At 31.1% G+C, this 122,958-nt stretch overlaps 16 protein-coding genes, 1 long non-coding RNA gene and 1 pseudogene across 32 annotated transcripts; 11 read left to right on the top strand and 7 right to left on the bottom strand.

The window, feature by feature from the left end:
• Nucleotides 1-617: 617 nt before the first annotated feature.
• LOC114375190 (putative gamma-glutamylcyclotransferase At3g02910) lies at nucleotides 618-1,437 on the bottom strand. The gene has a single exon (XM_028332957.1). The coding sequence runs from the start codon at nucleotides 1,378-1,380 to the stop codon at nucleotides 808-810; it is 573 nt and encodes a 190-aa protein (XP_028188758.1). The 5' UTR covers nucleotides 1,381-1,437; the 3' UTR covers nucleotides 618-807.
• Nucleotides 1,438-5,331: 3,894 nt separating this feature from the next.
• On the bottom strand, nucleotides 5,332-11,444 carry LOC114375752. Its single transcript, XM_028333599.1, has 5 exons — nucleotides 10,853-11,444; nucleotides 8,622-10,331; nucleotides 6,687-7,145; nucleotides 6,270-6,442; nucleotides 5,332-6,109 (listed from the first exon to the last, which is right to left on the bottom strand). Exons 2-5 carry the CDS (start codon nucleotides 10,285-10,287, stop codon nucleotides 5,525-5,527), a joined length of 2,883 nt encoding a protein of 960 aa, XP_028189400.1. The 5' UTR covers nucleotides 10,288-10,331; nucleotides 10,853-11,444; the 3' UTR covers nucleotides 5,332-5,524.
• Nucleotides 11,445-12,839: 1,395 nt separating this feature from the next.
• LOC114377435 (prohibitin-1, mitochondrial-like) lies at nucleotides 12,840-16,608 on the top strand. Of its 2 annotated transcripts, none has more exons than XM_028335934.1 (6): nucleotides 12,840-12,987; nucleotides 13,317-13,490; nucleotides 14,288-14,404; nucleotides 15,135-15,305; nucleotides 15,503-15,715; nucleotides 16,104-16,608. In XM_028335934.1, exons 2-6 carry the CDS (start codon nucleotides 13,317-13,319, stop codon nucleotides 16,296-16,298), a joined length of 870 nt encoding a protein of 289 aa, XP_028191735.1. In that variant the 5' UTR covers nucleotides 12,840-12,987; the 3' UTR covers nucleotides 16,299-16,608. The 2 variants fall into 2 exon arrangements, with proteins under 2 accessions (XP_028191735.1, XP_028191734.1); XM_028335933.1 differs by having other exon boundaries at nucleotides 12,853-13,031.
• Nucleotides 16,609-18,154: 1,546 nt separating this feature from the next.
• LOC114374800 lies at nucleotides 18,155-19,833 on the top strand. 2 transcript variants are annotated; one of them, XM_028332493.1, is made up of 7 exons: nucleotides 18,155-18,380; nucleotides 18,456-18,579; nucleotides 18,656-18,699; nucleotides 18,821-18,931; nucleotides 19,016-19,108; nucleotides 19,196-19,308; nucleotides 19,398-19,833. In XM_028332493.1, the coding sequence occupies exons 1-7, from the start codon at nucleotides 18,271-18,273 to the stop codon at nucleotides 19,571-19,573; spliced, it is 771 nt and encodes a 256-aa protein (XP_028188294.1). In that variant the 5' UTR covers nucleotides 18,155-18,270; the 3' UTR covers nucleotides 19,574-19,833. The 2 variants fall into 2 exon arrangements, with proteins under 2 accessions (XP_028188294.1, XP_028188295.1); XM_028332494.1 differs by having other exon boundaries at nucleotides 18,157-18,380; nucleotides 19,413-19,833.
• Nucleotides 19,834-21,168: 1,335 nt separating this feature from the next.
• Nucleotides 21,169-24,110, bottom strand: LOC114375684 (anaphase-promoting complex subunit 8-like). Of its 2 annotated transcripts, none has more exons than XM_028333535.1 (3): nucleotides 23,927-24,110; nucleotides 23,471-23,790; nucleotides 21,169-21,644 (listed from the first exon to the last, which is right to left on the bottom strand). In XM_028333535.1, exons 1-3 carry the CDS (start codon nucleotides 24,010-24,012, stop codon nucleotides 21,625-21,627), a joined length of 426 nt encoding a protein of 141 aa, XP_028189336.1. In that variant the 5' UTR covers nucleotides 24,013-24,110; the 3' UTR covers nucleotides 21,169-21,624. The 2 variants fall into 2 exon arrangements, with proteins under 2 accessions (XP_028189336.1, XP_028189335.1); XM_028333534.1 differs by lacking the exon at nucleotides 21,169-21,644 and adding an exon at nucleotides 21,944-23,053.
• Nucleotides 24,111-32,186: 8,076 nt separating this feature from the next.
• LOC114377236 lies at nucleotides 32,187-34,306 on the top strand. The gene is made up of 4 exons (XM_028335667.1): nucleotides 32,187-32,419; nucleotides 32,575-32,802; nucleotides 33,230-33,445; nucleotides 33,704-34,306. The coding sequence occupies exons 1-4, from the start codon at nucleotides 32,417-32,419 to the stop codon at nucleotides 33,926-33,928; spliced, it is 672 nt and encodes a 223-aa protein (XP_028191468.1). The 5' UTR covers nucleotides 32,187-32,416; the 3' UTR covers nucleotides 33,929-34,306.
• Nucleotides 34,307-42,972: 8,666 nt separating this feature from the next.
• Nucleotides 42,973-49,012, top strand: LOC114377675 (zinc finger CCCH domain-containing protein 16-like). Of its 2 annotated transcripts, XM_028336305.1 has the most exons (10): nucleotides 42,976-43,217; nucleotides 43,506-43,743; nucleotides 44,247-44,335; nucleotides 45,261-45,356; nucleotides 45,579-45,672; nucleotides 45,932-46,155; nucleotides 46,789-46,844; nucleotides 46,942-47,128; nucleotides 48,131-48,203; nucleotides 48,554-49,012. In XM_028336305.1, exons 1-10 carry the CDS (start codon nucleotides 43,183-43,185, stop codon nucleotides 48,590-48,592), a joined length of 1,131 nt encoding a protein of 376 aa, XP_028192106.1. In that variant the 5' UTR covers nucleotides 42,976-43,182; the 3' UTR covers nucleotides 48,593-49,012. The 2 variants fall into 2 exon arrangements, with proteins under 2 accessions (XP_028192107.1, XP_028192106.1); XM_028336306.1 differs by lacking the exons at nucleotides 48,131-48,203; nucleotides 48,554-49,012 and adding an exon at nucleotides 47,668-48,102 and having other exon boundaries at nucleotides 42,973-43,217.
• A 5,458-nt stretch (nucleotides 49,013-54,470) lies between these two features.
• LOC114377463 (uncharacterized sugar kinase slr0537-like) lies at nucleotides 54,471-57,880 on the bottom strand. Of its 3 annotated transcripts, XR_003659085.1 has the most exons (6): nucleotides 57,469-57,880; nucleotides 57,126-57,388; nucleotides 56,262-56,379; nucleotides 55,921-56,129; nucleotides 55,322-55,460; nucleotides 54,471-55,223 (listed from the first exon to the last, which is right to left on the bottom strand). XR_003659085.1 is itself a non-coding variant. In XM_028335978.1 (5 exons), the coding sequence occupies exons 1-5, from the start codon at nucleotides 57,769-57,771 to the stop codon at nucleotides 54,776-54,778; spliced, it is 1,341 nt and encodes a 446-aa protein (XP_028191779.1). In that variant the 5' UTR covers nucleotides 57,772-57,879; the 3' UTR covers nucleotides 54,471-54,775. The 3 variants fall into 3 exon arrangements, 2 of the variants coding, with proteins under 2 accessions (XP_028191779.1, XP_028191780.1); XM_028335978.1 differs by lacking the exon at nucleotides 55,322-55,460 and having other exon boundaries at nucleotides 57,469-57,879; XM_028335979.1 differs by lacking the exon at nucleotides 55,322-55,460 and having other exon boundaries at nucleotides 57,126-57,384; nucleotides 57,469-57,632.
• A 1,683-nt stretch (nucleotides 57,881-59,563) lies between these two features.
• Nucleotides 59,564-62,508, top strand: LOC114377254. The gene is made up of 5 exons (XM_028335689.1): nucleotides 59,564-60,050; nucleotides 60,117-60,346; nucleotides 60,457-60,555; nucleotides 60,801-60,874; nucleotides 62,038-62,508. Exons 1-5 carry the CDS (start codon nucleotides 59,750-59,752, stop codon nucleotides 62,261-62,263), a joined length of 930 nt encoding a protein of 309 aa, XP_028191490.1. The 5' UTR covers nucleotides 59,564-59,749; the 3' UTR covers nucleotides 62,264-62,508.
• A 1,039-nt stretch (nucleotides 62,509-63,547) lies between these two features.
• Nucleotides 63,548-67,099, top strand: LOC114373095. Its single transcript, XM_028330639.1, has 5 exons — nucleotides 63,548-63,920; nucleotides 64,134-64,184; nucleotides 64,884-65,017; nucleotides 66,061-66,161; nucleotides 66,622-67,099. Exons 1-5 carry the CDS (start codon nucleotides 63,612-63,614, stop codon nucleotides 66,792-66,794), a joined length of 768 nt encoding a protein of 255 aa, XP_028186440.1. The 5' UTR covers nucleotides 63,548-63,611; the 3' UTR covers nucleotides 66,795-67,099.
• A 583-nt stretch (nucleotides 67,100-67,682) lies between these two features.
• On the top strand, nucleotides 67,683-70,232 carry LOC114374585. The gene is made up of 2 exons (XR_003658585.1): nucleotides 67,683-67,883; nucleotides 69,823-70,232. It is a non-coding gene; the product is annotated as an uncharacterized LOC114374585 (long non-coding RNA).
• Nucleotides 70,233-76,607: 6,375 nt separating this feature from the next.
• On the top strand, nucleotides 76,608-80,603 carry LOC114375094 (WEB family protein At3g02930, chloroplastic-like). The gene is made up of 3 exons (XM_028332842.1): nucleotides 76,608-76,868; nucleotides 77,330-77,534; nucleotides 77,937-80,603. Exons 1-3 carry the CDS (start codon nucleotides 76,852-76,854, stop codon nucleotides 80,268-80,270), a joined length of 2,556 nt encoding a protein of 851 aa, XP_028188643.1. The 5' UTR covers nucleotides 76,608-76,851; the 3' UTR covers nucleotides 80,271-80,603.
• A 1,736-nt stretch (nucleotides 80,604-82,339) lies between these two features.
• On the bottom strand, nucleotides 82,340-84,140 carry LOC114375095 (transcription factor MYB53-like). Its single transcript, XM_028332843.1, has 4 exons — nucleotides 84,043-84,140; nucleotides 83,649-83,939; nucleotides 82,738-83,475; nucleotides 82,340-82,589 (listed from the first exon to the last, which is right to left on the bottom strand). The coding sequence occupies exons 2-4, from the start codon at nucleotides 83,921-83,923 to the stop codon at nucleotides 82,580-82,582; spliced, it is 1,023 nt and encodes a 340-aa protein (XP_028188644.1). The 5' UTR covers nucleotides 83,924-83,939; nucleotides 84,043-84,140; the 3' UTR covers nucleotides 82,340-82,579.
• Nucleotides 84,141-92,148: 8,008 nt separating this feature from the next.
• Nucleotides 92,149-95,486, top strand: LOC114374454 (geraniol 8-hydroxylase-like). The gene is made up of 3 exons (XM_028332093.1): nucleotides 92,149-92,247; nucleotides 93,414-94,320; nucleotides 94,581-95,486. The coding sequence occupies exons 2-3, from the start codon at nucleotides 93,427-93,429 to the stop codon at nucleotides 95,208-95,210; spliced, it is 1,524 nt and encodes a 507-aa protein (XP_028187894.1). The 5' UTR covers nucleotides 92,149-92,247; nucleotides 93,414-93,426; the 3' UTR covers nucleotides 95,211-95,486.
• Nucleotides 95,487-97,953: 2,467 nt separating this feature from the next.
• On the top strand, nucleotides 97,954-100,509 carry LOC114375989 (annotated as a pseudogene).
• Nucleotides 100,510-101,120: 611 nt separating this feature from the next.
• Nucleotides 101,121-105,340, top strand: LOC114377686 (probable arabinosyltransferase ARAD1). The gene is made up of 9 exons (XM_028336320.1): nucleotides 101,121-101,672; nucleotides 101,752-101,925; nucleotides 102,123-102,280; nucleotides 102,368-102,515; nucleotides 102,985-103,100; nucleotides 103,183-103,321; nucleotides 104,108-104,218; nucleotides 104,464-104,532; nucleotides 104,952-105,340. The coding sequence occupies exons 1-9, from the start codon at nucleotides 101,211-101,213 to the stop codon at nucleotides 105,081-105,083; spliced, it is 1,509 nt and encodes a 502-aa protein (XP_028192121.1). The 5' UTR covers nucleotides 101,121-101,210; the 3' UTR covers nucleotides 105,084-105,340.
• Nucleotides 105,341-108,944: 3,604 nt separating this feature from the next.
• Nucleotides 108,945-112,167, bottom strand: LOC114376433 (basic leucine zipper 23-like). Of its 7 annotated transcripts, none has more exons than XR_003658946.1 (5): nucleotides 111,945-112,156; nucleotides 111,046-111,849; nucleotides 109,869-109,933; nucleotides 109,402-109,455; nucleotides 108,945-109,274 (listed from the first exon to the last, which is right to left on the bottom strand). XR_003658946.1 is itself a non-coding variant. In XM_028334550.1 (4 exons), the coding sequence occupies exons 2-3, from the start codon at nucleotides 111,827-111,829 to the stop codon at nucleotides 109,905-109,907; spliced, it is 813 nt and encodes a 270-aa protein (XP_028190351.1). In that variant the 5' UTR covers nucleotides 111,830-111,849; nucleotides 111,945-112,156; the 3' UTR covers nucleotides 108,945-109,274; nucleotides 109,869-109,904. The 7 variants fall into 7 exon arrangements, 5 of the variants coding, with proteins under 5 accessions (XP_028190351.1, XP_028190352.1, XP_028190348.1 ...); XR_003658947.1 differs by having other exon boundaries at nucleotides 108,945-109,192; XM_028334550.1 differs by lacking the exon at nucleotides 109,402-109,455.
• Nucleotides 112,168-115,275: 3,108 nt separating this feature from the next.
• On the bottom strand, nucleotides 115,276-119,121 carry LOC114374508 (serine/threonine-protein kinase CDG1-like). 4 transcript variants are annotated; one of them, XM_028332164.1, is made up of 11 exons: nucleotides 119,105-119,121; nucleotides 118,781-118,982; nucleotides 118,617-118,690; nucleotides 118,301-118,390; nucleotides 118,046-118,178; nucleotides 117,425-117,937; nucleotides 117,071-117,319; nucleotides 116,822-116,988; nucleotides 116,518-116,742; nucleotides 115,889-116,038; nucleotides 115,276-115,759 (listed from the first exon to the last, which is right to left on the bottom strand). In XM_028332164.1, the coding sequence occupies exons 2-11, from the start codon at nucleotides 118,914-118,916 to the stop codon at nucleotides 115,511-115,513; spliced, it is 1,986 nt and encodes a 661-aa protein (XP_028187965.1). In that variant the 5' UTR covers nucleotides 118,917-118,982; nucleotides 119,105-119,121; the 3' UTR covers nucleotides 115,276-115,510. The 4 variants fall into 4 exon arrangements, with proteins under 4 accessions (XP_028187965.1, XP_028187966.1, XP_028187964.1 ...); XM_028332165.1 differs by lacking the exon at nucleotides 119,105-119,121 and having other exon boundaries at nucleotides 118,046-118,161; nucleotides 118,296-118,390; nucleotides 118,781-119,065; XM_028332163.1 differs by lacking the exon at nucleotides 119,105-119,121 and having other exon boundaries at nucleotides 118,781-119,065.
• Nucleotides 119,122-122,958: the final 3,837 nt, after the last annotated feature.

The following is a 122,958-nucleotide window of genomic DNA, read 5'->3' as shown; positions in this document are numbered from 1 at the left end:
GAAAGTTAGTGGTCATAACTAAGAATTCAGTCACAAAGCATAAAATTTCCTCTCTGTTCCACTCAAACGGAAACGGGCTGTTCAAAACCTTCAACAGTCATATTTAATTTAACACCCTCTCTATAAAATTCTTTTCAAACTTTGAACAAAAAATAAAAATAGGAGCAACGGCTTACAAGGTTTGTTTATTCACCGTAAAACTTTAAAGAATTTCTTAGATTATCAATTATAGGAAATGAAAATTTATGATTTTTACAAATAACAAATATACAACAATGTATTTTAATTTTCTTGAAAGAAGAAAGAAATAAGATTTCTTTCATTTCCTTACACCTTTCTTTCTACCCCTCTCTATGTTCTGTCAAGTAATAATTAAGTCTAAAATTTTTTCTTATTAAATCTAATTATAATTTAATTTTTAATTATTAATTATTTATTTATTAATTTCTACATAATTCATATATGTTTCACATAAGAAATTAATTTTAACATTCAATCATACTAAACTAAACAAAAGAGCAAGAGATGCATATCCTGATGATCATCATCAATTCGTCACAACAGACTAAGAGAGCCAAAACTGTATAACATAACATAACAGTAGTAATAATACTATGAAAAATAAAAAGGGCAGGATTGGATTGGAGATATTTGCATAATAATTGATAAAAGCAAGGAACATAATAATCTAAATTAACCGACCAGAAAGGCACATAATAATAACAGAAGGTGAGAAAACAAAACAAAAAAGCCTTTCTAATTACTGTACTTATTTTTTGATCGAATAGAAAGAGAGACTAATAACTATTAATTAGAAGAAAGGAAGAAGCGAATGTGATCGAGGAAGGTCAAATGCTGAGGCCTATCCTTACGCTTCACATAACCAATCGTTTCTTTCTGCGAATAACACCTCAACCCACGCTTCCCGTTTTTCTTCCACAGCTCCATCGCGTAGTTCCCGTGCGCATAATACGCCTGGGCGCACGTTAGCCCCGCCGCCGCATCAAACCCCGCCTCCTCCTCCTCCTCTTCCTCTCCCTCGGCCGCAGGAATCACCTTGATTGGGAGACGCTCGTAGTGGGCGCGTGAGGTTCCCTCGAGGTCGTCCATGCGTTCGAGACCGCGCGTGGAGACCGAGTAAATCTCCCCGTGGACCCATCGACCCGATCCGGGAATGTTGAGGAGGAAGGGGACTTTGTAGGGCCCACAGACAAGGGGGTATTTGACGGCGGTGCGGTAGGTTCCGACGAAAGAGGCGTCGCCGGAGCGAATGAGGTCTTGGAGAAGGGGGTGGTTTGAGAACCCTCGCTTCAGGGTTCCGTAGGTGAATATTAGCGCGGTTCCCTCTCCCCCGCCGTTAACCTCTCTTTTGGCTACCATATTTTCAGGGCATGGAATAGGAAGAACGAAGAATGCCCAACAACTTGCCCTTTTTATAGCGCCAAATGTACATTTTTTTTTTCTTTATTTGGTATCATCCTACTTAGGATCATAGGTTTACTATTGATTATCAAAAAGTATTCTCATAAACTTTTATCTTTTAAATTAATTATAAGATTAATTTTTTATTAAAACTTAATCATGATTAAAATTCATTGACTCTCTTCAAAAGTATATCTTTTTTTTTCTTTATCTTTTTCGTGGTGATGCCTTTTAAATAAAGGTTTCCTTTTAAAATCTTAAAAAGAGAATAAAAACAATCCTTTTTGGGAGTCATAACACAAGTTATGGCAAGTACGCAGCCTCAATTTTGATCACTGTCTTGAAATAAAAACGTGACTCGTCTAGATTCAATAGCATGGTTCATGAGTTATTATAATTAATAAAGTTAGAATAAGTTTGTCGACATTAAACTCTATCAAATACTTGGAGAAGATGAAATTAAAAGATAGAGGATATAATATCATACGAAAAATAAAATAAAAAGAGATATAGTAATAAGTATCAATAGAGTATAAGTTTAATTACTTATATGATTCTTCAAAATTTACTTCAGAGTAGATAAATTAAAGGTTAATTAATTACTTATATGATTCTTACCTGCATAATTTTTACGTATAAGTTTCAATACATACATTATTTTTTTAACTCGTTTTAATTCTTAGGATTTTGGATGATAGAGAGAAGATCTATATATGAAAAGAAAACATGTAGTTTGAGTTTATGCTTGACTACTGTGTATATAATTTAAATTGATGTCTTTTAGACCGTATTTTTACTAATGCTTAACCTATACAATGCATTAGACAAAATCAAAATAATTAACTATACGCTATTTTACATCAAATGGAAAGATTTTCCAATTAATAAATTTAATAATTTTCTATATATCTTAACGGTTAATTAAGTATTTGTTATAAATTCTTTTGCTTTTTTGTTATTTATCATAACCCAATTATAACCCAATCCTAGCATGCAATATGATATTTATTAATGGCTAGAGATAATGCCATAATGGAAATGAAATTGATGAGTTAGCTTAGGTGTGCATGAACATAGAAGAAGGAATCACATCGATAGTCATTTCCAATGTGATGGTAAAATGCCACAATGGGTTGAAAAAAGCAAATGGAAAAAAAATAATGATACATAAATCATTATTTATTTTCAAATATTTTATTAATTAGTATCTTAAAGATATTTGTCAAAGAATTAAAAATGAAAAATATTCATTGTGAAAATTATATAAGAGTACAAAAATATCATAAATAATATAATTTTATGTATTCAATAAAAAATTACTTCAAATTTCTTAATAATGTTATAAAAATACTGGTTAATATTTGTTTATTTTAAATATTCCATTAGTATTTTTCAATTACACAAGAACCATACACGTGTGACTAATTGAGGGACCATCCGTACTTGTACTTTTCCGCATGTTACAATATACGCCAAAATGCACTTCTCCCTAGGATGCCCAATTTGCCATACATGATTACATGCAGATGGATGCTGTACTTTACTTTGCATTTTGGCATCATTACAATTTACAATACATCTTTTTATATGTAGAAATAGAAGAGAGTAATACAAAAATTTATAACAACTCAGATATCTCTCGTTACAAAATCAGTTTTTTTTTTTCTTCCTAAAATTTTCTTTATAATTAAAATGGGATCATTCATCCTTTTTTATCTAAAGGATTTTATTATTTATACCCCATATAAAAAGAATGTTTTCTAAATGTTTTTTACTCTTTATTTTTTTAAAAATAATATGATAAAATATCTCTTGGTTTTGATGGAAAAAATGACGTTAATTGATGTTATGCATAATTTAGATTGAAGAAATATTGCATGTACTAAGTAAAACTATATATCAACAGATATTTGCATATTATAATTTCAAATAATTTTTTATATTTTGTAAATATATCTTCAAAATGGAATTTACCTAAGAGTTTAGTGACCCAAAACTCCTGAATATTATCCGGAAAGGTTTGGAATTGTAGCACGTCGTTCTCCAATTCCATGCTGGGCCTCCACATATAAAACTATTACAATCATTGCGGACGCAGACTAAGAAGAGAGGAGGCTATTCACAAAAAATAAAATATATCCAACAATTTTTTTTTTTGCTGAATAAATGCATCCGTCAATTATATATCATTAATTTTTATACAAACAAAATATTTGTAATTTGATGTTTAATTCGTTAAATTACATTAATAATCCATCAAAACATATAATATCTTATAAAAAAAAACACACATGACATCTTTCTTATATGTCACAAAAATAATCAATCACTACTAAAAAAAATTATTGAATTTTAATTTCAATAATTTTCTTTTCAATTTATACTAATAAGTATTCAATAAAAAAATATTTTTCAGTGTAATCTTGTTATCAAAACATTAAATTAAAATATGAAAAGTTAAAAATATTTTTTTTTTCATGTGATGCAATGTCTTTCATCATTCGTGGAAACTAGTGACTATTATGCGTTTTCATACTTTAAAAATTATAATTATTTTCAATCAATCCAATGACACTTATTTATATGAGATTTAAAAATAAGAATTTCTTCAATTAAAAAAATAGAAAAAAGTTTAATAATTAGATATTAACAAAAGAAAAAATTATTATATAATAATTAAAATTTAATGAATATAATATTTATATTTAGATAAAATTTCTTAAAAAGGATAAAAGTACTATTAATTTTATAATTTAAAATAGTTAGGAGATAAAAACAGATCATATTATGATGAAATATAATATTGAGATAAGATTTCTTTAAAAAATATTACTATTTATTTTATAATTTAAAAAATAAATTTAAGTGATTAAATCAATTTGCATAATAATTTAAATTCTAAAAAAATGATAAATAATCAAATTTGTTCCTAAAAGTGTGAAATGCTAGTAAATTAATCTCTAAAAGATGAGAAACTTTAAATTTAGTCACTAAATGTGTAAAAAGTGCAACAAAATAGTCCTCAAAATAATTTAATAACAAATTAGTTCCTAAATTTTACAACTTAATGTTAATTTGGCCATTAAAAATATAATTTATTATTAAATTGATTCTTAAAAGTTATAATTTAATGAAAAAATGATCTTATACATTTAATAACATGACTAATTAAACATATTTTTTACATATTTAATAACTAATTTTGTATTTTTCATCTTTAAAGAATTAATTTATCATCATGCCATCACACTTTTGAAGACGAATTTAGTTACGTAGTCTTACAAATATAATCAGTTTTAAACCATATTTCTTTATTTAATAAAATAATAAAATTTCTATAAAATAAATAAATAATATTAGTATATAAATTTTTTAAATTGAAAAAGAAATCAGGGAGGGCCAAGGCCTCCCTCACAGACTAACGTAGATCCTCCCCTGATTACAATAATCGTGTGTTTGAAACACATTAGCAACAAGGAAAAATGTGGAAACAATCTTTATTAGCTTTAGAGTAAAGATGAATGAATATCTATTCCGACAAGGACCCCAAAGATAAGTCCAAAAAGATAAAGTGATTAAAACTTAAATTTTATGTCCATAAAAAAATACGTGTGTTAAGTTTTATAAAACAAAAAGACGAAATTTATTAGAAAAAAAAAACATAACACAAGTTTTAAAAAAAACTTAAAATATTTCTCTTAAAATTTACTTTACACGTCACTTATCATTGGGTCATATATAAAAAATATTTTCTATTTAACAAATTTTATTTTCTCATAGTATCTTCAATGAGAATTATTGAGCATTACGAGTTCTTGAACTTAAAAGAATGTATATAATAATTTCACCATTAGAGAGAAAAGCAATCACTCTTAACAATTCTTAAGAATTGTAAAACACTCATTGTAAGTTCTAAAAAGTTGTACCATTGGAGAGAAAGCTTGTCAAGGTTCTTAAATCCCATGCAACCAAATTGTAGTGTCTAAAAAAAGAGTTAAGCACTGCTGGAGATGCTTATGATAAATAAATTCCAAATGCACAGTTTTGCAACCACAACAAGTACCAAAATCACATAAAGTAACGAACATATTCAAAGGGGGTCTCATCCAAAAGGAGGATATGGCGGCCTGGAGTTACCATAGTAATTTGTTCCGTTGTTTCCAGACCAAGCCATAGGATTAGCAGGTCTAAAGTAGTTTTCCGGGAAAACAAACTGCGAGGCGCCGGGCATAGGCATAAATACACGCTGGTATTGAGGAGGACGAGGAGGAGGCGGAGGAGGCAGAGGAGGAGGAGGAGGAGGTGGAGGAGGCAGAGGAGGAGGAGGAGGAGGCGGAGGAGGAGGAGGAGGAGGAAGAGGAGCGAACCGAGGGTAAGTTACACTTGTCCGAGGACGTTTGCTGATGTTACCCCACTGATTATTAATGGGGAGGCTTACTCCCACATGACGTTTCTTTTCTTCAGGTTTGTGCACGGTTACTGTCACTGCTTCTCCACCACACGTCTTTTCCTCAACTTCGGAGGAAGGTCCTGATGTTAAACGAACAACATTTTCCTTCTGCTTCTCTAGATCAACAATGCGATCATTAATCTCTTTAACTAGATCCTGATGAGATTCTAGGTTGTTCTCTGAAATGCATTCTAGAACAGTTCGCAGGCCAACAATTTCTTCGTCTCTGACCTTAATCTGAATATAAGTTTAACGTAGTAAAGTATGTAAAAAAAAAAAAGATTGTAAGTTTGAAATTAACAACTAATATTTTTCGATAAAAAAAATAATTACTATGCTACAACTACATGAAGACTGATAATTTAATGAAATGGAATTTGTATTGGGAAAAAATAACCTTTTGTTCGACGGACTCTTTCATGCAAGCAAATCTATTGGTGACTGACTTTACTTTCGCCACATGTTGTCGCAAGAGATCAACTGGTTGGATCTTGTCAGCCAACTTATATGCACAAATGAATCTAACAGCCTCTATGTGTTGCTGCTTCATAATAAGATTCCGAACAAAATCTGCAAGACAAAGGTAATTTCACTTCATCAAATCAATTCACAAAAGTCCTTTGGAATTAAAGTCCATTCAAGACGACTACAGTTTGCAAGAAAATATGGATTCAATTTCCCTCAAACAGCTAACACTTTAATCTGACTATATGTGTAGTATGTTTCCTGTACAATGTGTTGCCTTATCAATGTAATATAAAAAAATACCAAAAAAAACAACATAAAATAGCTATGGTGATTAAATAAGACATACCAAAGATTTTATCCACAAAACCAAGAGTCCGAAACAGCTCTACAGCTTGCTTGTGCTGAGCAGCAGATTCCAACTGCTTGAAAAGCTCATCTTTTCTAAAATAAGAAACCAATCCATAAGCAGATAGTAACAATAGAAAGCCCAGAATTGTCAAAGAGTTTTCAGCACTTTCTCTTATGTTCGCTTTCAAAGCAAATGCTATCTTCAGCGCCTCCTCTCTTACACGGGGTTTGACCCGTGGTGAGATTCTCATCAATTGTTCCAACAGTAAGATGTGGCTCTCATCAATGATAATAGCACCTTCACTTCCCTGTTTCTCTGAAGCAATAGGGACCAGTATGATATCCAAAACAAGTTTTGCTGGATCTGATGATGTATGGAGATTAACCGACTCATTTATGTGCTTAATACTGGGAAAATGCAAATTTCTTCCATCAATGGTGGGACTCGATTGATTATCTGTGTAAGATAAAACTATGAAAGCATCAGAAAATAAATTCGATCATAGTGCATGGGTGACAGAAAGAAAGCCACTCTATACTAATATTTAGAAGCAATATATCATCATAGTGCTACAATCACTAGAAATTGAAATGAGAGGATAATATGAATAAGTGAAAGAATATTCTCAGAAAAGGACAGATCATGAACATTAAAACAGAACAATGTAACACATGACTCTGGTAGAATAAATGCCGGACCTACTCCTTTTCTCTTTTCAGGGATAAATGTATCAGAGCTAGTAACAAATTAGACAGATATATACTATTGCATCATAAAGTTAATTTTACCTGAATGAGGGCCATTTGGCATTAGATAGCTATAAAAGTATTTAGGATGATGTTCATCAATACGTGGTGCAATAATAGTATAATACACATTAAAATATAAGATAATTCCATATGGACAGAGTATGCATCATTATTTAGCATTTTGGCATGTGAACAACGATTGGCAAGACACTTTTGTGTTTGAACACTTGGCCAATAGATATGAATCAAATGATCACTATCATGAATGATGTTCTAAATTCTAAATTCTAATATGAAGACAAATACAAATGCAAAATAGCTTTTGCAATGGCTAGTATGCTGCAAATAATTTCTAGCAGAAAAAAATAATGAAAAGAAGTTTCTAACTCAATAAACTGAAAGACATGATATATGTATCAGATACATACATAAGGCTTGTAAGGATTGAATTCAATCAAAAAAAAGAAGTAACAATTTTTTTTTTTTTGTCTTCATTGTATACTACTCAAATCTCTAGAGAGAAAACAGGTAATTTAAAGGTGCTTTTTGTATTGCTAACTAGTTAGAGATTACATTTCTTGTTTCTTCCCTTTGATCTTAAAGATCAAGTGCCCCAATGGTTTGTCAAGAAATTGAATCAATATTGTACCGCAAACACCATGCACCATTTGGAAATATTTGAAAAACAAAACTACATTAATCTATAATAAGCCACTTGATGAAAGGATGCCGAGAGATTCTAAAAAATATATAATTCTAGTCAGTTCAACAACATATTGCTACAAGATATTTATCTATCTACTAGGAAAAAAGCAACCAAGAAGAAAAAAGGATAGAATTCTCCGACCATGAACACGTGGCATGGCTGGACAGATTTAATATATATAGAGAGAGAGATAAGAAAATTATGGAGATCTATCAGTTTGATTGAGATATAATACATTGACCTGACTACGGAGGTAATATACATATCTGGTGAATAAAAATATCAATATGATTAAGTAGTATATACAAATGTGGGATCCATATTAATTTTTTAAAATTTTTCACAAAAATCACTGTTATAATGAATCAACCAAACACAGAGTAAAGGAAACAGTTGAGGTGAAAATTGTTTCGACAAAGTAGAGAGAGTTTGATATTGTAGGGTAATTATATCTAGAAGGTGTAGGGTAATTGTTACCTGAAGGTTCTTTAATTTTACCAATGGCTTGCAGAGTTTGATATTGTAGGGCAATTATATCTAGAAGCCTCTGAAGCTCAATTGCATCGAAAGATGAACCAATCTCATAAGTAGCAACAAACTTAAAAAAGTCCAGAACCTCTAAACAATCCTTATCACCCGCAACTAAGTTTGCCTTCCAGTCAGTTGCCAATTTGATTGCTTCTTGTTTAACACGAATCCCAATTACCGGCGAAGATTTCTTCAATTCATCCATTAAAAGATTACATATTCTCCTTGAGATACTTGCATCATATTCAATAAGTCCTTGCCTTGAATGAGAAGTGTAAAAACCTTTTATTGTATCTAGCACCAGCTTAGTAGGGTTAGCAAATGTTTGGAGAGCATCAGAGACTTGACTACACATCAACTCGTACTTTTCCAGAAGATTAATGAACAAAGGTAAATTCTTGCTATTATCTGCACCTGTAAAATTTTGTTGGTTAAAGAGACTTGCACTGTTGGCATTTGTGAAATGTTGTTGGTCATTAGACTTCTGTTTCGACAGTTTTTCCTCTTCAAATGATTTTCTTGATGATTCACATTGATTCTTTTTGAACTCTAGATCCTTCATTTGTTCTTGAATTTTTTTCTCTATTGACTCGAGCTCCTTGAGTAGCACTTTACACCGTGCTTCTTTTGACTCAAGCTCCTTCACTAGTCCTTCATATTGGTTCTTTTTGGACTCAAGATCCACCATTTGTCCTTCAATTTGCTTCTCCTTTGAATTGAGCTCAATCACACTTTTTACATATTGCCTCTCATGTGAAACAAGTTCTTTTACTCTTTTTTCATATTGCTTCGCATTTGACTCAACCTCTTTCATTCTTGTTTCACACTGCTTCTCATTTGACTCAAGCTCTTTCATTCTTGTTTCATATTGTTTCTCTCTAGAACCAAGCTCCCTGACTTTTCTTTCATACAACTTCTCATTTAACTTAAGCTCTTTCACTCTTCCTTCATATTGCTTCTGTTTTGATTGGAGTTCCTTTACTTGGCGTTCATAATGCTTCTGTTTTGATTCAAGCTCCTTCGCTTGACCTTCAAATTGCTTCTGTTTAGACTCAGACTCATATGGCTGGCGAAGTAGTTGCTTAATTCTGGCACGCATGGACTTGATGGTGGTTTCAGTGGCTTGTTCATTAATCAAGCTCCGCGTCACGACGTCAAGCTCTTCCTTTTTGGTCTTAAGGTCATCGTTGAGTTGAGCAACTTTGTTTTTGAGAGCCATGCCTTCGTCCAAAACCTGCTGAAACTCGGCGTCCTTGGCCCTCAACTCTTGCTCGCGCTCTCTGATCATGTCCGCGATCAAAGAGCGGTGCGCCTCCTTCTCGGCGAGTTCACGGTCACTATCCTGAATGCCCCTCTGTTTTTGCTGGTAAACCTCATCGCTCTCGGTGATCATGCGGCGCACGGTGTCGAGTTTCCACTCACAATCGGTGATCCTCCTCTGTACTGACTCCAACTCTCTGTTCCGTTCTTCGACTTTCCTCGTCACCACGTCGTATTCCCTCTCTTTGGCGTCAATTTCGCGGCCGAATTGGCGTTTGATGGAGACGAGTTTCTTCTCCTTCTCCTCAATGCAACGCTCCAGGGACTGCAGTCTCTGCTCGCTGCTACTCTCCATGGCAATGCCTTCACGTTTTTTTCCCGCTCAAACAATCTTTTTCACTGCATCAAGGGGAAAATGGATAAGGAGGAGCAGTTAAAAACGGATGTGTTTGCTCTCTGCATTCAAGAACAAACTGCATGTATGCAAAAACAAAAAGAAAGGCATGTACGGATAAAGAAAACAAAGAAACCTTTTTCATTCAATTTTAATTATTATCTTTTAAAAAAATTGTTTTATCAAGTGTATTTTTTTATCCCTAAAAATAGACAATATAATAACTCATGCATCACGCTCAACCAAATGAACTACACTACCTTAACTTTATCATGTGTCTAAAACTATCTATCTATAAATAAATAAGTCAAACCCTAGATTATTGAAATCTCTTGAAATCAGGAAAGACTATTTTATTTGGCTGCACAATTATCAACTTCTCATCTAATGCTCATGATAAATATTTAGCTTATTCTATTCATCACAAAAATTATATGTTAATATTTTTTTTATTAATCTCTATTTTATGTTCAAATGTTTGTAGTTTGGGCAAATCAAAATCACACAACAACAATGAGAAAATTACCTGGTTTTGTGAGCAACTGAAAGAGATTGATAGCGATTGGGAACGATGGACAGAAAGCAATTGACAAATGAGACTGGGAATTGGAGTTCATGATACCGAAATTATGTGAATGAGGAAAGGAATTACGGTTTGTAAATGAAGAATATAGCAATGGTTTGTGATATTTGTAAATGGGAAAGGAGTTATGGTTTGTGAAATTTATGAATAAGGAATGTGATTTAGGGTTTGCTGTATTGGGATTTTTGTGAATGGGGAAGGCAATTAGGGTTTGTGATATCCAGATTTTGTGAATAGGGAATGAAATTAGAGTTTGTGATATTGATATTGTGTGAAAGATAAAGGGAATTAGGATTTGCGATAACAAGATTTTGTGAACAAATACGATGAATTAGGGTTTGTGATATCAGGATTATGTGTAAGGTGAAAGGAATTAGGGGGAATGGTAATGTGATTTTGTGACTGATGAAAGGAACGAAGGTTTGTGTTGTAAGTTTGTGATGACGATCTAAGGATTACAACAAAGTAATTTGACGAGAAGGGAGTTGTGATAAAATTAGTATGACCTTTGGAGTAAAAGCATGACGAGCTATTGTTACTATATAGGCGACTAGAAGATGTGACTATGAGTTCAGATTTTGGTTTTTATATCTAAAAATCCATAAGCAAATGGGTATAAGATTGACAAAAAGTCAACTCATTAAATTAAAATTTTAAATACACAAAAGGAAAATGCTAAAAGATATAAAACGGTTTTCGTCAAAACAACACCAACAGTGTGTTTTGTCATATTCCATTTTTTATTTATTTTATTTTTCAATTAATATTTGTTTTAAAAAAGTTCGGCCACCCAATATTACCATTCATGCAATTATGTTTCATACAAAATAGTAGCACTTTAAACAAAAATGTGGTTTCGAACAAAAAGTAAACCCATTAAATCCAAATTTTAAAAGGATTTAGGTTGGACCAATTATGGATTGGTGTGGTATAGTTGGATTTGTTGCACATTTTTTTATTTGACAAGATTAAACAAAGTGAGTTGACTTGTTTTATCAATTTCTAATTTGTAATACCTTATTAAAGACTTGATTTAGTTTTTAAAAGTTTCAAAACTTGAAAATGGAAAATTATTTTTCAAAGAGACCTTTATTAATATAAGTTTTTTTTAAGACTTTTCAATATTTTACTTCAAAGTAAATAAATAATTTTTTAAAAAATTATGAAAGAAATTACTTTCTATATATTGTTAATTATTTTTTTGGCAAGAATGCTTCAAGTGGGATCGGAACAAGCTTAAAGAAGTACTTAAATTGGGTGTATTTATCCCCAAGACCTAGACTTCGAAGAATTCGTCAGGATCTCTCCTAGTTTAGGTCCAACCCAAAAAACATTTTAGCACACATACTCTATTTATAAATTATACAAAACACTTGACTGTTCTCAAAATAATTTTATGTCGTTGCACTTGTCAAAATATTTTAATTAGATATTTTAATTTATAAATTTTAGGATTTTATATATCAAACAATTTTTTGTACTCAGACCAAATATTGGTCAATTGCCATTTAAATTAGCCGTGTAATTTGTAGTTTGAAAGGTATTTAACCCGACTTAATTTCATACTCCATTTTGATAAGATGAAGCTGAACAAATCAATTTATTGGTTATATTTATATCTTTCAATTTATGGTTTGCTTCAAGTATATTTTCCAATAAATTTCTTTTGAGGTTTTGAAATCATCCATTTCATTTTTGTCTTTTTTAATAAAGTGTTTTAGGTGCACATAATTAAATAATCAAATTTATGTTAACATGCTAAAAAAACTTAATTGTTTACCCATTGTGTTAAATCTTGCTAGTAATTATATTCGGCCTAAAATTTATGCAACCATTGAAGAGTTGGTTAAAAAAAGAAAAAAAAAAACTAGAAAGAATGTTTATAATATAATCCATTGTATTGTAAGAAAAGGATGAAAGAAAAGGAGAAATTTTCGGGTACCCGACCCAGACAAGTCAAACCGTGCCCACAGACACGGGAAGTTGTCTCCTTCTCTTTCTCTTAAGCCCTAAAACCCTATACCCACATTAGTTCAACTCGCCACTTAGCGGAAACCTCTACAAACATTGCCTCCAAGGTGCGCGCTACGTATACTATTGTTTCCTCAACTTTGTTTCCTCGGTAATTCAACGTTTTTCTTTCTTTCTTGTTTATTTGCACATAGTTTAGGGTTTTTGAAGCTTTTTTGCTAGTGGAAGGACCCAACATTTGGGTCACAGATTCAGACTAGGTTCCCTCGCATAACTAACTGAAATTTATCGATATTAAAATTCCTTGCGTGTTTAGTTACGATGATGATCTTATTGTGTGCAATATCTGATACTTGTGTGTGCTTCATGCTGGCTAAATCTGTATTATATAATAATACCCTTTGATGCTTAATGGAGCTTTATTAATGGCTGGCAGATGAATTTTAACAACGTGAATGCTCCAAAGGTTCCTGGTGGCGGAGTCGCTGCTTTGCTTAAAGTTGGCATTATTGGTGGGCTTGTTGTATATGGGGCTGCAAACAGCTTGTACAATGTTGAGGGAGGTCATCGAGCCATTGTCTTCAATCGTGTTGTCGGTGTCAAAGATAAGGTTATTCCATTGTCCATGACTGTTGAATGAATGATTTTTTTAATGTAATGCAACTTGCAACGCCTTTTGCATCAACTTTAGTTGAAGTCTGTATGTACTCAAATGGAAGTATTATGTTCCAAAGTTTAGGTACGGTGTCAACATTGGAAATGAACTTAGAAGCTCTTGCTTGTCTTTTCAAAGTTTTTGTAATAACCTCCTCCTCTAGGGTCATTTCAATTCAAGGAAAATATATACACCTGGGACTGATCTAGCTAGCTAAATATTTATATTAAGTTCCAATTAATGTTGTTTTCAGGTCAGTGATGTAAGTATTTGGCTAAGTTGGTCCTCAGGCATAAGTTTTCCTAGATTTAAGTAGCCCTGCTTCTATGAAGACTTGTTATCTTTTGCAAACAAGATAATTCTTCTCCCAAATTAAGCATAAACTTTTGTTGAAACCCTCTGATTTAGTCATATTCTGTGTTTAGGTTTTCATGTCAATCACAGACACTTATAATATAAAAGGGTTTCAGCCTTATGGTTGACTAACAATCTAGCTATTAAGCACAAGTTAAAGATACGGTGTCTAAAACTGTGCACTCTTAAGGTCTTCATATTTTGACAGTTAAACAGTTAGCGTGTGTTTAATCTATTTTGAAGAAATAATAATTTTTTTTGTCTTTCTTGGAAATGTTTTTGAAAAAAAGAGTGATTATTTTCCCAAACTAATCACTTCCCAAGCCCACAGCTAGAGACCTATATTGACTAGTAATCTTATTGCAATTATATCAATATAGTATGCCTTTTGAATGCAGGTCTATCCTGAAGGGACACATATTATGATTCCTTGGTTCGAGAGGCCTGTGATCTACGATGTACGTGCACGCCCTCATTTAGTAGAGAGTACATCAGGGAGCCGTGATCTCCAAATGGTAAGTCTTTTTGTTTGTCCTATTTCTTTTCTTATTCTTAAGACCTGATATTGCAGTATGCTTGAATTTGTGGCTGCAAGGAGTCAAACAGGTTATTCATTTTCCTTTTTCTATTCAATTTTTGCTATAGCAACATGCCTTTTTGCTTTGAAGCTGGATTACCTACCCTCACCTTGCCCTTTCCTGCCTAAAAGAAAAAATATGGGGGTAAGGAGAAAGTAGGGTTCCATCCCAATTCTTGAATTTTCTCCACCTTTTCTTTTAATCCATTGCAGCTGCAGTACTGGTGCTCATTTCTAGCATAAGCATAGTTCTATGGTCTGATTATATGTAAATTATGGCTCCTTCCAATATAAGCTGTTGAGTGTTAACATTAAATAAGAGCTTATGTATCTTGTATTATTCATTGCTCTCATCCTTACCATTTCCTCATTTTCTTAATTTGTGTTTGAAAGCTCTGAGGTTGTTCATATATTTCAATCATTTTCCCCTTCCATGTTTTTCGCTTTGCTTAGTTCCATTGTATTTGAACTATTACAATCTATGACCATGATATTCTAGATTTATGATAGAAGAGTTACTACCAATTTATCAGGATCATGTAAAGATAGTCAGAGCTTGCTTTATTGGTGTATGGATAGTTGTTTCAGTTCTTCTATCTCCATATTTTTTTTTTGACACAGCCTACAATTTGTACTACAATTTCCATTTATTATGATGTTTGGTGTAGGTGAAAATTGGACTTAGAGTCCTTACCCGCCCTGTTCCTGACCAGTTACCAACAGTTTATCGAACCCTGGGTGAGAATTATAATGAAAGGGTCCTGCCTTCTATTATACACGAAACTCTCAAAGCTGTAGTTGCACAGTATAATGCCAGTCAGCTCATTACTCAGAGAGAGGTAAATATTTACCAGATTCTTCCCCATCTTCTGTACAGCTAGTAACTGGGCTAATTGTATGCATGCTCTGTAATTCTCAGCTGGAGTTTGTATCATAATCTTAGGAATCTAGTAAATTCACTTTTGGATGAGTATTAAAAGTGAAATTATAGCCTTATAAGTGGGACTGATTGTTTCTAGAACATACTGTTTAACAGAATGTTAGTCGAGAAATAAGGAAGATATTGACTCAGAGGGCCTCCCAGTTTAACATTGCTTTGGATGATGTGTCAATCACAAGTTTGACGTTTGGGAAGGAATTTACAGCTGCTATTGAAGCCAAGCAAGTTGCTGCTCAAGAAGCTGAGAGGGCTAAATTTGTTGTAGAAAAAGCTGAACAAGACAAAAGAAGTGCTGTTATTAGAGCTCAGGTAAAAATAGTTGTCCCATTTTTACATTTAAGAGGATTCTTAATATTTCTACAACTGGCTACCATACTTTTTATTATTTCTGAATTGCTACCAAGCCATGCAAATTAAATAAAAAAAGAAAATTGACATCGTGAATGTTACTAATAACTAGTTTAGAACTTCATCAACACCAAGAAATATTAATGAATTTTCTTCTACTCTTTGCTTCCCTGCCCTCTTGAATGGCCCTCTGGTGGTGATGCATGGATGGGCTATCAGTGAAGGACATCAAATTTCCTTTTTAGTGGTTCCTTTTTTTCTACAAAAGAATACAGAGGGCTATTTTTCAACTCTATTGTTTATATATATATATATATAACCTGTTCCTTCCCTTCTTTTTGACAAACAGGGTGAAGCCAAGAGTGCCCAGTTGATTGGTGAAGCTATTGCCAATAATCCTGCGTTTATCACCTTAAGGAAAATTGAAGCGGCAAGGGAAATCGCTCACACAATTTCAAATTCTGCCAACAAGGTTTACTTGAATTCAGATGATCTCTTGCTGAATCTTCAGGAGTTAAATTTGGAGCCCAGTGGGAAGAGATAGTTGTGAGGCTGAATTTACTTAATTACTTAAACCTCTTTTTCCCAGTATCATTCATTTTCACCTGCATGTGCGTTTTATCAACTGTTCAACTATGAGATTCAGCGTCACACAAACTGATAGTCATTATCATTAAATGGAGCACGTGAGATAAGGGAGGTTCAATCCGGGTTTATCCATTTTCAGTGGTTCTGAATTCTGATCTTGAATAATGAATAGTGGCTAACTTTGTCGGATGTCAAGGATTGGATTTGATATTGATTTGTTGAGGCTCAATTATGTTCCACTGTTGACTTGATTTGTTGACTTTATATACCTCGATAAGTTGCATACTTGCCCTAATTGCGGTGCTATATACCCTGTTAAAAAATAAAATTATCCTAAATTAAAGTATCAAGGGTGTAAGTGTGTAACTTATGTCAATTACTTATGGCACAAATGATGAGAACGAACCAATACATTTCAAGGAAAACCAAGAAATATCAGAGTGTTTACTTGTTCTTTTCATTGATAAGTAAGAACATTGTTCTACCACCTTTTTCTCCCAAGCCATACATAGTTCCTGGCAATCAGATTCAAAGTTAGCCTCATGAAGAAGCAAGTCTTTGGCTACTTGTTGAATACTCCACCTCAGTCCTCAGGGCCAGTCATGCTGCAACTTTTGGTTGGTATTCTTGAGGCATGTCTCGTTGCACCAGCCAACACTTCACACTTCCCCCGCACTGTCTCTAAAAATTACGCCCATACCAACATCTTTTCCTTCCTTCACTGAAGCGTCAAAATTAGCTTTAGCCTTTAGGGCCTGTTCGTTTGAGGGAAAGAGAGTTGAAATGCATAGTAAAATGAGATGTGATTTACATTTTACTTTAATTTAAAATTTTTATTTCAATTTACTTTGCAGAACGGATTCTTAATCTCATTCGGTCTTGGTGGTTTGCTTGCATGTTGCATACGTGTGTTTCTCTATTTTTTCATGTCCAATTCTGTATTTACCCAAAAGTTACTATCCGTATGTTAGGAAATGCAGTGGGGACATGAAAAACCATTTCTAGCCTGAAGCAGTATATAACACTTCTACGTATTTTAGCTATTGGGTGGGATGTGGAGAGAGAACATTGATCCATGCTCCAAAATCTCTTAAAACTTTGTTTGGAGTTTTCAAGTGAGTATCACTTGTATACATAAATCATTTTTTTTAAAAGAACTTGAGCACTTCATAAATATCCAATTCTTGTAATCTAATACCACAAAAAAAAAACTAAACGGGGCCACCAATAAGAGAAAGTTGAGGATTTGAAATGTGAGTAAAATAAATGGATGAAAATGAACTTTTAGATAACGTGTAAAAAAGATAAAGAAATGTGATTATGAAGAAATAAGAGGAATTTGAGAAAATTAGTTGTGTTAAAAAAATTCATATTAGTCATGTTTATATACATGTAAATTTACTATCCAACTGTTACAACTTTTATTGTTCAAATGTTTTCTCATGATACCAAATATTTTAAACGTTACCACTTGGGTTGCTGCTAGTAATTTTTTTTTTCTTTTAATTACAAAAGCCTTGATTGATATGAATATATTAAGTTCTTCCTCAAACAGTAATAACTTAGAATTTCTAAATTTTACATTTAATCTATTTTTTAAAAGTAAAATAATTAAATTATTTACTTTTTAATTCATCAACAAAATCTCCTTTCTTCCGTTTCTTGTTTCTCTCCAACGAAAACCTTTTATGCTGGTATGTGTTTTTTATCCAGTTATTATTTTTGCACTTATACTTTATTTGAAGCATTAATTAAGAAAGAAATAAGGAGAGAGAAAAAATATAATAAAAGTGTAAAAAATAGTCTTGTAAATCATTGATTCGTTGTTCGTGAGTCTGGCCCGCTAAAACCAAAAGGAACACCGGGTTAACCATTCTTGATGTAGAAAAGTGAACGGCAGCTGGGAAGCTAAACGACGGCGTGGAGTGATGATATTGGAGGAGATGTTCTTCTGCAGCAGCAGTAGCAGTAGCCAGCAGCTTCAACCATTTGAAAATCCTTCTTCCAATCTACTCCTTCTCTCTGGCCCTCCTTCTTCGTATTTCCTCTCTCTGAAAATTGAATATGACATGACTTGTTTCAATTCTTAATGATCCAATTTTACGTTATACAGTGGGAAGACTTCTCTTCTTTTCCAATTTGCATTCAATGTAGCACTGCACTCCGACTCAAATAACAAAGTCATCTTCATTTGCAACCGCCATAGGTTGGATTCCAAACCCCCTTTTCTTTCTCAGGTAGCTATCTCTCTTCTCTCCCTCTTTAACATCCATTTCTCAAAACTTCATTTCGTGTTGTTTTTCTGAATTTCAGGGTATTGACCCCTCTTCTCATGTATTCCACCGTATACAGATGAAGTATCTCCCTCCCATAACATAACCCGTGTATTGTATTGTATCATTCACTACAAATATATATGCCATCATCCATCCATCTCTCACACTCAAATTCGTTCGCTCTTTGTTTTGTTTGAGGTAGGTACGTGAATGATGATGAAGACATTCGCAAGTACTTTGCTGCTTTCCACCTGTATGATACATTGCCTGCAGCTGTTCTTATTGATGATTTCGGAGATTTCTTTGACAACAAGTAATTTTGCTCTTTCCCATCAACCCTTTCTTTTCTATGGCTTATCTCTTGATTTTGATTTCCGTTCGATCTGAAAATGAAAAGGATCTGCCAACAACGATATTCTAATCCCCGCGGACGAGACATGGCCATGGTCAAGACGCTAGCCTTATGCCACAATGCAATTACTTTTGCAAAGTAAGTATCCATTGCTGTTGATGTTATTGACTTGAGAATATGAATGATAATTAATTGGCTTCATTTCATTTCTAAATTCTGTGGCAGTCAAAAAGGATCTTGCAAGGTTCTCTTGTCAGATACTCATACCCACCAGAGAGACTCCCCAAGGTTTCACTTCATCTATAAGAAATGGATACAAACAACTTTTACTATTAAAGGTTACCTTAGCTACCTCCCTCTCATATCTGGCCTTCTAAAACAATTATTAATTAAATGTGTTTTTTCTTGAATGAATGATATTTCATAGTATCCGGTGTTGCAGAGGGGGATGTATCTGGATCATTTATTCTCAAAGATAGGAGCCATTCACCAACTGATCACACAGCTACGATTAAAGCAGCAGCAAAGTACTCCATAGCTCTTCAATATCTGGTTTTTCATGGACTTGTCGAAGAAGATCAATTACAATATATCCAGAACTGATTGATACATGTAACTGTGACATATATTCTCTTGTTCCATTTAACAATAGACTGAACTCCGATGCCCAGCACTAGTGTCAAATCTTGGGTTATGTGACATCGGTTAATTATCAAGTGTAGAACAACCTGACCAGGTATCCCTGCTGCTGAGTGTATGTGTATCTACTACTTGTATACTTTTAACAAAAAATATTTGTGGATACTCAAATTTATTTGATATCTAGCAAGATAAATGAGAATAATAGATGATATGATGTGATAGAGAGGGAAAAAAAGTTATAAGTATTAACGAGGTGCTTAGCGAGAAATAATGTTCATGTATTGCAACTCTTCTTTAAAGCATCCTAGGGCAAAATGCAAAACTTCAAAGAAGATTATTGGCCATCAGAACCAGATTATGGTAACAGAAATGCTTTGGTTAAAGTCAGCTTTAGAGTAGTCTTTTTTACTTTTTTTAAATAGAAGATCTGTTTCATTTCATTGATAATTTGAGAAACAATACATGATGGGATATGATCAAAGACATGAGAGCTAGCATAAAATTGTGAAGCCCTAACTAAACTATGAGCTGCATGATTGGTTTGCCTCTTATCCAAACTCACACTAGAGTTTGAGACATTAGATAATTCTGCTCTACATCTTATAAGTATTACATGGAAATCTGAGCAGCCATTTAGTTATCAACAACAGTTTCGCAATCCAATTCAAAAGCCACGTTTTGAAAAGGATGCTCCTTCATCCAGACTATTGCTTCGTGAAAAAGCACTGGCTTCAGCAATCGGAAGAGATGGAATCCCTTGGCTTTAAGGAAATTACCAAACTCATAACCAGCGCACAGACCAACACCAAAGGAATGAATGTCTTCAAAAGTGGAAGTGCGTTGGGATGCCAAGGACTAGGAGTAAGTTATTGCAGGGACAGTTACAATTCCTTTCCATAATCTGTCATTATGTTTGGATAAACTTTTCTAAAAACATTTTTAGGAAAAGAAAATGAAAACAAAATAAAATGAGTTTTTCTATAAGCTAAAATAAATTCTGCATTAGTTAATCATTAACTAATTTGTAAATATCTTCTCATCTTTTAAAAAAATTATATGATAGAATTTTTTCAAATTAATTAAGAACTAATTAATGAAGAATTCATTTTAACTTCTGAAGAAGTTCATCTTATTTTTTTTTTTCTTCTCTTAAAAATTCTTCTAAAGAAACTTGTCTAAACTGGCCCATTGCAATTCTTCCGTGTACACCAAAGAACAAGAGCAACGCGGTTCTTTCCATAAGCTTTAGAGTACTCTTAAGCAACTAATTTTTTTCATTTAAAAATACTTGTTATACTATTATATTTGTATTTCTAAGGTAGTAGATATTTTTTTTATTTTAGTTACTTAAAATCAGTTTTAAAGACTAATAATAACAAAACCCGTAAAAATCCTACCACATCCCCTCCCGCATCAAAATATCACGTCTCTCCAAATTGATAATTTGCCAGTCAAAACGGCAACGGTGCAGAGGCTACGACAATACAATAGAGTGGAAAATGTAATCAATCAACCTATAGAGTGAGTTAGCGAAATAATTATATGCATTTTCTATCTCTGGTCGATGCAAGGGCAACAGATATACTCTCTTAATTCCATATCACACGAGACAAAGGGCTTGATAATCGAATACAAATAGTTTAGGCCAAAAGCATCTACAAGTCTAGAAAGAAAATGTTACATTTCAAAAACAAAACTAGATCTCCTCTATGAAGAATTTGGTTGAATCAATAACATGACCAAGTTGATAAAACGGGATCAAACACGGACAAAACAGCATCCAGTTCATACTTCATAGTGAACTTAAAAGAAAACATATTTTCACAATAATTGGAGATGTGCAAATTATCCATTTCCTTTGCTTCTTGTGAACCCTGGTGTCGATTTGCTCTGGAATTCTCACATAAGGTTTTCTGGTTAAAGTCTCTCCTCTTAAGCAGCAATAGTAGTCAACTGGTCATAGGTATCCTCCGTCCGCTGTATCTCTCCTAGGTATTCTTGCCAGTCTCTTTTTATTGACTTGCCCCATCATCTGATACATAATTAAAGCAACTAGATCGTTAGGACTTTCACCAAAGGAAGTAAATCGCCTCAAAGACACAAATGCAAACTTGACTACTTAATTCAGCTTAACAAGTTATTTAACCTCAAGATAAAAACTGCTCTTCTATTCCAATCCAAGCCCAATCTTGTTGATTACATATGTAGGTTTAAAATTATCATGCTGACATAAAGGAATTGAAGACAATAAAAACAGACAAGTGGAGTCAGTCATAGAAAAACATAAGTTTTTGTTTTTGGAAGAATAAATAAATAAATGAATATATATATATATATATATATATATATATGTACGTATGTATATATCCTACACAAATAATTGGATGGAAAGTTGAATCCCAGATTATGTACAATGTGGGATCAATGTTAGTACCAAATAGTATACCATGAAGTTGCATCCTAATGGTTACTAACTGTTGTCGGTTCATTTTCCATAACCCTTTCAGGTAATTTCCCTTTGCCACCTCTCTCACCCCTTCTATTTCACAGTTCACACATGTTTATTAGATTTCCCTTTGTGTTTAAACTGTGTTCCATAAATGCATCGCAACTGCAATTGCAGCTGTATCAACCACATGTATCCACAATTTTCTGCAATATTAAGGTTCACAATTAACTGCAACAGCAACCACAAAAATGGGTGTCTATCAAATACAGCCCCTCCCAACATAGCCAAAGTAGAAATCAGGAAACAGCACATGGATTGGATCAAACAATTGCAGACAACACAGAGCAGTTCATAACCCTTAACCCTCCCCGTGTATGTGTGCTAAACAAATTCCCCTGCTTTAGGCTTATTAAACACGTCTCACATAGGTTAAGGACCTTCTCCTAAGAACAAAGTAATCAATGGCATACATATAGTAGCACAGAGTGGCATATAACAGTGTAGTGGATCAAGTATCAGTCAGCAGCCGCAAATTCCCTCAAACTGTACTGGACTTTTGCAATTTGTGCCTGTAAGTAATTACTATAACCGAAGGTTCCTAGTAGATATTCATACTTTGACAGAGAGTCATTATGCATCCTTAATTCTTGGTAAACACTGGCAAGGAAAAAGTCCTTCATCCAATGACTATTGAGATTCAGACTATTCAAGATATCAACCTTTTTGCACAAGGATTGCAGCTTGGTCCAGGCATTCCAGTTCCAAGGGTAGTAATTCACAGATTCTACAAGAACTGTACATGCGAGGTTCTCGTTGCCTTTCTGTTTGAGCACAAGACCATATAAATACAAACAAAAAGGATCAACTTTGCCATTCTTGCGAATTGTTGACAACTCTCTCTCCAAAGAAACTAGTTCGTGATTGATAGCATCACTCTTACCCAGAGGCCCCCCAAGTTCTATCGTCTCTTCCTCTTTTTGCTTTTCTCCAGCCTATAGAAATTAAAAAAATATCGGAAAATATTAACATGTAACAATGTAACATGTATTTTTTTTTTTTTTTGTTGCACTAGAGTGAAAAGTGACAAGTAATGCAGCAACATATATCGCGATCAACAATCTCTCTCTATCTCTGTCTCTTGACAGACAAGTAATTGCCCTAATTAAAAGATAACCATCAATGATAACTCATAAAACAGACACATACTCCCAAGTGAATGAACAATCAAATTCTCCATAGTATATACCACATTACATACCAATGACGGGGAAAAGAACATTCAACTCAAGAATGCATCAAAATTCTCAAAAGTCCAAGTTTCACTACTACCACAAACACGCAAAATCCCACAAATGAAAATCCACATTCAATCCAAAGCAGGGAACATAAAATAAAACCACTGTACTGACCAGACAGAGAGCATAACAGCGCAAGAACACTGATTTCCTTCCTGTTTGTTCGCACGAAGAACATGAGCAGCTGTCTTATACTCACGGCAACCGAAATAGGACTTTGCCAGAGGTAAAAATCACCATCTACAAGTTCATCCTTCTCCATCACATTCACAGGTGTGGCGTCATACAAAACACCCACGACCGGGGTGATCACCGCAGCAGTCTCATGAGTCCTAGACTTGCGGCAAATTCTCGAACTCCCACGCTGGAACCTCGTATTCGAAGGAGTGAACTTGGCAGGGTCTTCCTCAATACCCACCAACTGTTCTGCTGCCCTGAAAAAAAACACATTTTCGTCAGAATCAAACGACCCATTTGCGGAAATCACACAGTAAAGCAAAGGGCAATTGCAAAATACAAACTTAAATAAAGCTCGGTTGAAACCCCCAAATTTTTCGAATTAGAGTGTACCATTTAGAAGCAGAGTAGAGGCATCGATCGCTGAGTTGGCGGATGGCAATGCGAAGTTCGGTTCTGCAACTGTCTTTGGAACCCATTGCCTTCTTCGCTTCCAATTGCTCTCTCCACTCTCCAAATGCCTTTCCCGCTCTCCTATTTCATTCCCTTCTACTGTATTTTCTCTTTTCCTTTTGAACGCAGCCAGCCATGTTTCTATCCGTTGGAGAAAAATAAAAGGAAATTTTAAAGTTTTGTTAAACTATATTAAATAAATTAAAATATCTTTGATAAATTTATAATCATTGTAAGTGTATAATAACAAATTTATTCATTTATTTACTATAACTATTCTTAAATATTTACTGAATATTTTTTTTATCGTCCAACTTTTATGGTATATCAAATTATTATTTTTCATAAATAATAGTTATTATTATTTCAAAGATTAAAAAAATACATAATTTAATATGAGAAAAAAATATAATCATCTTCGATCTTAACTCGTTACCTATGATAAGTAAGTTTATTAAATTTTAAAATAATTATTTTAAAATAATGATATCTAATTAAGAGGGTGTTATAAAAATTTAGAAAACTAAATTAAGATCAAATATTTTTTTGAAAAATTATATTGTTAATTTAGACTTTTTAAAAAATAAATATAAATATATACTTATTTTATTTCATCTCACTTTTTATATTATTATTTTTTTCCATCACATTTATCAATTATCTCTTTTTTTCTCCTTCATTATTTATTTTTGACTTAAATATAACTTTGATATTTTATTTTGTTAAATTTGTAAATTTAGTTCTCTGTTTTAAAAATAGAAATATTTATTTCCTTATTATTTTTTAAAATAGAATTTTGGTTCATTCATGAATTTTGCGTACATTTATTTTTAATATTTTAATTAATTAAATCATTTCTTAATAGCACCTTAAATAAATATGTTAGATCTAATATTCAGCTACACTAAAATATAAAAAAATGTACCTAAAATTAAAAAATGAACAAAAATAAGAATATTAGAATATAGGTAACCAACATGAGTTTTTTATCCCAAAAATACCAAAAAAAAATTAAAAAGTTACACAAATAATACAAGTTCCAAATTATCTATCAAAAGTGATACAAATCATTATTGCCAATGAAAATCCGGTGCCCCTAATCCGATTTCTCACTGTCCAGCTTTAATTTTTTTTGCTACACAATATGTCACAAACCAATTTCTCAATGTGCCATTTTTTTTGTTTTATGAATTTATTTTTTTAATTCTATATTTATTTATTGTATTTTTTAAATAGTTGTTTTCTTTTTTTGAGTTTTTTATTTTAATTTGCAGATTTATGATTTAATTTACTCTTAAAATATATTAGTTATAGGAATTAGTTAAATTCTTTAAACTTTTCATGGAGGTGACTTTCTGGGCCATGTTTTCAATGTTTATGATATTTTATCAGTCGAATAATAATTTAGTCTAATCAATTTCATGTATATAAATCGCATGACACAAGTTTTACGTGTTGAATTTATATAAAAAAAAATAATTGACTTAATGAATTCTTTTAATTATTTAACCAGAGTTATTTTTTTGTTCTATTTGATGTTAACTTAATATCTTTTTTAGTTGAATTAAAGCTGTGGGTTAACTACAAATTTTATAAACAATAAATTAATTTTTATTTTTTATAGAAAGATTTAAATATTTTTTATAAAAAATATGCAAATCCACTCTAAAAAATATTGAAATAAAAAAAATAAAGGCACGTTGAAAACAAATGTAGAAAAAAATAGAATTATAAAAAATGAAATGAAAAAAAAATGGCAGGTTGAGAGATCGGTGCATGGAAACTGATTTCTCAACATTGAAAGAAAAAATAATTTTGATTGTACATTGAGAAATTGGTTTAGAAATGATCGATTTCTGTTAGAAATAATTATTTATATTATTTTTGTAAACATTTTAACACACATATTATTTATGTAATTTTTTTTAGGATTAAAAAATCTCAAATATCTCTAGTCTCTATTTTAAAATAAAAAATCAAAATTATTTATCAAATAAAATGGAAGGAATAAAATTATATTTAATTCCTATGATCCTATCCCTATCTCTCTATCCACCTCGTTTATCATAACCCGATTTTTTGAAGTCAGGGCAAGTATATTATATGTGTACATACCGATCTCTTTGCCATATAATTATTCCGTCCGCCGTTTTCAACAAACATTTGTCTACTTGTATGTTGGGTTTAATAGCTATATTCATCTCCAAAAAGTATAGTACGATGATAAGTTGATGTTTAAAACATAAAAAAAAAATATAAATTTAATCATTAAAAGTATAAAAAAATAAGATAAATTACTCTTATATTTAATTTATGAAATCATTTTATCATTAAATTATAATATTTGGAAACCAATTTGATAATGATTAATTTGACATTAAATTATTTGTAGAATTTTGTCATATTTTTAACATATTAAAAACCTAAATTTAAATTTATTATTTTTTAAGAATTAATTTTGTCAATATTTTATACTTTCAAGAATGAATTTAAATATTTATGATTTCTTGATTTTCTTGTTTTCAATGTAAATACATTTTTAGTGACGTAATATGGGAATTATTTTGAAAAATTCCAATAGCAATACAATATTTATTAAATTTTAAAATATATCAAAATAGTAATTAAGAATAACAATTTGTTGGAATTATTTTAATATAATAATGATTTCATTATAAATTAAATAATTTAATCCACAACTTCAACACACTCATGGATATCTTTCACATCAAGTTAATTCAAACTTAGAATTTAACATATCATCAAATTAATACCTCATCAATCAACATCTCATGTTACAATGAATTACTACTATTTAAGTAATGTCTTAAACTTAATTTAGCCCAAACTAGATTTAAGACATTATTGCTTAAATAATAGTAATTCAATAACATTAGTATTAACTTCCCCTACCTACCAAGGGGAAATTAAAATGTTTTTATCTAACTATAAGTAGTTTTATCATGAAGCGGATAACTATTATGTCATAGCCTATCAACAAAGTTCAACATCTAGGTACACTTATTTCTATTAATCTTATACACAACTTATTCTGACTAGAGTGTTAGAGTTCTTATATATAACCTCCCTTCACCTTTTATTTATTTATTTAATTAAACCTCTCCTCACCTTTCTGATTAAGAATCAATGCATTGGAGTATTCTACCAAGGTCTACCTAAACCAGAGACCAAATAAGAGGCATGTGGGATACATGTGAATAGAGATGGAAATGAGCCGAACCGCTTGTCAAGAGTCTTTGGCTCGGCTTATTTAAGGTTCGACTCGGCTTGGCTTATTTACTATAAAGGTCAAGTTCAAGCTTTTTTAGATAAAAAGGCCAAAGTCAAACTATAAAAAAAACTTGTTAAGCTTGACAAGCCGGCTTGTTTAAATAATAATAATAATAACTATTATCTATATCATTTTTATGACATCATGAATGACAGGAGAAAATGACATAAAGTGCTTGGAGAGTTCACTTGTATATGGAAAATTTTCAAAAAGAAAAAGACTCAAGTTAAAAGGATAATGCAACCATATTAATATTTCCAAAGAAAAGAATGCTTTGTAAAGATATTTTTAGACAATTTAAATATTTTTATTTGGCTATATTAGTATAAATCATCTATAATCCATATATTTTTTTATATTATGCTCTCTTTTTTCACTTTCTTTTGATATACTTTATGTTTTAACAACTTGAATTCAATATGATTTTGTTTATCAATTATTTTTGGATTTGTACATTACTTATACGAAATTTTATAAGTTTCTTTTTTTTAGTTAGTATTTCATTAGGTTTTAAAACAATTAATTGATCAAATATGTCTTTAATCAGACTTTTAAATAAGCTCTTAGGCCAAATCAAATTTTTATGTAAATCAAATTGAACCTTTAAAAAAAGCTTATGACAGGTAATGAACCAAACTCAAACTTTGCATATTCAACTCAAGTCAAGCTCAAACTCACTAAAGCTTGGCTTGACTTGGCTCATTTCTACCTCTATATGTGAAGATTCTCCCACACTATATCGAAATATCTTCATTAATAAATTAAGTAAGAATCATACAAATAGATTATATAACACATAATATTTTAAGAGCTTAAATATTTTTTTAGTTCTTGTAATTTTTTTTTTATTTTTTTCTTGTAATTTTTATTTTTATTTTCAATCCTTATAAATTATATTTATTCTATTTTTCGTCCTTATAATATCTTGAATAATATTTTTTTCATTGTTTAAAGTGTTATTTAAAATGCTTTAAGGACTATAAAAAAATAAATATAATTTAAAATGATTAAAAATTAAAAAATCTAATTTTACAGGAGAAAAAAAAGTTAAATTATAAAAACTAAAAATATATTTAAATATATTTTAAGGGTATGTTATATTTAGAAATACAAGTGAATGAAAAGACCATAAACAAAAGAAAAAGAAAGGAAATCAAAGAAATAGAAAGTAAAATAATTTCTAACTGTTTTATAGGAAAGAAAGATGAAAGTTAATACTTTTTATTTTTTTTTTTTGTAAAAATTAAAAGAAAATAAATAAACAAGTACTATGTAAAAATTAAAATGACATAACCAAGAATTTTTTAAGATATAAGTATCAATTAAGGGAATGGTTTTTTAAGCGTGTGAAAATGCTTTTTTTGTTCATATAATTAACTATAGATCACCGTATGCTTAAAGGGTGAGAGCTACTTACTGGTTGATTAATGTTATACACTAATATATTTTAAGCATCTAATTGATATAATAATACCTTTCTTTTGTTTTTATTTAATTTTTTTCCACATCAAATATTTATTACATCTATTTTTTTTTTCATTCATAGATTAGTGCATGGAGTGTCTAAGAAATATTTTTCTTATTAATTTCTCGTGGCACACCTATATTAAAATATATATAAAGAAAGCGTGTTAAAAAAATATATGTTTAATTGTTGATTTGCTTCCTATAGTTTTATCATTTGTATCTTTTAGTCCTTATAGTTTTAAAATGGTTTTTTTAGTCTATATGATTTATATTTTAATTTTCTCTTAGTCCCTATAATTTGAAAGTGATTGTTTTAGTTCTTACCATTTGCATTTTAATTTTATTTTAGTCCCTATAGTTTGAAAGTGATATTTTTAGTTCTTATACTTTATATTTTAATTTTCTTTTAATCCTTACCATCACAATATGAATAATATTATCAATTACAATTAATTATAAAAAATTAACAAATAATTCGTAATTAGTTTATCGAAAAATAATTTGTAATAAAAAAATAGTTGATAATTTATAACTAATTTGTAGTTTATTATTTTTATATATTTTTTACAGTAAAGACTAAAAGGTAGTTAAAATATAAATAATATGAACTAAAAAAATCACTTTTAATATATAAAAACTAAAAGAAAATTAAAATACAAATTTAAACTAAAAAAGTCACTTTTAAATTATAAAAAATAAAAAATTTAAAATATAAATTATAAGAATTAAAAAAATTATTTTTAAATTAAAAGATATGAAATATAAAAAAACTATAGAGATAAAATAAGTAATAGATTGATTGATAATACAAAACGGACCCTCTTAAATATTCTGTTGGCTTACTTTTCTAGTTTCTAGCTGGAAAAAGTTGCACGAGGACAAAGTTGAGGGTTGGTTAAGTTTGGCATCATAGTTTGGTGGTTGACACTTGGGAGAATGAGTTTGTGACACGTGGATATAAAGACGACTCATCAATTTGAAGGAATATTTTTGTTCATGAGAAAAAATACGGATTGGCACGTGTTAGATATTGGTGTGTAGGTTCTGATTAGAAGAAACATAAGTTTTTCAAATGAGAAAACACAGGCTTTTCACTTACTAAATTTGTAGCATTATTTCACTAGAATCGAGAAAAAAAGATTGTAAAAATAGAAATGGAAAACAATCACGCTGTAAAATTTCTATAGATGTTTGATAAGTATCAATAATAACACAGTCGACTTCGAATTTAATGATGGCTAAAAATTTGTAACCCTTAAAATTACATGAAGAAAAATATAATACTTCATAACTTCCGAAGAATATAATACTTCATAAGTAGACAATTTGTTATTATAACCATTCTTATATGATGATTGTAAAACAATACAGTACTATTTAACTAGGTTCTATGAACAAACCATACAATTTTCTGCTCTGCTCGTACTGTGTTCATCATGGATACCTGTCTTCTTTTTTTTTTTTTTGCATTCTCAGATACCCGTCTAATACCATGCATCATGATTCCAACGCTAAAACAAAACCATTGGACTAAGTTTAAAAATAAGATCAATATATATGTTCCACTCAAGATATATTACACACATGACACTTTCTCAATTCTCGTCACCGAATTAAATTTATGAGTCTAAAATTAAAACACAAATATTCAAGATATGTTACACACTTCTCATCACCGAATTAAAACAAATTGTGATAAAATATGGTTGAAAGATAATGACAGTAAAATAAAAATAGATCATGATTGAATTAGATAAACTTCAATATCTGTCAAGTATGACATTCCCACACAGTCTATTAAAAATTATAAAATGATGGTATCAAAATCACACCAGAGATCAATTTTTTAAAAAAATTTATAAGATATTATTTAGATTTAAAGAATATTATTATATCTCTAGAATGATATTTAGATTTAGTCATTTATATATATTTTTTATAAATTAAAGATTTTTTTTAAGATTAAGATACTAGATTTATAAATAGATATTCTTTATATAAGAATAATCATTCACTTGATCACTCATCATTTTAGATGAGAAAGGGATCCATCATGTCAAGGGAAGATTCACAAATTTTTCTAAAAACACTTGTAACAAAGTTGAATAAAATATTGATGAAACTCATTTATATAACATATCTCATTTCTTTTATAAATATATCTCTACGCACGCGCACAAAAAAAAAAAAAAACATCACGGACTAGTTGAGAACTAGAAATTAAATTAATTCATTTAATCCTAAAATTTGATTTTATAAAGAATATTTAAAACTAGTTGAAATTGAGCATATCGAGCATGATTGGTTTGTTAGAAAAAAATATTTTTCATTGAAATATTTTGTATTATAATAGTTGATATAGTTTTAGTTAATAATACAATGATTAATAATTATATTAATTTAATTTTTTCTTTTAAATTGATTATTAATAGACATTATTACGTGTAGTTAAATTAAATATTATATGATATGAGTTGTGTCATATATAAATAAACTTTAATTTTAAATATTATAAAATTATAAAAATTAGGTTAAAATATAATTTTCATTTTTATAAAATTAAAATGTTTGATTTTGTACTTACAATAAGGCGTAAGTAAATTTGAAACTAGGCGTAAGTAAATTTGAAACTACCATGATGATAACTTTTTATATTAGTTATGCATATAACTGATGTACAAAAGTAATACATGTAATTTTGTGTGTCCAAATTTTGTTTCGGACAAAAATAATACATTTTAATTTTATGACAACAAAAAACTTATTAAAAATTTGAAAATGATAAATTTCCAATATTTTTACATTTACAATGATGAAAGATATATTTTAACCTAAAATTATACTCCTATGTTTTCAAATATAAGAAAAAAATATGGTACATTAACTAAAAGAGTTAATTAACCATATTTAATTACATCAATTTTAATTAAAAAATAATTTTTTTAAATTTAATCTTGATCGAAACTTGATATCAAAAATAAAAAATAATCATTGAAATTAGAATTTTAAATAAATGAAGGATATTTTAACATTAAATAAGGTTAAATTAATTGAAATTTTTTATATTTGAGATAAATTTTTTTTTTCTTATATTTGAGAATAGGGGCAGTATTATTTTTTTTAGTATTAAAATATTATTATAAACTCTAATTGATTGATTCATTTAAAAAATGTTATAAAATAAAACTCAGCTTCCAAATAAAAGAAAAGTCCCATAATAATTGACTTCAAATTAAGAAAATAGTTAGTTCACAAAAAATGGTGTAGCCATGAGAGGATATTAAGAAAATAGGGAAAGAAATAAATTAACGAATAAAACGGAAGGTGACCATATGACACACGGTGAGTTCCTTGAAGAAAACGCATCCTCTAGGTTTGGGTTCGGAGCGAGGTTTGGTTTGGTTTGGACTTTGAAGAACAAGAAAGATAATAAGCACTTGGCACTCACTGCCACTACAAAAGTATACCCCCACTCCCTTGTTCCAAACTTTATCTCTCTCTCTCTCTCTCTCTCAACTCAACTAGTTCTTAACTTGTTACAGAAAGTTCTCTCTTTTTATGTTCTTTCTGCCTCCAAATTACCACTCTCTTCCTATGCTATGATACAGATACAGGAAGAGGATCAAAATACCCCACCATAAGACAAACCCAAAGGAATAGCAACGTCAATTATGGTTAGTAATAATTCAATACCACTCAATCAAATATCCAACACACATGATGTGTTTCTTTTTTAAATAAAAAATCCTCAATCTACCCCTTTTGATGCTTATTTATTTACCAATTGACAATTTTGTGTGCTTTTTTGTTTCTGGGTCTATGGGATCAGGTGGGAGGTTTCAATGGAGAAGGTGTTGTGAGAGAAAAAGAGGAAGAAGAAGAAAACAACAAGTGGCCTTCATGGCTGCAGCCACTTCTCAAGACACGTTTCTTTGTTCAATGCAAAGTCCACGCGGATTCCCACAAGAGTGAATGCAATATGTATTGCTTGGACTGTGTGAATGGAGCCCTTTGCTCTGCATGTCTCTCTTCCCACAAAGAACACAGAATAATTCAGGTACCATATATATTTAACAGAAAAAAATTGTGTTTTGAGGTTCCATCACTCAATTTGATCCAATTCTGTAGGGTCAAAAATCAAGTATTTGGGTGCCTATAATCGGATTTTGTAGCTCGTTCCCACATTTTTAGTACTTTGGATCCAAACCCTTTTGAATCTGTCTCTTGTATTGGTTTTATCGGTTAACACGTGCCATTTAATGCTGAATTTGCAGTCTTCCCAAGTCAGAGTTAAATAGTGATTTTTTTTCGTTGAAAAATTGTTTATCACTCAATTATATGATCCGTTGGTTCTGCTTAGATAGATAATTTTGTTGATTTTATGAATTTCGGTATTTTCTTCCAGCAAGAATAAATAACGTGGTTATTATCATCTGATGACGATTTTTTTTCTATTTTCTTTTAAATTTTATTAATTTTTTAAGATAAGGAGGTCTTCGTACCATGATGTGATAAGGGTGTCTGAGATACAGAAATTTCTGGACATAACAGGTGTCCAAACTTACATTATTAACAGTGCCAAGATTGTGTTCTTAAATGAAAGGCCCCAACCTAGGCCTGGAAAAGGGGTCACCAATACCTGCCAAGTCTGTGAGCGCAGCCTCCTTGATTCCTTCAACTTCTGCTCTCTTGGTTGTAAGGTATATTTAAATGGAATTCCTAATCTTAACTACATCTTAGTTGTAACAAAATATGATGAATAGATTTCCTAATTTTTTAAGAAATGTTGTATGTCCTTTGTAAATTGTAACTACCTCCTACTTTTTTGCTGTATAAAGTATGTAACATTATAGTTGTACTTTTTATGCCTGCTTTGAAAAAGTAAGAAAAAAATGATGATGAGAACAGTTGGATACGAATGAATAATGATCTCTTGAACTTTTGAATTTTCTTCTCAGATTGTTGGAACCTCCAAAAAGTTCCGAAATAAGAAAATGTTAGGTGAGGCAGATGGTGAAGAATCAGTTAACGGTATAAGAAATAATGCAAGTGCCAGAAAGAAAATCCACAGCTTTACACCCTCAACACCACCACCAACAGTGGTTAATTACAGAACTGCCAAGAGAAGAAAAGGAATTCCACATAGAGCTCCAATGGGTGGAGGGCTTATTATAGAATACTAATGTTGTATAGTGGTTTTCTGTCACTTACCAATCAATATTTATTTATAGCAAAAAGATACGGCAGTTGTTGTTACCACTTCCTTAGGTGGCACCCTCAGAAATAAAAAAATATGCTCCATATTTTATGTAGTTGCAATACCTGTGCCCTGTCACTGAGGCCGGTGTTGGGAACTACTGCTTTATCTTGTATAGGATGAAAAATGTGTCAAAAAGCAAGTAATAATATAACATAGAGTGGGGAGTACTTTATGTTGGTATGTGATGCTAAATGTAAATAGTGGCTTGTAGAAAGGAATTGTATAGAGCATCAAATTAGACAATAAAAAAATATTATGAACTACTCATGATGGGTATTAATTATATTCTCTTGGTTTGGTACATGATCGTGTCCTTGTCCTTTCAAAGTTGAAAGTGTATGTCCTGTTTGGCTGGTGGACGAGTGGTTAAACTTTAAAGTGCCAAAGTTAATTGGTTTTTGCTTCTCTTTAGTATAGTATGCTTTTAGAGCTTGGCTTCTTATGAAAAACAGTATACTGCTGAACTGTATAGCAACAACAAACACGCGAAATGTATTGGTGTGTTTATTGCTTCACGGCTCCTCATTCTTAATATTCAGATTTTTATTATATTTTCATTTTCTTTTTAAAATGTTGAAAAATACACATAGCATGTTTTATTGTCAGAGAAAAAACAAGCACACACACACTCAGAATCAACTGTACATGCTTGGTGTGTTGCCGTTTTTCGCTCATATATAGATGCTCAATCGAACTCCAAATGTTGCAACAGTAAGTGTTTTCCTTTGTAAGAGTTTGACAAGGCCGTCCATGCAAGAGATGAACAATTCAAGATTGTATACATTCTCTAACAATAGTCGTTACATTACCGTGGCCAAACACACCGTTAAATGTCAATACAACAGATAAGTTGTAACTAGTAAAGCTATAGTTAAAATATTGTAATAATTTAATGGTTTAATTACTGATTGGGTCCATATAGTTTAATGATTTGTATTTTTTTAGTTTTTATAGTTTAAAAATAGTTTTTTTAGTCTTTATAATTTATATTTTAATTCTCTTTTAGTCCTTATAGTTTATATTTTAATTTTTTTTTAATTTTTATAATTTGAAAGTAATATTTTTAGTTCCTATAATTTGTATTTTAATTATTTTTTAGTTCTTATTAGAAAAAAAATAAAATAATTAACTACAAATTAGTTATAAATTATCAACTATTTTGTTATTACAAATTATCTTGTGATAAATTAGTTACAAATTATTTTTTAATATTTTTGTAGTTAATTGTAATTGATAATATTATTCATATTTTGATGATAAAGACTAAAACATAATTAAAATATAAAGTATAAGATTAAAAAAATCATTTCCAAATTATAAAGACTAAAAAAAATTAAAATGTAAATTATAAAGATTAAAAAGATCACTTTCAAATTATATAAATTAAAATATAAATTATAGGACTAAAAATTTGCTTTCAAATTATAAGAATTAAAATATATAAATTATAAAATTATAGGACGAAGTCAGGAATTAAACCTAATTTAATTAATAAAGTTACAAGATATGAAAAAAAAGTGCACAACTTGTAATATACTTTCTGCATTTCCTTTAATTCCTCCTTTTATAAGACCCTGTGATAAATAGCTCCTTAAAAAATAAAGTACTACATATGCGTGTAAATTTCTTGTCAATCTCTTAGCTTTCGATCGATTCACTACTTTATGAGATTCTTTCATAGAAATAGCAAGATGCCCGTCGAACTGCTTCAATAAATATCACATGATCCATAAAGTGACACGTGGGGAATACGTACAACACTAATACACTATTATGAATTCACAATACAAGAAAAATATAAAGATTTTTCTAAGTAAGGATGTATTTGGAAAAAGTGAAATGAGTTAAAAAATAATATTAATTTATTTATTTCATATAAAATATACGAAGCTATTTAAAAGATGAGTTTAACAATCATATATTACCGGTATAAAATATTATCATTTAATTATAAATTATTATTAATATAATTATTAATAAATTTATCATACGTAATAATTATGATAATCGTATAAAATTATTATACATTATTAATGTATAATTTTTTTTCACTTAAAAGATTGTATGGATGATTCATCCATTTTATTTTCCCATAAATGATTCTTTTAAATTAAGTAGAATATATCTATGAAGTAAATAAATAAATTTATATATTTTAAATTAAATTTAACTATAATAATTTTTTTACTCATAAAAGTTTTTGTTTACAGATAGTGGTATTTATACAAGTATTTATTAATAACATACTCCTATAATTAGTTACACCACCCAGTTGTTTTTCTTAAACAAATGTTTTTTTTATTTAAGAATATAAAAAATTGGGCATATATGTTTGTTCATATGATCTGATTGTTATAAATAGATTTACATACAAATTTTTTAGAAAAATGAATGCCGAATTATCCTGAATTTTTATTAATGTTTCAAAAGGTATATTTACGAACAATAATGCTATAGACACATATATATAAGTATGTTACATCTTCATTATTTGAATATAATTGATCTCGTTTTATACATTGAACATATTTATATTTTGATACAGTCACTTTAATAAACGTGGGAGAGATATGGGTAAGCATGTAACATACACCAATGATCATAAATTAAAAAGAAAGAACATTAATATTTGTTTTGGTGTGGAAATATTTTATATTATTTTACATTTACATTAGAAGGCCTCTAGACTGTGGAAGTTGAATGTGATGGAGATGTTGACGTCTAACATGTCGTTTTACATTTGTTGAAAATCTTATCTTACCGGTAATACCGGTAAAGGAAACTAATCTACGATCGAGCATAGCATCCTTGTCCTAACTCCTACGTGGAATGTTACCCCACGTACATGTTGGGCCGTGTTAAAACTTCTTACTAATTATGGAACACAAATATTACATTTAATGCCCATGTGGAAATTTATGAATAAAATACAATAAAATGCTTATCACACAACCAGGTCATGGACAAGCTTGCTAGCTTTGATTTATCTTTAGATGCTCCTTGTTCAGTTTTTAATTTTGTTCCATCTTTTTCTATGAAATTTTGTTTTAATGAATGTATCTTCTTCAATCGTGGTTTTTAGCTGTGTTGTTTCAGACTTAAGCCCCTACATTTCAAAAGGAAGATTGAGTTTTATGTTTAAAAAATAATTTTATAATCTCATCTAATTATAATATTCTTTGTTTGAATTATTTGAAAATAATTATTTTAAAATTTTAAAAAAATATTATAGATAATAAATTATAATGGAATGATATTGTAAAACATTTTACACACTATTGATCAATGTATAATCCTTTTTTGCTTAAATCAACGTGAAAACAAAATTTAATTTAGATAAATAGCATAATTATTGTTATAAAAACTAAAAACGTAATATAATTATCATTATTATTATATTTGAATTGAATATTTCTTATAAATTGATAACAAGATATCATTGCTGAGAAATCGCAAACATTGTTTAAAACTGTGTGAAATTTTGTTATATGAATAGTGTTTGGGATAAAATATATATACTCCATGCTTTTTTATTTATTTTTCCTCAATAATGCCTCGGAAAACATTTTTGAATATCATCACTTTTTTTAAAAAAAATCACATACATTTATAAATATCGTGCATTAAAAATTTGTGTGAATATTTAAAAATAATTTTATACTTAAAGGATAAGATGAAAATAAAATTAAAATTATGATTATATATATATATATATATATATATATATATATATATATATAATATAGTCATGATCATGTAATTTTTTAACATATTTACCAAAATTTAATATATACCAAAAGTGATTGCATTAATTATCAAAATAAAACTAATTTGAATTAAAATAATATTTCACTAAAATACTTAAGAAAGTGTTGTTAGATTTTATTTTCAAGCCATCTTATTGAGAAGTAAGTACATCATTATTGCCCAACACTTTCATTTGTGCTTCGGTACTTCTCACTTCCAATTGTTTTTTGCCAAGTGCCTCCAATTATTGGATATTCCTTTGTCTTTTCAACCATAAATTTATTTCTTAGGTAACGTTTATTTAACGGATTTTGTTTAGTCCTGAAGATATTATTTTTGAAATAAAATATGAGAATGACATTTTTGTGTATTTAATAAAATTGTGTTTGGTTAATTAGTTAGAAATATTTTTTATATTATCGAAAATAATTAAAATATATGTTTGTTAATTTTTTTTTCTTAGAATATATTATAATTATTAAAATATCATTATTATATTAAAGATGTTATTTTTTTCATAATACAAACAACTTTATTATAAGACCAACAAATGATAGATAAATTGTACTTAAAATGTTATATATTTCATGTTTTTATAAAAAAACTTCACTACTTATTTATTATTCATTAGGATATGACCTGAAATATAGATATACCTATTTGTACCAAATCAAACATAACCAGGAAATAATTGGAATTGGAGGGGAATAAAAAGTTATTTCAGGTAATATTTATGAGATTGATGGTAAATAAAAATTTACATGTGAAAGAAAATTTTGAAAATAACAAAAGTTAAAAAGAAACTTAAGTGAAGGATCATTAAGAAAAAAAATGTGATATTGGATAAGAAGAAAATATATATATATATATATATATGTATTTTTACTCATAAAAGAAATTTTGGTCCCATAAAAATAAATATTTTCTACTTCTTATTTCTTATATTGGGATTAGATATTAACCGAAAGTAACATTATTGCTGATTCAGATAAGAAATATATTTGAGAATAATAAATTTATTATTTTTTTATACGCTAATTAATTACTTCGTAATAAGCGTGAAATTATTTTTATCTCTCTTATATTCTAAAAGAATCTACCGGTAAAATAAATGCCCCGTAATGAATAAAAACCCTATTTGCGCCGTAATTTGTTCTTAACAAAATAGAATATCAATAATAATATGGATGAATACAAGAATGCGATGCAAAATAGTTGGTGATATGAATTGGGATTAATTTTATATATTTTATTATTTAAAATTAAATCAGTAAAAAAAATTAAAATATAAGTTTAATTTGGCTGTATATATTGTAAAAGTGAAGTTCTTAATTCAGTTATTCGTTTACATATTTGTTTTTACTTTTTAGCCTATTCATAAAAAGAGGTTATCTCAGTTCAATAGCTTAATTGATTAATGAATAAATTAGAGTAAATATGTGTTAGATATTGTTAACTTAATCACGGTATTTGAAGAAAGAAATAAAAAAAAAAGTCATCGGAACTAGAAGTAACCAAAATAGGCTAATTTTTTAATACATTTTAAACTCACTTCAAACAGTGTGAAACAGGCTGATCCACTAAAATAAATAAATTAAGAAATATAATCCACTCCACTTAAAAGTGCGTAGGTGGGTTGGCCTCGCAAGAAGTAAAATGGTGGGTTAACCTACCAAAATTCACAAAAAGAAACTTCTCGATAATTATCAACTCCTTTAATTTAATTTCATTCAAAAAATAATATATAATTTATTAAGTATTAATGTCATTTCATCAGGAACAATGATTTTGTGGTCAAAGTAGTTCTTCAAAAATCTAAAAATGCAAAGTTTAAAATGGTGGATTGGCGATTCAACTGACATGTTGAGATGAGCCAACCCAATCGGATAAACTGGTCACCATGCATTCAATAAGTTTTTTCGTATTTTCTAGTTAATTAGACGAGTTAACTTGGTGGGTTGAACTCATTTTATCACTCCTATTTAGAAATATATTACATCAATTACATTAGTTCAATTGTTATATAGGATTCGTCATTGAAGTGATAACCAATATTTTAGCATCTGCATTACAAAAGATAAAAATGTGTTTTATATAAGTAAAATTTATAATAAATAATTACATTAAAATATATAAAGTGTGTTATAATTAAAACTTATAACAATTAGTTTTTTTAACATATCAATTATATTATTTAAATTTGAGTTTAATGTTTATACATGTGTAAAATAATTTTACATTATTATTCAATCATAAATCATCGTTTAAATTACTTTAAAAAAATTATTTTAAAGATCAATAAATTTATTATATTTAGTGAATTATGATTAAATGATTGTGTAAAACTTTTTATATTATCAATGTATGACTTTTTTTCTCTTTAAATTTATGAAAAATAATTTATATTATGATATAATATTATTTTTAATTATTAGTAATGCTAGACTTAAAGAAATAAAAGAGTATTCTTTTTCTTCTAAAAGCACACTGATCAAAGAAAAATAACTAAAAATGTTATTATTAGAAAATGATAAAAAATACCTTCTTTTAAGATAATTATTCTAATTTATATATTCAAATGAATTCAATGACTAAAAATGATAATCAGTGATTAAATTTAAGTGTTTAAATTACTGGTAGTTTCAAAAGCTTATTTAGTTTTTTTATTTTTCAATTTCAAAGACCTGTGTGACTAGTGACTACACTTAATATTTTGAGGGATTAAAAGGTGATTATCCACTGTATACATTAAGATAAGACTCGTTCTGGGGCTGAACTCCAAGAATTGTTGGGATGCTCTAAAATAACCTCAGAATGTATCGACTGTGGAGTAACAAGTAAAAACTACAAAAATGAGACCTCCCATGGATCATAGGAGGCCAAAAATGGCCAATCTCTGACATCAGTTTGTATAATGAGAGATAAACTTGAGACCGATAACGTGTAACGATCAAAGTACAACTTTTTTTGTTCCCTTTGCATTCATCTTTCTATTATCTCTTATATTATTTTGATCTTAAAAATATTTACAGGTAGATAGACCTTTAAAAGCCTCTCAACAATTACTTAAAACTACTCGAAGATTCAATTCACTCGATTGATCATTGATCAATACTAATTATTAAAACATTTGCTTGTCTGTTATATTGTTTTAAAATCTTGCACTTTATTGCATTATCGTATCATTGCAAGAGTATACGACAACAGAAGGTACTAAATTTAAACTCTTAAAATTGTATATTGATCAAGTTATCTGTGATATCTGATATATAATTCTTTTATTATAAGAAAATTTCACATTTTTTTCTGTAATTGTTGCTTTTAAATAAACCGATAGACTTAACAATATTTCATAAAAGTGCCACAAACCTTTCTTTTACAAGATAATAACAATTGCTTTAAATTTTTTTGACGTGTTTTGATGAAATTACAATTTATTTTCCTATTCAGTAAACGTAACAAAAATTCGGTAATAACTAATAAAATTGACATAATAATCAAACAGTAGTTAAGTCACGTGAATATGTTACTTAGGATTATTATTTTTTATCTAATGTACATGCGTATAATTATTTTTTTAAAGAAATTACATTCCCTTCGATTATTTTCCTATCTGGAAAGAAATTATTTGTTGATGGTCGACTAGGACATATGTTAAAAATAAGTGTGATCTTTATAATATATTTAAAAATAGCGTTATGTTAAATTATTGAAGATCGTGGTGGTGGGGACAAAGAATACGACCGAGGCCTATGTGATATGAGTTGAGATATTGGAATACAAGTTGGATTATTGTTTATCAACTTTGTAGTCGACTGGATATGTACAAGGGAAAAACAAACTTATCGTTTAAACTAGGCTATTGGTATTGCAATTAAGATGGAGAAAGGACAATGAAACAGACAAGAACAATTAAAAAATAAGGGGTTAGGCGCTGTTTGATTGAATTGTCAATTTTAAGTTTTTAATTTTTAAGAACTACAAATAATTTTCAGTTTTATAATAATTTGATATTTGTTTTATAGCTTTTAGTTTTTCAATCATACCAGAATTCAAATTTAAACAATATAAATTAGGTTGTGCTTCTTATTGCAGAATTCTTGATGATTAAGATTTTTTTTTTTGTTTTTTTGGCTCCTGTTCATTAGGAGAAAGAGAATCTAATTAATTTAGAGTTTGATGGACCGGTAAATAATATCTAATAAAAAATTATTTTTTCTAAGAATTTGGAATAATGCTCAAACAATTTAATATTAATTTTAACATATTAATTATTTGTGTTCAATCACTTTATTATTGTTAATGATTAGGATAAAGATTATTAATTGGATAGAAAAAATGTAAGTAGAATAATTTCTAATTTTTTCAAATATTTGATACATATTAACTAATTTAGTGAATATTAATATAAATGCAAGCCATTTTGATTTATAAGGGGACATTTGCTTCAAGTTTTTATAAGAGAAATAAATTTATTATATTTTATTCATGATAAGAACAAAGATGTAATTGAGAATACATTTAAAAGACATTCATAATTGTTAGTATAAAACTTAGATGTCCTAGTTAGAGTGAACATCTTAGTTAAACTCGCCTTCTCATTAAACTAATTCTTGAGTTTTGATTGAGAGAAAGTAATTTTTTTTTTTTACATATTTTAACCTTGTTTCAAGTTATGAGATTGTATTGTCAAGAATCACATCTATGAAAATATTATAAATAAGTTTGGTTAACTTTTTTAGAATACAATTTAAATTTTAAAACAATAAAAATAAAATGAAAGTTATAGGAAAGTTAGAAAATAACTTTCCACATTTTCATAGAAAATAAATTTTTCACCCCTTAGAGTGAGAATAAAAAATGTATAAACATGCAGTAAAATTTAGTTAAAAATATTTTTTGATAATCTTGTAATAAACACGTGAATAAATATTCTTAAGAATATAAAAAGATTCCGTGAAGCAAATACATTCTAGTATTTTAAATTTAAATTCACTTAAAAATTGTGTGTTTTTCTCTCAAAATTTTCTATCCAAACAAATTAGAATAAAAAAGTGAAAGTAAAAATAAAAATAAAAATTGGATGATGCAAATGGGGTTTTTTTTTGTTAAAAGAAAGGCCTTAAAGCTTTAATTTTGGGCCTAAAGAAAAGCCTACATTTTCAGTCCAAAAGAAGTGGTGTTTTAAAGTAGAAAAAAGATTGTTATCATGGACCAAAGAAAAACCAAGAATTTTTATTTATTCAACGATAGAGTGAGTGGAATGAGAAGTGAATGGAAAATTGAATTTCCATGATCAGTGGGGTGGTTAGAACTTAGAAGAGAAGAGAACTAGAGAAGTGATTTTTTGCAAAGACAAAGCGAGGGTTTCTATTGTTTTGTTGAGAATTCAATTCAAAGCTTTTGATTTGATGATCATAACATAACACAATGAGAGATATTTGTAGGAACTTCCAGCGAGGCAGGTTATTCTCTTCTTCTTCGTTTCAATTTCAAATGATTGATTAACAATTGTTTCGTTGTTCCCATGCGCAACTATTTTCTTTTGATTCCTCACTGTTTCTGTGCCAAATCTAGGACGTTGGGTTTTCTCAACTATAGAAATCTTTGCATTTACATATTATTATATATGTTGTGGTTCGGCCTTGCAGGTCGTGCTATCATATAGTAAATTATAATCTATTTGATCTTTAATCTTGAATTGAATTATTAATCACAAGTTTTGAAAATGTGTCCGTGGTTCACCTTTTTAGCTGTCAATATGGAGAAAGGTGTAGATATTTACATGTTCAGCAACAGCGAAAACCTAATGTTAATGGGTTTGGAGGTCAGAGCAGTTCTTATCAACAGCAAAATACAAATCCCTTTGGATTTGGCTCTGGCTCACAACAACAGCAGCAGCAGAAGGGTAATCCTTTTGGTTTTGGCAAGCAGAACAGCTCCCAGTTAAATGGTGGGCCTCATTCTGAGCATAAACCCAACCAATACAAGGTTCGTTCTCACTCTTTTCCTATGCGTATGCATGATGTGAAGGTGATTTATTTTTATTATATCGTTTTAATTGTTAGGCATTATAATAAATGAATACTCCCTCCCTTAAGACCTTTTTCAGAAATTTGTTTGTCGTTTCTTATAAGATTCTTTTTTAATTTGTAGATGTATTAATTATTTTTTTCCCCTACATAACTTTACTTAATTATTCTCACTCCAAACATTAATGATAAACAATTATGTTGATTTTAAGATAAGAAAAGGATAATTTTGGAATGATAGTACAAATAATTGACATATTTAATGTGATTAACTAAATTAACTATTTTTCTTAAAAGACATGAATTAGTTGAAAGGGTCTTATAATTAGGAATGGAGGGAGTATGCCATTAGTTATGGTCTATTTTTTGGGGTGGTTTCATTGCTATATCTGCTTCATATTCACTTTTCGAAAAATAATCTGATTATCGACTCTTAGTATTGATGATTTGCTTTTGAATCAGCCTTTTGAAAACAAATGGAATCGACAGTCATCCAAACCCCAGCAGAACGGTGTGAAATCTGAAAACAACTCCAAACAAACAGATCATATGTAAGTATTTATCAATCTGTTCTCCATCTGACATGAATCATGGACATTCTTCTTAATGTTATTCCCTCCAGTCTCAAATATAAGCAAAACTCAACTAACTTTACCTTATTTAAGGAGACTGTTCCTAAAATACACTTCATTTAATTGAGTTTTTGTTTTCAATGTCTCTTTTATATTCTTGATATCAAGTTCCAATGAAGGGTAGTTTAGGAAAATGGTCTATGTTTTAAATGAAAATTGGTACTATTAAATGATTTGAGCAAACTTTCTTAATAAGTGTAAGTTAGTTTTTCTCTCTTATATTTGAGATTAGAGGAAGTATATCAAGTCAACATGTAGAACAGAGATGTCAATATATCATGATTTCCACATGTTTGACATACACCCTTGTACTTCAGAACAAGAAACATAAAAAACACAGGTCTAAATTTCTACAAAGTGCATAAACACTGACTAATGGTGCCAAGAAAGGCCCAAACAAATTGGATAGCTGGAGGGCTTTGCCTTTGATCAATTTTGAAGATACGAAATTTGATATCTTTCAGTTTTGTTGCATATGTACTGGCTTTCCTTTTTATCTGAAGTGTATGCTCCTCTACATATTTGTCTTTATAGAACTTGTTAAATGAATATCTGTCATGTGTTACACTGCCTTTCAATTAAATAAACTAGCAAAAGAAAATTTTAGTGTCATTATTTTGTTTTCGACTTTTCGTTTGGCTTTGTGGTTTCTTTTGGAGAATACCTTATCATCTCTTGTATTTTTCCTTTCTATAGACCCTTTTTCTATAAAAAAAGGGTCTAATGATGGTGATTTTGCATCCATGTTTCCTATAAATGTTTGTGGATTGTGCCTTATTTAACTATTGTGTTTTGTGTAAGTTTAATTAATATTCTATATTTAACTTGGTTGATGTAATTAAAGATGCACAGATCCTGAGAACTGTAAGCGCCAGATTGCAGTAGATTTTGAGCAAGAGAAACCTCTTTGGATACTTACATGCTACAGTCATTGCAAAGGGTATATTTCTCTTTAGATATGATGCTTTGAAAACATTAATCAAACTTGTTATTGTAAATAATATATTGTTTAATCATAAGGAAGGTACTACTTTAGCACATCATGCAGATAATAGATCATATAAAACAAGTCCATTTTCCTCAAAACCCATACAATTGGACTGTTGCAAAAAATTGTTGACTATTTTTCCTTTCACACCTATTTTGACTTTCTTTTATGCAGTGCTCCTTGTGACATTGTTGGTGATATTAGCTATGAAGAATTGCGGGCATCAGCTTATGAGGATGCTAAGCGTGGGATGAACTTGCAATCAATAGTAAGAAACCTGATTTAACATGCCTACATTTTTTTTAGCCCCTTTGTTTCTTCGATTCCCCCCCTTCCCCTTTTTGGAAGTGACCCTGTTCTCTACCTAATTGTAATTACTTCATTTTTCTTAATGAAATTTCATTTTGATATTTTCTATTAAAGAAGAGCCTCCTTTACTATGTCTTTGTATTTACATTTGCAACTTCTAGGTTACAGTTGTGCTCAACCATGTATTATGTGTTTAACCATAAAATATGATGGTGCAGGTTGAGAAAGAGAGAAATATACTAAATTCCAAGTTGGTTGAGTTTCAGAAACTACTTTCTGAACCTTACCAAATACCAATAAGTTCTTCTCTTGGCAGTCCAACACCCCAATCTATTGTAGCCAATGCCAATGCAAATCCGTTTTCAACATCTCAAAGTAATGGTCCTTTGTCAGTCTCAAGCTTTAGCCAACTGAGTACTCCATTGAACATGGGTTTTGAAAGGTAAATAATGACCTGCTCTGCTTGAAAACATTTTCTCCATTTTCAGTTGCTTGGGGTTGGAAAATGACTCAAGGAAAATCCAAAAAATTTAACCAACAGAGTTCTGTGAGCTGCAGTGGAGTATGGTTTGTACCCTTTAAGGTATTGACGAGGCCTGAATGCCTGATGGTTTGTGCATTGCATTAGACCTCTACTAACACCCCTTTTTCTAGAATTCCTATCCACTGTTTGTTTTTTGTTTAGGATTATGGTGTAACTGTCAAGAGAATGGAGAAATGCACAAAAGCTTTTATTATTGCCATTTAAGATTACAGTTTTGTAGATGCTATAATACAGACTAGTTGGATATCAGTTTAAGTGCTGTAGAATGAACTGGGTCTTGAGAATTTGGTGTCTGAAAACATTCCTATAGTGGCTCAGTGGTTACATTGGTGGTGCCTTGGAGCCTTGTTTCTTTTGGAATTGGGTGATTCAAAGTATGGTGTGTTCTAGAATGGATAAGATGTAGGTCTGCAATCATTGCTTCCCATGCAATGATTGTCCTTCACCTTGTACTTTCCTTGTCTATACTCTGCTAATAATTTATTTTTTATGCCTGCTTTTGGTCTAATCTGTTTGGAACTCTCTTGTTAGGCCATCTGCACCACTAACAAACACTCTGACGAAGCCTGGTTTCTTTGGAAGTGGAGGTATATAGTCGGTGTAATTTGGATAGCATTATGACTACATATATCTTCTGTTTTTCCTGCTCATATGCCTGACTGTCAATGTTGTAATAAATACTAGGAAACTCTTTGGCATCCAACAACGCAGCAAATCTAAACAGCAGTGCTGTCTTTGGTGTTCAAAGCGGCCCATATTCTACACCAGTGGATTTGAACATGTTTCCAGGTTCAACTCAGCAAACATTGACTGCCTTCAATAACTCTGATCCCACTACAATGTTTCAAACAACACCAGATGTCCAGTTGTCGTAAGTTCATTGTCACATTAGTTTAAATTTCAAAAAGGCAGTTGTCACAATTTAATCAATTTCTCATGTCACTCATTGAAAAATAGTTAAGCTTTCTATCATTGCAAGGTACAATGTTTCAGACCATATGAATTATATAAGTATGACATAGATTGATTATAACCTAGCCAGTCAATCATTAATGTTTTCACTGAAAACTTTTCAGCTTGTTGCATCTTCAGTTTAAAGAAAATCCCGAGCTTGAAAATTTCAATTTTATTCATGTCCATTTAACTGTTCTTATTCCATTTGATTTAATAAAGTGGCAGAACAGTAAATTTTTGAGACAAGAGTCCCACAATGTAACCTAATTGTAAATTTTGAAATGATTATGATAAATTTTTGTGAATTAAGTAAAAATATTCAAGATTTCATCTGGCAGTATCGTTCTACTTTTATAACAATTTTTATGAAGAGATGGACCAGAAGTCTTTAAAGTATTTTGGGTTTTATACCTTTACACTTGATAATTCTCAAAATAAGTTTTTGGGTTCACGAAGGAGTAAGAAACAAAAGGGAAGAAATGATGAATGCAGCAAGCACTCAATTGGCTCAGGAGGTCACTTCCAACTCACTGGGCAATTAATTAGAGCTCAAGAATCATTCTAATTTTTCTCGAAAGTAATGGACTAACTTGCCTCTTTGTAATTGTTTTAATTTGGATGAAGTTGGTTGCATAATTCATTGATAAAATCTATTTTGTTAAGTCATATGTTTCAGTTCATAGATTAGAAAGATTTCAATGTCAGTAGTGGTGCTTGTAGCAGTTTGATCTTCTGTTTACTTTAGTTTTATTTAACAATGCCCCAGTTTATACTGGTAATTGAACCCGCTTCGAAACTTAACCTTTGTTAATGCAATTTTCTGATGTTATCTTTATATAGGATTTGAAGAAATTTCGATTCAGCTTTGCATGAGTTACAAATACTTTTGTTTGAATTTTATGGTCGTCTATTCCTGCAGAAATATGTCCCAAGTGGAGAAAGTGTCAGTAGATCCAAGTATTTGGTTAAAAGAGAAATGGAATCCGGGAGAGGTAATAGCCTTCTGCAATGCTCTATCTGTTAAAAATCGTCTATTCAGGCTTTTCTCAAAAACATTTGTTTTAATAATTTCCAATACCAGAACAAAATCCTCCCTAGGACAGATATGCAATCAACCATATATTGGATAAAATCTGCAATTAGGATCCCTTGGCTCTTGCTTGTGTTAAAATTACACAAATATCTTTGTCTTGGAGCACTATAATTTGACAGATTTAGATTTACTTTTTGCTGACTATATTTAACAATGCGAGGTTTGGGGACATGTTGGCAAGTGTGCTTTACGTGATATAAGCTAACATTTGTTTGTTTTCATTTTATTTCTGTGCTGTCTGTTTGGCAGATTCCAGAAGAAGCTCCTCCTGATACATTTGTACGGTAGGCATTTGTGTTGGCATCTGACAAAGCACTAAATACTAGCAAGATTTTGGGCCTTTCGTGGTTGAATTATAAAGATCAATAGCATATTTTAGATCACTTCAGTAGTTATCTGGATAGTTTTATATCAATTAATGAAACGCATGAGCTAAGGAGGCAAAAGTAATTCCATATTGTAGTTCTTTCATTTGGACGAAATATTGTAATGCCTTCTTGGAGCTATTTTGATTTCCAAAATTATTTGACTGCTCGCTGCACTATCAGGAATTCATTTGATTGATACGGATTTCACTCGTTATGTAACCACCTTTTTTTCTTTCTTGTAATATGGCAGTAATCATGTGCTTCTCGAAAGGGAAAAAAAATCCAAATGCCTTTGTTATTTTTTTGACATTCAAATCCACGTGATACAAGTTTTGAAATATTGGTGACTTTTTTTCTTCTTTTTATGTTGAGATGGAAGAAATTACTATTTTTATATTTACATTTACATGTCTTATGTCTATGTATATTGTTTATACTTCATATGTCCGAGTAAAATAGAAAAGTTTAAACCGTTGTTTTAATCATGACAAATAGGTCTAAGTTATTATTTTAATTACAGTAACTAAGAAAGTATGAGAATAAATCATGAAACATTAACAAAGCATTAACCAACAATAAATTAATTATGTCACACGGTTAATTAACTATTAGTATATCTTAGACCTCCACACTAGTATTATTCATTCAAGTGTTTTTTCATCTATGAAGTTAGTTATAAAGCAGCATGAACGAGACAGACAGTGACCAAATACATTATAAGCATTAGGAAAACGAATTAACAAATTAAAAAAGAAGCTCGTCGTTGAGAAAAATTGAAGCATGAAAACCAAACACAAACACAGTCAGAAATGAAATGAAATGGTTTGTTAGATGAGATTCAAAACTAAACAGGTAATTAATATGACGATACGATACCACTAATTAACAGAGCATCCTCTGTCTCTCCCCACTCCCATAGCCGACGACGAACAGCTCCGGGATTGAATTGGGGAGCAAGCTCACGGCTCACACTTTCCTCATGCCAAAGTATTAGGATACATGTTCTCCTTCAAACCAAATGACTCCTCGTTTTCTCAACGTTAATATTAGGATACATGTTAATTCAATTTTCATTATCAATCATTAAGTTTTTCTAATGCCAGCCTACTATTTACTTGGTTAAGATGCAATTTTCGCTACCCTATTTTTTAAAATATGTGATTTTAGTCTTGTCTATTCTTTAATTGAGACATTTTGATTCTTATTTTTAAAAAATCTGTAATTTTAATTTCTTATTTTTTAATTAAAATATTTTGTGTTTCACTTTTAAAAAACCTGTGATTTTAATTCGCTTGATCAATTTCAGATTTGTTAATTGTGTATTTTATTATTTTTTATTAAATTAAACTTGTTAGCAATAAAATAATTTTAAAAAAATATTTATCATGTGCATAATAAATAAATAATTTTCCATTAATATTTACAAAGTACATGAATCAACATTTAAAATTGGTCATAAGACTGAAATTGTTAATTTTTTAAAAGTGGAAAATAAAATGTCTTAATTAAAAAATGAGAGACTAAAATCATGATTTTTTTAAAGTGAAGGATAAAATATTTCAATTAAAAAATGAAGGGATTAAAAGCACAAATTTAAAAAAATAAAGAGACAAAAATTACATTTTAGTCTATTGTCATACCCCATTTTTGACCCGTTTTTATTTCTTTTTTCTCGTCTTTTAAGCCGGAAATTTCCATCATTTCAGATGAAATTTCGGCAGGGAGGTATTTTAAAATACCTCATTTTTGTTTTGAAGACGACCCCTCTTTTATTTATTTATTTATCTTTTTTATTATTATTATTATTATTCTTAGTTATTATTTTCTTCTTTTTTTTCCTTTTATTAAGTGTTTTTATTATTTCCGTTTTTTATTAATATTTTTATTAGTATCTTCTTTTCGTTTTCTATTTTTTTTATTTTTTATTTTACTTTATTTTATTTTATTTTGCTGTTTTATATTTTGTTTTTTTTCCTTTCCTTTTTTTCCTTTTTTTTTCTTTTTTCTTTTCGGTTTTTTTTTTTGTCCAGGCCCAGAGGGGCGCCTCGTTTTTTCACCCTAATCCTGTCCTTTAAATGCGGCATTAATTACTGTGCATGTCAGAGAGGTGAATACGAACAGTCAGAATGCCGGAACAGCCAAGCCACCACTAGCCACCACTCAGCAACACCCTCCTCCTCCGTGAACCACCACCATCGGCCAAGCCTACATCAGACCCGCCACCCAACACCACCAACCACAAGCCCTGCGTCAAACACCCAACACCACCAAGCCACCACAAACCACCAACGCAGCCTCCCTCAGGCCACCACCCACCACCGTACAAATCAACCACCAAAAAAACCAACAGAATCAAAATCCGAAACACATTCAACACCACAGATTCGTATTCAAACCACAAATCACACGATTCGTACCCCTATCATCACACAGACCACAAAAACCGAACCGGCATAAACCAAAATAATACGAATCCAGAACCATACGCTACACGGCCCTAACTCACCAGTCACCAGCCCAAAGCCGTTTCAACCCAACCAAACACGAAAGAAAAGGGTAGGATTCTACCCGCTTTAAGTTTAGATCTAGGCTTGCCGTGTCGCATTTTTTGAAAACGAACCTCAGATTCATAACGAGTGAGTGAAGAGGGTTCGAGAGGTTAAAAAAAAAAAGAGGGGGGGGCTTGAGCTACTCCGGCACGGTGGCGCCGCCAGCGGCCGCCGCGCCGGGGAATGTTCATGGCCGCAGGGAACTTCGGAAAGGAGGAGAGAGAAGAGAGGAAAAGAGAAGAGAGAAAAAGAGAAGAGAGAGAAAAAGCTTTTGAAAAATGAAAAAAAACCGGCCCCTAGCCCTTATATAGAGGCTGGACCGGTTTGGTTTTTTTTCCCTTGAACCAAACCGGTCCGGTTCTCCCCTCTGGCCCGTTGGACTCCTCTCTGGCCCAGTTTCTTTTTCTCTTTTTCTTCTTTTCCGATTCCTACTCTCACCCCCCTTTTCCTTACTGCACCCCCTTTTTTTTCTTTTTTTTACGCACCATATTTATTTTATGTCTTGCATTTTTATTTTTACGCATCATATTTAATTTTATGCCTTGCATTTTTATTTTCTTTATTTATTTTCCAGCATCATGTTTAATTGTTTGTCTTGCATTTTATTTTCCAGCTACATATTTATTTTTGTCTTGCACTTTTATTTTCTTTATTTTATGTACCCTATTTATTTTTGCCTTGCATTTTTATTTTTATGTCTCGCATTCTTTTTAGCATCATATTTATTTTCTGTATTGCATTTTTATTTTCGTTTTATTTTATTTTCAGCATCATACTTATTTTATGTCTTGCATTTTTTTATTTTATTTTGTTTATTTTTATTTTATGCATCATATTTACTTTATGTCTTGCATTTTTTTATTTATTTTTAAGTATCATGTTTATTTTATGTCTTGCATTTTTATTTTCATTTTTTATTTATTTCCAGCATTATATTTATTTTTATGTCTTGCATTTTATTTTCTTTATTTATTTTATGCACCATATGTATTTATTGTTTTGTATTTCATGCATTTTATTATTTCTTCTAGCATATTTATTTTAATGCATTTGCAATTTTTATTTATTATTGCCAATTAGAATGTATCTAGGTCCAATGTAAATAAAAATAAAAAATGAGAATCTGCACCGACACTCACATTTATTTTTATGTCTTCCGCCAAGGACGATCATGTGATTTGAACCGTATCCGAGGAAAAGGATCCTCACTTGATCCAACGTCATTTTAAGGGATCCGGCGCGTTTAGACTTATCTTTGCATAACTAAAGATCAAAAAAAAAAAAAAAAGAACAAAAAAGAAAAAAGTCAAAACCCAAAAACTTTCCATAATCAAAATTTCAAAAAAGGGGTCAATCTTTATTCTTTCTTTCTTAATCAAATCTTTAATCAATCTTTAATCAATCAAAACTTTTTTTTCAATTTAAAATCAATCGAACTCACTTCTTTTATTTCTTCTATGCCTTTTCGGCCTCTTACCTTGCCTAAACTCTTCTTTTTCGAACTTTAAAATCAATCAAAACCAACCACTCGACTTTCTACCCCGAACTACATGATTTTGATCCCATTCGGGTATGTAGGCAAAAGACTTTGTCTTTCCAAATCAATAAAAAAAAAAAAAAAAAAATAATAATAATAAAAAAAAACTTTTTTCTCCTTTCTTTTAAACCTATCTCTTTAATCTTTTCACACTTAAGCATTTATTTCCAAACAAATAATCAATTTAGCATAAAGATAAAATAAGCAAGAGGTTCCTATAGAGTACTATAGACGTTTAGGGTGCTAGTACCTTCCCTTTGCGTAACCAACCCCGGACCTTTTTGATCTCTTAAAAAATAGGTTTTTTCGAGCTTTCTCCCTTTTCTTCGGAAAAATAAAAGATCGGTGGTGATCTTAAAATTGCGAGTCAATGCTAATCAATAGCTTGATATCCAAAAATCACCGCGACATCTATTTATTAATCATTAAGTTTTATTTTAATTATTTCAAATTACATACTATTACCGACTCATGCTATTTAATTTACTTAAAAAATTTCTAATCTATCATAACACTATTTTAATAATTTATAATTACTGTACTATTTTAACAATCATTCTTATGTCTGCACTTGCACTTTCCGCATTGGAAAATAATTCATAAATACTTAAGTATCAAACTATTAATTAATTGATATTTAAAATAAAAACGAAAAGGAAAAAAATAAACATAATAAAGTCATACAATATAATATAATAATAAAATATTTATAAAAAAAATAATATATAAAAATATTTGCATATCATTACTATGCCAGTAGCACCTGCTAATTGCTATGCATTGAAACTTTTTTCATGCAAAATCCTTAAAAGATCAGTTTTTATTTTCTTTTATCTTCCGTCGTTATTACTTTTTTGGTTTTGTTATTATGTTTGTTACAAGATTTAATATTGATCATACTTCTACTTTGGTACCCTAAAAATGAAATTACAAAATTAAAATTAAATAACAGAGAATAAGAACATGATGTTATATGGAACAATACAGTAGTTTCAGACTTTGAAGTTGTGCGCAGAGGGGACAGTTTCTACAAGGACTGGGCTAGAGTGAAGGCAGTGCACCATGGTGTAACTTGGCGAGGGGATGAAAGCGAAAACAACAGATGGAAACCACCTCAGTAGGGCATTTGGAAATGTAACGTTAATGCTACTGTGAGAACAGATGTTATGAAGCCATGCTTGAAGGTTGCAGAAGGTGAAGCTTGGGCCCTTGCAGGAGCTATCAAATTTGTCCAGACATTGGGATTAAATGATGTTACTTTTGAGATAGATTGCAAAGGAGTTGTTGACAGAATAAGTGGCTCAACCAAAGAAGTTTCATAGTTGGAAAATTTGGTCCAAAATTGTAGGAGTTTAATGGCAATTAATACAACCTTTTCAGTTGTTTTTGTAAAGAGACAAATCAACAATGTAGTGTAGCCAATGAGCTTGTTAGGAAAGCATTATTTTTACCTAGTCTCTATACTCGCTGCCATGTAATTTCTTGTATTGACGTTTTGGTGATGAATGAAATGAGTTAAATGGGTTTATATAAAAAAAAATTACAATAAAAAACAAAATAGTAAAGAAAAAAAAAATATCAAATTCAACGTTTTGTCTGCAGTGATATTTTATCATGGCAAACTTTTATAACCAGAGACAAAAAGTTAACCAAAATTTGTCATCTCCAATTAAAGAAAATTAATCATTCATTAAGAATGATGATACCTTCCGTAACCAACTTTAGGTTAGTATCCATCTGTCAATATCAATGTTCGTCTCATGATGATACAAGATATGTATGTACTTCTCACAATAATTATGACGATGATGATACAATATACCAATGTAGCTCGCATAATAGTAACCATGATGAAAACAGGACGTAGGCCTAAGCAATTGAATTGCTAGCAAAGCTATTCTTTTTACAATGAGAGTATTTACAAGGCTATTCTTTTGAAACATACTATTAAATAATACATTGATCTTATGAAAAAAATTGTAATTCAATTCAACTCAATTCAAAGTGCAATCTCTGATTAGACGCTGGAAATATTATGATCAGTGCCAACAGAGGAGGAGGAATCAAGTTGAAATTCAAAAGATTCAGCCAATTTGACTGCATCTGAAATTCTAAGCCGAGTTCCCTGTTGTCCAACAACAGTGGCAGCAACCTTAGCGGCTAATGAGCCTATGCTTCTCAAATCTGATATGCCTCTTAAAAGACCATAGAGTATGCCAGATGCATATGCATCCCCAGCACCACAAGTATCAACTGGAACACATGGAGAAGGAGGGATATATACAGCTTCTCCTTTTACACCTATGTAAGAGCCTGTAGGACCATCTGTAACGGATGCTAGAGGAACAAAGTGGCTCAGATACCTTGCAGCTGAAGCAGCACTTTCCTTTGCTTCAAAATTACAAAGAGCTCTGGCCTCATCACCATTTGCAAAGACTAAATCCACACAATTCCCAATAATTTCCCTGATGAATGAAAAAAAAAATACAAAGCAGTTATATAAAAAAACATACATGTGTGTGATCTGACACCTGCAAATATCATTTGTAGGAACAATCTTTACTTTGATTAATAGCACTTAAGTGGTTGTTCCTACAGGTTTGATGAGGCAATCTGCCAAATTGCCTTTCATTCCCCTTCACTCCTCCACACAGCCTGGTTAGCTGTTGTGCAACCAGGACTCAATTGGAAGTGGATATGTTCTAACATGATAAAATTAATTGCAAATAAGAATTGTGAAAAAATTAAAGAACAATTAGTATGATCTAACAACCAATCATCACGCATGTATTCAGTATTACTTCACATCAGATTTATGTGGTTTCCTAGATTGCTATTTACCATATTTTACAAAAATGAGATAAATGCCAAAATTAGGGGATATAGTAGTTAGTTCCAGAACAAATGATGTTATTTGCTTACAGCTTAAGTAACTAAAAACAGAACAAACACATGAAAAATTCAGGAAAAATGAAATTAATCACGCCTACCTTATTAAACTTTGCTACCCTTCAGCGCAACAAAATTTTATTACAAAATATGTCAATATGTTCATGTTACTGGGATGAAAATAACACGGCATGTGAGAATGTAATGGATTTTGATATCCAGTGGAAATGAATAAACTACTATATAAAAAACAAAGTCAGGCAATAATCTTACCAGAAATCATCAAAGTGTCTCTCAATGCAGGAGACATCTGAAGCTGTTATTGCAACCAAGGCACCATTTGTCCGTGCTTTCTCACATGCTTTGGTTATTGCTTTAATCGTATCAGGAAGTTCAAATAGATATCCTTCGACAACAAGTATGTTGGTCTTGGAAACTGCACTAGCCAAGGATGCATCATAGTTAACAGTTGAAGATGTGCCCTGAAACCGGAGTACAGAAATGTTAGCATCTACACTATTTATAGAGCTCATAGAATTAGCCAATAAAGGTAAAAGAAACTTCAAAATGCCTAAAATATCCTGCTGAAAGATGACATTTGTAGTGTACTGAACCTGATATGCAAGCATTGTGCGCTGGGCATCTGGAGTTGTGAGGACTATAACTGTTCCAGTTGTCCCATCCTTCATTGGTGCAGAAAGAAATTGCACATTTGCTCGGCGTAATTTCTCCCTAAAAAAAGTAAAAATCAAATGTAAACAAACCTGATCAAATCTCACTTGCCCAAAACAAAACTGATGGAATCATTAAATAACATAGAAACCTGTGTCCAGAAGATGAGTACACAGTACAGTGGTGTTATAAGTGAGACCAGCTAACTGGCTTTGATAAATATTTAAGTAAAAACTTGGTTAAATTAGTTTTTTTGTCTTCTATTTTATTATTTAAGTTCAATTTGGTCCTCTAATTTTTAAAATCTGTTCAATTTGGTCATGTCGCCTAAATTAAATTGATGGCGTTAGAAAATGTATATTTTGTGGCAGTTTAAAATCACTTAGTGAAGATTTTAAACAGTCATAAAGTATGATTTCTTAATGGTGTTGACCAAATTGAATCGATTTGAAAAAATAGAGGATCAAATTGAAAGAAAAAACTAGAGGAACAAATTAAATTTAAAAAATAAATTAGAAACGAAAAAAGTAATTTAACCTAAAAATTTCATAGATATTAACACAACAGATCTATACATTTTCATGCACTATAGCAACCAAAAGTAGTAAGGGTCTTGCTAACTAATGAGTGTCCTAAGCATTTTTTATTTATTGGAATTCACATTGAAAATGTATTATGTATATTATTCTATCTTATATGATTTGATGAGAGAAAGAAGTTTAAAAATTTTATGAAACAAAATCAGCTGCAAGCCCTTCATCTCAACTTGAAGACTAATAATAAAGATTAGAGAGAAGGCAAGGAACCTGTAGAAGCCCCCCAATAGATCACTCCCTACACTACCGGTCATTGCGACATTTATAGCGGGAACTTTTTGGGAGCGACTAGCAAGCCTTGCGAGGGCCACTAAGGTATTAGAAAGAGATCCTCCAGCTGCAGCTTTATAGCTGCACCCATCCATAGCCTGCAAAACTCTACCTCTTTCCTCATGATTTACTACTTTCCGTGTTCCCTTCTCTAATCCCAAATTCTTGAGGAAATTATCATCAACCATGCCAGAGAAATCTACCTAAGACGAATTTTCCAAAATAATAAGATTCATAAAAGCAAAACAAAAAGAAAGCAAACATGATGAAGAATTAGAATTACCATGGCTTGACCGAGACCCAGTACATCCCATCTTTCAGGCAAAACTAAGGAGCCAAGAAATTCCTCTTCTTCTTCTTCGTCGTCGTCGTAACTGGTCCTCATGGGTTGTTCGTATTCTGTATCTTCTGGGACTCGCTGCTTCGAAGCTGAGGAGGCGTCCCTACGGTGGCATAAAACAATGTGGGGAGTGCGGGGGGCATTTGGTAATTTGGGAAGGAAAGAAGAGAGAGGTGGGGTTGGAAAGAAGAGAGAGGAGGAAAGAAGGTGGGGGGAAGAGTAGATACGAAGAAGAGACAGAGACATGGAAATGGAAAGTGTTGCTTTGTGTCCGAAGAGAGAGAGACACAAAGGAAGGAACCACGAGGAACGAGCGATGCGGTGCAGTGGTAACGTAAGTGAAGAGAGACACGACACAAAGATAAGGAAATGAAAGTGGGAGGGGATAACTCAAATTACGGAATCACCCTCACCTCTCACAGATTCTAGAAATTCCACTCTAGACAATAACATCCTCTTCACCCTTATGCTCAATATTCAATCAAGGTTAACACCAACAAAATAACATGAAATTATTGATATAATTTTGTTAAAAAATAATCATGAAAAATTTAAAATTTATTTATTTCAAATATAAATTCTGTTCAATGAATTATTATATTCAATTCTAATAATTTAGTCACTAATATTATGTAAATAATCATAAATATTAAATTTTAAATAAGTTTACTGACATTTTAAAAAATATTATAAATGGAATTAAATTTAAAAAATTAGTTTGTTCAATTTTAATTAAATTGTTAAAATTAATTTTGTAAAGATATTAAATCAAATAAACTTTCAGTGTTGGGCTCCATGATTGACTTTCTTTGGGCTTTGGACATATGGTAAAGATACAGTCTTCAATAGTAGATCTAATATCCAATCATTCTTCATTCACTTGATTTTAAGTCAGGCTCGTCTAATCCACCTTGATGATCAACGAACTCCTCCTCTTAATAGAAAGTTTGTCATCCATAGGGAAGTTCATATTGCATGGTCTCCCCCGCTCGAAGCTTTCTTCAAGATAAACATTGATCGATGGTCCTTATGATGTAACAAATGCTACAACTGCTTGTGGTGGAATAATTATAGATTATTTTGATAGAACCATCAAATGTTTCTATGTTAAGTTGGGTACGTGTAATGCCTTCCTGACCAATGTCACTTTTGAAATGGATTCCAATGCAACAGTTCACATGATTAATGTTCATATTCCTCATGCTCTCCTATTTGAGGACTAGCTTGCGGGCCACTGATTGTAATTCCTCATGCTTAGCATATTTATCTGAAAATGAAACAAAATTGATTATCATTTTAGTATTCTAGGTTTAGTGTTTTTTAGTATATTTTGAGTTGTATGAATCAAAACGACATGAGAGCAATGCTTGAATTTCAAGGATAAAAAGTTATGCAACTTTCATGAAGACCCAATGTTGACAATATCACATTGTACTGATGATTTTGGTCACGTATATTGCAACACTCTATTTTATGTTTTAGGTTATCAGATTTAGTATATCTTTTGGAGTTTGTTTTCACATTTTTCATCAAGAAAAAAACTTAGTGAAAAGTGACGACAAAAGATTAAGATTAAGAATAATTCATATCTCTTATTCCTTTTTAGTTTAAATATTTTTGCTTAATTCCTTTGATTTTTCTTTCTCTTTGTTTGAGTTTTTTTTTCTTTAGTTTTTATAATTTGATTTGATCTTTATACACACATAATGTTCTAGTTGAGTTATTTCATTGTTCTATTAAGTTCTCCTATTTATTTTTTCTTTATTTGTTAAAAATATTTTATTTCTATATTTTATTTATGCAAAGTGTTTTGGCCATTATTTTTCATAATTCTAGGCATTTTTAAAATCACGACATACATTTGAAAAGGTTATAATGTGTCTTAAAAATGATTTTGATTCTAGACTTTAATTTTTGAAGAATAAATTATACTATTTAGGTGTTGGTTGTTTAAAAAAAACTAAATTTAAATTGTCTAAAAGAATAAATTATATTACAGAAGGTTTATGTAATATAAAAACTAGTTATCCTTTAACTACAACTAGAAAATGCACTTTAATTTTATAGATGATTATTATAGAGATGGTAAAAAAGGGGGTAAGCAATGAGCCATGGAAATTTTGTTCCCAATTTGTTTCGGATCTGTGTTGACAAACCCTAACCCTGAGGAGTATGAGTGGTTACTGAGATTGAGGAATTGACGAAAAGGAAAGGAAAGGGGGAGATGTACCTGAAGAAACCGCTATGGAGTGAAACAGGGAAAGACGATGGTGGAAGTGCAAAGACAGAAGAAGAGGATCATGGTGATGGTGCAGTGAGTGAGGTCGTGAAGTCACTGCAGCAACAGAGAGTGTATAGAGAAGTCACTCTTGCACTCAGAACTGGCCTCAGAGACGCGCGTGCCGAGTTCTCCTTTCTCCGTGTTCGCGCTCTCCGTTCCATTCTCAAGTTCCTGCGTTCCGTTGCGGAGTCCGGTTCAACCATCGACCTCTTTAACCAAACCCAATCCATTCCCCAACTCCAAGGTCTCTTCTGTTCTCTTTTGCATTCTGTTAAATATGTGTTTGTTCATTGTTCATTGCTATTTGCAGTGGTTCCGGTCTTGTTTCATCACTCGCTCAAAGAAAGTGGGGATGATGATTACAATGAGAAGAAGATCAAGGTAGGGGATTTGAGTCATATATTATTTGGTGTTGAACCGATGAAGTTGACGAGTCCATCCACTGATGCTGAAGTTGCGCTCGCTCTTAGAGTCTTGGAAGGGTGTTGTTTGCTTCACCCTCAGAGTACGGCTCTCGCCCATCAACACAACGCTATTCAGGTCAGGTGTCCATCATTTTTTTGTTTACATCTTTTCGTGTTTTCCATTTCTGTAAAAACAAACTGTTAGCTACTAAGTTGTTTATGTAAAAATTGCTGCCACCTTTGCAGGTTTTAATGAATATATTATCCACTCGTGGAGTGCTTGAGCAAGGTGCATGCTTAGATGCTCTAATCTCATTGATGGTGGATTCATCATCCAATCAAATGGTACCCTGACTCTTTCTTGACTTTACATCATTTGCAAATATGTTTCTTTTGTCCTCCTTCCATTCTTTTCTGTTTTAAAAAACTTTAAATATCCGAGGGTCTTGGCTTAGCTGATAGGATGTACTGATTGATGTTCCTCTTGATGCTTATCAGATAGTTTGTCTAAGGTTTTGCTGCTAAAGAACATTTTCTTTGTCAGTTCATTTTTTTCTTCAAATTTCTCTCTCTTGATAATTATTTATCAGGATTTCGAGAAATGTAGTGGTATCATGGAAGTTGCTGACCTTCTAAGAGACAAACAACTGGATGAAAATCTCAGGTACTGCTGCTTTTTACAACTAGTCTCATTCATTTTAATGCTCTATAACTTGTCTGATATGGATCTTTGGCTCTCTTCTGTAGATAAGTAGTATGTAGGTGCTCTATTCTTGTTGGTCATGTTTGGTTATTCCTGTAAAATTGTATTAGCTTACCTTGTCATTTCTTCAAGATATTATTATGTAGAGGCTTTTTATATGGTATTAGAAGAGAGCATCAGAATTTCTAATTTAGCAAGCTCAGATCATTTGATTATTTTTCTTATTCGTTTCTGAAATGTGAAAGAAAATGTGAGTGGTTATGATGTAAGATTGCTGGAGTAGAGGTAAAGCAGTTAGAAAAGAAAACAAGCTTGCCACACCGAAGAGATGAAGGGAGAATCTGCTAAGTAAATTCTTTCGCCTTAATTTCATTGAATTTCCCTAAACCTTTGTCAAACTAAAAGGACAACTCCAGAACACCTTTTTATCCATTTACCTTGCAAAACCTCAGACTTCGTTAGCAAAGTATACGTTCAAATTTCAGTGTTCCAAAAACAGCCCAAGCATGTTACTCAAAACTGCCAAACTACCTCACAAGGATAAAGAGATGACTATTGGACTATTGGTTACAGTCTTACAGAACATTTATGACACCTACTGGAATGTGATGGAAAGGGCCTTGTGAGGTCTCTGCGCTTGTAACAAGTCATTATTGTTTATCCTATCAAGTATTGTAGTCCGAATAAAAGCTGTAGCCTAAACATTGCTAAACAATTGGAACTTAGGGAGAGGAGAAAGGTTTCCAATAAGAAATTGGGAAAAACATTTACCGATGAATAAACCTGAAGGACCTAACGTCCAAGTGCAGGCATCTAGAGTATGATAGGTATGGAAGAATCAAGAATCAAGAATTTGATACAAAGACGTCACCACACGTCAAATTAGAAGTCTTTTTCTTCTCTTTTGATTGCCTAATCTATATAAAGGAATTTCTGTAAGTTGGAATGCAATGTAAATGTGTAAACCTTGAGATTATTAAGCTTGTTGTGGCAAATTTTTGCCTTGGGAAAAGATGAAAAATTGGTTGTTTTTTATTCTTATTTCAAGCACTTTGTTTGTCATGTGGTGGCTTGCTATCTCTAGGTAACTCAATTATAATAATAAAGGACCTGTTGTATCTTAGGTTAAAATGTGGAGAGTTTTTGCTGCTGCTCATTGGACATGTCAATGGAAGAGATGCACCTCCTTTGGCAACTATACATGAAGATACAAGGCGTCTTCTAGGGGAGAAATCAGCCTCTTTGATATGGGCTGCTAGTCAGTTCGGCTCAACACTAGATCCAGAGCAGAGACTAACAGCTCTTCAGATCCAGGCTCGCAGGGTCCTTGAATCATTGGACTTGTACTAAATTTTAAGGATAGCATCTGCAACTTTAGGCAATTGTCATCATTGATTTGAAAAAATTTGCAGAGAATGTGCTCCTTTTGGTTTTCGATTTTTGTATGTGTATTCGCCTTTCTTAGCTACAATAATAATTGCTGTTGCAATCTGGTTAAGCTTTTACTATTTTTATTTTGAAGTTGTATGCTTTTCTTCTAAAGCAACTATTGATGAAGGAAAGAAAGTGTGTATTCGACTAAGTTCTTAACATAATTTATACTAATGTTTGCCCCCTGGGGTTACATATTGGTACACATAATTTACCAACCTCACCCGGAATGCATCAGCATCTCGGTTACTGAATCCTGTATTCCTGTATCGTAATCCCCCTCTGCTAATTAAATCTGAAATCTATATATATTGTTTTTTGCTAATAATTGTCCAGTAGTAATGACTAAAAGAGATAAAATTAGATTTTTTTTATTGAAAAATGTAATATTTAATGAGGTTGATATATTCATATCGTAATCTTTAATAAAAAAGTTTTTATTTATTATTTTTCAAGCATTGTACCATTGGCTTTAGTTATGGTAATAATTATTAAAGTTAATGTCATCTATATCTATATTTTTAAGATAGAAGCTGTCTCATTTATTAGGACCAATGTTGTACAATAAACAAAAAAAAGCAAAACGATTAGATGAATGACTAATGCATAGCCTCTGGATAATATTTAGGAATGTGTTTGCTGCTGCGTATCCTGAACCAAAATGTCCACATTTGACTTGAAATTACTCACTTTTGTGTTGGATGAAGAACCAAACACAATTTTTTACAAGTTTTCTTTAAAATTTGTTTGTTTGTGCAAGTATCTCCATTTTATTAGAAATGCTATACATAAAATACTTCCGCATGTTTGAATAATATTTTATATCAGATAGGTTTTAAAAATTTACTCTTTTGAATTTTCAACAAGAATACCCAATATTGTAAATTGATTGAAATGGGAATAAATTAATTCGAATATTAACTAGAAGTAATTAAAAGAGTCAATAATTAAATTAGTGTTTTAAAAAATTAATAACATTGACAAAAACTAAATTAGCTTACTTTTTACAATATACTTTTATTTTTAATTTTCTAAAAAACTAAATTAGGGTAGTGAATATTTATTTTAAAAATGATTTTGATGTTTATTTATTGACAAAGATTTAATCAATTTTTTATTATGAAGTTATTGGTTGGAGTGATATAATAGAATTCCAAAAAAATGAGCTATTAGATTTTGCTGGGAGTAAAGCCGATAAATACTTAATAGTTATGTCATGCGTGGCCGAGAAGAGAAGTGAACTGAAGGGTGGGTGGTGTGATTGAGTATGAGCATGAATTCTCTCCTAGCAAGCACGCGTGCTTCTTCTTCTCCATTATACCAACACTCTTCCACCTTGACACTCAGACAACCCCATTTTCTTTTCATCTCCTCCAATTCCAAGTCGTCTGCATTTCCATTGGTTGCATATTGTTCCTCTGCCCCTTCACCCAATGAATCAGACCAAACCATTCTTCTAAACGGAACCTTTCATTCTCAAGTCACAACCCCCAAAATCCCTCCCTTTGTATCTCCTGTCCCCAAGCTTAGCTTCAGCGACCAAGCTTTCTTTCTCCTCGCTTTCATCGCCTCCACGGTATGATCCCTTTGGGGCTAATTTTTTAGGTTTTCGTCTTTCTAAATCAGAATTCTTATAAAGAAACAGTGTTACTTCAACTAAAACTAACGTTGTTCCAAATCTTCTTAGTTAATCGTTACCTCCCCCCCCCCCCCCCCCCCCCTCGAATTTCTACTTTCGATTTGAATTAAAATTGTTGCTCACGAGATGTTTTGATTCACGTTTCTACAGACGTCAGTGGCATTCACTAGCCTTGTTTTTGCTGCTGTTCCCACCCTATTTGTAAGTTGTCTATCACATTCTAGCAGGTTGCATTTGCTTCCTTTTGGTTCTGTAAAGTATATTCATACATTGAGATTTCATTGTTTAAATTTCTAATTAAGAAGAGTTCTGGCTGAACAAAGTGTCAAGTATTCATACTTGTATCAAATAGGTTTACCAAGGAGGAATCGTTAGCTGTTTAGTAAGTTAAACACCTAAAAAGGATTTGGAATCTGCACATAAGACCTCTTCGACTGGAAAGAATGCTATTGCTAGGCTCAATCGTATTCCAATTTAGATACCCCTTTATGTGACTTATGTTAAAAAGATGTCCTACATATAATGTGGATTGATCTTTGGTTTTAATGTTTTGGTGTAAGCTCTTCCTCCTTCTGTTTGATTTGATTCAGTGGGAATTTGACTTGGCTTATTCACTATGCCTAGAACACTTCTTTCTGCAACAACATTGTAATTCCCAAGCCCCTGGGTTAAGGAGGAGGGTTATGTTAGGCCCTCGGCAGCCAACGTAAAACTTGATGTTATACTTTTCATGGATTAGCCGACCTCACCTAGTGGGATAAGGTTTTGTTGTTGTTGTTGTTGTTATGTTTTTATCACTGTATGTTTTCATGTCTAGGCATACCATATGTCATCCCCTTGTTTGTGTTATTTGGATAATTGTTAAACCTAAACAATCTCTAAATACTATGTCTTCCTTAGGCAATGAGAAATGCTGCATTATCCCTTTCAAAGCTGGCAGATACAGCTCGTGAGGAGCTCCCTAGTACCATGGCTGCTATTAGGCTTTCGGGGATGGAGATAAGTGATCTAACACTAGAACTAAGTGATCTAAGGTAACAATGATTACCTTCTTTGAATTCATTGTTGTTGTGTTTCTTTCCATATATTATGTCTTTCCAGATGTTGGTTATTTTTAAGATTATTAACTGTACATATTAGTTCTGTTTTGTGCTACTTATTTGTACTGCTGTCCTATAGTGTACCAAAACCTGCATTTAATGCATTCTTACTAGTATCATTAAAGCAGAAATGCAAGAGACAAATATATTCATTAAAAGGGTTTCTCTCATTCTAGTGTTCTTCTTGCTTTTAGTTGCTGGGTGTTGAAAACTCATTCTTAAGAGTATAGATTGACTGTAATTTACTTAAGCCAATCTGTTGACCCTAAGCACTCCATATTTCTAGCCACAAAAGATTTGTAAATTGTAACAATTTATGGAACAAGAGGTTTCCATGCCAGTGATTTGAACAATTTATAAGATTGTTTCATATACAGTTCCTTTGGAACAGCAAGACATGGATATTATGAACTTACATCAACAGGAATTGGACCCTTCAGGAAGACTTTTCTCCTCTCGCCCTGATTGCTTCATGCAAGACTCGTAATTCTTATGATTGGTTTCCCTTCTGAAGTTTAGCTGGTCCTGGGAGAGTTCCTTTTGAACCCTTCTATTCCATCATTGGAAGATGTGTTTGGCTGTTCACCCACTGTTTTGTTTATTATGCAAGTGAAAAGTACTGACATATACCTTTCAATCTGATAGAACTCTATAAATTTTATCAGGAAAGTATGATTTTTTAAAATTTTGGACATTTGGCAACCACTAATGATAAAAAAGTAGATACTCTTTTATCAGGAAAGGAAACGCTAGCAACACTTTCTTTCACACACTCTTCATTATTGGGCGGGGTTTGTGAAACCCACACAGCATTCCCTCTTATTAAGCAGGTCCCACAAAAATTTCACCTAATAATAAGAGTGTTAAGAAGAGTTTGTAAAAAAATGCTAGTTTCCCTCTTATGAGGAATTGGTTTTCAAAGTCAGCTTTAACTGTGTTGCGTATCTTGATCTAATCATTTGTTTTTTGGCAATTAGCCAGGAAATAGCAGATGGAGTCAACAAGTCAGCTCAAGCTTTGCAAGCTGCAGAAGCTGGAATCCGACAGATTGGTTCAGTGGCACAACAACAAACCGTATGTATGTATGCTGTGTCTGCCTAGATTCCTTTATTTTTTTTCCCCAATTAATCTTAACTACAATATTTGGCAGCACAGTCATGTACAGAGAAGAAATAAAAGAGGGAAGGCAAAGAATCTGGGATTTTTAAATTCGTTGTTTCATGTGTAGAAACGTTGAGTTTAATTTTTCAATAAGGATGATTTGTGTAAAGGAACTCACTCAAGTGTTACTTGAATAATACATACCCGCACACTAATCAATCATCAATCTCTTTGCACACTTGCATTCATATACAGACAGAGCTTTGAATTCATTCCATTTAACAGCTAAAACATTGAATTATTAAGTAGTCAATTTTCTTTTAAGCAAGCAAAAGAGATCCTGTATTGGAGCATTTGTTGATACATGGGTTGATATCAGAGCAATCTTATCTTTCTTCTATGCTAGTCTGATTATAGTTTGGTTTGGTTTAATACAGCTATGATTCAAGAGAGGGCAAGTTTACCCGTAATTTCTTTGCAACCTGCTGTTGCTGGAGCTGCTAGAAAGACTTCTAGAGCAGTTGGCCGAGCCACAAAGAGCTTGTTGAACATCATTTCAGGAAGGCAAGACGCAACAGCAGAATATGATGATGACGTAACTTACATGTGAGAGATCAGTTAAAATGGTTCTACTGCGTGAATATTCATTCTCTTTGCTCAATGCTCACGACCCAAATCTAGTGTAGGAGGAGGATACTGTAAATTATGAAAGGATTTGAATATCTTGTGTCGTAATGTATAAGCTTGACCTTTTTACGCACGACTCACAAATAAAGGTGCGGTTATAATTGCAGCACTCAGTTGGCATTTACAAACACATGCCATATTCATTGCCCTGCTGAGAACCAAAGTGCGTGCGTTGCAAATGATTCTGTAGCAGTAGTACAGAGCCGCCAAGTTTATTTTTTTGAAGCATATCAGAATTTATGTTTGCATGACACGGTAAATTTGATTATTAACTTCATCCTAAAACAAACCATTGCACAATTTTTTTAATGAAATTTATGGAAAAATCACACTATATAAATTTATCACATTTTAAAGTATTTTATTTATTTATTTTGTGATAGCTAATTTTTTTTTCTCCCCATATACTCACATTCTATTTTTGCACCCCAAATTCTCATTTTCCGATCTCTTAAATAAGCCCCGTTGCATGTTCCACCCACCATAAGATTTGGACAAACTCCGAAGCTTAGAGTGGATTCCAAAACAACAATAAATAATAATGACGTATATTTTTTTTATTAAATAACAATGTATATTTTTACAAGGTTAAAAAGTTCATCTAAGTATTAGTACATAAATAGATAAAGTAAAATTATGTTAGATAATCATTAAGTTTTAAAAACAATTAGATTATAAATATATTTATAAAAGAATTTAAGTGTTTTTTAAACAAAAAAAATTATCCTACATATTAAACATAAACATAAACATAGTGTTCATAGCCTAATTATTTTAAAATAAAAGTCTTGAATGAATAAATTTCAGTTAAATTGTAAAGTGAGCGAGAGGAAGAGAGTTTTGTGGGGGTAAGGAGAAGGAAGATGGAGAAGGAGAAGCATTGGATATCGAAATCGAATTCAAAGGTGTGTAAAAGATGCAAGCAAAACTATGAGCCGGCTTCTAACACTTGAACCTCTTGCCGTTTCCACACTTCCTTCTTCGTTTGTCGCCGTCACGACGATCAAAAGAGGTCTGTGACTCTCTTTCCCCTTTCTTTCTATCATTTTCTTTTCAATTTAATCTCATATAGACGTGCAATTTTTAATTGATCATCATGCTCAGCAGGATTACATTCCTCTGTTCTCAAAGGTTAATTTTCCCATGACATCACCTTCCTTTATTGAATGATGTTCTTGTAATGAGTGTTTTAGTTTAGCTCATGTTCTGCTTTTTTTTCTTTCTTTTTTCATTTTTACGGCAAATTTTAATTTTTTTAGCAGAGAGATCGAACCCGCATCCTTTCCTCTCTTCCCTTCTCCCTTAACCATCCTACTCACCTTACATCTCCCCGCCTATATTTTTAGGAATTTCATTTATGTCATGCCATCATCTTTGTCACTGTTTTGATGGCTGGTTTATTTCTCATCTATAAATGGGATGTCATATTGCCTTTAGTGCAACTTGTGGTCTTCTTCCCAACACAGGATAAAAAAACTAATTCTGCATAAAATAGGTTGATAAGCTAATCGTGCAGTGTTGTTCACAACTTGCATAGTATTTTTAAAAGAAAAACTCTGGGCAGAGGTTGAAGTGTTAGAAGCCACAACTTAGACGAAATAATATAAAAATGGAATTTCTTGATTAAGTTGTGGTTCTAGATGATGATTTACATAAAACATATATTTTTTTAAAAGTATCATGGCTTCATTATTGTGACCATAAATTGTAAGAATGATGGAATATGTACACCTGTGGCTGTCACATTTATTTTGGTTAGAAAGAACTTTTTGGCTTCTGCCAGTGGTTTGTTGATGATGGATACAATGTTTGTATGATCCCTGATGCCATGTTAAAAGCATTTTATTTGTTATGTATTAGAAACTACTAAGGCTTTAACACCGTAGAATCTCACCTTTGAGTGTTTTACATGTGAGTAGAGAGAGAAGACTGGTAGAAACCCCAGTTAGGAGAGTAGCCTAGATGTAGAAAGTGATTGATCATAGGCAAAACCTTGAAACTATTAAGAAGGATTTGGAGGTAAAGGGTTTGTCTATGAACATGATTCATAATAAAACTATGGCATTGCTTGATAAATGTAACTGACTCCATCTAGTAGGAAAACTCTTAGACGTTGTTGTTGTACCAAGATTCTAAGATTTCATTTAGCTGTAAGAAACTAAACTAAGAATTCATAGTTCACTACTTTCCTTTTATTACAATTGTCAATTGTCAAAAACTGAGTTTGACTGCAATCTTCTAACACTGACTAAGTTTCTGATATATTTCCTTCTTGATTATTTTTAACACGGTTACATTACTGTATTCACTATCCAAAAGTCTTAACAATTTCCCTGACAAAAAGGACAATTTGTCCAATAACATATTTCTGTTCTCTAACTATTTCTTGGATCCAGTTTGTTGTTGGAGCTCCAGGTGCTCTGCGTCTTTGTGTAAGGTTGTTCTTCAGTTGTCAAAATCTGTTTTTCTAAAAAATTTCACACTTATAGCCTCAAATTTCTACTAGAACCCCGGAGGATTAACATGTCACTGTGTCAGACATGCCATGTTCAGTGCAATTTTTTAGTGGTAATTTGCAAAACATACCAAGCAGGATTAAGTTTTGTGAATACTTGTTCTTTCTCTGTTCCAAAGGGTGAAATTCTTAAATAAAGCAAAGCATAATTTGCCAATGTTATGTTTGGACAACTAAATTGGAGTACGTTACAAAGAAGTAACATAAATGAGGAACTGTTGATATTATTAACGTTTGTTCTTAAAAGGCAACGGGATAGACAGCCTGCTGCCTATTATTTTAGGAATGAAGTATTAAGCTGACCAGATCTTAGGGTTAGCTTCATCACCTTAGCAGGTGTAAGCCAGGCTGGTGACCTAGAATTTTCATATTTTTGTTCGAGTTGAATTATCTATCTATTCCCATATTCTGTCATTTTTTTTTGTTAATTATGAAGGTACTATGAATTGGGCCCGGATGATCCACCTTATGCTGCCAAGTTCTATGACTGTTGTGGGGCTGAAGACCCTGAAGCTTCTGGCTGCACAACCAATTTTCATGTCTCTTATGACGAAGACTGATGATATAATATCTCATCTTACTACTTAGTATTGGACAATTTACCATCATCATACTTGTCTCATTTTTACCAATATATATGTTTTCAGATTCTTCATCTATACCTTGTTTTGTTGTGCACAAACTGAGTTTGATGATCATGTTTTCTTAATTTCTAATTTTTCATCTGCACGTATTCCTTGTAAATGATTTTCATATTATTTCTAAACATCACTAGTGGCCATCTCTCGTGGGATGCGATTGCAATTGGGACTTGGAACACTGCCATGCCTTACCTTTTAGGATTTATGTTTTTCCGGTGCTCTACATCATATTTTTGAGGGTATTGCGGTCGTGTAATAATATATGAATATTATTTTATTCCAAACAAATCTATTAACAGTTATTAATTTTTTTTAGCACATTATATCATCTATTAGACTTTACACTTCTCTCTCTAGATGTCATCTAGTATTTTTTAGGTGTCCGCCTACAATTTTTCTTGGGGTTAGATGTTCAGGTTGGCCTCTTTTTCAACTAATCCAGTACTACCTATAGGAGCCCATCTACACAGTTAGGTGTTCTGCATTCTTTAGTTAATTTAATTTATTACTAATATTTGAAAGAGTGGAGGCATGAGGAACCATATAGCCATATAGGCGTATACCTTTTATATATATATACGGAGACATTTTAAAAGTTATCTTGTTATGAAAGGATAATTTTTTTTTGGTTCAATATCTAAATTATTTTAAAGTTCATGCAACTATAATTTAATATAAAGTATTAATTTTTACATTATAAAATTGAAATTTTCTATGTTTTGGTTGGAGATATTATTGCAAAATAATATATGCCTACATATATAAATTAATCCAACCAAGCAAGAAATTCATAAATATAAATGAAGAAAATGTTTTTTTTTTTAATTTAACATATAATTAAATAACATTTTCAAAATATTTTTTTTTTGCTGAAATTTCAAAATCATTTAATATCAAGTGAATATATTACTCTAACACTTTAAGCATATTTAAATTTCTAAGATAATTACCAATCTATATGAAGAAGTACATTACTTTAAGTACACTCAAAACCACTGTTTTTCCATCGAGTACTTGTGTAGGTATAACCGCTAAATTAGAAAAAAAAAAATATTTGGATACCATCATATGTTTGTAATCTTAGTCAATCTTCATGTGATACTTAATTGAGTTTTTATTTGTTTTTAAATAATTTCTTTTACTACGTTCATGTAAAAGTTAACCAGCATAGACACGTAATGATCACAAAATATACTGTAGTTTCTGACTAAATAGTTGGATATAATGTTTAGATAAATCTTCAAAATAGTGATTTTTAAGGTATAAATTCATGACATTACATATAAAACTTATCTTAATCTATCTTTAAATCATATTTCACTTTTTATTACTATCACGACCGATCACTTAAGTTATATTTTATTTTAGATAAAAGTTTGAAACATCTCATAAAAAAGAAGATAATAAGTTGAAGCATGTAGTTTTTGGGAATTTTAATGCACATTCTAAAATTTCGAGACAAAAGATAAAAAAGAGAGAGAATTTATTGCTTTAAAAGTATTTTTGAGTTTTCTCAACTAAATCCAAACCATGAACATAAGAACATGAATTTTTGACATATGCGGAAGTGATTTGTTTTTTTTCATTCACAAAATTTAGTGAATGCAACAAGAATAAAGCGGAAATTGGTCTGTCATCTGACATTTTGCATGTGACAAAATCTTTGGGGAGCGATTATTAATGAAAGGAACTGCAGGTGGTGCCGCTAGCAAAACAACCAACTAATGTGTTTGTTTGTCATGAGTGGCGTTAGCGTGGTCTAGTTAATTGAAGTAAAAATAAGAGTGGTTTGAGGAATGAGGCAAAAGGGTAAGAAATACTCATTGACTATTGTGTGTGTGTGATTAATTCAATTCATTAATATTAAAAGGATTTGAGAGGGAGAAAGAAACAATACAACATGCTCCCCACCTAAGGATGATGATGATGTTACGTGTTTGCTGTCTGTACTTGTGCCAATCTGAATCTGCAATTGCAAATTAAACCAGATGAGTTTTTTGCCATTTTTATTTTGATACCTCTTCCCATGTGCATGCCAGTTGTCTCAAACTTCACAGCTTTGTATTCTCGCGCCATATATATTTATATGACTTGCACCAACCATGCATAAATTTGTCCATGTTAACGATGTCTAACTAGACTTGCTGGCCAAATATAGGCTGCTGTTGCAATTTTCATAGATTTATGTCATTTTATTATTGTGTAATGTTAAATAATAATTGCGTTGCTTTTATCAGTTTATATATGATGGGGTCAACTAGGCAGAAGACAGAAGTTACTATACATAACGCAATTAACATTATTGGTTGAGACATGTCATGTGAGTGGTCATGTGGATGGTATGCAAACAAATTAAACAACAATGACTATTAACCTAATATCTCAATATTTATTTTGTTATCGACTACGCACTAGTCAATCAGTAAAATAGATGGTGTGTGCTATTTGGGAAATCAACAAAAGCTGCTGGACAGATCACTAAAAAGAGGCAGAGAAATAATGATATAAAGGGGAAAGAAAATATCAATTAAGAATGTATTTATAATGCAAAAAATTTCTACACGACAATTCAATTATAAATTATCATCACTTAATTGAACCCACAACACAAGTGACAATAACTTAAGTCCTTAAGTCCAAAGTTCAATGATTATGTGAATAAAATAACATATGTTAAGAAAATATTTTTCTTAACGAGTATTATATTTTCTCGAGAGATTAGTTTCATAGCTTTTAAATATAAAGATAGGTTGGACATGTTGTCAACGAAAAAGATTTTCACATTATTGAAATTTGTTAATTTTTGTAATGAATACTTGTTGGATGGGGGTTGAACCAGCGTTTAAGTTGAGTAAACAATTATCAAACATGCTGTTAGTTACTGGATGCTGCCAGTTTGTCAGATTTGCTGTAGAATCGCAACAACCAAGTAGCATGCTTTTTTATTTTCATAAAAGAAAAATAATGTTTACTATATAATATTATAATTGTCAGTTGACCGAGAGCTTAATCCTGAAGTTGCATTCAAAATGGGCATGGATGCATGCCTACGGTGTAAAGTCAAACATGCTTCTCCATCTCCTCACTTTCCAAGACAACAAACACACAAAATTATATATAGATATTATAGAGTAGTGTATTTTTCCTATTCATATACTAAGAGCAGTAGATTTTAATTTGTTTTGCATGCATTTGTCACACGACATAAATCAAACTCTATCATCTGCTTATTGCTTAGAGTTGTCTATTGATTTTATACACAAATACAACAAATTGTGTGGCAATTCAAGGAAATTATGTGGGGGAGGTATTAGGTTCTCACTTCTAGATAGGGGCGGAACTATCTGTTCCCTAAAGGGGGCTATGGCCCATAATTTTTTTTGTTTACTTTATTTTACATGTGACTTTTTTAAAAAAAAATTAATATTAATTTTCTTTTTAGTTACTCTCAAGGTTTTAAGTTGTGATTATGCTGTAGTTGTGGAGATTTTAAAAATTAATATTAAGAAAATAGTAGAGAAATACACCTGATGTAGATGTAATTATGCTAAATCATGGAAGAACTCTAAAATTTTAATATATTGAATTTAAATCAAGAAATTATTATAAAATATAGAGTTGCATGTGTTCTTTATAAAATAATATTTTTTTTCCCACCTCTCCTTCATATTTATACAATAAGTGGAATGATATTTGCATAAAAAAATTTACAAGAGAGGAGGAGAGAAACATAAGACGTGTAATAAATAATGTCACGAAGAGAGTTTTTTTTTTAATATGTGAAAAAATTATATTAGGACAAGGCATGCCCTTGCAAGACTACTAAATTTAGTAGGAAGGAATTTACAATAAAGTTTATGTTTTGTCTATCAATAGGAGAAATCTGATAATCGATCCCAAGTCACAGTTAGTGTGAACGGAAAATTCGACCAAATGTATCAACCGATATTGAAATGTAATGAAGAGAAAGAGATAAAAAAAAATGTTGTACAAATCGTTTATATGAATAACAAATTCATAGTTACATCTCATTTTTCTCTCATTTTATCAACATGAAAAACCATTTGTAAAATTTAAAAGAAGTACGATTTAACCATTTTGTACTAAATAAAAACAAAATTTTAAATGTAAAAAAAAAAAAAGATTAACTTATTAACGCTCTCGTCTATCTTACATTCTTGCATGGAAAATCCTCTGAATTGAAGTTAAGGTGAGAACAAGGAAAGGGATAAGTAGGCGACAAATTGAATTCCAGTTTTCATCCATCATTCATACGGAATATGTCACAAATTAATTTGTATGCAAAGGTTGACGTTTAACATTAAAATCACGCATGAATAAATAGTTGTACATATTTGTGGAGTGAATTAAGTTGGAATCACTTATTCATTCATTCACTTGCAAGTTGTACCTAATTTTTAAAACCTCAAATTCCAATCAGTTTTGCCATATCCACAAGATAAAGGATTGTTGGTTGCTAGTCAGCTTCTTACCGTCCATACCAAAGTTGATCCCTTGGCAACTTCACTTCTAGTATTAAACTAATTTTGTTTATTGCGCCATTTGCGTAAAGCAGCTACTTGTTTACGCTATTCAAAAGACAACAGTACAAATTGGAAAAAATAAATAAATACAAAACCAACGATAACAACAAGAGTAATGATAAACGTGCGTTTCATTTTTTGGTGAATTGATGAGTTGAAAACAAGAGAAGATATGAAAAAAGAAACAAAAAAGTACAGATAATGATAGATATGTTAACGTGGTGTGATGAAAAATAAAGTGAAGACCAGATAAGAAAAAGTGTGTATATTGAGTATTTTTATAAGTAAACTAGAAATGATAATATATTTTAACATAACTAGTCTATAAGTATATATACACAAAAATGATGTCACTTTATTCAAATTCTTCCGTAGAGTGGAGAGGAAGAGGAAATGATTGGCCTTAGCTAAGTTTTAGAGAAAGAAATTAGGTTTGTAAATAAAGAGAAAATTGAGAGAGGGGAGAAAGGATGAAAAAAAATAGTCTTTAATTTATATAAAACTAATTTACCAAAACAATGTTATTAACTATATTTTTAGGTAAAATTTAATAAGGTCTTTGAGTTGATTGAGTGAATAAGATAGTCTCACATTACAGGTAGGTTCGAGTCTCTATTTATCTTTTATATAGTGTTTGATTGGATAATTTTTTTTTTGTTTGGTTAAATTTTTAGAAGGTGATCCAATATTGGAAGGATTCAGATAGGAGGAAAGAGAGATTTAAAACATTTTAATTGTAATAACTAAAATGTTTTTATTTATAATTTAAATTTTAAAATTATAAAGAATGATTTAATTTTTAGAAGGGGGAGGGTGAAAGAGGGATATATAACATCTCTCCTTTATATCATTGTTTCTTGCCCTCTATTTAGATCCAAAGGTTTAAGAGCAATTATTTGAAGGAAAAAAAAGTATTCTAAAAATGACTTTCTATACTTGCGTACAACTGCTCTAAACCATAGTAGCAAAATCATAGATTATTGTTCTTTTCCAAGCCATTCCTCCCTTAAGCTTGTAGATGTACTCCAATTCTTACTTGTGTCCTTTTTGCTATGTTTTAACCATGTAAATGGTCTTAACTACACAATATCATTGCCATTGTGTTGTTCTTCTTGAAACTATGTTGTTATAGATTCTAGAGTTCTAAGGACACTTTTGAACAAAAAGAGAAAGAAAATAAACTTACAAAATATAATATCAAAATGAACTCATTAGTAGTGATTTCGCATGTAGATTTAACACGTGAGCTGACAAGAAACATAACATGTCATACCAATATATCTAGTGTTATTAGTTACATAAGGTTGACTACTAAACTAACTTAATACACCATCTTCAATTTTCAAGACTATTTTAAAATGATTTTAGTTATTAAGTTGTCAGTATCCTATTATTTGTGTGATTAGCAAGGAGTAACAATAAACCATTTAAATACAAAGTCACACTAACATTTTTAACAGCATTAATATATTGAAGATAAAGGAGAAAATTAATTTAAAATATCATTTTCAAGAATTATTTCAAAATTTTAATAATTTCATCAACTAAATTTAAAGCATCCTGCAATTTCAGAAATTACAATAGTAATTAACTCTTAAAAGCATTTTAAAAAGGCCGTTATTATATTACGATTGAACATGTATAGAAGCTTACAAATTTAAAATTCTAGATTACTTTTTAATTAAAAAATATAATAAAAAATAAAAATCAAAGTTAGCAAAAGAACAATCATGCATGCATATTTAAAATTCAATTTCAACATTAACCTTGAATGTATCTTTCTTGGATTTCTATGATAAAAAAATACTACTAAATGGAAGGTAAACAGTAAAAAGTAAAAACTTAATTAGTACTTATTTTTGAAATTGACGTAGCCGTTTTGTGTTTGGAATTCACACAGGAGGTTTTACTTTACCTCTGAAAAAGTTACTCATGGCATTGACAGATTGGGAAAAGGAGAGTTCATGATAGGGTTAGTTTTGTCCATTCATGATTGCACCCAAGAGAAGAAAAAACGGTTAAGAATTAAATGAATAAGAACAGTGTGGCCACTCTGGAAGAAGAGAAGAGAACCAACTCAACTCAAATTAGTATTTGGTTTCTGCGAAATTGCAAAAGCAAAACAACATCCATCTTCTTCTGCAAAATAATTCTAAAAATCCATAATTTGTTGCCGTTCTTCCTTCGTACAATGTCAGAACTACTCTAGCATTCCCAACTCTACAAACACATCATCACCTTTTTGCTTTTTTCTTCTTCTCACTAACTCAGACAACTACCATGGCCTCAAAATCCAGGTTAGCGAACTTTGTCGGTGTCACTTGTGAAGATCTGATTTCGGTTTTCATTCTCTTTTTTTTTTTTTTTTTTCTTTTTCTGCTTGGTGAAGTTTGATCTGGTAATTGTCACTTGCTATTATTGGGTTTTCTCCATTTTTTTAATCTAAATAAATTTCATATTTGTGTGTGTTGAAATTTCGGTGTTTTTCTACTTGCAATTCACAACTGGATTTCGCTTCTTTTTTCGTCTCGATTTTATACAATTGTGTTAGTTCAGGCTTATTATTATACATCATCAGTATCTGCTGTTCTCGCCCTAATTTTCGTATTGGTAATGATTCTGGATGCTTAATTTGCCACTAGAGTTGCTTTTTATGGCTTAGATCCATCCATTGCTTATTTGGTAATTGGTATCTTGTACTGTATGTTTCATTAAATGCATTATTATTTATCTGGTGTTGTCATTTTGAATTTGATAGACCCAATCTATCTGAAAATTCCAACAAAGGATCAATTGCAACTCCTAGAGTCAGTAAAACTAGCAAACTAGCATCCAAGCCAGAATCTGAGTCACCATCACCTTTGCAAAATTCACGGCTTTCTGTGGAACGATCACCACGATCTGTGAATTCAAAGCCCACTGTTGAGCGGAAATCACCAAGACCCTCTGCCACCCCACCTGATGTAAGTTACAAATTGCACTTAAGGTCCCATCTTTCTTTGAGATTTCGGTCATATTTTTCTATATTATCAAATAGCTGCAGCACTTGAACTGTTTTCTTTATTTTCATTTCTAATTTTTTGATCAAGCATTTTAACTTCCTAACATCTCAAGTTGCCTTTAAACCTTTTTTGCTTGAGGATGGATCACTCAGCCAATTAGTGCTAAACTGCTAACTAGTTGACTAATATGCACGACTTCTTACCCTTTGTTCTGAGATGTTCAATATCTGGTTGGAAACTGCTGGGGATGTTTCTTTCATTATTCCTTATAGCTGATTTACAAAAATATTTTAATTAATGTTGGTTTCCTTTTAAGGGTATCTGCACTCTGATCTGTGGGTATATATTCCTTGGTTTTGTCAGAAACAACCCCCAAGAGCTGCAAAGGGTTCCGAGTTACAGAATCAATTGAATCTTGCTCAACAAGACCTAAAGAAAGCAAAAGAGCAGCTTATTCAGGCTGAGAATGAGAAGCTAAAAGCAGTCGATGACTTGAAAGAAGCACAGAGAGTGGCTGAGGAAGCAAATGAGAAACTCCGGGAAGCATTGGTTGCTCAAAAACGGGCTGAGGAGAATTCTGAGATTGAGAAGTTCCGAGCTGTGGAATTGGAACAGGCTGGAATTGAAACTGTTAAGAAGAAGGAAGAAGAATGGCAGAAAGAGATTGAAAGTGTGAGGAACCAATATGCATTGGACATGGATTCTCTTCTCTCCACCACTCAGGAGCTTCAGCGGGTTAAACAAGAACTTGCCATGACTTGTGATGCAAAGAACCAGGCATTGAATCATGCTGATGATGCAACTAAAATTGCCGAGATTCATGCAGAGAAAGCAGAGTTTTTATCAGCTGAATTGGTGCGATTGAAGGCCTTACTAGATTCAAAAGTGGAAACAGAGGCCAGAGAAAATCAGGTTATATTGAAACTTAAAACAGATATAGAAGCTCTCAAGGAAGAACTTGAAAAAGCAAAGGGTTACGATGATAAGTTGTCAGAGAGAGAATCTTTTATTGAACAGCTTAATGTGGAGCTTGAAGCTTCAAAGATGGCTGAATCTTATGCACGTAGCCTGCTAGAGGAGTGGCATAAGAAGGTTGAGGAACTAGAAATGAGGATTGGAGAAGCAAACAAGCTGGAGAGATCTGCATCAGAGTCTTTGGAATCTGTAATGAAACAGCTAGAAGGAAACAATGATTTGTTGCATGAAGCAGAATCTGAAGTTGCTACTCTTAAAGAGAAGGTGGAATTATTAGAAATGACAATTGGGAGACAGAGAGCAGATGTTGAGGATTCACAACGCCAACTTTGTAAGGCTAAGGAAGAAAGTCTTGAAAAGTCAAAGGAAGTTGAGGCTCTGACATCTGAACTTGAGAGGGTTAAGGAAGAGAAAGCACAGGCTCTGAACGATGAAAAGCTTGCTGCTTCTAGTGTGCAGGCCTTATTAGAAGAGAAAAACAAACTTATCAGTGAATTGGAGAATTCTAGGGATGAAGAAGAAAAGAGTAAAAAGGCAATGGAAAGCTTAGCTTCTGCACTACATGAAGTATCTGCAGAAGCTAGAGAAGCCAAAGAAAATCTACTAAACATCCAAGCTGAAAGTGAAAGCTATGATGCCCAGATTGAAGACTTAAAGTTAGTCTTAAAAGCTACTAATGAAAAATACAAGTCCATGCTTGATGAGGCACGACATGAGATTGATGTTCTTGTATGTAGTATTGAAAATTCTAAGAGTGCCTTTGAGAACTCCAAGGCTGAGTGGGAGCAGAGAGAGCTTCAACTAGTCAGCTGCATAAAGAAAAATGAAGAAGAGAAGGTGTCACTGGAAAAAGAAATAAAAAGATTGCTTTATTTGCTTAAAGAAACCGAGGAAGAAGCTAATGCCAACAGGGAGGAAGAAGCTCAGTTGAAGGAAAATCTGAAGGAAGTTGAGGCTGAGGCAATCCAACTGCAGGAAGCTCTTAAGGAAACAACAGCTGAGAACATGAAATTGAAGGAGAACTTATTGGATAAAGAAAATGAGTTGCAGTGTATGTTTCAAGAAAATGATGAACTCCGAATTAGGGAAGCTGAATCTATCAAGAAGGTGGAGGAGTTATCTAAGTTGCTGGAAGAAGCTACAACCAGAAACCACTACACTGAGGAAAATGGGGATCTTACTGACAGTGAGAAGGACTATGATTTGCTTCCTAAAGTAGTTGAATTTTCTGAAGAAAATGGACATGTAGGAGAGGACATTTCAAAGGTAGAGCTTTCAGTGAATCAGGAGGAACTCAAACAAAACAGCATACAGGAAGATAGCATTCTATCCAACGACAAGGCTGAAAAAATTGAATCTCCCAAATATGAGGAAGTGAGTGAAAAACTGGAGGAAAATGAGAGCAAAGAAAAGGAGGGGAGCAAAGCAAAGGATGATTCAGTAGAAGTTGAGTATAAAATGTGGGAGAGCTGCAAGATAGAGAAAAAGGAGTTCTCGCCGGAGAGAGAAGCAGAGCCTGAATCATTTGAAGAGGAAGTTAACTCAAAGATAGAAGAAGGTGGTGAGAGCTTTGATAAGATAAATGGAAATGCTGTAACAGAGAACATTGATGAGAGTGGGAGCCCACCATCAAAACAACAACAATTGAAGAAGAAGAAGAAGCCTTTGCTTGGCAAGTTCGGAAGCCTGCTCAAGAAGAAGGGTGCTAGCAACCAGAAATAGAACAATATTCAACTATGGTATGGGAAGTACATTGAACATTCAATTGTTTGCATGTGTTTGCTTTTATGATTTTTGCTTCTCAGAATAGGACTTTTATGGAATCACGAGGCTTGTAATATTGTTTAGGATTTTTCGCTAGTGCTTCTTTTGGATTGAGGTTCTCCATGTTAGTGGCAAATTGTATGTGACGCAAATGCAGACTCCCTACTTTTTTTCTCCCATCTCTGTTCGTCCCTTGCCCTCCTATCTAGATTTGACGACAGAAGTGGCAAGTTGGATTGTATTTTTCATCATCCCAAATTCAAATGAAAGTTCAGAAAGTTTGATGTTTCAGTTCTGAGGCTTACTTGACATATAATAATGATCATAATGTTAAGTACCACGTTGCTGTTGGAACTTGGAAGAAGCCTGGAAGGCGTTATTTCCATCTCTTTCCCATTAAATGTAATGTAGATTCAACTCGTAATTAATTCTCCCACTATATTACTACCTTAATATAGAATTTGATATTTCCACTTCAACATCTGTTGGTTGTGGCTGCCTTTACTCTGGCCATTCTAGCAAATGGATTTCTAATCCCACAAAGCTTTTTTTTTTGTGTGTGTGTGTGAATAAACTAATCTCACAAAACTTAGATATATATAATTGGTACTGTTTTTTTAATCAAAATTGAGAATGCTGTTCCTATCTCAGTAACCAAAATTGGCAGCGATAATGTCAATTTTGATTCATGTGTGTAGTGTAAGTAACCCTTCTCTTGTAGACAGTGTTTTCTGGTATCTCCGATTTGTCTACCTTTTATACACAAGTTTTTTCATCTGTATTAATATATATGTACTATCATTTTTTGTAAAATAATAATAATAATAATAATAATAATAATAATAATAATAATAATAATATTCCATTACAATAATGAGATTTGTAATTAATTAATTAAATACTAATACTGTTTTAAGAAAAACAAATTATATCTGCTAACAAATAATTATATAAGAATAAATAATATATGTATAATGTAAACAACTTTTTTTTCATTGTTATTGAATTATTACAAATCGTCTATATAATAGTTTAATGGCTTTTATAATGAGTATTGAGTCATATAGATGATATTTAATTGATTAATAATATGTAAAATCTTTATATAATTTTAGTGAACCTTCCATTGTAAAATGGAGGAAGTAATACGATTCATGATTTTTTTTTCTTTGTTTGTTAGATCAAAATCAGTAGAAATAGTCTTACCTAACGGATAACAAAAACTCGTCTTTTTGCCAAATGGTAGATTAAAAGGTACCAAGTTATAAGAAAGATTTTCCATGCTGCTTTCTAAGTCTCAGTGTCAGCAGAATTATTGCATAAGTAACTCGGTGTTTGGGCAACGTTTTCGTTAAGGTTTTGAGAAGTTTGACTTTAATTTATCTTCCTTTTATATGTTTTAAAACCTCTTTCTGCTCCAAAACTAAATGGGTCGTTTTCACAGTTTTGTATTTTGTGTTAGCTTAGTCTCCATAACAATTCGTCTTTAATTAGTATTCAATCATTTTTTGCCATTCTTCATGTTTCAAAGTCTCCATGCTGTTCTGTTAATTTGTTCCCCTCTTTTGACTCTTGTTTCTAAGGTGTTAATTTCAAGAGGAAAGATAAGACAGACAACTAGAGCACATATCATTCTCATTAAAGATGAAAAATGAGTTAGTGTAGGTTAGGTTTTACAAAGTTTAGCTTTGGTATATTTTTTTAAAAAAAATTGTAACAAGAGATAAAGAAAGCAAAAAGGCAGAAAAAATATTATTATTATTTTGAATATAACTTATAGTCTTAAGAAACATTTTAAATACTGGTGAAAAAACTATCTTTTTAAAATAAGTTGAATTTTGACAGAAAGTTCATGTGAGGTTACGTCATAAACCGCGATCGGTCACCCTTATTTCTCAATTTGTTTTATTTTCAACCATTCTAAGTATAGAGACTCTAGCTTACATCACAAATAATACTATTATTTTAAGAAAGAAGACTCATATATTGAGTGAGTTGGACTTATGTGCTGCAATTAATGTACGAGGAGGAATAAGAGAGGATTTTATTTATTCTGTAAAATAAATTACAATCTCCATGTTGCATGGTTCGTCTATACAAAATATAATGATTGAATCCAAGATTTAATCCATCTTCAAATGCACATGAACCAACCAACTACTTTTCTAAATGAAACATTCTGTGTTGATCCTAGAGATCAATGATAATTCCTATTATTATCGCAGTGATAGACCTCGAATGCCGTTGTCTTTAAAAGAGACTGTCCACTACTCTTGGCTGCAAAAATATATAGATAGAGAAAAATAAGTATATGTCGTACCATAAATAAATAGAATTTATAAGAGAAACAAAATAAGCACAAGTGGATAGGATGAGCTAAAAAGAAAAACAGTGCAATATTAATATAATCATAAAGGTTACTTACTCTATCTTGAGATCTTTCCAATAAGCATCGCTTACTTCCTCATACATGAAATCTCCCCACATTTCAAAGTTGTTGGTTGAAGTGGAAGAAGGGTCAGAGAACTCATTTGGATTTACCTTGTTTTCCATTTGCATGACATGAGTGGAACAATATTCAGGTGAGGCTGAAACTAGATTTGGAAGAGAATTAACGAATGCTGTTGAAGAAGAATATGGCGCATCAAGCTTTTCAGATTTCATGCTACTCCTATTAATGCTTCCTCCATTGGGTAGAGTTTGCTGCTGATGAGGGGCTTCAAAGCTTTGGATATTTGGCTGATTCTGAGAAGGAAAACCATCAGTTGAACTACCATTATTATAAAGGTTTTGGAGCTTATTAGACTGATTCAACCCCAAAACTTCATTTAGAAAACCATCTGATGGTCCAAATGGATTGAGTAGGTCCAAGTTTGAGGTAGGAACTTGAAGTATGTTCTGCAGCAATTGGAGTTTGGCATCTGATTGTAGCCTTAGAGCATTATGAGTACTGTCCCAAGTGTTTGTGAGAATATTACTCACAATGTTTGTAGCAGCCAGTAACTGTTGGAGATTAGATAGAAGATTAAGGTGATCTGATCTTGGACGATGAGTCACTGGATCTAACCCCATTTGCAGAAGCTTTTTCTTTAAATGAGTGTTCCAGAAATTCTTAATTTCATTATCAGTTCTACCTGGCAGATGACCTGCTATAGCCGACCACCTAATATATATTGGAAATAAATCAAAAATGATTTTGATTATTATGTAGTATTATATATGAAAAATATTAACAAAACATGTACATACATATAAGCCTAACTGAGGAGATGTTTCATTCTAAGTAAGCTTTCCATTTAGTAATGAAATCAATCGAAGGAATAGTAAGTAACTTACTTATTACCAAGAACTGAATGTAAATTAATGATGAGTTGCTGTTCTTCCTCAGAGAATTTTCCTCTTTTGATATCAGGCCTCAAATAATTACTCCACCTTAGCCTGCAACTCTTCCCACACCTGTTCAACCCTGCAAGTTTTGGAAGTGCTCTCCAACTCCCATGCCCATGTTTCTGAATGTAATCCACCAATATTCTATCCTCTTCTGGGGTCCAAGGCCCCTTCTTCAAACCATTTTCATCACTACTGCATGCAAATGGTGTTCTTCCCATCATCACTCACGCTATATAGCTGCATAAACATGCATGTTAGAAATTAAATACTATAAGAATTAGTTTGATTCATGGTGTAGATAACATGACAACAAATTAAAAGAGAGCAAAAGAGTTCATACCTTCCATTGAGTGTTATGAAGTGCAGAATGAGGGTATATATAGACTTGCAAGGAACTCTGTTGGAAGTTAATTGGATATTTATCTGAGGCTGAGAGGCGGTTGTTAATATATAGCAATATAGCATGGCGATATTTGGAATATATAGCAATGCTTAATTCAATACTTGTTTAATTACTATGCTATGACAGAAAATTCCAAGTTTGTCCTGTATTATACATAAGGATAACGACCCTGAAAGACACTCCTTAATAATGTTTATTTTCAAAGGGTGGACGTAAACATGATTAGCCACACTCATTAAGATTCATTTATCAACTACCAGTCTAGAGGCATTAGGTTTCATAATTATAGCAAATATTATTAATTTTTCAAAAATAGAGAATGTGTTAATTAGGAAAACATATATATAAGGTATGCATATGTGCATATATCTAATATCATCTTCTATCTATACCATGTATAAGCTAGTTGCCTAAACAAATTAAGTGCATTAATAGCTTCTTCTCTCCCTTTCTAGTTTTGTCATCTTTACTTAAATTTTCATGTCTAAATACTTTTACTGTTTTACATAGACGAGCATGAAAGTAGCCACGTCAAGTGTCAACGTTAACTCCACCTCCATGACATATTGCTAATTATATACAGAAAGTGCGCGAATAAACCAAGAAAATGAAGGAAAAAATTTCATATTTTCAACGCAACCTTGGCTTGTCCAACAAGAACAAGGCACATACATACGTATAACAATGGCCACCATGTGAGTACTTAAGATGGGGGGCAACAAAGACATCAGCAACAAACTTAAACTACCAACAGGGGTAGGTTTCCACGTGGCATCTGCTTAGCAAGTTTGAAGCTCACTTTGCATGGCCCGTGTGTAGAAGAAATCTCCCTCTCTCTCTCAAAATATGGACTATATATATGTATAACATCGTCCTGTTCATCTTGTATGCAAATCAAATTCAATCAATGTACGCAAAACTAAATAGTCCCTCTGTGGGACCCCAACAAAGCCTTAACGCATTCCTAACGATTAACTAATTCATTTTTTTTTATTCAAATCAATTCATAATTTCGTATCACTGCGAAAACAAAAATATAAACCTTAGGATTGTTTACGTTGATATTTTTTATTTATTTAAAAGAAATTAAATCATTATTATTGATATTGTGAACCTACATTAACAATATGATATATTAACTATATACAAGTATATATTAATAGTTTATACCGATGAAATTATTAGTTAATATAATGAATTATACTATTAAAATATATATAGTCATAATACTTATATCAACAATTTTAATTTCCATAAGATAAAAGGTTATATCTACGAAATAATTAGTATGAGACATTTTTAAATAGTGTAAGCACTTGTCTTTTTTTTTTAAAACGAGTGTAAGCACTTATCTTATACATGTATATAATAGTGAAAGTATGTTCACCGAAAAATTATTAGGGGATTTAGAATAATTATAATTCTTACTAATTTTATATGATATATAATTAAGTGTTATTAATTTTCGCTATGAATTGAAAAGTTTAAATATATGTCACGAAAACATTAATCAAAATTATGAACATCTAATTACTTAATAATTTCTCCTTGATCCATGTCTTAGTTCTTCAATTCTAATGTATGGGTAGCTAAAGGTTGTTTATATACTAAAAGTATATGAGAATGTTTTAGGATAATCTATTAAAAATTTATATTGTTATTAAATTACAAATTATCATATATAATAAGTTTTATTAATACTTATAATAAATATATTAAAGTAATAATTTTTTTTTGGTTAATTGTATATAAAAACTCTATACTGAAATTAAGTGCATGCATACTTTAAAGTTTAAACTCTAATATAATCTATTAGACTTTAAAAGAAATAGATTAATTTTGAAAAAGTAAAAAATAAATAATATTATCAATCAATAAAAAATTATGATGATTATCATATATTAGATAATATTCAAATTAAAAAACACGCCCAAGCTTTTTAAATGGTCTTACGACCACTAACTAACTTGTAATCTTAATTATTCAAGTATAATTGTATGATTTAAATTTATAATTTTTATTTCTTATAATATTAACCAAAGTGTTCTAACCACATATAATTTAAATAAATGATAAAATTAAAAATTAATTAAGTAATCTTAATTATCTTTGTGTAATTATATGATTAAGATTAATTAAGGAAATTTAGTTCAATTTTAAATAAAATATGTGAGTATTGTAAATGCGGAAGTACCATGTTTCATTACTATGAATAAAAAAAATGATTAAGACTAACTTCTTTTGTATATAACGGGACGCACATTCATCCCTACTTACCCAATAATTTCCATGTACATATATAGAGACATTTTGAACAAGATTGCAAAATGAAAATTGAAAGTGCCTGCTTTGGATCGATGAAATTTAGCCAAAGAGAAGCTAGCAAATGCTAGATGCGACTGCTTCTTATTCAATCTTATTAGGTACGTGCAAGTGAATGGTTGCTTATGTATGTTCATATTCCACCACCATTTTCATATGCAAACAATCATGACAAAGCAGTCACGGTCAACTCCTAGCTATTTAGAAAAGGATTATGCGTATATTATGTAAATGAAAAGAAATGGTAAAATGCTAGTACTTTCTTTTGTCTAACCGATCTCTTAGTTTTAAATTAATTAATTGACGAACCCTCAACCTTTCTAAGATTAGGTGAGTGTGAGAATAAAACAATAACTCACTAATAAAAAATAAATTAAAAATAACTTAAGAATGCCGTATAGCGTCCCCAATTGCAATTCATTATTCATTCACAACAATTCGTAAAGGTAGAAGTATTATATTGACGCTAACAAAAGTTGGTCATAAGAATGTATCCATGTATATCATCAATAAGCACATAAGTTCAAATCCCATTGTTAATTGTGATGATTTTATTAGTGGGCTATTTACATGTATTTTTTTTAAGTGTTCAAGGAATCTTGAGATATGTTTTTATTAATGAACATCTTGTAAGTACTTTTTAAGTGTTTAGTGAACTTAAAACATCTCTTGAATTCTACGCACAATATATTATATATATTAACTACGTACAATACCATCTATACTTAATTTGATGTTTAATATTCGATCAAATTCCCGATCTCATACTCTACCCATTGGTCTAAACCGTCGTCTTTACATCTGTATTACCAAAATTTTTCTCAATCATGTATAAGTCTGAATATCATCAAGCTTTTCAACAACAACCAAAAAAAAAGTCTGAATCATCAAAATCCTGATGCAACAGAAATTTTGGCACCATTGTATTTTTTATATTGAAATCATAATTTATATACAACGAAATCTCCAACTAATCTTGAGTGCTTCCATTGCAACAGGTCATCTTCCTTTTACCAAACAAAGGGATTTAATAATTGCATCCGGTTTTGGAGCATTGAACCAGATGCATATGATACTCCCTGTGGGGAAACAATTAATGATAAATAATGAGAGGAAGCAACTAAAGAATCAAGTACAATATCTCATGCACATGATATTTAGTTGGATCATAGTTTTTATATAAGGAGCATCCAGATGACATATATCACTGCCTTCTGTGAATTGTCAACATTATTAACAATTCAACAACTTATATAAAAAATAATAATTAATTAGCATATCTAAGTAAAAATGCTTAGTAAATCTTAATCCCGATCGAAAAAGGAAATGGCTGGATATATACATCGTGTGGGACTGAGGGTATCGCATAATTTGCTTTTATAAAACTATGTTATATCCTTTTAGAAGATAAGAAGAAATAAACTCAAAAATAAAACTGAACAAATCTTGCTTAAAATGTGTACGTACCTATTCTATTAATTTGTCTTTATAGTGCATGCAAATTAATAGCGAAATAATATGTTAGAGCACTTCCCTCTAATTCCGAAGAATATTAATTGCATCTCATGCATATTCCTAGCTTCTACTTCTAGATACATTACACAGTGTTTTATGATATCTCACCATTAGAGAAGTGACATCATGGATATACAATAGTCAATTTGGGGGGTTAAAAGGATGGTAGACCTTGCCGGGGATTTTCTCCGAGCGTTACCTCATTATCCAAGTTTACAAGCCATATCTAGTTTTCGTTTTGCATGTTTAATAATATTTTATCTAATTCAAATAACTAATTAGCCAATGCGAATCCGTTTTTCTAAAAGATCTCGTCTAAATGGAAAAACTTGACAGCAACAAAATAACAAGATCTGCTACTTGTTTAACTTTATTTTCCTTGAGACTTCATGTATACTTGCTCCCTTTGTACGCGTTTGCCACATATAGACTAATTTCGTTGAATTAAAAATACGTTATATTTTTTCGTTAGGAAAAGTAAATACTTTAATCTGTTAACTGGATTAGTAGAAGAGATTGGTCGCTGTTTAGTTGTTCAACTTATTAGCACAAGAAAATCTTGTCCCACACAGTTGGGTATCATAACCATTTAATATCATTGTAAGAGTTGGTAAAAGAAATAATTTGTTTAAGGAAATGATTTACCTAGAGTAAATAGTCAAATCAAGAGACAATTTCAAGTTAGGCTCTTGAATGATATTTACGTTAAATTAATCCGTAGATTCTTAAATTGTTTAATATTTTTTAATTAAGTTTTTTTAATTTTTCTTCTCATTGAATCCTTGAATTTATATTTGTTTTTTTAACTGGGTTATTCTTCTTTACTTTTGTTAAAAAAAAATAATTATTTGAATCAATTGTCTAAAAAGACTTGTGAAAGAATACTTGAATTGAATGGACCTATATATAAAGATAACAAAATATATTGGTTGAAAAACCTTGTTAAAAATATTGGATTCAAAAACTTGTAGAAGTGATAATACTGGATCCATAAACTAAGTAGGTTTCGTGGTAAATTTATTTCTCGTAACGACAATTAATTAGATAGAAGGACCAATTAAAAAACAAATAAAAGTTTGATGAATCTAATTAAAAAATTCAAATAATCTAGTAACTACAAATTAATTTAACCTAATATTTTTATTTTAAAAGAGTGCCTAAATCTGAATTTTGTCAATCAATTGAGTCCATGGCTTATGAACATTTTTAATGGGAGTTGTTTAATTACATTGCATTAGCTGCTTAAAAATAAAAATGATATTTTAGTGTCTTATCTGTAATTTTGAATTGTTTAATTAAAATAAGAAAGAATTGCTCATATTGGGTTGCTTGGCATTAGTGTGTTACATGTAAGAGAGAAAATATGGGATGTTGGAGAGAGAGGATTTAAGCAACTTGTTTATATTTTCTTATTAGAAAAAAATTAATTGAGTTGTTTAAAATTGAAATAATATATATGGAGCCATTTAATTAAAGATATATGGTATATTATATGAAGAATATAACAAAATTTCTAATAGATGTTATTTTCTCTAGTCTTAAATAAAAAAAAACAACTGATTTAGGTTAAATAAGAATTTTAGTTAATCACGTTTAATTGAATTAATTTTAACTAAAAAAATATTTTTTTAATTTACCCTTTTTATTTGAATTTGATTTTTTTTGTCAATTATCAAAATTTGGTATTAAAAATAAAAATGAGTATTATAATCTCCAGAGATAATAACATAATAAAAGATAAAGTTAATTGAAATCTTGTTATACATGATGAAAAATATGTTTTTCTTCTTATAATAGTAAGTTGTAGCTAATGTGGCTATTAAATGGTTATGATGGCTTCCACGTAGCACATTGATGTGTCTCCAATTGTGAGGGCTGAATTGCAAAAAGTGAAAGTGGCTTATTATATCTATCTATTATCCTCCTTTTCTACAATTTTTTCTTCTTTCAAAATCAACCTTGATAATACCAAAAGGAAAAAAAATAAATTAACCTCTGTTCTTCCCAATCATTCCCTAAATCATTCCCCTATATACAATATAGCAATCTTGATGATGATAAAGAGGATGAACCACTTATAGAAGAAAAATAATCATTTTTACGGTCAATTAATTTTCAATTTTTTTTCTCTCTTTACATCATCCATGTCTATGTATTGGGTGCTTGATGTTATTTATCTCATATTGATTTATTCAGTTTTAACGGATAAGCAGTGTTGAGCATGCATTGCTGATCTTCCTTTCACTCCAACAACATTCTCTTTTTCTCAAAGTTCACTCCATTATACCACTTGATCACCCGAGAAGAAATAACTATATTGGGAAGGAAAAGAAATAAATATAGGTCAGTAATGTTCAACTCGAATTGATCACACGAATAAAGCAAAGGGAAACTACCAAATGAAGAAAGAGCTTAATGTATGCTTCTATTGATGAATAATCAGTAACTACTTAAAGATAAAGTTGTTGTAATAAGAGAATGAGAGATAACAAAAATATAAAACACTTATAACAATAGCTAACAAATATAATTACAATCATGCTGCTGATAAATCAATCTGCTGCTTGGGCCAGTAAACCTATAACAAACATGCTCATGATGTCGATACAATTAAGAAGGGAATGGCCCAATAAGCAAGTGCCTAGCAAATTCATTGAGAAAAATAGGGTTACGAAACCAAGAAAATAAAAGCAAAAGCCAAATATCAATCGTGGTTTGCGTGGTGAAATGACTTTTGCCAGTTGCATTTAAACAATAAAAGTTTGATTCCCTTGTATCGTTCAAACAAAAAACTCGTCTATAATCACCAGAAATTATAAAAAAAAAATAGAGAAGTCCTACACCAATCAGCGACTTCAATATTGTAAGTTAAAAAATAATATATATATATATATAAGTCGGTTCACAAAACATGATTTTTATATTTTTTTTATAAATAAAATTTCTGAAACAAAAGTCTAAAACAAATTTCATTAAAGCATTTTTGGTGGAAGATTCTAAATTAAAATTTTAGATGACTTTCCAGTGAATCTCATAATATCATGGATTAAATGTCTCTAGTATTTAAAATTTTAGATTTTAAATAATTTTTAGTAACGCTCACCTTCTCATTTTTTTTGGCACTTTTACTAAATGACTGTAATTTTTTTTTCAATTTTTCCATTATGGAATTGATTTCAAATTATTATCGAAAATAGAATAAGTTGTATACAATTTATTATTCTTCTTTTTTTTTTTAATTTTTACAACTTCAGTTTAATTTTTTTATTTATTTATGACTTCAAAATTTTTAATATGGAGTTTTAAGTTTTTTTTTAAGTTGTAAGTTTTTTTTTATGATTAAAGTTTTTTCTTTTAGAAATTTTCATTTATTTATTTAATTATTTGAATATAATTTTATTTTTAAATATTATTTTATTTAATATATTTCATATATTTAAAATTTAGATAATTTTTTAATAATGTTATTGAATTCATTTGTTTTGTAAATGAAATAAAAAACTAACATAATGTTATTTAATATTTTTTTTAAATATTTGTTTTATTTTAAATACTTAAATTTTAAGAAACTAAAATTTTAAAATAAATACTAAAATGTTTTGTTACTAATATTGAATTATACTTTATAAAATAATATTATTTATTTTGTATAAAATTTTTTACTATTAACAACATTTAATAATTTAGTAATAAAAATAATTGTTAAATTAAAAATATCATAATACATAAAATATATAAAATGAATAATAAAAATTAAAAAAATATAAAATATAAAAAATAAAAAATATATTATATTTATTTAATAATTAAATAAATAAAATTGTTTATAATTTTAAAAAAAAAAATGAAAGCAAAACAAAAAAAGAAAAAATTTTAAAAGAAAAAACTTTAAAGGTAAAACAAAACTTACACTTCAAAGTAATAAGTTAAAAAAAATTACGATTTCAAAGATATAAGTTAAAAAAAGAGACATATACAATTTTGAAAGTCATAAAAAAATTAAACTGAAATAGTTAAAATTTTTATGACTTAATTTAAAAAATATTAAAAAGTTAGAAGTGATATGACGTGTAACGTTAGACTTGACACATGTTAGGTTTAGATATTTTTTTTATAATAATTTGAAATCCACACAAATAATAAAATAAAAAAAATTATAGTAAAAGTTCCCATTTTTGGACTTTTCTTCTTTTCTTTTGGTCCACCCATGCACCGACGCCCTTAGACATTTCCTCACTTTCGCACTTCTTCATACCCTTCCCCTCCTCTGCGCGACCCCCCGGCTTCCTCCCTTCCCCTCTTTCGGTATGTATTATTTTTGTTCTTCTCCATCTCGTTCCTGTGCATTTCAACTGTTTATTTTTTATTTTTATCATTTTCCTTCCCGTGTTTTGCTGTTACCAAATGAACAATAAGCCCCCCTTTGCCCCTGCTGCATCCCTCTCTGCCCATGCAATTTCATATTTTATCCTGCAAATGCCAGGTGCTGAAATGATTTTTGCCACTTGTCATTTAAATAATAAAAGTTTGATTCCCTTGTGTCCTTCAAACAAAAAACTCGTCTATAATCACCAGAAATTATTAAAAAAATAGACAAGTCCTACACCAATCAGCGACTTCCATATATATATATAAGTTGGTTCACAAAACATGATTTTTATTAATAAAATTTCTGAAACTAAAGTCTAAAACACTTCTCTAAGTCATGTTTTAAAACATACTTATTCATACTTCTGTAGTGTTTTAAAAAAGTATCGATTTTCATTTTTTTTTCAAAAAATTGTCTCATTTTAGTAAAAAAAAAAACCTAAAGATAAGGATTGTCATAATCAGTACATCTGTACATGATAAATTTTAGAACAACCTTTAGCTTACAGGAACGGTTTACGAAATTATAAGAAATCATGGGAGGATTTTTTTTTATATTGGTTCTTTAATAAAATAAAGAAAAGGATAATTGCTACACAATAGGAACAATTTACGAAATCAGGCAAGAAATATCTTTATTAGTTCTTTAATAAAATACACAAAAGAATAATGAATAATGATAAACTTACATTACTATAAAAAAATGATAAACTTACATTCTATTTCAGAACCTACAAAATAAAAAATAAACACTTAATTACATTTTTAGTCTTTAAAATTTAAAATAAATTATTTTTAGCTCTCTAATTTTAAAATATAAAACATTTTAACCCCTCAAATTTAAAAAAATATGCTTGTAATTAGTATAAACAATGTTAATAAATTGTGCATGATTTAATTAATGGAAAATTATTTGAGCTTAAACAATGATTTTAAATTGAGTCTTGAATATATATAATTAAGTTAAATTTTTTTTAAAAAAAAAAACTTTATTATCCCATAAAATAAATAAAATTTTCAAAATTGCCTTGTCTACGGGTAGTGGTATAAAGGAGGAATAGATGACTAAAGGGTTTTCCTGCATTATTGTGGTTGGTGTGTAGGAAGCAGAGAGAGATGATGGAGTTGTTTCTAAGTTGCATGGTCCTCTTTGTGTTAACTTTAGCAACACTTGGCGCACACTGGATCTGGGTGGTTTCATCGAGTAGAGCAGGTTCCAAACTCCCACCAGGCCCTTTCCCTCTTCCCATAATCGGAAACCTTCTTGCACTGGGCAAAAAGCCCCACCAATCTCTGGCCAAACTCGCCGAGACTCACGGCCCAATCATGACTCTCAAGTTCGGCCAAGTAACCACCATAGTGGTCTCTTCCGCCGACATGGCCAAAGAGGTGCTCCTAACCCACGACCACTCCTTGTCGTCAAACCGTGTCATTCCACAGGCCGTGCAGGTTCACAACCACCACAACCACAGCATTACCTTCTTGCCCGTTTCACCTCTCTGGAGAGACCTTAGAAAAATATGCATCGCTAATCTATTCTCCAACAAGACTCTTGATGCGAGCCAAGATCTCAGGCGCAGCAAACTGCATCAACTCCTCCACGATATCCACCGAAGCAGCCTAGCTGGTGAAGCGGTGGATGTTGGAAAAGCAGTTTTCAACACTTCCATGAATTTGCTTTCCAACACTTTTTTCTCTCTAGATTTGGTCCACTCTTCTTCTTCTGCTGCTGCTGTAGATTTCAAGGATTTGGTGCTCAAAATCATGGAAGAGAGTGGTAAACCAAACCTCGCTGACTTCTTCCCTGTACTCAAATTCATGGACCCGCAGGGTATCAAGACTCGCACCACTGTTTATACCGGCAAGATCATTGACACCTTTCGCGCTTTGATTCATCAGAGGTTAAAGCTCAGAGAAAACAACCATGGCCATGACACCAACAATGACATGCTAAATACCTTGCTCAACTGCCAAGAGATGGACCAAACCAAAATTGAACATTTAGCTCTGGTACGTACATATATACATATATATACTCCTCTTGAATTGTTAATTCATTTTTAATAGATTCTATTTTCAATTTTTTTAAGCTTTTGGTTCATTAGAACAAAAATGAATCTTCCTGATCTAGAGTTGGAATATACAATTCGGTAATTAAAATTTAAGAATTATTTTTATTATAAATCTAATGGTACCAATTACTTGATTATATATCGTCATATATGAAATCTTCTTGTTTAATTAATTAATGGCTGTGGTTTAATCACTAGACTTTGTTTGTTGCGGGAACGGATACGATTACATCTACGGTAGAATGGGCAATGGCAGAATTGCTCCAAAATGAAAAGGCAATGTCAAAGGCAAAGCAAGAGCTGGAGGAAACCATTGGCAGAGGAAAAGCGGTGGAGGAATCAGATATTGGTAGGCTTCCTTATTTGCAAGCAGTGATCAAAGAAACCTTTCGATTGCACCCTGCAGTCCCATTTTTGATTCCCAGGAAAGCCAATGCAGATGTGGAAATCAGTGGTGGCTACACAATCCCAAAAGATGCACAAGTGTTTGTCAATGTGTGGGCTATTGGAAGAAACTCAAGCATATGGAAAAATAATGCAAACGTGTTTTCACCGGAGAGGTTCTTGATGGATTCGGAGGATATTGATGTCAAAGGTCACAGCTTTGAGCTTACCCCGTTCGGTGCTGGGCGTCGGATTTGTCTTGGCTTGCCGTTGGCCATGAGGATGTTGTATTTGGTGTTGGGTTCGCTAATAAACTGTTTTAACTGGAAACTTGTTGAAGATGATGATGTTATGAACATGGAAGATAGCTTTGGGATAACTTTAGCAAAGGCTCAACCCGTTATACTCATTCCCGAGAAAGTGCATGGTGTCATCGTGTCATGAATGATGCACATGCACACTGATGAATAAAATAATAGTAACTGTAGTATGCGTATATATAGGACGTAGACACGTAGTATATAATAATAGCAACTGTAGCATGTGCACATGCACATGCACACTGTTAAATGCAGTGCTAGTTTACTACAGCAGCCGTATCGTGTCGAAACCTCCCCAACCCAAGTACTGTAATAATTTGGCAGATTCATGCTTTGCTTTAAAAGCTTGGCAGATTCATGCTAGTTTGAAGTAATTAATTAAGCTAAGGTTTGTTCATTATTAGGTGTTACGTACTATTGATTTATAGTCTCATTACATTTTAGGAGAAAAAAGATCCAAATCAAACAAAGCACTGTGATCTTTCGCATCATAAAGATCTAAAAGACATTAATTACATGATGTTAGAGTAATTACCTAAGTGTCTCTTCTCAGTTTAGTATTGTCGTTGGTCTCATATATAAAGAAAGAAAATCAAAACTAATTTATTTTATTTAATGCTATTATTTTTAAAATATTTTTTTATTTAATTGAGATTTTAATTCTAGTCACTTTTTTATTATTTATTATTGATATCAACTTTAATGAAAAATGAATTCAGAAAAAAATAATTTTTAATTAAAATTGATGTAATTAAATTATTAATTAACTTTCTTAATTAACATAATTAATTTTTCTCCCACTGGCTGAAGTATAAGCATAAAATTGCAAGATATGTACTATTTTTAAGTTTGATTATGTTAATTAGATTGCAAGATATTGTACTACTTTGTAATGTTTTTTTTAATTTTTCATTTTTAGTAAAGAGTTCACTTAAGGAGAATTTAATCATCGCATATTAACCTCGTGTGTGTATATATATATATATATATTAATTTTTAGTATCAATTAATCTTTGGCATCACAATAAAACAAAAAATTAGCAATCATCCAGCAAGAATTTGTTGAAAATTAAAAAACACTAGGTAATTACAATTCAAAGAAGAGACAACAAGTACATTAATGATTTTAAACTTTGAGAATTAAAACATCTAAAAAAATTAAAAATAAAATCATTCTTTACTCCAACAAATCATGTGCAAATGAAATAATTTTGTATTTGAAAATAAATATAAGCATAGACCATTATAAACTCTCCTGAACTTATTCATAATCAACATATCTATTTTTAGTTATTTTTTAAGCACGGGTTCACGTGTATCCGCCACAGCTGGTTGGCAAGAGGAAACAAATTCGAAACAACTTATTTGGCAACTTTAGAGAGTACAATATTGTTGATACGCTTATCTCACATCATTTCAACCTTAATTTATATGACTTAGATTAATAAATAGATTCGATCATCAAAAGGAGGAAATGGAAAACCGAAAAAAGATTCACTCTTACGTAAATAACCATTATTAATTCCGTTAGCAAAACTTCAAACCACTTCTTCTCTAGGGAAAGATTGATCTCTGGCATAGGCTTCAAAGAACCAGATATAATGGCGGTTAGTTGCACCTTCTTCGATGATCATGATTTTATTTATAATTAAGAAAAACGTATTTAAGGACATCTTGTTGTAAGGTAGATGATTCCATGTTTTGGAGTTCTTATATATGGTGGATCTGGTATGGATTTCTAATCAATATAATTTATGTTAGCTTATAAAAATTCATGTCCTTTTTTTTGTTTTTAAATTCTAACATTTTGAATGAGGTTTTCGATTTCTGTCTGAGTTTTGCGCGACTCTTTTTTTGTGGGAATTCTCATTCAATTGATTATATAAACGGTAAAATTGGACATAGTTGTCATTCTCATATATTTATATTTTGTTGTTCGTGAAGCATATTAATTAATTTGAGAGCAGAAAATAGAAAACTGAAAACAAGATGAGGCCTGTGTGGTATTTGTTCTTTTCATAATTTCCTCCATAAATCTTTGAAATCAGAAAACGTGAGAAGAGCTTGACATTTTTATAATTATTCGTGAAATTAAAATACCAAAACAAAAAATGTTTTTTTGAAACAAAACATGCGTACTTCAATAATAGAAATGTAATTGTGATCGATGTAAACGGTATAAGTTAGGAAAATCTACGAAGAAACGAAGAGGATACAAGAGCCACTGTACACATTTCTTAACTTTCAAGTTTCAATCATGATGTGGTGGTATATGAACATCAAGAAAATACATTTTTTGACAATAGAAATTGCTAATATATTTGTCTTTTTTTTTTCTCTGTTTAATTAACAGATATCGGTGAAAGTCAGCAACATCTCTTCAAGTGCAACCGAGCAAGATTTGAGAGAATTTCTTACCTTTCCGGGAAAAATCCAATATATTGAAATGCAAAGGTTTGTCTGTGTATTATCTGTATTTTATTTGCCATGACATGAGGCCATTAGATGGCAATCCACTTCAACTTCAAGTGCTCTAATTTTTCAGTGATAAGGGAAATTAATGTTAAGTAAATATTTGTTTTATAATTTAAAATTTATAAATATATATTACTTGTATGATTTTATTTTATAAAATAAAATATTTATTTTAGAATTAATTACGTAAAATTAAATTTTTTATTTTTCTTAAATTTTGTTTTAATGGGTCAATGTAATTTGTTAAATTTGTCTTGATATATGTAACTTGATTTTCAAGGATCCCATTTAATTTCCAACAATCATATATATTTTTGTTGTTGCATAAGGGGGTCTATGTCTATATATATATATATTTATTGTAAATTAAGTTCTGTTTTGTTTCTGCAGATTTTGAGGCCATTCGTGGGGTCAAACTGAGTAATTAAGGAAAAATATGAGTGAAAATTTGATGGGAAAAGTCAACGCTTTGGGGGAGCGTCTGAAAATTGGTGGGGTTGAGGTGGGTCGGAAGATGAGCGCTGGCATGAGTTCAAGGTGAAGGAGTTTTATCAGCAGGAGGATTCAAGGCATGCTGATAAACTCGTTGGGGAAGCTACCTCTGAGGCCCTTCATGAGCCTGAATGGGCTGGAATTCTTCATATCTGTGACTTCATAAATGCTGATCAACTTAACACCGCCGAATTGGTACGTGTAATTAAGAAACGGGTCGTGGCCAAGAGTCCTCCTAGAGTTCAGTACCTGGCTTTTGTTTTGCTTGAATCATTGGTCAAGAATTGTGACAAGGCTTTCTTGGAGGTGGCAACTGAGAGAGTCCTTGATTAGATTATCAAGCTCATTGATGACCCTCAGACTATTGTTAATAATCGGAATAAGGCTTTGATGATGATTCAGGCATGGGGAGAGTCAACCATTGAGCTTCGCTATCTGCCTGTGTATGCAGAAACTTACAAGGTACTTTTACAACTTTCAATGCTTGTCAGTTAAATAAGACAGCAAAATATGCTTATAGTGTGAAGTCAAAAGATTTGTTTGGACCATTTCAGCCAATAATTAATCGGATGCCAAAATACTTTGTAGATGTATATAGTTTTATTTAGGAATTTGATAAATTAGCTGTTAATAAAATTAAATCACCTTAATTAATTGAATTCCTGATCTTGTTAATTAACAATTATATTAAGGGGCCTTTCTTTATATTTCAAGGAATAGTATTCTGGAAAATGTTATTATTCTCATCAAAACATGTTTGGTATATTTTTAATTTATGGAAATACTTTTAAATTTAATTTAATTTTAAAAAATAAAATAAATAAGCCTGATTAAGAAGATAAAAGAAAGTGAAAAATTATTTTAAACATTCTCATCAAAATATAAAAAGATGAAAAATCATGTGCAATATGAATTTCTAAGAATAAGTTATACCTAAAAATATTTTTTGATTACCTTTTAATAAACATAGGAAAACATATTCTCATTTTCATATTCTTGCGATTCCAATAAAATTTCGTAAAACAAACATCTTAGTTTGATACTTTTGCTTTCGAACTTGTGTATCACTTTTTTGTCATGAATCAACTCTACCTTAAAATTTAATTAAGCTGTTAGGAGTGTACAAGAACTGAGGCAACCAAACCATGATCGTTGCATAGATTACTTCGTCATAAATACTGTTATGAACCAGCTCTCACGCAAAATAAAGCTGTTAATTGAAGTCTCATGAATGGTTTTTATATATGTAAATTCTAAACCTTTCTGGTTCAGAGTTTGAAATCAAGGGGTATTGGATTCCCTAGCCGTGACAACGAAAGCTTGGCTCCCGTGTTTACTCCTCGTTCTGCTACTGCTTCAGCTGATGTCAGTTTTGCAAATCTTATATATTCAATTTGATATTCATGGGCAAAGTTTTACGTCTGTTACTCCTCCTCGCTCTGCCACTACTCCACAGGCTGATGTCAGTCTTGCACATCTTATGCAGCATGATGATATTCATGTGCAAAGTTTTACGTCTGAACAAATAAAGGAAACTTTTGATGTCGCCAGAAATAGCATTGAGCTTCTTTCTGTCTTCTTCAACGCAGCAGGATGTGTTAAAGGTATTTTACTTTTTGTTGTGTTCTACTGCATGCTTCCTTTTTGGTTGCTCTCATTTGAGTTGACATCCATCGATAAATTTTGTGCCAAAATATTCAGTTTATGGATACAATTTCATTTGTTAGTTTTAGCCATGCCAATATATAACATATATATAGCTGCTGCATATCAATTTCTGCTCTATATTCACGATACCATGCTGTTTCTATTAGGTATGATGTTGTTGTATGCACATCCTTTTGTTTAATGGTAAACTTCTGTGTCAGAGTCGTCAATCCCTGATGTCCATAGAATCGTTGAGACTGGGATAATGAAGCAGTGCTTTTCTAGGCCTTGAATGTTAATGATGAGATTAAGAAGAGCGGAAGAAGAAGCAGCCTACAGTTGTTGTTCCACTTGAACCTGAACCTGAACAGAGTTATGGTAGATGTTGCTATTGAGCATGATGAGTCACCCCGTTTTACCAAAGAGGAAGGCTAGCTGATTAGAAAGCCTGTTGCATGTTCAAGAAATAGAGTCCATATGACATGTTGGATGATCTTGATGAGATGATTTTTGGAAAAAAGGATAGGGATGATGATGCATTTGATGGGGGACAACATCCAAAGAACCCACAATCATCATCAAAAGATGACCTTAACTCCTTCTAAATTGTCACTGCAATGCCTGAATATATATTAGTTAGGACGGTACATGTCTTTGACTCGATGGCTTGCTCTGCTTTCATTTCTATATGTTGATTATATATATTAAAATTCGTTCTGATACCACTTTCCATTACTGCAATGTGAAAAATCTGAGAGAACATTAACACGTCTACGAATTAGTCCTGGAACATATGTTTTAACTTTTTTGGTTTAAAAACTAATCATTCTTTATTGGAGTGAATCACGTTCAAATTGAGTAGCAACACCACTATTTGATTTGAATATACCATATAAATGTTTTTGTTATTTTTTTTGGCTTTTTTATAAGGATTAAGAAAAATAATAAATATTTTAACGAGTAGAACAATTATATTATATTAAATTATTCTTATTCTTTATTTCTTATTCAAGACTGACTGTGTCACATTAATGATTTATTTGGGACAAAATTGAAGTAAACAAAAAGTAATGTTTCATATGTTTTTTTTTATATTTAAAATAGAAGAAGTAAAACCAAATTGAAAAATTGAAAATAAATCATAAATTGAGAAAAATGATTTTCTAATAATTGGATTATAATTAACTATGAATCTTGTCCGTCAGTATTCTTTGATTAAAATAATTTTACACATTTTAATAAATTATTTTTTTTAATTTTTTAATTAATATTCTAATAAAACCTATTAGTATTTGTCTTGATATTTTAGTAATTTTACCATGCTTGTCGTCACATTAACGATGCTCAAGTTTTTTAAAATTTAAAAGATTTAGTGAATTTTTTTAATAAATACAACTCTACCTCTTAATTTTCATTTTATTTTTCCCTTTAGCGACCCATTTACGAAGATGGTAAGATAATTATTGGGGCCATTTTTGTTCTGGGCAGTGGAAGTTGTGGTTGATTCAGAATGGCCGGAAAGAACAACCCGCGATCCAATTCGCGAATGACCATCTTTCTCTTCCTCCTCGCTTTCTCTCTCCTCCTATTCCTCTTCTCTCTCTCTCCTCTCCGCACCCCTTCTCCCACGCAGCATTTCCACGTTTCCGATGCCGAAACCTCGTTCTTGGCCTCCCTCGACCACTTCCTCCTCGCCCACGCTCAAACGTCCCTCAAAGACGACGACACAGCGCCCCGCGACGAACCCCAAAACGACGACATGACGAAGAAGCTCGACGACGCCGTTTTTCACTCCGAGATGGACAGGCTCCTCTCGGATCCTTACTACCCGGTGTCCCTTCCCCTTAGGGTTTACGTCTACGACATGCCCCCAAAATTCACCCACGATTTGCTCTGGCTCTTCAAAAACACCTACCGAGACACCTCCAATCTCACCTCTAATGGAAGTCCCGTTCACCGTCTCATCGAACAGGTAGGTTCCTTCCTTCAATTCTCCTCTTGTAGTCGTTTGTTTATTGTATTGTATTGATCTGTGAAAATTGCGAATTCAGCATTCCATTGATTACTGGCTCTGGGCGGATCTCATTGCTCCCCAATCGGAAAGGCTCTTGACCAGTGTCGTTAGGGTTCACCGACAGGAGGAGGCTGACTTGTTCTACATACCCTTCTTCACCACTATCAGCTTCTTCCTCATGGAAAAACAACAATGCAAGGCCCTTTATAGGGTGTGAGTGCTCTTCTAACGCTCTCTGTTCTTTGCTTCTACTTCTAAATTAACTATTACAGTGGGAATTGGATCAAATTGAGGCTTTGTTCTTTAATTAATTATTTATTAACAACACTTTTAACCTTGCTTTTTTCAATGACTGCTGTAATGTGATGTGAATAATTATGCTTATGCCTTATGTTGTTGTGGGTGTAGGAAGCTTTGAAGTGGATCACTGATCAACCTGCATGGAAGCGCTCTGGTGGCAGAGATCACATACTCCCCGTGCATCATCCCTGGTCTTTCAAGTCTGTTCGTAGATACGTGAAGAATGCAATATGGCTCCTGCCTGATATGGATTCCACAGGAAACTGGTTAGTTTTCTTCTAACTTTGTGAATGCAATGCAATGCTATTATTTGTTGGAATTGGCATGACTGGTCGGTCTTTTTCATCTTTCAGGTACAAGCCAGGACAGGTTTATCTGGAGAAAGACCTGATTCTCCCTTATGTTCCCAATGTTGATTTATGTGATGCCAAGTGTTTATCTGAGACGAATCCAAAGAGAAGCACACTACTTTTCTTTCGGGGCCGGCTCAAGAGAAATGCGGTAAGCATTATTACTTGATTGACTGGCAGGTGGAAGCTTTGAAAGTTCTATCTGCATATGATGTTACTTGAAATCAATGAATATTATTTCTTTTTATCAACTTTTCTGTTCAATCTCATGTTGGAGTTGCTACTATTGTCAACAGTGGAGAGCATCTATTTAGTAGTGCATTTTTCTGGGCTTTGCCAACATCATCCCTTAGGAGTTAGAACTGACTTATGCAACTAAAATCAGAATACTTTTGTTGAACTCATTAATTATATATATAAGGAAGGCCTTATGGCATTTGGGGTAGAACCGTGACTGGCTATTGGCTTTTTATTGTTTGGTTGTCTGATCTTATAGTTTCTGGACAGAAGTCTCATCTTGTTTTGCCCTACGTGTGTATGTGGCATTCTCATTTTTTTTTGTCATCTGCATTATCTATTATTCTGAGTTTAGTTGCCTTTTTTTTATCTTCCCATTTCAGGGAGGGAAGATACGCTCTAAACTTGGAGCTGAATTAAGTGGGGTTGATGGTGTGGTTATAGAGGAGGGAACAGCTGGAGATGGGGGAAAAGAAGCTGCTCAAAGGGGCATGCGCAAGTAATATAAGTTCAGCACTTGAACTAATGTACACTGGTTACTTATTTTGTTGTATTTATTTGCTTGCTTTGCTCATCAACAGGTCTCTATTTTGCTTAAGCCCAGCTGGTGACACTCCTTCCTCTGCTAGATTATTTGATGCTATTGTCAGTGGATGCATTCCAGTTATAATAAGTGATGAGCTGGAGCTTCCTTTCGAAGGAATACTTGATTACAGGAAGGTGTGCTTGCATTTATATCATGTAACTGATTACATTAAGAACAATATTGAGAGTTAATGGTATAATTGCAATAAAATAGTGGTGAAAATAATTCACTAGCTTTGGATGGTTTTATTTTGGTGTGGACAGTGTGGGCAAGTTGCTATTGGATTATCTGTTGGTTTATAAATCTTTACAGGAGTATATATTGCCTTATGCCTTTTTACATCATACTTACTATCTCAGATGATTAATATTGACTTTTTTGTGTACTTAGAGAGGAACAAATTAAGTGATAGTAGGACATGATCATGCCATTAGCTTAGTTTGTTTGTCTTAATGACTTTTCTGAAAATAAATAGAAAAAGAATTTTTACTGGAGATTTTTTCCTCAACTATTTAAAAAAAAATGCAAAAGAAAGCAGGAACCCAAAAAAATCAGCAGGGCTATCTAGTCCTATCCATGGCAATAATCATGGTATAGCCATGGCCCATGGGCATAACATCAAAGAGAAACTGAAAGCATACTCCTATCCCTAAGATTTTAGTGCAGGGAGACCAAGATACATGCATTCAATTTCAACCAAATGCACCAAAGAACAACATGGACTGCACACTGCTGCAGAATTTGGGTCTCTTGTTATTACCATAACCTTAAAATAAACACTCTTAAGGTAGAATAGACCCAGTGACCAAAATTGCACTGTCTAATCTTCTATATGGTTATCTGATAAGTCAGAGCTTTATGAATTGTTAATTTCTATTTTTTAATGGGAAGTTACTATTTACTTTTTGCCATAAATGCAGATAGCGGTGTTCATTTCTTCTATTGATGCTGTAAAGCCAGGTTGGCTTTTGAAATATTTAAAAGGCATTAGACCTGCTCATATCAAAGCAATGCAACAAAATCTTGTCAAGGTTTGTAATCAGTATCATGTAGAATTTAATTCACTTCTGCCCTCCGCCCCCTTGTGTTATTTGATTCTTTTGAGGTCAATCTTGCTAGAACTTTCTACTGATGCATAATGCCAAACTGAAAAATATTGTGCCCTGTGAAAATGTTTGTAGCAATAATTAACTTGGTTATTTTCAGTTTCTTCCATTGATTTGTGCATTGCCTTGCTTGCTTGTGTGGTGTTTAATGTTTTCTTTTTTCTTTTCAGTACTCAAGGCATTTCTTGTATTCTAGTCCTGCTCAACCATTAGGTCCTGAAGACTTGGTTTGGAAAATGGTTTGTTACTGTTTGTTTTGCTATTTAAGTTTCTGTTCTTAATATTCTCTGTAGACACTTTGTTCACATAATGAACTTTTAAAGCTTGTCCATTGAGTGGTTTCTTGTTAGCCTAGCCTAGCAGTTAGTTGTTCTGATTTTGATTTACTTGGGTTACTGTAGATTTTAATTGGATAATATTTCTAAATGATTCCTTAAAACATTGATGCTATCATGTTGGAAACCATCAGAAATACCTGTTGGGGAATCGTAGAAATTTCCATTCTACTATCATTTTTTTTTTATTCTCTTGACATTTCTTAACTATTTTGAAGATGGTTCAGTAGGCATCTTATATTTTGTGATGTTTCCTTGACCTTTTTTTGGGTGTTTTTTAAAGGAATCATGGTTATTGTTTTCTGGATGTTATGGTGCTACAGATGGCTGGCAAGGTGGTGAACATCAAGCTTCACACCAGAAGATCACAACGTGTAGTGGAAGGATCAAGAAGTCAGTGTACTTGTGAATGCAGGTCTGGTAACATCACTAATACTGCTTCAATAATTTCTTAAATCATTTTGTTTTATTTTAGTATTGTTTGGTGGGCTAGTTTGTTGTAAAACATCACTACTACTCGACGGGAAAAATAATTTAAATGTCTGTAGGATGATCAGCCTTGTGTGAAAGCTAATGGCAATCAAATATCATAATTGCCCATATATGTTGTCCTTTGTGACCGAGGCCATGCTGGGTTACTGTAAGATAAAATGACGGAAAACCAGATTTTACAAGGAAAAAGTCTAATCATTTTATTTTCATTTAGGAAAAATTAATTTAATCACAACTATTATTTATCCGAATTTTTGGCTCAGAGGTGAGTGTGAGGCTTAGAGTTATATTATTTTTATGTACGCATTACAATATTTTTTGTAACTATTTTTTTCCTTATCCATTTTTAGTGCTTTTTATTTCACATTTTTTTTTTAATTTTTCTCTTAAGTATTTGGAGACTTTCTGGGGAAGCCTAGTGGGAATAGTTTGGCGAATATGAGGCATAACTATTAAAATGGCCCCTTGATTATTTTAGAATATTCAATTAGGTCTCTTCATTTTTGAAAAGTTTAATTAGGTTCTGTTTTTTTTTATAAAAAAAAAATTCTGAATCAAGTCCTTTTCGTCTAATTAAATTTGATGTTGCTACTGATTCAAATTTGAAGTTTCAATTTGGTTCTCTCTTTATATATTTAATTTAAGGGTAAATAGTCATTTTTGTTCATAAATGTGTAATTTGCGGATAAATGCGTTCCTGAAAGATAAAAATATAAAATTTAGTTCCTGAAAGTGTAAAAAGTGTGACAAATATATTTGGCCGTTAACTTCATTCCATTCACTGTTAATAAAATAGTTTATGTGATGCAGATAGATAAATTTGTCTTGAAATGATTGTCAACGTAGTATCTTTATAATATTTGTCTGACTTTTCAATTTCTCACTCCGCTGACAAATACGTGATGAAAATATAAAATTTAGTCTTCAAAAATATAAAAAGTGTCACAAATATATTCGACCATTATAACTAATTATTATAATTTGAAAAAAATTTATAATGATTGCGATAAAATGATCAAATTAATAATTTAATATTTTTTTAATTTAACTCATCTCAAAAAATAAACAAAAGTTAGTGTACATTTAAAATTTTGATTTGGTTATTAATTAAAATTCAAATTATGGAATTAAGGTGAAAGAAAAAAAAATAAGAAAAAATATAATAAATAATTATTTTTGTATTTGTTTTATTAACTTTAAATTAATGATAAAAAATCATAAATTAAATTGAGTGTTAAAGAAAAAAAAAATACTTGTTTTATAAACTTGTAAATAATTTTTTTGTTCTTCTATGCTTTCATGAAAGGTTTAAGTAAAAAAATATTTATTGTAAAGCATTATAGTTAAATTACATTTATGAATAGTTTTTAAGAAAAATTATAATTGTAATGACACAATTTGTAAAAAACACTCATCTCCTTTGGAATGATTTTTTTTAAGGTTATGATTTTTTAAATGATCAGTCAATAAAAAATGATTGTATATGATTTTAAAAAATTAATTTAAAAATTGACAAACTTTTATTATAATTTGTATTTTGATGTCATTGGATATACTAATAGACATTCATATTTTATTATGAAAATTTTATAAAAAAAAATAATTAAATAAATAATGTTTGATTAAATAGAAACAATGATTTTTTTAGCATTTTATAATAAAAAAAAAGTATTAATAGCTTAAAAATCATATAACAAAACACAAACACTTATCAATGTGATATAGTTCTTTTAAAATTTTGTTGCAATCATTATAAATTTTTCCAAATAATAATAATTAGTCACAATTTACTATCAATATTCGGATATATTTGTTGCACTTTTTACACTTTTAGAGATAAAATTTTGTATTTTCATCCTTCAAAGACGCATTTGTCAGTGGAGTAGGAAGACGATAGAGGGTCAAATTGAACCCTCCGATCATCATTAGCAGTGTCAAAATCTATTGGATGGAAAATTTCATGAATACATCTAAAATTTTGCCAATTTTTTAGGATTTTTTTATTTTGTTCATGAATATAATAATACTTTCTTAACGTCCAAAAACTTATGATTATAAAAAAGAATAAATATCCAAATTAATTAATTCTAATATGATTACGCATGTAATGTACCGATATAAGTATGGATTAGTGTGATATTAAAAAATATAAAAAAAATTAAATATTTTATACTGTCAAATTAAAAAAAACTTTTGATATAAATAATTTAAACATCATTATATAAATTTTGTATACATTATATATATATATAGAGAGAGAGAGTCTCTTGATATAAAAATTATCCAAATAAATTTACTCAAATATAAATACTCGTGAAACAAATAAATATAAATATAAATTAAAACAAAATAAATAGAATATATAATAATTTTTAAAAAAATATAATTTTATATTTTTAAATTTAAAAAAATAAAGACTATTTTGATATAAAAATTGTATGCGTTAAATATAAATATCAATATCTAAAACTCTTTAAACATTAAAAAGAATTGTCCTAATATATGATTACTATGCCAATCATCCTTGTAGAACATATGCAACTTTTCAACCTTTCTTACCATGATCTTACCAAGGTTGTAAACTTGTACATTTCTTTCATCTTCACCATGAAACTCATTATGTGTTACTCCTTTATTCTTATTTCACAACCAGCACATTAGAACCAACAACTACAACCATCTTCTCTGTCACTAAGTTGTTATAACTTATACCTAAACACGAAGCACCTCCAACATACCTCTTGGCAAACTTTCAAGCAATTCAAAAGCTGTGAAACTCATCATCTCTTTTTTTCTCCCATCTTAAGATGACGAATCAATATCTTCGTAGCTTCTACTATTAGAAGGGCGAGACCATGCAGATGTGCAGTTGTTATATGGTTTTGAAGGTTATCTTAATTGTAACTTACACTCCTGGTAATTAGGATAAGAGAAAAGGATATTTTGCGTTAATTTAATATAGAATATTTGAAGGTAATCTTATCGTGGACAACAATATTTTCAAGATTTGTTTAAAAGGTTTTTCTTTTCCATATAATATCCAAAATGAAGAAATGTGTTTTGTACAGGGATAATAATATATAAAATCAAATGTTAGAAAATATGAGGCAAGCAATATATCAAAGAGATTTCCACCAATAAATTACGAACAAAACCATTGTTCTAAACTTTAACAAGTCAGTCCACTTTAAGAAAATGCAGGCATAATAATAATAATAATAATATTACTACTATTATGGTGTACTTGTTAGTTTATTCAAAAGATGGAAATTTATTGACCTATTTAAATGACTTTAAAAAATAAATAAATCGAATGTTAAAAGAGGTCACATACAGTTACAATAATTCATACCTGAAAATCTAACCAATTCATACATGTTAAAAGAGGTCACATACAGTTGCGTGTAAGGGAGACTTCTTTATCCAGAAAAAAAAAAGGACTTTATTCATTTTCAAAATTTATTTAATTAAATAGGTCATATTTTAGATTTTTTTATATAAAAAAAAAAGCATTGCCTAATAGTTTGTTTATGTGCATAATTTCAACAGCGAAGACGACTAATGGAAAGAAATCTTCACTGAAATTTAATACTATAATGAAATAAATTTATTAATTTTCATTTTTATTTCTAGCATAGCTAATAGCTAGATACACGAGCTTTTAAGATCTATGTTCAGCTAAAATCACTTGAGGCATTGGTTATTATCGTAAATTCGCCATGCAAACGGTATTCCAATATTGTATTTTAGAACTTCAGAGGGACAAGCTCGTAATGTCAAGTTTACTCCTTGAAATCCCGATGTGCTCCATAAAACGTTGAACGTGCAACTAAAGCCAGGTAAATTGTTACACATTTTGTCCACAATGGCAGTCGATGTAGAAGATACAATGATGTAATAATGTTTTTTATTAATCATTCCATGCCTAAAAGAGGATCAACAAGAGCATTTATAACTATCGAAATCTATTCAAGACTTGTTCTCTAAGTGCAGACAGGCACATATGCTTTTCCCATCATCGATTTGAAACAGCTACTTGCGCTCTCAAATACAAAACCATTCACTTGTCTGTCTTAACTTGTAGAAGACATGCCAATATGCAAAATCTTCAGTTAGAGGACAACAGTTCCTTCTACCCTTGTCCAGCAAAAATGCTAAAGACAGAAGTAAACCTCTCATATTATTAAGAAAAACGAAGAACAACGCCGACAACCATACAAGCCAACTTTATTATTTCGCTCACAAGATTTTATATTACACAAAATGACATTGGTGTCTCACCTGTCCACATCACTAAGTACTGAAAGATGAAACACACCCCATCTTCCCTAAGTTCTGTAATCCAGCAATGAAAAACTAGCGAATTTAGAAAAATCACCACTTTATATCCTATTATTATTAAACAAAGTAAAAACTACTCACATACTTGACAGATTTAAAATTGACAGAGCATAGAAAATTTTATGATGGCAGTTTAACTTGTCCCATGCATAATAAAAAAAACCAGTAAACTTAATTGCAAAGAGAAGCACCAAATCTGTCTCGGCCATAAGCTATGCTGGCTGCAGATCAACTACTCTATTTTGTTTAAATAAAACATTAATCTATGACTAATCTTCCATAGTAGAGCAGCCAATCGAACCATTATAATGCAGTAGTGGATCAAAAAGAGAGAATTATTTTTAAAAAATGACTTGATGGATAGCTGATGCTGCAACTGGTAACGAGATATTGGAAGGAGATATTACCATGCCAAGGATGAAAACCACCAAATTATCAATTCTTCAACCAGCTGTTGCAGCACGAGATCCCCCTAAAAAGTAAACATCCATTAGAGCATTTTAAAGTCATCATACTGGATTCAATCCCAAGTCCTTTGGAAACAGGGATAAAAAGAATTAAATAATAAAGGCTTGAATATGTTTTTGGTTCTTGTAAGTTAATGCATATTAATTTTTGGACCCTGTAAGTTCATTTTTCTAATTTAAGTCATTGTAAGTTGGCATTTTTTTTCCATTTTTGGTTCCAGTAAATTTTTTTGTTCATTTTTAGTCATTGTAAGTTTGTATTTTTTTTCAATCTCACTCACTTTAAGATTATAATTATTTCATTGATAGTCCACATAGGTTCATGCTTACAGGGACCAAAATTGAAAATGCGCCAACTTACAAGGATCAAAAACATATTTAAGTCAATAATAAATAATTGAAAATAAAATCCAGCCTCGACCCTCTTGGTAGATTTGGAAAAAACATTCAGCACAATAATTTGGTACTATGAATCTTTAAATTTCAGTTGCTTAAATGTTGTGGGAGGAGATTTGGTCATAAAACATGGCACCATTTGTTAACTCATGTAGTTATCTTACAAGACTTACAAGAACTCTAATACTAATAAACAGTGATACTGTAATAGCAATAACTACCCTTTCGAAACCTAGCATTCTCACAGAAGCTAACGATAATCCCATATAAAATCTAGCAAACAGATTTCAGCCCTAGAATATTAGGACAATTACGAAATCCAGCAAACACACACAATACCAATATATAAAAGGTGTTTCTGTGGGACCATCTTAAATCAACAATTCATGATCTAAACAGAAAAAAATGGAGGAGATCACATTGCTGAGAGCATGAGCAAGTTCATCTCCCATGCTTTTCACTTTCTCTCCTCTCAAATCTCAACACTTTCTATACTGCATGTTTACAAAGCTAAACTAGATAACAAGACAAAAAATAATTAGCACGGAATTCCAAAAAGTGACAAAATATACTATATACTCTAGGCATATCATAATCAGACCATGGGCAGCAATTAAAATGCAAGCAAGTAAGTATAAACACGAATTTACTAACTAGTAACAAATCAAACATTTCAATTCCCCCTATAATCAGAAAGTTCATGGCATGAATGGCGTCCCACCTTTTCTTTTCTTTGATAAGGCAGAAGAATTTACATTAGACCCTGTGTGTCCAACCCCAACCCCACAAGCGCGAAGATCCTTGAGCCCCAAATTCTGGCTTGCCAGACACTGCAGGTTCTCAAATTCACAACCATCAAACTCTTCCCCATTCAAAGCCGCAGTCTCCCCAATCCTCCCATCAGGGTGAAGGCAATACACCCTATCATCACACGGCAAGTTACAAGGGTTCATCACATAAGAACCAGCCACCGGATTCGGCGTTGTTGTTGTTGTTTTCTGATAGGGAAAGGACCCAATTTCCCCTTCAATCCTCCCCCTTATGTCAACCAACAAACACTTGAGCCTGGCTATTTCGGCCTCGAGAGCCGCCTGCCCCTGCAGCTTCTTCATCAAGTGCTGGTTCAGAGCCCTCAACTTCACAACCTCATCCTCCAGCGACGCCGCACGCGCCTTCTTCTTCTCCCGGTACTTCCGGACGGCTTCTTTGTTCCCCAGAGGCCGCTTCTTCGACGACGACTTTTTCTCGGCGGACTCGGCGGTGTCATCAGTAGCGACCTGGTCCTCCTCAGGGGCGGGGACGATTTTGGTGTGTACGTGGTAGCACGTGTGAGTGTGGGAGAAATCGGGGCCGGGAGGGTTGCACGTGTGGGTGTGGGTGCACGCGTGCGTGTCCTTGAGAAGCTCGTCGAAGAAACTGTCCATTGAACCGCTGCTCGGAAGCTCCCCCATGTTCGGACTCGAAAACACTTCATGGTTCGAGAAATCCAGCTCGCCGTCGTCCATTGAAACGGAAACCCCCAAATCTAAAACTAATCAATAATAATGTGCGAATTGCAATTGCAATTGAGAAGGAAACCCTAACAAGATAACATAGAAACAAAAGAGAAAATGGACGTACCAGGAAGAAGCGATAAGTTGAGAGATTCCAACGATTGATTGATTTACTTTTCGTTTGCTTGTCGGTTCTCTCTCTCTCTCTCTGCACTTTCAATCGGTTCTAATTTATACGTATTCTTCAGTCTCAGACTTTCATGTGATCGAGAATTGCGATTGTTCAACGAAAATAACTCTCGTAGGGCCAAGAGCCCAAGACCTACCTCTTTCTTTCCCCACAGTTACACGCATTATTGTTACTGTGAGATTAATATCAGCTCAGAATAATATACACTGTATTATATATATATATATATATATATATATATATATATATATATATATTGTTTTTATAATTTTTGTTAAAATATTGATTAAGAAATTAAAAAAATATTTATTATAAAAATCATGAAAGAATATAAAAAAATCATAAATAATACAATTTAAAAACAAAGACATAAGTTTTTTAACATGAGCAAAACAAATTTCAAATTTTAAAAAATTTAATTATTTACCAACTAGATTTTCAAAGACAGTGAGTATATTCCTTATTAACAAACAACCAACCTTTACATTAGTCTTAATCATTTCATATGAAGTATTACTGTTCCTTAAAATCAATTTCGTGTGGTGTGTTCCAAAAATAATTTTGAGACCTAGTCTCGTCAGTCCTCACTCTTAAGATTTGCTAAAAGACAAAATGATATATATTTTTTATTTTATTTTTTTGAGAATGGACAAAACGAATCTTATTAGAACATGATTTTGCAAAACTTTTCCCTGTTTAGCTTATTCTTTCTTTTAATTTAACACAGCGGCGGGGGAGTTGTAAACTTAGGCTACAATTTTCCACTAAAGTATTTAACTATTGCTTTAATGTAATCGCTAAGATTCTTATCCACTACCTAGTATTAGTATCCCACTAACATATAACTATATTTTTTTTAGGAAATATATAACTATATTTTATTTCCCACTAACAGAGTATAACTTTATTTTCACTTAAAAAAAACTTAATTTTCTTTAGTAATATGATGCATATTTTGGATTGAGTTTAAGGCCCAATCCATAAAATAATTCATCAACACATACACTTATGATCTCATTTCATGAAATCAAGCAATCAAACTCATGATATAATTTTATAAATACAACCGACATTATTTTATGAGATATATCTATATTTTCAAGAGGGTCTTATTAACTAGTGTGCTAAGAATATTAATTAAAGAATTAAAAGATAAACAATTTTATTAGAAACTTTACGAGAGCGAAGAACACATTTAAAAATCATAAGAAAAAAATATTTTTACACATTTTAATAAAAATATTTTCCTTTTTACATTCTTAAGAACATTAGTTAGCATTTTGAACCATTTGGAACAAATTAATAGTACAAACTCCAAACCAGATTCATCATCTAATCCTCATCAAATGCAACAATGCATAAATTAAATTCACGTGTATATATTAATCTCTTACACATGCAAATTTTTCATTTACTTTTCTTTATATGATTTTTCTATTTACTTGTATTCATGTTATTGAGCAACATTTTATGTTACTGTAACTGATACTTTTACAGATAATTCCTTATCTCATATAATTTGTCCACGGTTAATGCATGCTTTATTTAGATATTTATATGTAAAAATAACACAACTTATTTTTTATACAATATATTAGTTATATATATTGTGATTTATTTATTGTATAATAAATTAGTCAATGGAAAAAAAGTCAAAAGTTTAGACATATTTTAGGCTTTGAAAATTTGGTATTGATTTGTGTTGCCCAGGCCCGTCTTCGTTGCAGTTACCTTGCCAGTACGACCCAGCTGCTTCGAACCCACAACTACAATCAGGTCATAATTCTCAACTTATGTTCATGCTAGGTTTAATAGTCCTCCGTTACATAATAATTATAGTGTAAAAAAAAAAACATTTCTAAAATAATTATTATTTTATCTTTTTATGTAATATTAATTATTTTTTCCTTATATTCTTTATAATATTAGTGATAAACAACAAAAATTATACATGAATAATTGATGACAAGATATGCTAATTTTATAAAATTATTACTCCCTATGTTGCATAATAATTGTTATGTTGTAAAATAATTATTATTTTTATTTATATTCAGTAAAATATTAATAACGAACAACAAAAATTAAAAATAAGTTAACAATGGTAAAGTTAATTTTATAAAATTGTTATTCTTTTTATCTATTAATTTTTCTTAATCTGATTAATTTAGTACTTTTTTTAGTTTTTTGTAAAAAAAAAATATAGAATAACAAATATAATGAAAGGAAGGACATTTCTTTAACTGCAATGTCGTTGGACATTTTTAATCACTGATTTATTGATCTTTTAAAAAAGAAAGAAATTCTCAACTTTCCTTGCTGGTGCCTGGAGCCTATAGCGGAGGGCACGTTCCATGACTTGTGACCATTTAATCGTGCTTTTGTTTTATTTATAAAAATTTACTTCCCTAAACTTTTGATTATAAAAAAATATTTATAAAATGGATTTTACAATTTTTTATGATAAGAATAGGAAAAAGATAAAATAGAAAACAACTGCCATTTATATAATAAAAATATTACTTTTAAAATTAATTTTCATAAGTTATTATTAGTAAATGAGTTTTTTTTTATAAAAAAAAAGTAGAAAACAACATCTCTTGTGCCCTGTTTAATAATAATAATAATAAAAGAAAGAAATAGAGAAGATGGAAAAAAATGAGTAAAAATGTGTGAAAATAAAATAGAAATTAAAGGTGTTTAATTAAAGAAAAAGAAAGATAGAGAAATGAGTAAAAATAAATGATCTATAACTTAGTGATCTCATTTATTTTTAAAATTATTTCTTCTGCACCGAATGACCCGGCTCATTTTCATTCCTCCACCTCCCCATATTTACCCTCCACTAGACAGACGCTTGATCTTTTTTGGGCACTCATATTTTGATTCTCTCTTTTTTAGTTTTACTATTTACTTTTGCAATGAGCTTATATTTTACTGCTACGCTTTCATATAATGGCATCATCGCATATTTTACTTTCGCTTTCATAGAGTTTGCTGAATGACGTCATTGAATTCGTAAACCAAGAAAGTTATGTGAATGGTAATAAAATTTTAAAATTATTCTTAATCAACACTAGTTTCTGCCTAAATGTGCATGTTCATTTGGAACTCTCCCCATCTTCTTTTGTAGACGTATAAACCAAAAAAATAAAAAATCATAATCTCAACATTATTGGTTGAAATTTCAAGCATTAGTTATGGTATATAGTAATTTTTAAGGAATATGGTCGGCTTCAGTCAAAGCATATTTAATGAGTAAGCGAAATAAAAGCTGCATATTTCATCCATTAATTGCCTATATGATTTATGCATAAAGCCAAAAATTAGTACATTGTTCCCTGATAAATTCAAAAGAAAAGTGCCATTCTAAATCTACAAGCCACCTCATCAAGGGGCGCAACTCCTTTGTTTTTGCGTTTGTTGTTGTTTTTTTTAACATAACTCTACACGCACAAAACTAATGACAAATGGGTGTTAGGAACTTAGAAATTGAACAAAAACTAATTAAAACTTGATGACCTGCTCCATTGTTCTTTCAAGTGTTCACTATAGCTGTGGTCTGTACTACTATGTGATGTACTGTCATCGTCAACACCAAGTAATGCAAGACTTAGGTGCAACTCTGCACTTGAATTTGGGTACACTTCGTCATCAATGTTTTCTTGATTTTCTGAATCCTCCTGATCACCATCCCCTTGAGAGTTTAAGAAACATTCAACTCTCTCATCTCCTTTTAGGATCTTCAATATCTGTACATGCATAATGGAAATGATCAACTTTAGGAGCTTAAAGTTTTTAAAATATAATAATAATAATAATTGGGAATGTGGTGACTTTCATTGAGAATATGGCAGCTTCAATGTGTCATTTGGTATTACCTGGTTCAGTTTAGGACGAAGTCTAGCCGCCCGTGTGATGCATAAAGATGCTGCTAGAACCATTCTTTGCAATTGGGCCTCAACAAATTTCCCTTCTAAATTTGGGTCCAATAAGCCCTTAACATTCCCACTCTCCATTATTGGTTTCGCCTGAAAATGAAACATTGTTAGATTTATAAATTATATTGTATCAAAAAAGGATTTATACTTTGAGTAAACCTATTCTCACAATGTTTTACATATACCTTTTAATAATTCATTTTTTCTGTCTGTCAAATATTTTATCTTATAATACACTAAGCACATGTGAATCAATTAGCATTGAATTGTTTCAGTTTAATCTGAAGTTTCGAAATCAAATTCTAAATATATAATTGCGTTGAATACTAAAGGGAGAACTTTGTTACCTATAGTTATTCACCTTAACAAAATTACCTCCAATAAATAATACTTATATTCTAGAACAAAAATTCCTTTTATCTTATTCTATACTTCTCTTTCCATCTCTCTCCTAATTATATATGGTACTAGTATGTCATAAGTATTGGAAGAATAACATTCTTATTCTTGTATTTTTATATCATTAACAGAAGTCAAAATTCATTCTTGTAAATGGGGTTTGGTCTTACCCACACGACCAAGCTCTCCTGTCCTTTGAAAGCTGCTGAGCTGATTGGTTCCCTTCCTGATATTAGCTCAAGTAGAACTACACCGAAGGCATAGACATCTATCTTGTCACTGACCTTTCCATACATGAAGTATTCAGGAGCAAGATAACCAAATGTTCCTACTACATCTTGGGTCAAAAAGGATGAAGTTGTTGGACCCCATACTGCTAGTCCGAAATCAGACAACTGCAACAAAACAACATAATGAATTTCACACATAAATGTTCTTTTCAATACTAATAATAGTCTCAATGCTTTTGATTACCTGAGGTTCAAACCCTTGGGAGAGAAGAATGTTAGAAGACTTGACATCTTTATGTATAACAACAGGCTTCAAAGCTTCCCTGTGTAGGTAATCGAGGGCTTCAGCGATCCTAAGAGCCACATTAAATCTCACTTCCCATGACAAGATGGATTCATCCTTGTTCTTTCCTATATCCATTTCCAAATTCTCATTAGCATCATTCATTCCCATCAAAATTGAAATGAGATGGTTGAAAAACTGAAACTTTACCATGCAGATTTTCCTCTAAGCTGCCTTTGGGGAAATAATCGTAAACAGATATTAAAGAATTGTTCTCTATGCAAATTCCAAGTAGAGGGGCAATGCTTTTGTGCTCCACTGAGGATATTATTTCCACCTCAAGGGCAAAATCTTTCCAGGCTTCTTTTGATGACTGCATTACTTTAACTGCGATTGCCTTTCCATCAGGGAGGACTCCTTTGTACACACGATTGCTCCCTCCTTTCCCAACCAAGTTTTCTGCAATGGAATAAAGAAAGATTATAAAATTATTGTATTTATTTACAAACTATGGAACTATATATATATAAAAAAAAAGCATTTAACAGTCAGTGGTTCACCAACCTGAAGAGAATTGGCTAGTGCAAGACTTGAGAACCTCAAGGCTGAATCGCTTGCAATCGAGAGAATTTAAATTTAATATCTCCTCTAGGCCATTTGGTATTATATCAACAGATGCAGGAGAAGAATTTGTAGAGCTCTCATATTCAATATCGCTGATGCTCCTCCTTTCAAATGGATTTTCCTCAGTGGAAGAAGAGCTAGAACTTTTATTATGTGGTGAACGATCTGGTAAGGTCATTACCCATTGTACTACTGACATGTCCCTTGTATGAAGAAGGGTTTGTGACATTCCTGAATTGGCTCTGCGGAGTAGAGGCCACCCAAGCTTCTGCTCAACTGATATTGACCTTGTTGACTTGCTCTTCTCTTCATCCTTCAATTCTAAGGAATTTTTTATGGGTGTTGATTCCTCAATCTCCATGATGGAGTCACAAATTGCAGACTGGATTATTCTGTCACTCAAGTTTTCTTCGATGATTGTTAAACTAGGTCTTGGATCCAGTATAAGACCACCTGCCACAAAAGGAAACAAGACTTATTCTATTTCACTTTTGTTACTGACTCACTCACTTATGATATAATTTTTCTACAAGATTGTGAAATAAGGACACAGATATGAACCTGGTAGTTGTTTATTGGTGCAACTTCTGAAGAGAATTCTTGAGTCTTGAATGGCTAGAACATTGGTGGTCGGTGGTAGCCGTTTAGCACAATATTTAGCTGTGGCAGCTCGTCCCCTGCAATTGAAATCAATCTGTTTTATTTAGTCTTTTAAACCAATCAGAGAATGCAAATTAAGTAAATGTATATATACATCAAATAAACTAAACCCACAACAAATATGGTGAAGTGAAATACAAGTTCCACATACCCTACCACTAGAGCCAGAGCAGCATGTTTTTTTGCTTCTCTGACAAGAATGTTTTTAATGGAGCTTCCTGTGAAGATTTGACCAGTGAGACCTACCTGAAATCCAATTCGACCCGTCAATAAAATCTGCGACTTATACCAACCCCGTGAATGAAAGTAAAATATCTCAAGTATCGTTTTCTAATCAGAATTGGAGTTTTAACTTGGTAATCCTCTAATGCAAACCTTTATTACGCCTTATTGAGGTGAAACTCAAATTCTAATCGAAGAACAACACAAACAATACCTCCAGAACTGTAAAAAGAAAAAAAAAAATGTGTACCTTCTTCACACCACATAGGCCATCATAAACTTCTAAATAGCCATCTATCAGAGTCTTGTTTTTGGAAACATAATCTGCATTAGATTAACTTTTTCAACATGTTTAAAGGAAAAATACATACGCTAATAATAATATGTGTAGAAGCTCAGAAGTTCCTTAATTACCTGAATTTTTAACCACATGAACTGCTATAACACAATCACCAGGCTCAGCAACTTTGACAAGAGCCCAGTTGAGGAGCTGTCTGCTATAGCCATCAATTCTAATCCCCACCAAAACAATTCTCTTTTCAACTGTCATTGCGTTTTGCCTTTTATTTTTATATCAATCACCTCACCTTGTTGAGTGAACCATCTCGATCATACTCTGCAAAACAAAGCTACTAATATTACTATCATGGTTGGAATTGAAACTTGAACCTAATGCTCCAACACTTGGCACACCAGCATATACTATAGTTGAATATACTTATTAAATGGCAGCAGCACCTATTGACAGAGACGGCGTCACATTAAAATATATATATATATATATATATATATGGTGGCGAGAGATGAGGAGGAGGAAAAAAACATTAAAAATCACATGACCTATTGGATGAAACAATAGGTGAAGAAAACCCGTGGAGACCTTGAATTAATATAGTATATCATCGTAAAAAACGATTATGGTATTAAAAATATGTTGAATAAAACAAGAAGTATGTACCTAAAAGCAGCCATGGTTTGAGAACAGCATGTGTTTTTGTTTGTTTTAACTGAATTAAATTACCGCCAAATAGCATCAGCAAGCGTACCTACTTCAACTAAATTAAATTCTAAAGAAGACTACGTACTCAAATTGCTTTTTTTTTTTTACGTATTGTGGTAGAATGGAATAAAAGAACACACAGAGAATTCTGGTGTGGAATAAAAGTGTGTTCTTGAACGAAACGGGGTGTTAAAATTGGAAAGGAAAAAAGGAAGTAAAAGATGCATTCATTGCTGGTGGTGTTGATAAGGAAAAGAATTGGTGCGAAAAGTACGGACAGAGGGTTTTGTGTTTAACGTTATTTACTATGCACCTGAAAATATTTAGTCCTAAGCTGGCGTTTTCGCGGGAAACCCTTGACCTGCGGTCCTGTAACCTGTTACATGGTCTGATGAAACACTATTCCACGATTATTGCGCCTAGGACGACCACATCGCTTCCAATAAAATTCCAAACTTCGAGTGACGACACTCGTATTTTGTTTTTAATGTAATTATTTTAAAATCATATGATGCATCGTGATTAAATCATTATATAAGGGTGTTTGGTTTGTATTTTTATTTTCTGTTTTCATTTTTTAAAAATTATTTTCATTTTTAAAATATTAATATTCTGAAAATATGTTTGATTTAATTTCTTATTTTTTGCTTTCAATAAATAAAAATATTATATTTTTAAATTTGTTTAAAATTATATTTCTTGTCACCCTATTTTTATTTTATACAAAATGAAGTTCATGAATTTAACTTAAAACACTGAAAATGAGATTTTATTATTTTCAATTTTTGACTCGTTTGAGAAAATATTTTCACTAAAAATGTTTTCAAAAATCCAATCAAACTCATTTTCATTATCATTTTCTATTTCAAGTAAAAATGAAAACAAAAAATAATCAAATCAAACACTCCCTAAAAAATTTTATATTATCAGGATACAATTTTTTTCTCTTTTAGTTAGTATATAACCAATAGTGATCTTATCTTCTTTTTTTTAAAACAATTTTTACCTTAATATTATATTTATCAAATTTTAATTATTTAAAAATCAATTTTTATCTTTACCTTTCTCTAAATGATAAAATTAATAATAATCTTATCTTTTTTTTGAATTTTTTTATCTAAATATTATATTTTATCAATTTTAGATTATGATACAATCATATTAACATAATTGACATAGTTGAAATAACTTTGTTCCTTAATTATATGATTATAATCTCTTAGTTCTATCTTAGGGGTTAAGTCATTGGGACTTTGAGTTAAGAGATACTCTAATTCAAAAAAAAAAAAAATCTTGAGTTTTGCTAAACTTTAAATGTGAGTCTCTCTTATAATCGTTAATTTAATTAAATTAAAAAAATTAAAACAGGATGAAAAATGAATTTGTGTCTGACTATTTATTAGCTAGGAAGAGTAGTTAACCTGTTTTAGCGCATGTTTTATTTTTCTTCAAATTTGTTTCACAACATTCCAACTTATTTTCTAATGAATTCGTGGCGAATTAGGAAGAGTTAACCTGATTATCATTTTCTAACACTGCATACTTGCTAGTTATAAAATTTAACACATGTTTTTGCCAACACTTCTTAAGGATAGTTCATAATTGTGTAATAATTAATATCCTCTAAAAGGGATAAACACAAGCAAATGATATTACGTACCCATAATATTGTGATTCTAGATTATACTAATATCCATTTTGTCTGCTTCGCTTTCTTCAGAATCTTCAGAGAACGGCTGGTTAACCGCTTCCCGCCTAAATAAAAATAAATATCTATAAGATTATAATCATATTTTTTTTCTACTTAAATACTCTTTGTCTCAATATTTTTAAAGAACTTGGACAACTAATTATATTCGTCTCAATGTAAAAATTTAATTTTATAAAATTGTGTATGTTAAACATATGTGTTAAAAACGAGAATAACCCGCCTACACATGGGTATTTAACTAGTTGTTTTTAAAAGAAAAATTACTCGTTTAATTTTTATAGTTACATAAATTTTATTTTTTAATTTTTAAACTTAAAAATAATTTCTTTTAATCTATATACAAATACTTTCATAAATATCTTTTTGTTCCTACTGTTACATAAAATTTACTTTTTGATCTTTATCATTTTGTAACGATGAGAATAAAAATGAAGAGATAAGATAAATTAAATAGTTAAGGAAAAAGAAAAAGAATCAAAGAAAAATATTATAGGTTTAATTCTTTCTACTGACAAAATTAATATTTGTTAATAAAAATGATGAGGATAAAAAGGAATCTAAAAATGTTTGTAAATAACTAAAAAAAATAGTTTTGAAGTGTAGGGATTAAAAGAAAAAATTTGTATAACTATAAAGGTCAACTGATTTTTTTCTTATTTAAAAGAGAGAAAAAAAAACTAAATTGATTAGACACAAGTAATTAATGTATTAAAATTAAAATCAAATTGTACTAATACTATTTAAGTTCATTTTTTGATAGAAATAATTTTTTATTAAACTTTATTTATTTTCGACTAAACTCTAAATCAGTCAATACTCTTTTCTCTGGTAAACAAGTGGGTTAAAAAAAATTATAGTAATACTTATTTTTACAACAATGCTAAATATCTTTTTTTTTCTGTTTAATAAATGTCGCTATCCCTCTCAAACATATTCGCAACCCCTGTGCTAACATTATTATGATTTAATTATCATTGGTTGTATATGAGGTAAATTATTATTTTTTTCAAAAATAGTTGATGAATATTATTTAAAGGTTGAAAAAAATCATTTGAAGGAAAGATGTTAAATAAAAAATATTTGCTAAAATTAATTATAGTACTAACTGATAAATGTGATTTTTAAGTCAGTTTCTTTTTATTTTGTAGTCAAAAAATATATTTTAAGTAATTGTATTTTTAAGTTTTAGTTAATTTTTAACCCTTATTATCTTATTTTAATAAAAAAATGTTTTATTAAAAATTGAAAAGAAAGTGTAATTATTAAAATAAATAGTGTCATTGTAAAATCGTTAATTAAAACATTACCTTCCGTAACAAAATTGTAAAATTCACACAAGATGAATCGATCTGTTTTGTCATTGTCATGGTCATGATCGCATATGTATTATTTATCCCAAACTATATATATAGCTTGAACAATTTTAGACGTTAGAATTCTCGGAGTGCACGTCTTTGATTGAAAATTTGTATACTGTTTCTCTTTTCACAGAACTAAAATGCTCAGCAGTTCAACAACAGGAATGTAACAGTGGAAGAGATCGATCCCGTATGATAAATGAAAATGTAATGTAATTAGTTTGAACATATATTACGCAGTTTAATTTATAATTTATTTGTTGCTTATCTAGTTGAAATTGATATTGACAATGAAATCAAAGTTGAACGAGTTAAAATTCTGGATTCTATAATAAGCCCCACAAATTCAAAGTCTAATGCATAACCTTTCAACCTCTATACATGCCAATGCCACGTTTTCTTTGTCAGGCCTTGTTGTTCTTGGGTGAGAAATGGGACTTATAAATCTTCAGCCTTATCTAATATATATATTAGGTACAACAGAAATCGATCGGTTATGGTTTGGTTTGTTGTATTTGGAGTT

This window comes from Glycine soja, chromosome 11 (genome assembly GCF_004193775.1).
Source record: "Glycine soja cultivar W05 chromosome 11, ASM419377v2, whole genome shotgun sequence".
NCBI classification, from domain to species: domain Eukaryota; kingdom Viridiplantae; phylum Streptophyta; class Magnoliopsida; order Fabales; family Fabaceae; genus Glycine; species Glycine soja.
Note: the sequence above shows the minus strand (reverse complement) of the source record. Positions and strands in the feature narration are given on the sequence as shown.

What these genes read in the sequence shown, in the direction of transcription:
- LOC114375190 (XM_028332957.1), bottom strand. Translation starts at nt 1,380, where the DNA reads ATGGTAGCCAAAAGAGAGGTTAACGGCGGGGGAGAGGGAACCGCGCTA.
- LOC114375752 (XM_028333599.1), bottom strand. Translation starts at nt 10,287, where the DNA reads ATGGAGAGTAGCAGCGAGCAGAGACTGCAGTCCCTGGAGCGTTGCATT. An exon ending in TAAAATTAAAGAACCTTCAG is followed by an intron (nt 7,146 to 8,621) that starts GTAACAATTACC and finishes TATCTTACACAG; the next exon opens with ATAATCAATCGAGTCCCACC. An exon ending in TTTTGTGGATAAAATCTTTG is followed by an intron (nt 6,443 to 6,686) that starts GTATGTCTTATT and finishes TTTGTCTTGCAG; the next exon opens with ATTTTGTTCGGAATCTTATT.
- LOC114377435 (XM_028335934.1), top strand. Translation starts at nt 13,317, where the DNA reads ATGAATTTTAACAACGTGAATGCTCCAAAGGTTCCTGGTGGCGGAGTC. An exon ending in GGAGCCGTGATCTCCAAATG is followed by an intron (nt 14,405 to 15,134) that starts GTAAGTCTTTTT and finishes TGTTTGGTGTAG; the next exon opens with GTGAAAATTGGACTTAGAGT. An exon ending in AGCTCATTACTCAGAGAGAG is followed by an intron (nt 15,306 to 15,502) that starts GTAAATATTTAC and finishes ACTGTTTAACAG; the next exon opens with AATGTTAGTCGAGAAATAAG.
- LOC114374800 (XM_028332493.1), top strand. Translation starts at nt 18,271, where the DNA reads ATGATATTGGAGGAGATGTTCTTCTGCAGCAGCAGTAGCAGTAGCCAG. An exon ending in AATGCAATTACTTTTGCAAA is followed by an intron (nt 19,109 to 19,195) that starts GTAAGTATCCAT and finishes ATTCTGTGGCAG; the next exon opens with TCAAAAAGGATCTTGCAAGG. An exon ending in AACAACTTTTACTATTAAAG is followed by an intron (nt 19,309 to 19,397) that starts GTTACCTTAGCT and finishes GATATTTCATAG; the next exon opens with TATCCGGTGTTGCAGAGGGG.
- LOC114375684 (XM_028333534.1), bottom strand. Translation starts at nt 24,012, where the DNA reads ATGGGTTCCAAAGACAGTTGCAGAACCGAACTTCGCATTGCCATCCGC. An exon ending in CTCTACTCTGCTTCTAAATG is followed by an intron (nt 23,791 to 23,926) that starts GTACACTCTAAT and finishes GTTTTTTTTCAG; the next exon opens with GGCAGCAGAACAGTTGGTGG. An exon ending in GCTGTTATGCTCTCTGTCTG is followed by an intron (nt 23,054 to 23,470) that starts GTCAGTACAGTG and finishes TAATTTCTATAG; the next exon opens with GCTGGAGAAAAGCAAAAAGA.
- LOC114377236 (XM_028335667.1), top strand. An exon ending in AAGAACACAGAATAATTCAG is followed by an intron (nt 32,803 to 33,229) that starts GTACCATATATA and finishes TAATTTTTTAAG; the next exon opens with ATAAGGAGGTCTTCGTACCA. An exon ending in TCTGCTCTCTTGGTTGTAAG is followed by an intron (nt 33,446 to 33,703) that starts GTATATTTAAAT and finishes TTTTCTTCTCAG; the next exon opens with ATTGTTGGAACCTCCAAAAA.
- LOC114377675 (XM_028336305.1), top strand. Translation starts at nt 43,183, where the DNA reads ATGAGAGATATTTGTAGGAACTTCCAGCGAGGCAG. An exon ending in TGCTACAGTCATTGCAAAGG is followed by an intron (nt 45,357 to 45,578) that starts GTATATTTCTCT and finishes TCTTTTATGCAG; the next exon opens with TGCTCCTTGTGACATTGTTG. An exon ending in TGGTTTCTTTGGAAGTGGAG is followed by an intron (nt 46,845 to 46,941) that starts GTATATAGTCGG and finishes AATAAATACTAG; the next exon opens with GAAACTCTTTGGCATCCAAC.
- LOC114377463 (XM_028335978.1), bottom strand. Translation starts at nt 57,771, where the DNA reads ATGTCTCTGTCTCTTCTTCGTATCTACTCTTCCCCCCACCTTCTTTCC. An exon ending in CTATTGGGGGGCTTCTACAG is followed by an intron (nt 56,380 to 57,125) that starts GTTCCTTGCCTT and finishes TACTTTTTTTAG; the next exon opens with GGAGAAATTACGCCGAGCAA. An exon ending in GCACAATGCTTGCATATCAG is followed by an intron (nt 56,130 to 56,261) that starts GTTCAGTACACT and finishes CTCCGGTTTCAG; the next exon opens with GGCACATCTTCAACTGTTAA.
- LOC114377254 (XM_028335689.1), top strand. Translation starts at nt 59,750, where the DNA reads ATGTACCTGAAGAAACCGCTATGGAGTGAAACAGGGAAAGACGATGGT. An exon ending in ATCCATTCCCCAACTCCAAG is followed by an intron (nt 60,051 to 60,116) that starts GTCTCTTCTGTT and finishes TGCTATTTGCAG; the next exon opens with TGGTTCCGGTCTTGTTTCAT. An exon ending in ATTCATCATCCAATCAAATG is followed by an intron (nt 60,556 to 60,800) that starts GTACCCTGACTC and finishes ATTATTTATCAG; the next exon opens with GATTTCGAGAAATGTAGTGG.
- LOC114373095 (XM_028330639.1), top strand. Translation starts at nt 63,612, where the DNA reads ATGAGCATGAATTCTCTCCTAGCAAGCACGCGTGCTTCTTCTTCTCCA. An exon ending in TCGCTTTCATCGCCTCCACG is followed by an intron (nt 63,921 to 64,133) that starts GTATGATCCCTT and finishes ACGTTTCTACAG; the next exon opens with ACGTCAGTGGCATTCACTAG. An exon ending in GGCACAACAACAAACCGTAT is followed by an intron (nt 66,162 to 66,621) that starts GTATGTATGCTG and finishes GGTTTAATACAG; the next exon opens with CTATGATTCAAGAGAGGGCA.
- LOC114375094 (XM_028332842.1), top strand. An exon ending in CCTCTGCCACCCCACCTGAT is followed by an intron (nt 77,535 to 77,936) that starts GTAAGTTACAAA and finishes TGGTTTTGTCAG; the next exon opens with AAACAACCCCCAAGAGCTGC.
- LOC114375095 (XM_028332843.1), bottom strand. Translation starts at nt 83,923, where the DNA reads ATGATGGGAAGAACACCATTTGCATGCAGTAGTGATGAAAATGGTTTG. An exon ending in CATTCAGTTCTTGGTAATAA is followed by an intron (nt 83,476 to 83,648) that starts GTAAGTTACTTA and finishes AATATATATTAG; the next exon opens with GTGGTCGGCTATAGCAGGTC.
- LOC114374454 (XM_028332093.1), top strand. Translation starts at nt 93,427, where the DNA reads ATGATGGAGTTGTTTCTAAGTTGCATGGTCCTCTTTGTGTTAACTTTA. An exon ending in AAATTGAACATTTAGCTCTG is followed by an intron (nt 94,321 to 94,580) that starts GTACGTACATAT and finishes TTTAATCACTAG; the next exon opens with ACTTTGTTTGTTGCGGGAAC.
- LOC114377686 (XM_028336320.1), top strand. Translation starts at nt 101,211, where the DNA reads ATGGCCGGAAAGAACAACCCGCGATCCAATTCGCGAATGACCATCTTT. An exon ending in GCCGGCTCAAGAGAAATGCG is followed by an intron (nt 102,516 to 102,984) that starts GTAAGCATTATT and finishes TTCCCATTTCAG; the next exon opens with GGAGGGAAGATACGCTCTAA. An exon ending in GAATACTTGATTACAGGAAG is followed by an intron (nt 103,322 to 104,107) that starts GTGTGCTTGCAT and finishes CCATAAATGCAG; the next exon opens with ATAGCGGTGTTCATTTCTTC.
- LOC114376433 (XM_028334549.1), bottom strand. Translation starts at nt 111,829, where the DNA reads ATGGACGACGGCGAGCTGGATTTCTCGAACCATGAAGTGTTTTCGAGT. An exon ending in CTTATCAAAGAAAAGAAAAG is followed by an intron (nt 109,934 to 111,045) that starts GTGGGACGCCAT and finishes TTTACTTTTTAG; the next exon opens with GGGGATCTCGTGCTGCAACA.
- LOC114374508 (XM_028332164.1), bottom strand. Translation starts at nt 118,916, where the DNA reads ATGACAGTTGAAAAGAGAATTGTTTTGGTGGGGATTAGAATTGATGGC. An exon ending in CACTAGCCAATTCTCTTCAG is followed by an intron (nt 117,320 to 117,424) that starts GTTGGTGAACCA and finishes ATTCCATTGCAG; the next exon opens with AAAACTTGGTTGGGAAAGGA. An exon ending in CCCAAGGGTTTGAACCTCAG is followed by an intron (nt 116,743 to 116,821) that starts GTAATCAAAAGC and finishes GTTTTGTTGCAG; the next exon opens with TTGTCTGATTTCGGACTAGC.